The following is a 144,179-nucleotide window of genomic DNA, read 5'->3' as shown; positions in this document are numbered from 1 at the left end:
GATTGTCTTTACAACAACGACTGGCTTGTAATATTGGATCTGAAGGATGCTTATCTTACAATTCCCATTTATGGCAATTTACATGCCTTCCTTTTGTTCTCTCTTCTGCTCCTTGGGTTTTTACAAAAATTTTAAAACCTGTGATAGCCTGGCTTCAGAAAAGAGGAATTCGTCTGATTATTTACTTAGACAATATTCTTCTTATTCATCAATCTCTTTCAGTTCTTCAAGATCATCTTTCTCTTACAATTTCCTTACTTCAAAGTTTGGGCTTTATTATCAATTTCAAGAAATCAGCCTTAATTCCTTCCCAAAATCTAATTTTCTTAGGTTTCAACATAGATACTATTTCTGCCTCTCTAAGTCTTCCTTTAGACAAGATAAAAAGGATAAAGAAGGAAATTTCTTATGCTCTAATCAAGAAAAATGTTTTCCTCTTTGTCTTCTAGCCAGAATTATCGGCCTCCTTTCTTCTTCCATCCAAGCAAACTTTCCGGCACCTCTACATTACAGAGCTTTGCAGAGATTAAAGATTTTTTATCTCAGTAAAGGTTTTTCTTATCAACATCTGATTTGCTTATCAGAAGAAGCTATCGAAGAATTGAATTGGTGGCTTATCAACATGTAAGCATGGAATGGCAAAGCCATTTTTGGGAGCTCACCGGACATAATTATAGAATCAGATGCAAGCAACTCTGGCTGGGGAGCAAGGCGTGGTTCTCAAATTTCAGGAGGAAAATGGTCTGTTTTGGAGAAGAATCTTCATATAAATTGTCGGGAACTTTTAGCAGGAGCATTTGCCATCAAAAGCTTTATCAAACAATCTCATCCCATTACGATTCTTCTTCGAATGGACAATATATCAGCTGTTCGATATATAAATCGTTTAGGTGGAACAACTTCAAAAATGTTATCTGTTTTAACCAAAGACTTTATTCATTATTGTCTTTCCCAAAACATATCTATTCAAGCAGAATACCTTCCTGGTCTCAATAATCAAATGGCAGACTGGGGTTCGAGATACCTTACGGATTTCAGCGATTGGATGTTGAACCCTTCTTTTTTTCAACAAATTCATCAGTTGAGAGGTCCTTTTGTAATAGATCTATTTGCCTCTTGGTTGAATCATCAAATTTATCCCTTTTACAGTTGGAAGCCGGATTCGGAAGCTCTAGCAATAGATGCTTTTCTCCAACAATGGCCTCCTCAGGGAGCGTATGCATTTCCTCCGTTTTCAATGATCCTTCGGACTCTTTTATTTGTCAAGAGACATCAGATTTCCCTTCTGATCATGACTGCACTTTGGCCGAATCAAGTTTGGTACCCATATCTTCTCCAAATGTCCTTCCTTCCTCCAATTCTTCTTCCCAATATTCCAGACCTTCTTACAGATCCAGGCGGAGAATTCCACACTTTAGTGCTTCAAGGCAATCTCCAGCTTGTAGCTTGAATGATTTCAGGGGATCTTGGTCTTGCAATGGACTTTCGGAGCAAGCTAAACTCCTCCTTCAAGACTCTTGGGCCCCTGGAACCAAAAGGTGTTATATTTCCGCTTGGATTAAGTGGTCTGGCTGGTGCAGTGACAAACACTTGGATCCCGTTTCAGCACCTTTAAATGAAATAATCAATTATTTATCTTCTCTTTTTATTGAAGGTCTAGCTTATAGATCCATCAATGTAGCTAGATCAGCTATTTCAGCTAGTCATGAATTTCTTGATAATCTTCCCATTGGTCAAAATCCTATTATTTGTAGATTATTAAAATTTGTCTCAAGAGACCTCCTACTCCTAAATATTCTTCCTTTTGGGATGTAGATTTAGTAATCTCTCTTTTCCAAAAATGGCCGGAGAATGATAAATTATCATTAAAACAACTTTCTGTCAAACTTGCAACTCTTTTATGTTTATTATCCTGTAAAAGAGTTTCAGATGTTTGTGCTATTGATTATAACTCAAAAATGTTTTCTCCTCAAGGAGTGTTATGAGATTCTTTTTCAGGATATGATGTTATCATATATCACTTTTCAGCAAGGAAATGACTGACACATTACACAGGTTTTTTGCAATCTTATGATAACAATGATGGTTTTATTCTGCAACATAATCATGGAAACAAAATACCACAAACCACTGTTCATGCTTATAACACTCTATGCAATTGCAATACTTATATAATCATCTATGCAGCTTTTAGTTACATTTAGTTGCCTGCGCAACGACTAATAACAATCTTATGTTGTATTACCACTAAAACAATTCTAGCTAGTTTCAAACAAACAAATAATACATCACCGTGATCTCTGGTTGCATCATCCTATCCTGCCGCTTCTGGGGCGCAATGGGAGGGGACATCTGGGCAATCTTGGATCAGGAGAAAAAAAGGCGATCAGCGGGAAAACAACACTGAAGATGCGTCCATCCACAGGTCTCAAAAATACACCGAAACATACACTCAAAGATACACTCAAAAATACACACAAACATACACTCAAAGATACACTCAAAAATACACACAAACATACACTCAAAGATACACTCAAAAATACACACAAACATACACTCAAAGATACACTCAAAAATACACACACACATACACTCAAAAAATGGACTCAAAAATAGACTGACCAGATTGCCCACAGGTACCCTTCTTTATACTGTTCACTTACGTAACAGTTTTGGCGCAATTCCACAGATCCTGAGACCGCTCCCTTTGAGGTTGGCTGTGACCCAAGACATCTGGCCAGTCTGCCTTAGCCTCAACCAAGCTTATCAGGGCATGCCCAGGCACTATCTCTGACGTATTCCTAAACTCTGATGCCGTCATCCTTCATGTTTTTCTGCCTAACATTATAATGTGCTCTTATGCAGTTACTTCTGTCAAATACATCAATAATAGTTTTAACAATCTTTCCATAGATATAATTAATAGCTAAACATCATAATGGCTTTATTACTTAGCCTATTGCAATTAATAATAATTAATCTTTTAACAATATTACCTAGGCATTAGCCCCTATTACCAATGTGTTATCAAGATGTTCCTTAATGTCAGTAAGTGACCCCTGCCAAGGTTACACCCTTGTTCTGTCTGGGTTTTGACTTCTTATCATCAGCATCCATCGGTTGTTTACCACTTGTAGCATGACTTAGTGAAATTCTGTGTCATCTACTTGACATTAATTAATGTCTTTTACTCTGTTAAAGGCACACTCTCTTAAAGGCAAAGTCACACAAGTTTAAGCAAGTGTCATATGAGCAATTACTGCAATCACTTTCCTTACATTCCACCCCTTGGTCATGTGACACCTTGCTTGTTTCTAAACACATACCTTAATAATTAAAACTTATCCACTCAAGTAATATTGTCTTTTGGTTTAAAACACATCCTACCTAATGTATTACAGAAACATCCAAACATTTTTACTATAATGAATATCCCACACAAGCAAGCCAGACTTATTAATAGCCATTTAACTATAGTTTTGCCTAAGCTTCCAAGCCATCCCCCCAGTCCAAAAGTCCAGTCAAAGTCTTTAAGCCATTTGCTAAATGAATCGTCATGTACCTCACGTATGTGCTTTTGCACTTCTTCTAGTCTGTGTAGGTCATGTTTTATTCTACCTGCATTGTCTTCTATGTACACACAGCATTGCTGGTGGATTCTCTGGCAAACTCCTCCTTCTGCAGCTAGGAGGTAGTCTAGAGCCATTCTATTCTGTAATGCCACCATCCTAATTTGTTCCTGTTCTAATGCTAAAAGCTTTATTGCATCTCCAGTTACATTAAAAGCTTCATCTACTAAATCAGCTAGCGTGTTTAATCTAGTGAGGGCTGTAGCAGCCCCATAATGAGGGACAAATGTTGCAAGCAGGCGCATACCTTCACTAATTTTAACTCCATTGTGTATTTTGTCCAGATCAAGGTATCTTCGTGTTCTATGCAACATAGATGGTGGAAGCATGGTGGTTATGTTAAAAGCAGGGAATATATATCCTAAAAAGCATGGGCCATAATGGGTGCAAGGTTTTACCTTTACTGCCCACCTCCCACACAACCAATAATATCCCACTGGCAGTTTAACAAAAGGAGGACATATCCTATTCAATCGCTTCCTCCCATCCTTAGTCCGTGTGTTACCTGCTAGTGTTTCCCTATTAAGCTGGTACCAGTCTTTAATAAGGTCTCTGGGCTCAACAAACTTAGTCTTCCATTTCTCATGGGCATATGTCAAATATGAGAAGTCATAGAATTTCAGTTTAATGTTGAATACCCCTGTCCAATTTTTAACTAGTCTTCCTATGTTATACATTAACATTATCATGTTGGGTAGCTGGGTTAGGTTATTAGTACTATATATATCTCCATCTAGATTTTGAAACATAATAGCACCTGTAGTCACATTATTAGCTAGATGCAACTTATCCAGCAAGTCATCCCTTCCTGGTGTGTTAAGACCTGTAAAATTCCACGCAGTCTTATTCCCAATCATATCGGCAAGCATACTCATGGTTAAAGGTACACCTAAATAAGGGTAACCCCTAGTCTGCCCGTGAGGCACAAACCCACAGACCCAACATGGTCCCTGAACATTTGTCACATTAAACACATCTTTGGCAGTTTTTACAAAGGTATTATCAAGTTCCCATGAGGAGGCATGCAGGGAGCCTAAATGGCGCCGTGCATGGTCCCTTTTTCCCTTGTGTCAGTTGTTTAATAATTTCCCAACCATTACAGGTCTCCTGATATACATTAAAAGAGGTTCAGATGACTCTTTTCCTGTATATTTACATACATATGTCAGTCACTCTGGTTCCCCATCAGTGTATGATATGTTTAACATTACAGCACAAACCTGTGTATCAGTGGATGTTTTACAACCTAAAATGCGTTCCTGAATCCCCACTGTTAGTTTTGGGGAAGTGGAAGGCGTACTGGGATTTTCACAAATTAACCCAACCCCTTCTTGCAGTTCAAATATTAAGTTCTCATCCTGTAAAACAATTGTCCAGCTCTCATCCTCCTTAGACTCCTTACAGTCTTCCCTGGTCACTGCAGCAGAACAAAAATCTTTAGTTACACAATGTACAGTGGAGGAAGGGATGTCACAGGTAATTGTCTCTTCTTCTGATAGTTCAAATACCACCCTTTCCCGCTTGGTAAGGAACATCCAACTTCCATATTCATTTTTGGTCAAACAGGTTACGTCGTCATCAAAGGTAAATGGGATGGAGCAGGATGCCCATGTTGTGCAATACGGAACGGTCATGCTTCCCTCATAGAAGGTGTTATAGCTGGCACCGGACACCTCACGTTTCATCCTCTGGCTCATACGACCAAAAGGAGTCCCCACAGAGCACCAGTTACAATAACAGCCCTGTCAACAAGAATCTAGGAAGGAAACATACTTCAAATTAATTCCGTAAATAGCACTTGCCCGCAGGCACATGCAGCCAATCATTGCTCTATATCCTTGACTACAATCACTACATTGTAACTTCCCTTTTAATACATCTATGCTAATTAAATACTCTGGGATGGGTACAATTAAAACAAAACATCACTGCTTAGGGAGACTTCCTACTTTTAATGCCACCCCTGCTTGTTTTACCTCTATAGTCTCCCCCCCCCTAATAAATCTAAGTTGCCTCCACTTCAGTATCAATCAAAGCCAGCTTAAAATAGACCATACTGATACTGGGAGCTTGGCCTGTTTCGTATGGGCCCTAGAAATATTACACCAGGTCCTCCAACGAAAGCAAGTCCAACCCTGGCCCTGGGGCTTCAGGGGCACTGGCCCTTTTTGTCCCATCCAGGTATTGGTATCCTTTTCCAGTGGACTTTGTTTGGGAATCAACTAGGGAAATTTTCCCCTCAGGGCTAGTTTCCCAACACGTTACCACAGCATGTTGAGCATGATGCTCAATGTACTCCTGTGTGCCTATCATTCTGGACAGTGAGATTTCACTGTCAGTGATAGATCTGCCATTCAGTACATTTACTGCTTTTCCCAAATGGACCTTCCATTTCTGCAAAGTTTCATCCCACCCCCCAGGGTCCCATCTGGCCCTGCTCTGTAATACTGATTGTAACTTACTTTTGCTCAACCTACCACCCTTCCGCTTTACTTTGGCCCTGGCTACCTTAACCACAGCCTGTTGAGCTACATCTTCATAACACTGGCTCTTTTTTAATAGCAATTTATTCTGACTCTGCAGGCACACCGTCTGCTCTACAGCTTCCTCTAACTGCTCGTGTGTCTTTCTGTATGCGTGTAATAACACCCATAATTTCTTATGTAACCTTTCTGTGTCTGAATTTGTCTTAACTTTTACATTCTGTAATTTATTCAACACTTCACAAGGTTCTATTTTGTCAAAAAATTCAGCGTTATCTGGGAGGTCCGTCCCAGACAAGACTTCCCCTGCTAATTCCTGATATGGGGTCCCATCCCAAGCCGCAATATTTTGAGGCCATGAAGGGGAAACCGTTTGTGCTTTCTTCCTAAACATTTTCATAATATCTTCAATTATTGCTGACATCAATCAATAAATTCACAGTAACAATAACAATATACGTTAATATGTATATACCTGTGCAATATCAATTCATTTCATTCCAAGGTGACAATTGTGACTATGTCCATGAAATATCTGTTTATTTACACAGCTTTCATGGCTCATTTGAGGAATTAACAATTCAATTCTAACTAATCCAGAAACATATATATTTATACTCCTGACCGTGCAAGATACAACTATATATTTTTCTGGCTTATTATTTTATCTACAAAGGGGTTTCACTTTCGCTCGGAGCTGCGTATATCAGCTCTGCACATTCAGTAAGAAAACTGTCAGTTTCTTTGCTCAAGTGATAAACAATTATGTATCCTGCCGACCGACTACGCCAATAATGTTATGAGATTCTTTTTCAGGATATGATGTTATCATATATCACTTTTCAGCAAGGAAATGACTGACACATTACACAGGTTTTTTGCAATCTTATGATAACAATGATGGTTTTATTCTGCAACATAATCATGGAAACAAAATACCACAAACCACTGTTCATGCATATAACACTCTATGCAATTGCAATACTTATATAATCATCTATGCAGCTTTTAGTTGTATTTAGTTGCCTGCGCAACGACTGATAACAATCTTATGTTGTATTACCACTAAAACAATTCTGGCTAGTTTCAAACAAACAAATAATACATCACCGTGATCTCTGGTTGCATCATCCTATCCTGCCGCTTCTGGGGCGCAATGGGAGGGGACATCTGGGCAATCTTGGATCAGGAGAAAAAAAGGCGATCAGCGGAAAAAACAACACTGAAGATGCGTCCATCCACAGGTCTCAAAAATACACCGAAACATACACTCAAAGATACACTCAAAAATTCACACAAACATACACTCAAAGATACACTAAAAAATACACACACACATACACTCAAAAAATGGACTCAAAAATAGACTGACCAGATTGCCCACAGGTACCCTTCTTTATACTGTTCACTTACGTAACAGTTTTGGCGCAACTCCACAGATCCTGAGACCGCTCCCTTTGAGGTTGGCTGTGACCCAAGACATCTGGCCAGTCTGCCTTAGCCTCAACCAAGCTTATCAGGGCATGCCCAGGCACTATCTCTGACGTATTCCTAAACTCCGATGCCGTCATCCTTCATGTTTTTCTGCCTAACATTATAATGTGCTCTTATGCAGTTACTTCTGTCAAATACATCAATAATAGTTTTAACAATCTTTCCATAGATATAATTAATAGCTAAACATCATAATGGCTTTATTACTTAGCCTATTGCAATTAATATTACTTAGCCTATTGCAATTAATAATAATTAATCTTTTAACAATATTACCTAGGCATTAGCCCCTATTACCAATGTGTTATCAAGATGTTCCTTAATGTCAGTAAGTGACCCCTGCCAAGGTTACACCCTTGTTCTGTCTGGGTTTTGACTTCTTATCATCAGCATCCATCGGTTGTTTACCACTTGTAGCATGACTTAGTGAAATTCTGTGTCATCTACTTGACATTAATTAATGTCTTTTACTCTGTTAAAGGCACACTCTCTTAAAGGCAAAGTCACACAAGTTGGTGCAAGTGTCTTATGCTCACACTCTCTTAAAGGCAAAGTCACACAAGTTTAAGCAAGTGTCATATGAGCAATTACTGCAATCACTTTCCTTACAAGGAGTAATTTTTACTTCATCTCGTAGAACTAAAACTCTCTTTTCCTCTATTTTTTCACCCCTACTTTTTTGAACAACCAAAACTCTGTATAGTTCTTTGTATTAAAGAGTACGAATCCAGAACAGCTCATCTTAGATCTTTTTCTTCTAAACAACTCTTAATTTCTTTTGTTTCCCCTCACTTACCAGTTTCTTCACCCACTATTAGTAGATGGGTCAAATATGTTATGTTAGAAGCTGGTGTAGATGATGTTTTTTCTTCACACTCTATTCAAGAAGCTTCTGCTTTTAAAGCTTTTTCTAAATCTGTTTATTTACAGGATATTTTAAATGCTGCAGATTGGTCTGATGACAAAACTTTCAGACAATTTTATTTTAAACCTATTAACTCTATTCCTCATCAGCTTATATTATAATTTAATTGTTATTTATTCTTTATTTTGCTTTAAACTTGCAAAATATGAGTCTCTGTTCTTGTAATAAAATTCCGATTATCCTATTTTCATGACAAAATAATCTAGATTTTATTAAAGACACAGAGACGAGTATTTTCCCTCCACTGTTTAATGTGTTCCCTTCCCTAGGTATATATAAAGAAAGTATTTTATGTTATTCTAATGACTCTTTATTTGTCTTTCAGTGCCAAATCCTTCCTCTACAGGATTCTAAGAGTTCCTCTAGAATTTTAGATTCTTCCAACTGTTTTCTTCAATCAAGTTCTACAGCTTCGTCTGGCAAGTTTTCTTCATTTGTAACCTGTAAGAGTATGCTGATTTTCTTCAATCAACTTTTTGATCCATCAAAGTTTCTAATATTCATTTGGATTGTTATTTCTGGACTGTTCCTGTTTTTATTCTTTGGAAATGATTTGTGTTTCCTTCGCTGAAGTGAGAAAAGAGGAGGTTTTGCTACTTTCTGGTCTCTATATGGCTACTATGACTCATCTGATTGGTCCTTGCTATCTCTGACCACTAATGGACTGTTCTCATTGGTCTCAACCATGTATTCATTGTTATCATATTTTTTCTGTTAATATTCAAATGTTTTTTTCTTTTAAATGCTGTCTGAGTAGTAAAGTGAAAGGTAATGCAAAATACTCGTCTCTGTGTCTTTAATAAAATCTAGATTATTCCGTCATGAAAATAGGATAATCGGAATTTCAGTGCAACAAAAGACCACAGAAAACGGCAGAGGAAAAGCTTACTGTAAGCAATGAGATGCCACAGCGCCCTCTGTGGTGGGAGTACTGCGCTGCACACAATATTCAGAAACTATATACAGATTGAATTGAACAAGGAACCATCTTAAAAGGCTGGGACAAGAAGCCAAAAACAGGACTCTCCTGGGAAAAACAGTGGGCAATTATATATATATATATATATATATATACTGTATATTTTTAATGTCCCTGAATCTCCATTGCTAAAATTATTCACATGGTATGCTGCAAAAAAAAATGTTTTTTAATTTATTTTATGTAAAATTAAATTTATTACATTGTCAATTGCATGCTCGTTTATGATTTCCTATTTTCAAAACATATTTTTCAGGTCTCAGGATAATAGGTAAACAAGGTTATGATTAATAAAATTATACTCTTCTTTAACTGAACTAACTTTGCAAACGTCTGTGCCTACATAGCAAAAAAAAAATCCTCTGGGATCCGGTTCTTGCGTGCAGACTTATAATTATTTGACCAAAATTGCAATTAATTTTTATTGTAGGTTACATTTTCATATTTACAGTGCCCTGGTATAGCCCCAAAGGGATTGTGGGTATTTTAAAGTCATGGTAGTATATAAATATGTCTTATCTACAACCACTGCATTACATTGCTGAAAGAAGCAGCAAATATATTATCAATAATAGTATATTTATCTGGTATTATTGAACTGAGGCTTTCTATATAAAATGGTTTACTTTCCACTAATATTATTCTATGCAGATATGAAAAACATTTTCAGAAATACTATATTTATCTTGATGTTCTGTGATGGAGTTTGTCAAACTAGTGCACTTGGCTGCAGACCTGGGACCCCTTACTCTCAAAGACCCTTTGCTATGCCTGGGGATGTGATTATTGGAGGACTATTTGACATACACATTTACTATAAAACTGAGGCATTTTACTTTTCAAGCCCTCCACATCTACAGCCACGTAAGATAAGGTTTGTTATTGTCCAGTTATCAAAATGCATCTCTGCATGATCCATTTAAAAAATGGAAGCAAAACGGATTAAAAAATCTAATTAAATAATAAAAAATGCAAGTATATGAATGTAGATTAAAACAGCATGACAAATAATAATGCAATAGATTCTAAATGCGTTGAAAGCTTTTACATTTTTACAATATATATATATATATATATATATATATATATATATATATATATTTATATATAGTGTGTATAAATATATATATATATATATATATATATATATATATATAATTATATATACACACACCAGTCCTTAAAGGGACACTCAAGTCAAACTAACTTTCATCTTTCAGGTAGAGCATACAATTTTAAACAACTTTCCAATTTACTTCCATTAACAAAATGTGCACAGTCTTTTTATATTTACACTTTTTGAGTCACCAGCTCCTACTGAGCATGTGCAAGAATTCACAGAATATACGTATATGCATTTGTTATTGGCTAATATCTGTCACATGGTACGTGCATGCATTTGTGATTGGCTGATATCGGTCACATGATACAGGGGTAGTGGAACTAGACATAACTTTGAAATGTGAAGTTCAGACTAAGTGCTGTTGCATTGACTTTTTATCATGCAATTGTTGATTATGCAGATCTATTGTATTGACTGGTCCTAACAGGTAACATTTTGTTGGGGTGTTCAGTAGCTCAGCCATTTTCTTGATCGAGTAGTAAAATCATTTACATATGGCTTGTTAAGCAAACTTCAGGACTGGAAAAGAAAACCACTGATCTAGAGAATTAAAGGGACATAAACCCCCAAATTTTTCTTTCATGATTCAGATGAATCGTTTTCTTGTAATGCTTTGTTGAAAAGCAGGAAGGTAAGCTCAGGATACCTATCTAGATATCTCTTCAATAAAGAATAACACGAGAACAACCCAGATTTGATAATAGAAGTAAATGGAAACTTGTTTTAAATTGTATTCTCTATCTGAATCATGAAAGAAAAAAAGATTGGGTATCATGCCCCTTTAAGTTAAGGGACTTGCTTTCTTTCTTTCTAGCCTTGCAGACACAATAAAATGTATCTCAAAATTACACACACACACTACACACGTACACATTACACACATACTACACATGTATACACGTATACATAAACACATTACACATACACACGCACACATACTACACATGTATACACACTACACATGCACACACGTACACATGAACACATACATACATATATACACACATGTACACGTACACATTACACACATACATACACACGCATACTACACATGTATACACACGTACACATTACACACATACATACGCGCACTACACATGTATACACACATACACATTACACACATACATACACACGCATACTACACATGTATACACACGTACACATTACACACATACATACACACACATACTACACATGTATACACACATACACATTACACACATACATACACACTCATACTACACATGTATACACACGTACACATTACACACATACATACACACACATACTACACATGTATACACACACATACTACACATGTATACATACATACACATTACACACATACATACACACGCATACTACACATGTATACACACGTACACATTACACACATACATACACACACATACTACACATGTATACACACGTACACATTACACACATACATACACACACATACTACACATGTATACACACGTACACATTACACACATACATACGCGCACTACACATGTATACGCACGTACGCATTACACATCTACATACGCACACTACACATGTATACACACGTACACATTAAACACATAAACACACACACACTACGCACACTTGCCTTCTAAAGTTTCTTATTAGTCTGGGGATTAATCCTGGTTTATTTATGTTTACAGTGTGAAGTTTGATGCACTAATTTCTTTCTATGCACAAATTATTTTCTCCAAACCTTACAATTACACAGAAGCAAATACTTACTAAACAATATGCACCAGTTAAATTAAACACGCCCCCCCCCCCACCCCCCTACAGCATTTCTTTGAGCTGAGATTTGTAATGTTTATATTTCTATAAAACAGTCCACATTTTCCAAACTGTTTGGAAGATTGGTAGAGTGGTTTTGTTTCAATGCTGGTATCACAGAGTGCTATGTTGTTTGGAAAGTTGTTTAAAATTGCATGTTCTATCTGAATCATAAAAGAAAATGTTGGGGTTTACTATCCCTCGGGGAAATTCTATGAAACATATACGAAACTTCAGAAACACAAAGGCCTCTTCCTGAAGCATGAGAAGTGAGAAACAAAACTAAATATCTGTATCTCTATACTGCAATTGGCATTAAAGGCATCTAAATCAGCTGCCTAACATATTTTTAAATTTGAGTAGCAACCAAGTTCAAGCACTTTATTTAGACTTAAAAAAAAAGAAAAAATAGTCAATACAGAAAATGCAGCTAAATGCACAATCCTGAAAGGTGTTTAAAATATCAGTAGCTTAAAGGGACACTGAACCCAAATTTTTGTATTTAGTGATTCAGATAGAGCATGCGATTTTAAGCAACTTTCTAATTTACTCCTATTATCAATTTTTCTTCATTCTCTTGCTATCTTTATTTGAAAAGCAAGGCATCTAAGCTTTTTTTTGGTTTAGAACTCTGGACAGCACTTTTTTATTGGTGGATGAATTTATCCACCAATCAGCAAGAACAACCCAGGTTGTTCACCAAAAATGGGCCGGCATCTAAACTTACATTCTTGCATTTCAAATAAAGATACCAAGAGAATGAAGAAAATTTGATAATAGAAGTAAATTAGAAAGTTGCTAAAAATGTCATGCTCTATCTGAATCAGAAAAGAAATAAAAAATGGGTTCTGTGTCCCTTTAAAATGATTGCACTACCTATTATTTTAAAACTTGTAATATGCAAAATTACAAATGCAATTAAACATGTTTCAATAGTTTTTTCAGCAAATACAGTAATATATATATACAGTATATATATATATATATATATATATATATATATATAAAATAGTTTAAAAAACATTCCCATTTATTATTACTTTCAAAGTAACTTGTATGCAATGTATACAGCCTCAATGTCCTAATAAATAAGTGAACTGCATAATGTATTTATCTAATAAAATGACAATATACTACATTTCCTCCAAATCATCTTAGATCTTTGATTTCAAATCAAATAATTATAGAACAGTTTGATGTGCTGTGTGATAACATGAGTAGAATTAAGACCTAAATAAAATGTTGGGTCCAATATTTACATATGTGTGAAAATGTATTCAAACAAAAAAAACTTTATCCATAACAAATGAATGTAATACAAAATAGAGGCCTACTAGGATGTATTAGACATTTGTGTTAATTGCTCATCTTATTCAGTTATATTTTGAAATTATACAGCATAGAATCTGAGAAACAATGGGTTCCATTCACTCTTGCAAGCTGCCCTGAAACACTAGTTAAAGGGACATGAAACCCCCAAAAAATTATTTCATGATTAAACAACGTACTAATTTACTTCTATTATCAAATTTTCTTCATTTTCTTGGCATCTTTTGTTGAAAAGCAATGGCATAAGCTCAGGAGCGTGCACGTATCTGGAGCACTATATGGCAGCAGTTTTGCAAGAATGTTATCCATTTGCAAGAGCACTTGATGGCAGCACTATTTCCTGCCATGCAGTGATTCAGACACCTACCCAGGTATTTCTTCAATAAAGAAAAACTAAAGAATAAAGCAAATTTGATAATAGAAGTAAATTGGACTTTTTATTAAATGTTATGCTCTGTCTGAATCACAAAAGAAAATGTTTGGGTTTCATATCCCTTTAAGTAACTGCAGTCTCACGACCGCTGCTACTTAACTTCCCCACTGCTTAAGGCTGGTGGAGTTAAAGTGAAGGTCCATTTTGATGAATTAGTGCCCGGTTTTTAATAAACCAATTAAAAACAAGGGCACTTAGATTCATCAAAATTGACATTTCACTGTTTACTTCAAAAACTTACCTTTTAATCCTTGCAGCAGATCCAGCGATTCCCCCAGCCGTCGGAAGCCTCTGCAGACGTCAGAAATGATAAATCAGGCTTCCTTCAATCACAGCTTCCCCCCCCGGGGGAATCTTGGCCTGATGCAACACTGTGATTGGAGGAAGCCGGATTCGTCATTTTGGACCAGAGAAGACTGCTTGTGACAGGCGGAGGAAGCGCTGGAGCGGCTGCCAGGATTAAAAGGTACGTTTTTGAAGAAAACAGTGAAATGTCAATTTTGATGAATTAAAGTGCCCTTGTTTTTAATAGGTTTATTAAAAAACGGGCACTAATTCCTCAAAATGGACCTTCACTTTAAATCATTCTGGTCAGGATCGACCAGGACGATTGACCAGCCCAGCTCTCATGCAATTGGTTGCGCAGGAACAAAAGGCACAAAGTGCACAAGCATTTTCTTTTGCAATGATAACTGCAGGCAGCGGATGCTGTGCACTTGTAGCAATGTCTGTCTTGAGTTTGATAAATCGGGGCCAATATGTGAATTCTAAAACTGATTTTTTTCTACCTTGTCTAATTATGACTTGGATATAGTTGTGAATTTTTCATTGTTTTTATGTCTATGTGAAGATTTGTCATTCCTGTTTCGTCTCTTCTTTTGTAATTGAACTGAATTATAATAATATAAAAGAAATATCCTCCTTCTTTATGTTTTTCACAGTTATAGTCATTTTTCATTTCTCCCATACTTTGGTATTGCATGTTATATATATCCCCCTTCTTTTTTCCAGCATGCTCACTGAAGACTTTTATAACTTCCTGAGTTTAGTGTTTGCCATTGATGAGATCAACCGTAACCCCAACATCCTGCCCAATGTGACTTTGGGTTACAATGTTTATGATTCCTATGTGGACCTTTTCAGAACCGTCCAGGGTGCAGTTCGGATCTATTCAGGAAACACAAAACAGTTTCCCAATTATAACTGTGACAAAAGCGGGGTTCTAGCTGCTGTAATTGAAGGGATGTCATCCTATTTCTCCATACAGTATGCCAATATATTTGGGATCTACAAGCACCCACAGGTATATCAGTTATGTTTTGAAGTTTTTTTTGAAAAACAGTGACTGCTCCTAAAAGTAAAAAAAATAAATAACAGTGCAATAAAAACAATAGTGTAACACCCTGTGAATAAAATACACAATTGAGACACAATACCTCAATATAACCACAAACAAATATAAAAAAAAAGTGTTAAAATATTACCCACAGTGCACAAAATATACATACATCATAACAAACCAATTGGATGAGTAAAAAAAAGTCATTTTAATAAAATGGTCTTTAAATTGATATGAAACCCAATTTTTTTCTTTCATGATTTAGAAAGAGCATTTCATTTTAAACAACTTTCTAATGTACTTCTTTTATCTAATTTGCTTTATTCGCTTTATATCCTTTGCTGAAAAGCATACCTCAATATAACCAAGAACAAATATAAAAAAAGTGTTAAAATATTACCCACGGTGCACAAAATATACATACATCATAACAAACCAATTGGATGAGTAAAAAAAAAGTCATTTTAATAAAATGGTCCTTAAAGGGATATGAAACCCAATTTTTTCTTTCATGATTTAGAAAGAGCATTTCATTTTAAACAACTTTCTAATTTACTTCTTTTTTCTAATTTGCTTTATTCTCTTGATATCCTTTGCTGAAAAGCATATCTAGATAGGCTCGAGTAGTCGCTGATTAGTGGCTGCACATAGATGCCTCCTGTGATTGGCTCACCCATGTGCATTGCTATTACTTCAACAAAGGATATCTAAAGAATGAAGCAAAATTGATAATAGAAGTAAATTGAAATGCTGTTTAAAATTGTATTTTCTATCTGAATTATGAAAGAAACATTTTTGGTTTAGTGCCCCTTTAACAATGTTCAATCTACTTAATAAGAAGACCAGAATACCAGTGTGTATTATGTTACAGTCAGTGTTGTGCTATGATCCTGTATTCTCCTTTTTTCTTTTGAAAATTAAACATTGTAAAGGACCAGTTTAATAAAAGGACTTTCTTTTCACTCATTAATTGGTTTGTTATGATGTAAGTATATTTTGTGCACATTGGGTAATATATTAAGATAAAAGTGCAAAAAGAAAATGATCTTTTATGTTAGAGCATTTTATTATTGCACTGTTGCTTGTACTTGACTATGTGTTTAACCTCTGCAAAGGGGTTTAAGCCCCCTTAAGCCCAAAGTTAAAGGAAGCAGCAATGCACTACTGGAAGCTAACTAAACACATCTGGTAGGCAATGACAAGTGGCATATTTAGGTATACTATAGCCATCAATCAGCAACTGGCCTCCAGTATACTTTGCTGCTCCTGAGCCTACCTAGGCATGCTTTTTTTAAAAAAAAAAAGGATACCTAGAGAACAAAGTAAATTTTATAATAGAAGTTTAAAACACTATCTCAATTTCACACAATAAAAACTTGAAACAAATATCCCTTTTTAATTGAAATAAATAAAAAAACAAATTCTTTTTTTTGTGTCTTTTTTCTAAGTTAACTCACATACAAATTGAAGAGCTTCCAAATGTTGCATTTGTGGGATTATTACAATATTGGACCCATATACTATTTTTTTCTACTCTGGCTGGGGCCAGGCCGATATCCCTGGGCAGCCCAGCAACACCACTGGACCAAACAGCCATAACAGCCATAGCCCATACTATACGAGGGCCGTTCTGGTACTGATGTAAATGTAAAATAACTGCTCAGAATCATCATTCATTGGGACCATTAAAAGGAACATTTTATTCATTTTTTATTATCACTTAAACTTGTTGTTTATTTATTTATTATTGTATGAAGGAAGTAAAGTAAAAGCTGTATACAGTTAAACTAACAGGAAGTGCATGTCTGTGGATCGATAAGGGTAGCCATAGAAACAGCTGGTTTATTCAGCACATGAACAATCAATTAAAAAATCACTTTAATCCTTTTTTTTATACTCCCCCTTAGATGGAAAATAACAGCTTTGCATATAATGATCCATCAAGATGGAAGAAAGTTGTATTTAGGAGCAGATGAGGGGCCTGTTTATGTTCAAGCTGTTTAATTATTAAAGGGACATAAAACCCAAATTGTTTCTTTTATGAATCAGATAGAGCATGGCAACTTTTCAATCTACTTTTTTTTTTTAATTAAAATTTTCTTTGTTCTCTTGGTATCTTTTGTTGAAAAACAGGAAGGTAAGCTAAGTAGCATACACGTCTGCACCAGTATATGGCAGCAGTTTTGCAAGAATGTTATACATTTGCAAGAACACTAGATGGCAGCACTATTTCCTTATCATGTGCACGATACCTAGCTAGGTATCTCTTCAACAAAGAATACAATGAGAACAAAGTAAATTTGATGATAGAATTGAATTGGAAACTTTTTTTTTAAATTGTATTCTCTGTCTGAATCATGAAATATTTGTTTGTGGTTTTACGTCAGTTAAAAGAAATAAGTATAAAGTTTTAGCCTCCATAAAGTAATAGTAGATAACATTTTGTAACCTAGGCTCGCCTATGTTTAAAGGGACACTGAAGCCAATTTCTTTCATGTAATTGGCAAGAGTCCATGAGCTAGTGACGTATGGGATATGCATTCCTACCAGGAGGGGCAAAGTTTCCCAAACCTCAAAATGCCTATAAATACACCCCCACCACACCCACAATTCAGTTTTACAAACTTTGCCTCCCATGGAGGTGGTGAAGTAAGTTTGTGCTAGAGTCTACGTTGATATGCGCTTCGCAGCAGGCTGAAGCCCGGTTTTCCTCTCAGAGTGCAGTGAATGTCAGAGGGATGTGAAGAGAGTATTGCCTATTGAATGCTATGGTCATCCTATCGGGGATCTATTTCATAGGTTCTCTGTTATCGGTCGTAGAGATTCTTCTCCTACCTCCCTTTTCAGATCGTCATCATACTCTAATATACCATTACCTCTGCTGATTCTCTTTTCAGTACTGGTTTGGCTATCTGCTATATGTAGATGAGTGTCTTTGGGTAAGTAAGTCTTATTTTATTTATGACACTCTCAGCTATGGTTTGGCACTTTATATGTAAAGTTCTAAATATATGTTTTATACTTATATTTGCCATGATTCAGGTTAATCAGTATATTTCCTTCTTACAGACTGTCAGTTTCATTTTTGGGAAATGCATATAAATAATTTTTTTTCTTACCTGAAAATTTTTCATTTGACTTTTTTTCTAAATTGCGGGCTGTTAGGCTCGCGGGTGCAAAAAATGCTAGAATTTATTGCGTCATTTTTGGCGCGAGACTTTTTTGGCGTGAGAATTACGTTTGTTTGACGTCAATGACGTCATTTCCGGCGTCGTAGTTGACGCCGAGAGTTTTCACGTAGTTGTGTCATCTATGACGCTCGTGTTTGTTGCAGACGTTTTTGGCGCCAAAAAAATTGTCAATTGTGGGCGTTATACTTGTCGCCAGTTTTTTTTACATTATTTAAGTCTTTGTTTCTTTTTGCTTCTGGTTACCAGAGGCTTATTCTGTTTGCATTTTTTCCCATTCCTGAAACTGTCATTTAAGGAATTTGATAATTTTGCTTTATACGTTGTTTTTTCTATTACATATTGCAAGATGTCACAATCTGACCCTGCATCAGAATCTACTTCTGGAATGCTGCTGCCTGATGTCGGTTCTACCAAAGCTAAGTGCATTTGTTGTAAACTTGTGGTAACTGTTCCTCCGGCTGTAGTTTGTGTTAGTTGTCATGATAAACTTTCAAAAGCAGACAATATTTCCATTAGTAGTAGTCCATTACCTGTTGTTGTTCCTTCAACATCTAATGTTCAGGATAATCCTGTTAATGTAAGAGAATTTGTTTCATATTCTATTCAGAAGGCCCTGTCTGTTATACCACCTTCTAATAAACGTAAAAGGTCTTTTAAAACTTCTCATAAATCAGATGAATTTTTAAATGACCGCCAACATTCTGATTTATCTATCTCTGATGAGGATCTATCTGGTTCAGAAGATTCTGCCTCAGATATTGACACTGACAAATCTTCATATTTATTTAAGATGGAGTTTATTCGTTCTTTACTTAAAGAGGTGTTGATTGCATTAGATATGGAGGAGTCTATTCCTCTTGATATTAAAACCAGTAAACGTTTAAATTCAGTTTTTAAACCTCATGTAGTTATTCCAGAGGTTTTTCCAGTTCCTGATGCTGTTTCAAATGTAATTTCTAGGGAATGGAATAGTTTGGGTACTTCATTTACTCCTTCTTTAAGGTTTAAGAAACTGTACCCTTTTCCGGCTGATAGATTGGAGTTTTGGGAAAAAATCCCCAAAGTTGATGGGGCTATCTCTACTCTTGCTAAACGTTCTACTATTCCTACGGCAGATAGTACTTCTTTTAAAGATCCTTTAGATAGGAAGCTTAAATCTTTTCTAAAGAAGGCTTATTTATGTTCAGGTAATCTTCTTAGGCCTGCTATTCCTTTGGCTGATGTTGCTGCAGCGTCTACTTTTTGGTTGGAGGCTTTAGCGCAACAAGTGCCAGATCATAATGTGTATAGCATTTTTTAACTTCTTCAACATGCTAATAATTTCATTTGTGATGCCATTTTTGATATCATTAGAATTGATGTTAGGTATATGTCTTTAGCTATTTTAGCTATAAGAACTTTATGGCTTAAATCTTGGAATGAAGATATGACTTCTAAGTCAACGTTGCTATCTCTTTCTTTCCAAGGTAATAAATTATTTGGTTCTCAGTTTGATTCTATAATTTCAGCTGTCACTGGGGGGAAGGGAGCTTTTTTTCCTCAGGATAAAAAATTTAAGGTTAAATATAGGGCTGCTTACCGTTTTCGTTCCTTTCGCCAGAATAAGGAACAGAAGCCTGACCCTTCCCCTAAAGGAACGGTTTCCAATTGGAAGCCTTCTCCAGTCTGGTATAAATCCAAGCCTTTTAGAAAATCAAAACCAGCTCCCAAGTCTGCATGAAGGTGCGGCCCTCATTCCAGCAAAGCTGGTAGGGAGCAGATTACGATTTTTCAAAGATGTTTGGATCAGTTCAATTCAAAATCATTGGATTCAGAACATTATTTCTCAAGGGTACAGAATAGATTTCAAAGTAAGACCGCCTGTGAGAAGGTTCTTTCTCTCACACATTCCAGTAAACTCAGTAAAGGCTCAGGCTTTCCTGAAATGTGTTTCAGACCTGGAGTCATCTGAGGTAATTGTGCCAGTTCCATATCTGGAACGGGGTCTGGGGTTTTATTCAAATCTGTTCATTGTACCAAAGAAAGAGAATTCTTTCAAACTAGTTCTCGATCTAAAAATTTTGAATCGTTATGTAAGAATACCAACATTCATAATGGTGACTATAAGGACTATTCTGCCTTTTGTTCAGGAAGGGCATTATATGTCCACAATACACTTACAGGATGCATATCTTCATATTCCAATTCATCCAGATCACTATTAGTTCCTGAGATTCTCTTTTCTAGACAAGCATTACCAATTTGTTGCTCTTCCTTTTGGCCTAGCAACAGCTCCAAGGATCTTCTCAAAGGTTCTCGGTGCTCTTCTATCTGTAATCAGAGAGCGGGGTATTGCAGTGTTTTCTTATTTGGACAATATCTTGGTACTTGCAGAATCTCTTTACATTCTGCAGAATCTCACACGAATCAACTTGTGTTGTTTCTTCAAAAACATGGTTGTAGGATCAATTTACCAAAAAGCTCCTTGATTCCTCAGACAAGGGTAACCTTTTTGGGATTCCAAATAGATTCAGTATCCATGTCTCTAACAGACAAAAGACGTCTGAAATTGGTTTCAGCTTGTCGAAACCTTCAGTCTCAGTCATTCCCTTCAGTAGCTATGTGCATGGAAGTTTTAGGTCTTATGACTGCAGCATCGGACGCAATCCCCTTTGCTCGTTTTCACATGAGACCTCTTCAGCTTTGTATGCTGAACCTTTGGTGCAGGGATTATACAAAGATATCACAATTGATATCCTTAAATCCCAATACTCGACTTTCTCTGACTTGGTGGTTAAATCACCACCGTTTAGTTCAAGGGGCCTCTTTTCTTCGTCCAACCTGGATTGTGATTTCAACAGATACGAGTCTTTCAGGTTGGGGAGCTGTCTGGGGATCTCTGACAGCGCAGGGGGTTTGGAAATCTCAAGAGGCGAGATTACCAATCAATATTTTGGAACTCCGTGCGATTTTCAGAGCTCTTCAGTTCTGGCCTCTTCTGAAGAGAGAATCTAGATTGAAGGTAAGAAGGCGCCAGACATAGGGTAATATTGTTACAAACTGCAAACACGCTCAGGAGTCCATAAAACCCTGAAATCTTCTGAAGAGAGAATCATTTATTTGTTTTCAGACAGACAATGTCACAACTGTGGCATATGTCAATCATCAAGGTGGGACTCACAGTCCTCAGGCTATGAAAGAAGTATCTCGGATACTTGCATGGGCGGAATCCAGCTCCTGTCTAATCTCTGCAGTTCATATCCCAGGTATAGACAATTGGGAAGCGGATTATCTCAGTCACCAGACTTTACATCCGGGAGAATGGTCTCTTCACCCAGATGTGTTTCTTCAGATTGTTCTGATATGATGGCTTCCAGAAATAGATCTGATGCCTTCTCATCTAAACAGGAAACTTCCCAGGTATCTGTCCAGATCCAGGGATCCTCAGGCCGAAGCAGTGGATGCGTTGTCACTTCCTTGGAATTATCAAGCTGCTTATATCTTTCCGCCTCTAGTTCTTCTTCCAAGAGTGATTTCCAAAATCATGATGGAACGTTCGTTTGCACTGCTGGTGGCTCCAGCATGGCCACACAGGTTTTTGCATGCGGATCTTGTTCGGATGTCCAGTTGCCAACCTTGGCCACTTCCGTTAAGGTCAGACCTTCTATCTCAAGGTCCGTTTTTCCATCAGGATCTCAAATCATTAAATTTGAAGGTATGGAGATTGAACGCTTAGTGCTTAGTCATAGAGGTTTCTCTGACTCAGTGATCAATACTATGTTGCAGGCTCGTAAATCTGTGTCTAGAAAGATTTATTACTGAGTTTGGAAGACTTACATTTCATGGTGTTCCTCTCATAAGTTCTCTTGGCATTCTTTTAGAATTCCTAAAATTTTACAGTTTCTTCAGGATGGTTTGGACAAGGGTTTGACCGCAAGTTCCTTGAAAGGACATATCTCTGCTCTTTCTGTTCTGTTTCACAGAAAAATTGCTAATCTTCCTGACATTCGTTGTTTTGTTCAGGCTTTGGTTCATATCAAGCCTGTCATTAAGTCAATCTCTCCTCCTTGGAGTCTTAATTTGGTTTTGAGAGCTTTACAGGCTCCTCAATTTGAGCCTATGCATTCTCTGGACATTAAATTACTTTCTTGGAAAGTATTGTTTCTTTTGGCTATCTCTTCTGCTAGAAGAGTTTCTGAATTATCTGCTCTTTCTTGTGAGTCTCCTTTTCTGATTTTTCATCAGGATAAGGCAGTTTTGCGGACTTCATTTAAATTTTTACCTAAGGTTGTGAATTCCAACAATATTAGTAGAGAAATTGTTGTCCCTTCGTTGTGTCCTAATCCTAAGAATTCTTTGGAAAGATCTTTGCATTCTTTGGATGTGGTAAGAGCTTTGAAATATTATGTTGAAGCTACTAAAGATTTCAGAAAGACTTCTAGTCTATTTGTTATCTTTTCTGGTCCTAAGAAAGGTCAGAAAACTTCTGCTATTTCTTTGGCTTCTTGGTTAAAACTTTTGATTCATCATGCTTATGTGGAGTCTGGTAAATCCCCGCCTCAGAGGATTACGGCTCATTCTACTAGGTCAGTTTCTACTTCCTGGGCTTTTAAGAATGAAGCTTCTGTTGATCAGATTTGCAAAGCAGCAACTTGGTCTTCTTTGCATACTTTTACTAAATTCTACCATTTTGATGTTTTCTCTTCTTCTGAAGCAGTTTTTGGTAGAAAAGTTCTTCAGGCAGCTGTTTCAGTTTGATTCTTCTGCTTATAATTTCATTTTTTTCATTATAAGATTAAAACTTTTTGATTTAAGTTGTGGATTCTTTTTTCAGTGGAATTGGCTTTCTTTATTTTTTATCCCTCCCTCTCTAGTGACTCTTGCGTGGAGTTCCACATCTTGGGTATTTGCTATCCCATACGTCACTAGCTCATGGACTCTTGCCAATTACATGAAAGAAAACATAATTTATGTAAGAACTTACCTGATAAATTAATTTCTTTCATTTTGGCAAGAGTCCATGAGGCCCACCCTTTTTTTGTGGTGGTTATGATTTTTTTGTATAAAGCACAATTATTCCAATTCCTTGTTGATGCTTTCGCTCCTTTCTTATCACCCCACTTCTTGGCTATTCGTTAAACTGAATTGTGGGTGTGGTGGGGGGTGTATTTATAGGCATTTTGAGGTTTGGGAAACTTTGCCCCTCCTGGTAGGAATGTATATTCCATCCGTCACTAGCTCATGGACTCTTGCCAATATGAAATTAATTTATCAGGTAAGTTCTTACATAAATTATGTTTTTTTTCTTTTGTAATTCAGATAGAGCATGCAATTGTAAGCAACTTTCTAATTTACTCCTATTATCACATTTTCTTCATTCTGTGGTATCTTTATTTGAAATGCAAGAATGTAAGTTTAGATGCCAGCCCATTTTTGGTGAACAACCTGGGTTGTTCTTGCTGATTGGTGGATAAATTAAACCACCATAAAACAAGTGCTGTCCATGGGCTGAACCAAAAAAATAGCTTAGATGCCTTCTTTTTCAAATAAAAAAAAAGGAATGCTCTATCTGAATCCCGAGAGAAAAAAAATTGGGTTTAGTGTCCCTTTAAACCTGTATAGACCAGAAAAGGACAGTCATAAATGAGCTACTAGAGTAAAAATATAACAGTGTTTAAAGTCCCTTTAACAATATTGTAATGTTGGGAATATCACACAACTTTTAACATGACGGTGATATATAATGTACATTTTCATTGCCTATAATGTCTAAAAAGACTTTTTAAATCTATTAAAGGAGAAGTTAAAGGGTCACAAGTCAAAATTAAACTTTCATGATTCAGATAGAGCATGCAAATTTAAACAACTTTCCAATTTACTTCTATTAACAAAATGTGCACAGGCTTTGTGTATATTTACAGTTTTTGAGTCACCATCTCGTATATGCATTTGTGATTGGCTGATGTCTGTCACATGATACATGGGGAAGGGAAATATAAATAACTTTGACATTTTGAAGAAAAAAAATCTACTACTCATTTGAAGTTCAGACTAAGGGCTTGATATTCAAAACCTCGCTGGCATGGAGAGAAATCGCACAAAATCTTTGGGATTTTTTTAGACCTTGTAATGTTGGAGTCTCTGTTTAACATAAAGAACACTAAATAGCAATATAAACATTTCTCAAGATAACATTTGTGTTTTTAAAATTTTTTAAGGGCCTCTCTGTACCGGCGAGGTTTTGAATATCTGGCCCTAAGGGCTATTACATTGTCCTTTTATAATGCATTTGTTGATTATGCAAATATATTGTATTTACTTGTCCTTTAAATACCTGAAAACAATTTTTTTTCAGATTAGCTTTATATCTCAAGAACCACTGCAAAGTGATAAGCAACAGTTTCCCTATTTCTTTCGTACAGTGCCAAGTGAAAATACTCTGTATGCTGCAGTAATAGCTTTATTACAGCACTTCGGTTGGACTTGGGTTGGTATTATTATTCCAGATGATGACAGCAGCATAAATGCTATTAAAATTATCCAAAAGATGATTGTGGTAAATGGAGGATGCATTGAATTCATTAAAACTGTACCAGCAATTAATGACTACACCCCAGAGACGGTCTTGGATATTCAACATACAATCGGCAATTCAACTGCAAAAGTGATACTTGTCTATGGCAACAAAAACCATGTATATTATCTGGAGCAAAATGTACATATCAGTATTATCCCAGGGAAGGTTTGGGTCTATACAGCAGAATCCAGCTTTCGTATGTTTGATGTTGTAAATGGTTTCTTTGTTAATGGTTCGTTGAGGTTTGTCATGCACAAAAAGGAAATCCCAGACTTTATTAAATTTGTTAGAGAAGTGAATCCAGCGAGATTCCCTTCAGGAAGAACCTTTACAACTTGGTGGGATGAACTATGTGAAAATCGATGTCCGTTTAACCCAAGGAGACGCAACTGTACAGGTGTGGAGAGTGGAAGGCCAATACTATATTCACACTGTAACCTCATATTCACAGCTATGAGCTACAGTGTATATAATGCCGTTTACATAGTGGCTCACGCTTTACATAAGATGTATCAGGAAACATTATTGGAAAGGTCACTTGATAAAAAGAAAATTACATTTCAAGATTTAAAGCCTTGGAAGGTGAGATACAAGTAGTAATACTTTTGTTTCAGAACTAAATATTGTGTAATGAATAAGGGTATAGTAGCAATAACTTGTAGGTAGAATATATCAATAAACAAAGATACATCAAATATAATTACTCACTTCAACTTGACTTTATCTGAAATGATACATATAAAAAGAAATTCATCTGTAATCATCTCTAAGTTTTTTTTTTATTAAAGGGACATTAAACTATTATATTGTTGTATCTTTATATCGTAAAGAGGGCTTTTAATGTTTTTAAAAAAATGTTCCAAACATTAATAACACTATATATTTTGTTCACTATTTTTATGTTTGTGGGGGGTGTCACTGTCCACCAATAGAATTATAGGAGTTGGGCCGGCATTTAAACTTCCATTCTTGCAATTCAAATAAAGATGCCAAGAGAATGAGAGAAATTTGATAATAGGAGTAAACTAGAAAGTTGCTTAAAATTGCATGCTCTATCTGAATCACAAAATACATTTTTTAGGTTCAGTGTCCCTTTAAAGGGTCACTGAACCAAAAAAAAAATAGTTTGTGATTCAGATAGAGCATGCAATTTTAAGCAACTTAATAATGTTCTCTTATTATAATTTTTTCTTTGTTCTCTTGCTATCTTTATTTGAAAAAGAAGGCATCTAAGCTTTTTTTTGGATCAGCACTCCGGACAGCATTTTTTTTATTGGTGGATGAATTTATCCACCAATCAGCAAGAACAACCCAGGTTGTTCACCAAAAATGGTCCGGCATCTAAACTTACATTTCTGCATTTCAAGTAAAGATACCAAGAGAATGAAGAAAATTTGATAATAGGAGTAAATTAGAAAGTTTCTTAAAATGTCATGCTCTATCTGAAATATAAATTTTTTTTGGGGTTCAGTGTCCCTTTAACTTGATATTTTTATGCAACAAAATACCATTAACATGCATAATCATTGCTTTTTCATATTTCTCTATAAAAATACTTAGAGCCATTATAGGGGGAAAATGACATACTCTCATTAGAGCATATAATTTTATTACCATTGGCATATAACACATAGTTATAGGGCCATTATACACCAAATTTATCTTTGAGTAAATGTTTTGTAGATGGTCCATTTACAGAATATAGCCCATCTGGGAGTATTTTTGTAATAATGTTTAGTTTTGCTTATTTTTTAATAACATTGTGCAGATTTTCAGACTCCTAACCAAGCCCCTCAGTGTCAGAAGTAGACACGCTTTTTCAGTCTACTGCTGGCTTCTGTTTGTATAATCTGTCTTTTCATATGCAGAAAGGGTGGGGGGGTGTCTGCAATTTAGCCACTTTCCCTGGGTGTTCCAGCTAACCCCATCAACAGCGCTAAACTCAGAGATCCTAAGTAAGTTTATAAAAGTTTATAAATATAATGAATTTTTAGATCATTATCTGTGCATATTCTTCTTTATGGTAGTGTCTATTACATGCAGATGTATGGAAATTGGTGTATACTGTCCCTTTAAAGTACTGTTTTAGGAACCACAGATAACTGCTATTATCAAACAGAAACAGCTGCTAACCAACCACCAGTGATAGTCGCATGACCCAGCTTTGGAACTAGTGTTTGCTGATTGGCTTAGCTGCATTTTTTTATTTACTATGATGACCCTTTCATTAGTGATCCATTAAATTATACTCACAAAAACAAACGGTCATTCTAAGACACACTGCACCTTTTTTGCATGGAAACACTCAAACTTAAAGGGACAGTCTACACCACAATTGTTATTGTTTAAAAAGATAGCTAATCCCTTTATTAACTAGACTTGTGCGCAGCAGAAAAATTTGTTTCGGTTCGTTTCGGATCGATTCAAATGTTCTCTAATTTCGTTTTCGGATCGATTCGAAGTTGGATACATTCGAAAGGATTTGTTTCGGATTCATTCGGATTTGAATACATTTGGATGTATTCGGTTCGGATTCGATTCATAAATTCAGAAGTTCGGTATGTGTTAGGTGGGATGTGCTGTGTATTAGACTAGTATTATGTACTGTAATATTAGGTGTAACCTATAGCAGAGCGATATAACCTAATATACTGTACAATACTAGTGTAATTGTGATTAGTCCATGGCCATCCGAATGTAACGAATAAATCCGAACTAATTCGGATTTATTCGTTAGTTTCGGTGCTCCGGTAATTCGAATCGATCCAAAGCTCCGGATTTGACATTTTTTCATACGAATTTTGATTTGGAACGAAACGAAATGCACATGTCTATTATTAACCATTCCCCAGTTTTGCATAACCAACACTGTTATATTAATATACTTTTAACCTCTGTGATTACCTTGTATCTAAGCCTCTGTAGACTGTCTCCTTATCTCAGTGCTTTTGACAGGCATGCAATTTAGCCAATCAGTGCAGACTCCTAAATAATGCCACGGGAGTAAGCACAATGTTATCTATATGACACACATGAACTAGTATTGTCTAACTGTGAAAAACTTTAAAAATGCTCTGAGCTAAGAGGCGGTTTTCAACGGTTTAGAAATCAGTTTGAGCCTAGCTAGGTTTAGTTTTTCAAAAATACCACCAAGGGAACAAAGCAAATTTAATGCTAAAAGTAAATTGGAAAGTTGTTTAAAATTTCATGCCCTATCTGAATCATGAAGTTTAATTTTAACTAGACTGTCCCTTTCATTTTTACTAGCATGAATTTGAGAACAGCTGATACTGCTGCAGTACTTTTTTCATTGATTGGTAACGATAATTCCCAATATACCTTAAAGGGCCATAATACCCAAATGTTTAAACACTTGAAAGTGATGCAGCATAGCTGTAAAAAGCCGATTAGAAAATATCACCTGAACATCTCTATGTAAAAAAGAAAGATATTTTACCTCAAAAGTTCCTCAGTAGCCACCTCCCATTGTAAAGGACTTCTAAGCAGCATTTTAGTGTGTTTGTCCTGGGACATCTGAAGGGACTAGCATCGTGCACTCTCATATTATTTCACCAATCAGGTAAAGGAAGCTTACTATGAAATCTCATGAGAGTTAAGTCAAATCTCATGAGATCACAGTAAGAGTTCATGACCTCAGCACTGCTGATGCTGATTGGCTGCTGTTCATTTCTTCTAATTTTTTTACCTGCAGCTGGGAGCAGCTGAGTATAACTTTTTACACAGAACTTACTCTGCTGAGCTGAGGAAATTGTGAGGTAAAATATCTTCTTTTTTTTCCCCTTTTTTACATAGAGATGCTCAGGTGATATTTTCCTGTCAGCTTTTTACAGTTATACTGCATCAGTTTCAAGTGATTTAGCATATGAGTATTATGTCCCTTTAAAGGGAATTTGTTTCTTTTTTCAGAAACAAGGCACTGTAATACATTTTGAAGGTGTCAGGTAGAACAAAGTTATATTTTGAATGTGATATGGCTTTAACCTAATTTTATTTTTTTTAATTTTTTTTTAAACATTTATTTTTTATTAAGGTTGAAAAAAAATAAGAACAGTACAGAAATGCCGTTGATACAGCCATTGTAAAACATACAGTATCAATAAACCATTTCAGAGCTATCCATAACTTTGCAGGATGTATGATTAGAGGGTATGAAATAAAATACAGTATTGGCATTTAGTCCTACTGAGGTACTGTATATGTAATGGGAAAATACACATGTTCTACCTCAGTTTTTCTGTGTATGATGCAACTAGAACAAATTAAACAAGATTGTCATAAAACAATATTTAACACAAAGTACAAATATGAACTTACAGGTCTAAATAAGCAAATACATGGCAAATTCCGATCTCAATGAAAAGACTACATCCCCTTATAATGGAAAACTGATCAGAGTGTAATTCCCCCATAATGGAAAATGTCGGCCACTCTTGGACCGCCTGTCTCAGAGAAGGATTGGATAGGGGTGTGTGAGGGGGAGGGAATAGTGGGGTCATTTTTGAACCTATTATATGTTGCTAGGATATATAACTATAAGGGAACCATCATTGCCTGTAGTGTGAGCTAAGCAGGATAATTAAGCTATAAGTACTAATACCTCAATGGGTATCAAGGAGAGATAAGAAGGGGGGGGGGCTAAGATTACTTTATTTCAGCCATATCTCTAGAGCCTATACACAATTATTAATACAATTATACAAAAATATCCAGCATCTCTAATCTGCAGGTATATAGATATACAGTGATTTCAGGTATCAGCTTTGACTGCTTTGTACTCCCTCACATTATAGAAATAAAGCAAATACTATGTCATATGGTGCAGTAGGCTACTAAGTCAGATTAGGGAATAAAAGTTAAAGAATACTGTATACCATATCATTATTTTAAGGGATAATTCATAAAGGCATGAATCAAAGCCTCAAAGGCTTATGATTAGAAGAAATTGCAGCATATAGTCACTGCCAAGTAGATGCTAACATCAGGGTACCTAAATATGAATGATCCTGCTTATAGTACATATAGGTACAAACTAGTTTGTAGGGGCTTAGAGAGCAGATATTACTGTGAATATATGTTAACAATCTTAAACACATACATTATGACTAAAGATTCTAAATTGAACAGGGAGCCTTAGGAGTGCCTAGGTAAAGACAGATCACTGATTTCAGCATATATACCAATACAGAGTACAATAATAGCAACAACAAAAAAACAGAAAAAAAACAAAAAACATAGAAATTATCCGCGTTCCCCAGACAGTTCATGTACAGGAACCAGCGTGTGAATGACAAAATGTACTTAAGTCTGCCGGGGCTAGAAGGTATAGATACTGCATGGGGACAAAATGTCCAGGTGTGTATCTGGAGTTATCCACGTCTGCTATCAAAGTCTCAGACAAAGATTCAACATGTACATATTAGTGTGGCCTCTCATACCAAATTCTATGCTAACTAATAACAGGAGCGCAAGCTACCTTTACTCAATCTGAGCCTGTCCGGTTATAAACTTAAAAGGCCAAAAGTCGCTTCTCTACCATTGCACTCTTTGTCAGTCTCAAAAGTATGGGATCTAATCCCCCAGTGTAAGTTGGAAACAAGTGGTTCTCATCATACCTAGAGGAGCCGTCCCTATCAATAAAGGACAGCTGGTGCTATCCTACTCCGAGTCTGGGATGCAGACCGGCATCAACTGGACAATGCTGCTCTTTGTAATTGAATGCGTAATGCAAAAGCTCCAAGCATTGGCCTAGACCTCCAGGGTCGTTCACATATCGGGCGACTTTCAAGGGCTTCTCTATCCCCGGAGGAGATCGCAGTTTCCACGCGGCTAGAGTCTTAGTAATGCTAGGTGGCCTGAGCAAGCGACCTGCCAGAGATGCTGTTAATAGTTGAAGAGGGACCAACTCCGCGTCTTCAGTATGGTCCCCTGTACAGATCTTGAGTGTGGTCTCTGGGGTATAGGTGTTATCAGAGGCGGTAGTATTTTTCTTTGTTACCAAGTCAGGAATAGCCTCCTCCGCTATTTTGTTTGGCTCTTGACCCGCATGAGTCTTCCGAGTATCCCCCAGGGCCTCTGTAGTCACTGTGTTTTTCCGTCCGCGATCTCTCCTCAGCGGTATAAGACCATCTCCATATTCATTCACTGGCCAGCATGCCGCTCCGGGTAAGGCCTTTTTCCTGAGTCCTGCAGGCATGAGGAGGTTGTAGAGCTCTAACTTTAAGCCCCGACAGTGGAGTTCCATAAGTTGCAACATGTTGCGCTCCCATGTGTTTATGGCATCCATATTTAGCAATAGCTCTCGGCTTGGAGACTAGTAGTTCTTTGTTGTGGAAATGAATGGTTCCCTTCCCAACTCAAGAAAGGTGTTGTTCTTTTAGTAGAACAAGAAGTGTGGTCAATCTTCAGCACAACCGGCTGGTATATATCTGATATTTATCAGAGCTATGGAGGGGTGGGTGAGGTTCCAAGCCGTCCTTAGGCCTCTGCTGCGCACCTCACAGATTCTGGTCTGCTGGGCTGAAATTAACAGCAAATAATGTTTCAAACTTTTCCAGATAGATTATATGTCTTCACATAACTGAAGTATGACTTAGTAAGAGGAATTTAGGAGTGGTAAACAGCAGTTTTAACATCTCCTCTGTAGAGCCCAAATTAAAAAGCAGCCATCTCAGTCGATAGTCGGACACGCCCCCCTAATTTTATTTTTTAATTTGAGCATTAAAGGGACATATTACTCAAAATATTTCTATCATTTAAAGGGACAGTCTACACCAAAATTTTTCTTATTTAAAAAGATAGATAATCCCTTTATTACCCATTCCCCGTTTTTGCATAACCAACACAGTTATATTAATATACTTTTTACCTCTGTGATTATCTTGTATCTAAGCCTCTGCAGACAGCCTCCTTATCTAAGTGCTTTTGACAGACATGAAGTGTAGTCAATCAGTGAAGACTCCTAAATAACTTCACAGGAGTGAGCACAATGTTTTCTATATGACACACATGAACTAACACTGTCTAACTGTGAAAAACTTTCAAAATACTCTGAGCTAAGAGGCGGTTTTCAACGGTTTAGAAATCAGTTTGAGCCTAGCTAGGTTTAGCTTTTCAAAAATACCACCAAGGGAACAAAGCAAATTTGATGATAAAAGTAAATTGGAAAGATGTTTAAAATTGCATGCCCTATATGAATCATGAAAGTTTAATTTTGACTAGACTGTCCCTTTAAATGAAAGAGCAGAAATTTAAAATATTAAAAATAGTACTTCCAATTGGGAGGGGCTCTCAAGCGCACAGATGAGGCTAATCTTACATGATGTTATAGGAATTGACAACCCCTGTAAGCTTTCACGACCCCACTAGGGGCTAGATTATAATTGAGGGCAATAGATTTTGCACTAGCGCAATTGTGATTTCGCAATTCATTTTCTTCCGCTGATATTACAAGTCGGCTAGCGCAATAGCCTTTTCCTGCTTCAATCCATACCGCAATCTAAGATCTCTGGTAAAATTTGCACAAAATACAACAAAAATACATTGCAAAGTACACTTACACCCATAAACTACACTATTAACTTTATTTACGTTAATTATTTATAAAATATTTTATCCTTCCTGGTAAAATATTTTATTAATAAACAAATAAATAAATAAATAATTAACGTCTAAACCGCCGCCCCCCACATCACCAACCCTAAATAAAACTATTAACCTCTAAACTGCCATCCCCCCACATTTCAAACTACCTAAATAAACTATTAACCCCCTAAACCGCCATTTCCCCACAACACAGTTATAAACTAACATCTAAACCCCCTAACCTAACACCCCCTAACATAACCCCAATTAAAATACACATGCATTAAATAAAAACTATACTAAATACCTTAAAATAAATAAAAACTTACCTGTACCATTAAATTAAAACTTAAGCTTACCCTAAAAAAAAACCTAACATTAATAAAAAAAATAACATTACCAAAAATAAAAAACATACATTACAAAAAATAAAAAACCTACATTGCATAAAACCCCTAACATTTACAAAAAAACTAGCATTACAAAAAATAACAAACAAAATTACCAAAAATAAAAAAAAATCCTATTCTAATACCCCTTAAAAAATAAAAAGCCACCCCAAAATAAAAAAAACCTATTCTAAAAATAAACTACCAATAGCCCTTAAACAGGCCTTTTGTAGAGCATTGCCCTAACCCCTAACATTACAACCCCCCAAAAAAAACCTAACAAAAAAAAACAACTAAATAACCCATTGCCCCGAAAAGGGCATTTGGATGGGCATTGCCCTTAAAAGGACATTCAGCTCTTTTAAGGGCTATTGGCAGTTTATTTTTAGAATAGTTTTTTTTATTTTTGGGTGGCTTTTATTTTTTTTAAGGGGTATTATAATTGGAATATTTTTTTATTTTAGTAATTGCTTTTGTTATTTTTTGTCAGGGTAGGTTTTGTTATTTTTTGTAATGGTAGGTTGTTTTTTTTGTAAATGTTAGTTTTTTTTTTGTAAGCTAGGTTCTTTATTTCTTAGTTAATGTTATGTTTTATTTTTAGGGTAAGCTTAGGTTTTAATTTAATTTTACTGGTACGTTTTTATTTATTTTAAGGTAGTTAGTATAGTTTTTATTTAATTTATGGGTATTATAATTGGTGTTACGTTAGGTGGTGTTAGGTTAGGGGGTTTAGTTGTTAGTTTATTACTTTGCGTTGTGGGGGATGGCAGTTTATGGGGTTCATAGTTTAGTTAGTTTGCATTGTGGGGGATGGCGGTTTAGGGGTTTATAGTTTATTTAGTGTTTGTGATGTGGGGGGATGATGGTTTAGGGGTTAACAGTTTTAGTGTTTGCGATGTGGGTTATTAGGCTAGGGGCTTATGCTAGGTTTTTCAATTTTTTTGTCATTTTTTTTTTGTCATTTTTTTTTTGTCAGTTTCACTTTTTGTTCCTCCATTGATCTCTATGGTGGAACACATGCACGCTCACACGAAAACCCCGCTAGCTTCTCGGACAACCGCTAGAGCAGAATAATGCAAAATAATTATTTTTTCAACTTGTAATATGAGCAGATCCCAAGGAGCGTAAAAAGCATTTCGCTAGTGAAAAATTTAGATTTACTGTGGCACTTGTAATCTCAGCCTAGGTAGGTTAAAGGGACATTAAACAGTAAATATAAGCTAGACATAATTATGTATTCAAAACAAATATTATCATTTGAATAATATGTAGTTGTATTTTTACCAGTATATTAGATGCTTAAATATTGATGATATAAGTGTAAAGGTTTAGTTTATAAAAAGTACTCTAGATTATATAAATTAATGAGCGCTGCCATGTTTGAACTAGTTTTTTTTATTTATTGCTGTCTTCTGATGAGAACAATTAGGGAAAGATATATGAACCAGACAATAAAATAGAATTTGTCTAAAAAAGACTGTGTGGAAATCCACACAAGCTTGTTTGTATAATCTAGTTTATTGCCTACTTTATATCTGTCCCTAACTGTTCACAGCAGGACAGAGAGACAAGGTGAAAGCTTAAATTCAAACATGGCAGAGACCATTACATAAACTCGGTGGAATTTAGAAAAACAACCATTTTTATAGAATTAAATTACAGGAAAGGGGGACAAAATAATTAATGAAAGTATATAAAAATTTTTTTTTAAAACTACACATAATTAAACACTTTATATTACAATCTCATACTGTGTAATATCCTTTTAAGCTCCAGTGGGCTGCTCCAGCCAACCCTTTGGATTACAGAGCCACAGGCTTTGTGTCCATATCCATATTTTAACTGCACAAATACATGGTGGTAAATCACCTGGTAATCAGGAACAGTAAGCAAACCTTGGTTTTCAGCTTACAAGAATTGCCACTGTATCATGGTGCATAGGTGTTGAGGAGATATTGGCAACAGGGTGGTAGACCCAATCACTAGCTAGAGTGATTGGGTATAAGAAAAGCAAGCACCAGCCTTGCTAGGAACATATATAGTAGACAACTCCAAGAGGAGCATGTGGTAGGCCTGTGAAAAGCCAGACCTCCCAATATCATGAGATCATAACTGTACCTGGTCTGCAATAAGAGACAGAACAGCTGTGTAGAGCTGCAATGAGAAGCAGCAAGCTATTGAGTTTGGTAAAAACATCAAAAACAAATACTGAGGTCATAATGTTTTGTATTATAGTTTTATGCATCTTTTTCATTATTGAACTACATTTTATACTGTTCATGCTATACTTGGTTGTAAGAACATGTATTAAAAGCATACATTTACACATATGGCCTAACTAAATGTGAGGGGATTACAACTCTAGACTCCATCTTACCCAGGTTTTAGATTTAGACATAACTGATAAATAACATAACCTGAAACTGTGGTATAAACTGATTACTCTATAAATTATCTGCTGACCCTAAAGAAGGTAACAATAGTAATCCAACATCTCCCCCCCTGCATTACCTATATTTAAAGTTGTCAAAAAGTTGTGATGCTAAATATTTCCATGGGCTCAATCTGGTAAAACAGAGTTAATCTAGAAATATTGAATGTGGCGGCGCTGTATCACCTCAGGGGATGCAAGCTGCTCTTTTCCTCTGTGAAACCTGCCTTCTTTGTGTGTAGCACGTTTCAAATAAAATGGTAGGCGCACAAACAGGTCATACTCACAGGATTTCAGCCTTTTATTAAAACCATCACAAATCTGAAGCTGCATCGGAAGATACCCTTGTGATGGTTTTAATAAAAGGCTGATTTAAAACTGAAATCCTGTGATTATGACCTGTTTGTGCGCCTACCATTTTATTTGAAACGTGCTACACCATTGTGAACTTTTTATTTTGGAGGTGAAAGAAGGCAGGTTTCACAGAGAAAAAGAGCAGTTTGCATCCCCTGAGGTGACAGAGCGCCGCCACATTCAATATTTCTTGTCTCTGGATACGGTCTGGGAGAACCGGGGCTGGCAGTGAGCATCTGAAGGGAAGTGCTAACATAGCTTCATACTTTACTGCTATTTACAAGAGTTAATCTAGAACCTGTGATGTTTTTGCCCTGATTCTGAACTTTTTCGGGGTTGGTCCTCTATGGTGCTGATGTACCTGTGCAATAACATTTAAGTAGAAAAGGCTATTTATTCTGGCACTATACACTTGTTTGACAGTAGATAATTAACTGGAGTGAGAACTCTCTCTTTAGTTTATAAAAGCTATTTTTGCTGATTTAACCTATTACCAGCAATATATAATACTAAATGACCAATTATCATCACCAATTTATATGCATGGAACATGTCAAGGGTGCCCTCTACTGTCCTTGTTGTTTAATTTAGTGTTAGAACCCTTAGCAAAGTTATTAAAACAAACAATTTCTGGTATAGAGATTTGTAAGGTTATGGTGAAACTAATATTATATGCAGTTTACTTGCTATAATTTATCACAAACCGTAAAAATACATATAGATAGAGTCATTTTATAATTCAACAGTTTGGGAAAACCTCTGGCTATGAAATCAGCAAATCAAAATCACACATATATATTACTAGATGATGACACAAGAAGATATTTCTAATAGGTGGTCAATGATCATCTGACATATAAAGATATAAAAAAAATATGTTAATCACAATCAAATTTGTACATTTAACTTTATACTTGTTATACAATCAATCAAAAGAGATCTAAACAATTGGGGACATTTATTTTCACCTGTGGGAAGGATACAATTCAAGATGATTATTTTGCCAAGAATGCTATACCCAATACAGATGATTGCTTTTATTGTTATCTAATAAAGATGTGAATCAAGCTCTGCAGTCAGAAATGTTATTTGTAACAATTAAAAAGCTAGTATTAACTTAGTTGATCTATGAGCCCCCTTTTGCCAATAAGTCCATGAGTGTACTAAATGTTATATTTTATTATTGGGAAGCACAAATGAGTTCAACTTTAAACAGATCATAGGCAATGAAAATCCAAATTTTTCTCAGGGTGATTTATATAAATTTGTCTTACTATGGGTTATGAAATAAATTATTGATACAGAGGCCCTTATGAATCTGGAACCTTATAAACTTTACCCTGTATTTGAAAATACATTTAGTTTGTACAATGGCAAGTTCATTCTTAAATGCAAATTAGGTACTACATTTAGCAAATAGAAAACGCCTGTCAATGGATATAGGAAGAATGACATATAGTTGAAATATGTAAGCTTTACACGAAAGGAAATTATAAACTGACTTTAATATATAAAATAGAACGGTGGAAACAAAATTAAACTATAGAACAAACATTTGGAATGCAAAATGACAGGGAATATTTTATGTCACAGTTTATAATTGCTTGAAGGGACCACTTTAGCATCTAAATTTACAGAATGTGAATTTAGACTAACAAATAGAAATGATTTAAAACCAAGGATTGCCAAGTGGAAAAAATGGTTGTCTTTTTTGTTCATTTCAGAAATAACCAATTTTTAAATTGTCAACGGGCTGAACAATAATGGTGCCAAACCAAAATACTAAAAGTGAAAGTTAAATTGACTATGCCGAATATTTTACTGTTCAATGTCTTGAATTTGCCAATGATTTAAAGGGACGTGAAACCCCAAATTGGTCTTTAATGATTCAGATATAGCTTACAATTTTAAACAGCTTTCACATTTTCTTGGTTCTCTTGGTATCTTTTGAAAAGCAAGTTCATAAACTCAGGAGTGTGCACGTGTCTGGAGCACTATTTGGCAGCAGCTTTGCAAGAATGTTATCCCTATGCAAGAGCACTAGATGACACCACTATTTCTTGCATTTAGTGTTCTAGACCAGTGTTTCTCAACTGCGGTCCTCAAGTACCCCCAACAGGCCAGGTTTTCATTATAGCTGAACCACTCCACACTTGACATAATCAGCTGATCAGTAACACCATGGTTACTAACCTGCTCTCACCTATCAGCTGATTATTTAACCTGTGCACTAGCTCAGCTATAATGAAAACCTGGCCTGTTGGGGGTACTTGAGGACCGCAGTTGAGAAACACTGGTCTAGAACACTAAATGGCAAGAATTAGTGCTGCCATCTACAGCTCTTGCATAGGGATAACATTCTTGCAAAACTGCTGCCATATAGTGCTCCAGACACGTGCAAGCTCCTGAGTTTACGAACTTGCTTTTCAACAAAAGATACCAAGAGAACCAAGAAAATGTGAAAGCTGTTTAAAATTGTAAGCTATATCTGAATCATTAAAGACCAATTTGGGGTTTCACGTCCCTTTAAATCATTGGCAAATTCAAGACATTGAACAGTAAAATATTCAGCATAGTCAATTTAACTTTCACTTTCGGTATTTCGGTTTGGCACCATTATTGTTCAACCCGTTGACATTTTAAAAATTGGTTATATCTGAAGTACCCCCAACAGGCTAGGTTTTCATTATAGCTGAACCACTCCACACTTGACATAATCAGCTGATCAGTAAAACCGTGGTTACTAACCTGCTCTCACCCATCAGCTGATTATTTAACCTGTGCACTAGTTCAGCTATAATGAAAACCTGGCCTGTTGGGGGTACTTGAGGACCACGGTTGAGAAACAATGCTCTAGACAACTACCTAGGTATCTCTTTAACAAAGAATACCATGGGAATTAAGCAAATTTTATAATGGAAGCAAATTGGAAACTTTTTAAAAATTGTATGCTCTGTCTGAATCCCAAAATACATTTTTTGGGTTTCATATCCCTTTAATAATTGTACATTCATGGCCATTCTACTATCTAGAAATCATATATTTTGAGAAATAGATCGTGTCAAACTAATCTAATTAGATTCTACGAGGAAGTAAGTAAAGATATAGATAAAGGGGAATCAGTTGATGTGATATAGTTAGATTTTGCGTTTGATACAGTGCCACATGAGAGATTAGCTGAAAATGTTAGTTCATGGATAAATAACTGGATAAAAGACAGGAAGCAACGAGTAGTAGTAAATGGATCATACTCAGACTGGTCAAAGGTAATCAGTGGACTCCCCCAGGCAGGGGCGAAACTACAGGGGGTGCAGAGGTCGCAGGTGCGACTGGGCCCCTGAGGGTGGGGGCCCAGCTAAAAAAAAATAAAAAAAATTTTGTAATAAAAAACGGTAACCTACCACATGCCTGCACTGATATCATGTGAGTGTGACATGACTACAGGGGTTAGTATTTCTGTTTTACCCATTGGTGTTTATGTGTGTGTGTGTGTGTGTGTATGTATGTGAATGTGTGTGTATTTATGCATGTATGTGTGTGTATGTGTGTCTGTGTATGTTTGTGGAACCAGCAAATTACAGACCTTGTTACTACAGCATGGGGGGGGCAGGGGGTAAACAGTGTCACTATACAGTACCACTATATACAGTATGGGGGGGTGGACCATGTCACTGACTACTGTGGTCACTTTATAAAGTACTGGACAGGTAGGGTCAGGCCAGCCATCTCACCGGCAGATTACAGACTGTGTCACTAACCTACTATATACAGTACTGGGGGGTTAAATAGTGTCACTATATATATACAGTAATAGGGGGTCAGACCATCTCACAGACTGTGGGCACAGGGTACCTCCTTTTGCAGACATGTAATCTGATTCACATTTTTTTCTGTGTTAAATGTAAAAAAAAAAAAAAAAAGTATTAAATTCACCTTTTTTTTGGAGGGGGAGGGGTGGTGGGGGGGGGGCCCTTCTTAGATTCTTGCACCTGGGCCCTGTGGTTTCTAGTGACGCCTCTGCCCCCAGGGATCAGTACTGGGCCCTGTTCTTTTTAATATTTTTATTAATGACTTGGAGAAAGGATTAAATAGCGACATCTCTATTTTTGCAGATGATACAAAGTTGTGTAAGGTCATTAGGTCAGAGCAGGATGAACTTGCGTTACAAGGAGATCTGCAAAAACTAGAAGAATGGGCAGGTAAATGGGAAATGAGATTTAATACGGGAAAATGCAAGGTTCTACATTTTGGAAGCAAAAATAAGTAGGCAATGTATGATTTAAATGGGACAAGACTTAGCCAAACAGAGGAGGAAAGGGATTTGGGAGAAGTAATAGATAACAAGCTAAAGATGGGTGTACAATGCAGGGCAGCGGCTTCAAAGGCTAATAAGATACTAGCATGTATTAACCCCTTAATGACCAAGGACGTACGCCACATGTCCTCAAAAAAAATACAGTTAATGACCGAGGACGTGTGGCGTACATCCTTGGTCTGGAAAGCAGCTGGAAGCGATCCTGCACGCTTCCAGCTGCTTTCCGGTTATTGCAGTGATGCCTCGATATCAAGGCATCCTGCAATAACCCCCCTTGGCCATCCGATGCAGAGAGAGCCACTCTGTGGCCCTCTCTGCACCGGACATCGGTGGCCGGTAACGTTGGTGGGTGGGAGCAAGTCTGGGAGGCGGGTGGGCGGCCATCGATGTGCCGAATGGAGTGGAGGGGGGCGGGATCGGGAGCGGGGGGGGGGGCGGGAGCGCGCATGGGAGCGCGCGCGTGCACGGGGGGCGGCGGGCGGGCGCGTGCACGGGGCGGGAGCGGGAGGGAACCGCTGCACTACAGAAAAATAAACTGGGAAAAGTTAAAAAAAAAAATGTTTTAAAAGCTGTAAATAAACAGCTAAGGGACCTGGAAGGGGTGGGGGGTTGATCTTGGGGGGGAAGCTACACTACAGAAAAGGGCATTTTTTAAAATAAAAAGGCACATATTTTTACTTAACTGGGTACTGGCAGACAGCTGCCAGTACCCAAAATGGCGCCCATTAAGACAGAGGGGGAGGGTTAGAGAGCTGTTTGGTGGGGGATCAGTGAGGCTGGGAGCTAAGGGGGATCCTACACAGCAGCATATGTAAATATGCTAAAAAAAACCACACAAAAAAAGCCCAAATATAGCTTTTATTTTAGTACTGGCAGAGTTTCTGCCAGTACTTAAGATGGCGGGGACAATTGTGGGGTGGGGGAGGGAAGAGAGCTGTTTGGGAGGGATCAGGGGGTCTCATGTTTCAGGTGGGAGGCTGAGCTCTACACTAAAGCTAAAATTAACCCTGCAAGCTCCCTACAAGCTACATAATTAACCCCTTCACTGCTAGCCATAATACACGTGTGAAATGCAGCAGCATTTGGCGGCCTTCTAATTACCAAAAAGCAACGCCAAAGCCATATATGTCTGCTATTTCTGAACAAAGGGGATCCCAGAGAAGCATTTACAACCATTTGTGCCATAATTGCATAAGCTGTTTGTAAATAATTTCAGTGAGAAACCTAAAATTGTGAAAAATTTTACGTTTTTTTTAATTTGATCGCATTTGGCGGTGAAATGGTGGCATGAAATATACCAAAATGTGCCTAGATCAATACTTGGGGTTGTCTACTACACTACACTAAAGCTAAAATTATCCCTAAAAGCTCCCTACATGCTCCATAATTAACCCCTTCACTGCTGGGCATAATACACGTGTAGTGCGCAGTGGCATTTAGCAGCCTTCTAATTACTAAAAAGCAACGCCAAAGCCATATATGTCTGCTATTTCTGAACAAAGGGGATCCCAGAGAAGCATTTACAACCATTTAAGCCATAATTACACAAGCTGTTTGTAAATAATTTCAGTGAGAAACCAAAAGTTTGTGAAAAAATTAGTAAAAAAGTGAACGATTTTTTGTATTTAATCGCATTTGGCGGTGAAATGGTGGAATGAAATATACCAAAATGGGCCTAGATCAATACTTTGGGATGTCTACTAAAAAAAAATATATACATGTCAATGGATATTCAGAGATTCCTGAAAGATATTAGTGTCCCAATGTAACTAGCGCTAATTTTGAAAAATAATGGTTTGGAAATAGCAAAGTGCTACTTGTACTTATTGCCCTATAACTTACAAAAAAAGAAAAAAAAAGAATATGTAAACATTGGGTATTTCTAAACTCAGGACAAAATTTAGAAACTATTTAGCATGGGTGTTTTTTGGTGGTTGTAGATATGTAACAGATTTTGGGGGTCATAGTTAGAAAAAGTGTGTTTTTTTCAATTTTTTCCTCATATTTTATATTTTTTTTATAGTAAATTATAAGATATGATGAAAATAATGGTATCTTTAGAAAGTCCATTTAATGGCGAGAAAAACGGTATATAATATGTGTGGGTACAGTAAATGAGTAAGAAGAAAATTACAGCTAAACACAAACACCGCAGAAATGTAAAAATAGCCTTGGTCCCAAACGGACAGAAAATGGAAAAGTGCTGTGGTCATTAAGGGGTTAAAATAGGCATTGATGCAAGAAAGGAAAGCATAATTCTGTCACTATATAAATCCCGAGTAAGTTCAGAGAAGCGCCACAAAACTAATAAGGGGATTGGAGAATTTAAGCTATGAGGAGAGGTTAGCCAAACTAGGTCTGTTTTCTTTAGAAAAAATGTGCTTGAGAGGGGACACGATTACTTTATATAAATATATTCAAGGCCCATATACAGAGATGGCAGAAGCTCTGTTTATTCCAAGAAAATTGTTTGTGACAAGAGGTTACAATTTAAGGCTGGGGCACAGTTATTGGCTAAGAGGTGGAAACGTCACCTCATTGACAAAATGAGCAGTGCCGTGGGACATCAGAGCAGCTTAGCTAAGCAGCGAAGTCTCAGCAAAATAAGGGCATTTTTTCATCTGTTTTTTTTTAAAACTGATAAATGAAGGTGACCTTTACTTCTAGTGATGATAAAGGATTTAGAATCACTTTAAATACAGCAGTGGTTTATAAATGTTAAAGTATGGTTTTCAATACTATCAATGTGCAGTAAATTAATTGGAAATGGGAAACTAAACCCACATTTTTTTCTTTCATGATTCAGATAGACCATGCAATTTTAAGCAACTTTCTAATTTACTGCTATTATCAATTTTTCTTTGTTCTCTTGCTATCTTTATTTAAAAAACAGGAATGTGATGCATAGGAACCGGCCCATTTTTGGTTGAGAACCTGGGTTATGCTTGCTTATTGGTGGGTAAATGTAAGCTTCCAATAAGCAAGCGCTATCCATGGTGCTGAACCTAAAATGGGCTGGCTGCTAAGATTTACATTCCTGCTTTTAAAATAAAGATAGCAAGAGAACGAAGAAAAATTGATAATAGTAGTAAATTAGAAAGTTGCTTAAAATTGCATGCTCTATCTGAATCATGAAAGAAAAAAAATTGGGTTCAGTGTCCTTTAATAGACAATTCTTTAGGTCAAAATTGAAATGTGCATGGGTGCATTTTAATCTTAAATAGAAGTATTTTTACAAAATACATCCATTATCTAAAATGCTGCTAATAAAAGTTATTATTGTTTTTCTAGTGGCATACGCACATATGCTGTGCAGGCCCATGTACCAGTATTTAAGCTCAGATAGCTGGCAGTGGTGTGTATTGTGTCTGTAAAGGCTTCATATTCATCATACATTTCATCATCATATTTTTGGATCTGTTTATAAGAGCTTGGCCTCTGCATTACATAGCACCTTATTTGTAGTGTTTTATTGATGTATAAGGATAAAAAGCAGGGGTGGAAATGTCCACTTAATGTTAAAGATAGGAAAAAATACAAAATTCTTACTTGTCCTCTGCAATTTCTTACTCGTGCAGGGCTAGTAAACTAGTGAAAATTTCCAGCCCTGATAATAAGTATATATGTTTATGTATTAATAATTTGTGCAATCAACAGGGAAGGATAAGTAACAATTTTTCACGTTGTGTGAGTTTTTGGTGACTGGTGATTTTGTTTTCATATGTACCGTCCCGAATAGGGATATCTCGCACAGAAAAAGATGGTTTTATTCAACATAGGCGCATCTTTGGAACATAGAAACATTGTGTGTATTATGTCCCTTTAACCCTTTAAGGACACAGCTTTCAGTTTGCTCAATTGTTTTATGACGGAAAAATTCCGTCATATGTCCTAAAGAGGTTAAGTAAGTTTTTAAAATTATTTGAGAGCAAATGTACAATTCTTACCTAAGAAGAACAGCTTGAATACATAATTTACACTTTCTATGACTGTCAACGTTTTTTTTATAATTTAGAACAGAAACATTGTGCTTTCTGTTTAGATTTGCCTTTTTTAGATACCCCAGTATAAAGCTGTACATTTAAAAAAAAAAAAAGCAATTTAAATTAAAAAAAAAAACATTCTAGTTTTATATAATGGCTTTATAATTTCACTATTGACAATATAATCAAAATGAACAAACATCATATACCAAAATATTTTAAATCATACCACTAAATAATTATTAACCCACTACATATCTTGTATTCTACATATATCAAAAATAAATATATATTCTTATTTGTTTTTATAGTTACATCCTTTTCTCAAAAAAGTGAATTTTACAAATACAATGGGACAGGATATCTACTTCTTAAATGATGAAATATCAAGTGCGTATGATATATATAATGTCATCTACTTTCCTAATGGGACAATTGTTTCGGAAAAAGTTGGAAATTTTAACTACAATGAACCACCTGGGAAACAATTAACTATAAATGAAGATGAGATACTCTGGGATAGTCAGTTCAGTGAGGTAAGTTTTATCTAATCAATGTAAAATAAGTATGAGAATATGTTTATGTGTGTGTGTATATATATATATATATATATATACACACACACACAAACACACTCAAGTATATAAATAATGTACATATATACAATCCTATTTTTTATCAGAACTAGCTTATTACACGAGACAAGTATTTTGCTCAGTTCAATGTAAAGACATTGTTTTGATACGTTTGGTAGAAAAATTGATGATGAACAGTGTGCGTGATTGTTTTGGTACTTTATGCAAAACTGTATTCTTCTTTTTGCTTTTGTTTTTACTCACACATAATAAAACATTTTATATTACAATCTTATACGGTTTATTATCCCTTTAATTGAACAAAATTTGAAGATTTTTGAGTGGACCACCATACCAATAATTATGTAATTTCTCTTGCTGTACTCTCCTATCCATAGTATGATTTAAAGCTCCCCAGAGTAGCATTGCGCTAACATAAGGGAGTCCATGTTTAAAATAGATGTTGAAAACAAAAAAGAAATACATTCTGAAGCTCATCTGCATGTTGTTACCCAGAATCCCTGCTCCATTAGAAACTGTTAGTTGAGGTTTTCTCAAACAAATATGCAGATATACACTATATGGCCAAAGGTATGTGGACCCCTGACCATTACACCTATATGAGCTTGTTGGACATCTCATTCCAAAACCATGGCATTAATATGGAGTTGTCTCCTCCCCTTTGCTGCTATAACAGCTGCCGCTCTTCTGGGGAGTCTTTCCACAAGATATTGGAGTGTGTCAGAGGAAATTTGTGCCCATATGTGAATTGTCAGGTTGTTGTTTTTTTAATGGAGGCCTTGCTCTCTCTCTTTCGGCACCAAAAGAAAATACAATAAAAAAATGTATGTAATAACATGAAATTATTTAACCCTTTCCTGCAGTTAGGGCGTTCTATGCCATTCTATGGACTTTAGCACAGTTAGGACGGCATGGAACTTCCTAACCATTCAGCTGTCCTGAAACCTTAGCCGCTTTCTATATGGGATCACAGGCTGGGGGGCTTGCCTAGTGTCAACAATGAAATCACATGATCGCATCTTTTATTTTTTGAAAGCCTCCAAAATATATGGAAATATTTAAACAGTTTGTGATTTTTTTTTTCTTTTCTGTAGACACCACGTTCTGTGTGTAGTGAGAGCTGCCAGCCGGGTTATAGGAAGTCTATTCGGGAAGGTCAACCAGCTTGTTGCTTTGATTGTGTACCCTGTCCAGAAGGAGAGTTTTCCAACCAAAAAGGTTAGTCTTTTATAAATAAAAATATGCACTTTCTCATTCAAAAAGAGCACATTGAAGCTACTAATTATATATTTTTATTTTGCAAATGTTATTTAAAAAAGTGAATACATGAGATACCAGGATGTTTATATAATAACATAAATAAAATGGTGATTTCAAATTTATAAAATGTGAACAAAAAGGATGAATAAAAAATACTGCACATCACATATATATTTACATATAATACATAAAGTAGGTAATATAATGCATATATCTTTTATTTCCCACCAGACATGGATGTTTGTATCAAATGCCCAAAAGACAAATGGCCAAATGAGCAGAAAACAACTTGTGTCCCAAAGGTTATATCATTTTTGTCTTTCCAAGACCCAATTGGAATTGTCCTCACATTTCTAGCAGTTTGTTTTTCCATTATGTCCGCTGGGATTTTGGGAATATTCATCAGATTCCGAGACACCCCAATTGTGAAAGCCAACAACAGGGATCTGAGCTACCTTCTTCTGACGTCACTCATATACTCATTTCTCTGCTGTCTTCTCTTCATTGGACATCCAGAAGAGGTGACCTGCTTCTTAGAGCAAGCTATTTTTGGGATAACTTTTTCAATTTCATTATCTTCTTTATTGGCTAAAACATTAATTGTTGTGGTAGCTTTTAATGCCACGAAACCTGGCAACATTTTTCGAAAGCTGGTTGGAGCTAAAGTACCCAAATATATTGTTCTTGTGTGTTCACTGATACAAGTATTTATTTGCGTCTTATCCCTAAGTATAGCACGTCCACACCTTTTCTACAACATGAATGCAGAAACTGGTAGAATTCTTGTTGAGTGCAATGAAGGTCCAGACGTGACGTTTTATTTCATACTTGGTTACTTATGTATATTGGCATCTGTAAGTTTCATTGTTGCTTTTCTAGCCAGAAAATTACCAGATACTTTCAATGATGCAAAATTTATCACTTTTAGTATGTTGGTTTTTTGCAGTGTTTGGATTTTCTTTATTCCAACTTATCTTAGCACTAAAGGCACATACATGGTAGCGGTTAAGGTTTTTGCTATTTGGGCCTCTAATTCTGGGTTACTGTGTTGTATATTTGCCCCTAAATGCTACATAATTATATTAAAGCCAGAGAAAAACATGAAAAAGATTTTGTTAAGGAATCAGCTATAACTGGATCTTAAATGTTCTAAAATCAAAGGAACTATATAACTTTAAATTGCGAGTTGAAGATTTTTCAGTAGACCACCATACCAATTATATTATAGACATAAAGATCCTTACAAATTCTCAAATATCAACTGTTTATATTTTTCTGATATTTTTGTACCTTATTCTACAACAAAAAAATGTTGTTTTTTTAAATTTATCTTTGATATTACAGTTTGTATATGATAAATTAAGGTAATAAATCAGTGAGCTAAGATTAACATTGTAAAACATATTTTCAATTTCTAAAAGCAATGTTTCATAATACAAAATAAGCAAATAAGTTGTTTAACAAAATGCAAGCAACATACAAAAAAATTGAAAACAATTTGGAGTTGTGTTTTTTTGTGTATTACACATTTTTGATGCCATAGAATCCTCTTTGTGGCGCAGCAAGAAAAAAATATAATTTATGCTTACCTGATAAATTCATTTCTCCTGTAGTGTAGTCAGTCCACGGGTCATCCATTACTTATGGGATTATAACTCCTCCCTAACAGGAAGTGCAAGAGGATCACCCAAGCAGAGCTGCTATATAGCTCCTCCCCTCTACGTCATATCCAGTCATTCGACCGAAACCATACGAGAAAGGAGAAACTATAGGGTGCAGTGGTGACTGGAGTTTAATTAAAATTTAGACCTGCCGTAAAAACAGGGCGGGCCGTGGACTGACTACACTACAGGAGAAATGAATTTATCAGGTAAGCATAAATTATATTTTCTCCTGTTAAGTGTAGTCAGTCCACGGGTCATCCATTACTTATGGGATACCAATACCAAAGCTAAAAGTACACGGATGACGGGAGGGACAGGCAGGATCTTTACACGGAAGGAACCACTGCCTGTAGAACCTTTCTCCCAAAAACAGCCTCCGAAGAAGCAAAAGTGTCAAATTTGTAAAATTTTGAAAAAGTGTGAAGTGAAGACCAAGTTGCAGCCTTGCAAATCTGTTCAACAGAGGCCTCATTCTTAAAGGCCCAAGTGGAAGCCACAGCTCTAGTAGAATGAGCTGTAATCCTTTCAGGAGGCTGCTGTCCAGCAGTCTCATAGGCTAAACGTATTATGCTACGAAGCCAAAAAGAGAGAGAGGTAGCCAAAGCTTTTTGACCTCTCCTCTGTCCAGAATAAACGACAAACAGGGAAGAAGTTTGACGAAAATCTTTAGTTGCCTGCAAATAAAATTTCAGGGCACGGACGACGTCCAGATTGTGCAAAAGTCGTTCCTTCTTTGAAGAAGGGTTAGGGCACAATGATGGAACAACAATCTCTTGATTGATATTCTTGATAGTGACTACCTTAGGTAAGAACCCAGGTTTAGTACGCAGAACTACCTTGTCTGAATGAAAAATCAGATAAGGAGAATCACAATGTAAGGCCGATAACTCAGAGACTCTTCGAGCCGAGGAAATAGCCATTAAAAACAGAACTTTCCAAGATAACAGCTTGATATCGATGGAATGAAGGGGTTCAAACGGAACACCTTGCAGAACGTTAAGAACTAAGTTTAAGCTCCACGGCGGAGCAACAGTCTTAAACACAGGCTTAATCCTAGCCAAAGCCTGACAAAAAGCCTGAACGTCTGGAACTTCTGCCAGACGTTTGTGTAAAAGGATAGACAGAGCTGAAATCTGTCCCTTTAACGAACTAGCAGATAAACCCTTTTCTAAACCCTCTTGTAGAAAAGACAATATCCTAGGAATCCTAACCTTACTCCATGAGTAACTCTTGGATTCGCACCAATATAAGTATTTACGCCATACTTTATGGTAAATTTTCCTGGTAACAGGTTTCCTAGCCTGTATTAAGGTATCAATCACTGACTCCGAGAATCCACGCTTTGATAGAATCAAGCGTTCAATCTCCATGCAGTCAGCCTCAGAGAAATTAGATTTGGATGTTTGAAAGGACCCTGAATCAGAAGGTCCTGTCTCAGAGGCAGAGACCATGGTGGACAGGACGACATGTCCACTAAATCTGCATACCAGGTCCTGCGTGGCCACGCAGGCGCTATTAGAATCACCGATGCTCTCTCCTGCTTGATCCTGGCAATCAATCGAGGAAGCATCGGGAAAGGTGGAAACACATAAGCCATGTTGAAGACCCAAGGTGCTGTCAGAGCATCTATCAGCACCGCTCCCTGGTCCCTGGATCCGTAACAAGGAAGCTTGGCGTTCTGGCGAGACGCCATGAGATCCAGATCTGGTTTGCCCCAATGATGAAGCAGTTGGGCAAACACCTCCGGATGAAGTTCCCACTCCCCCGGATGAAAGGTCTGGCGACTTAGAAAATCCGCCTCCCAGTTCTCCACGCCTGGGATGTGGATCGCTGACAGGTGGCAAGAGTGAGACTCTGCCCAGCGAATTATCTTTGAGACTTCCATCATCGCTAGGGAACTCCTTGTTCCTCCTTGATGGTTGATGTAAGCCACAGTCGTGATGTTGTCCGACTGAAACCTGATGAACCTCTGAGTTGCTAACTGAGGCCAAGCCAGAAGAGCATTGAAAATTGCTCTTAATTCCAGAATGTTTATTGGAAGGAGTTTCTCCTCCTGAGACCATGATCCCTGAGCCTTCAGGGAATTCCAGACTGCGCCCCAACCTAGAAGGCTGGCGTCTGTTGTTACAATCGTCCAATCTGGCCTGCGGAAGGGCATCCCCTTGGACAGATGTGGCCGAGAAAGCCACCATAGAAGAGAATCTCTGGTCTCTTGATCCAGATTTAGCAGAGGGGACAAATCTGAGTAATCCCCATTCCACTGACTTAGCATGCACAATTGCAGCGGTCTGAGATGCAGGCGCGCAAATGGTACTATGTCCATTGCCGCTACCATTAAGCCGATTACCTCCATGCACTGAGCCACTGACGGGTGTTGAATGGAATCAAGGACACGGCAAGCATTTAGAAGTTTTGATAACCTGTCCTCCGTCAGGTAAATTTTCATTTCTACAGAATCTATAAGAGTCCCTAGAAAGGGAACTCTTGTGAGTGGCAATAGAGAACTCTTTTCTACGTTCACCTTCCACCCATGCGACCTTAGAAATGCCAGAACTAACTCTGTATGAGACTTGGCAGTTTGGAAACTTGACGCTTGTATCAGAATGTCGTCTAGGTACGGAGCTACCGCTATGCCTTGCGGTCTTAGTACCGCCAGAAGAGAGCCCAGAACCTTTGTAAAGATTCTTGGAGCCGTAGCTAACCCGAAGGGAAGAGCTACAAACTGGTAATGCCTGTTTAGGAAGGCAAATCTTAGATACCGGTAATGATCCTTGTGAATCGGTATGTGAAGGTAGGCATCCTTTAAATCCACTGTGGTCATGTACTGACCCTCTTGGATCATGGGTAAGATGGTTCGAATAGTTTCCATTTTGAACGATGGAACTCTTAGGAATTTGTTTAGGATCTTTAAGTCCAAGATTGGTCTGAAGGTTCCCTCTTTTTTGGGAACCACAAACAGATTTGAATAGAATCCTTGCCCGTGTTCCGACCGCGGAACTGGGTGGATCACTCCCATTAGTAAGAGGTCTTGTACACAGCGTAGAAACGCCTCTTTCTTTATCTGGTTTGCTGATAACCTTGAAAGATGAAATCTCCCTTGTGGAGGAGAAGCTTTGAAGTCCAGAAGATATCCCTGAGATATGATTTCCAACGCCCAGGGATCCTGGACATCTCTTGCCCAAGCCTGGGCAAAGAGAGAAAGTCTGCCCCCCACTATATCCGTTTCCGGATCGGGGGCCCTCACTTCATGCTGTCTTAGGGGCAGCAGCAGGTTTTCTGGCCTGCTTGCCCTTGTTCCAGGACTGGTTAGGTTTCCAGCCCTGTCTGTAGCGAGCAACAGTTCCTTCCTGTCTTGGAGCGGAGGAAGTTGATGCTGCTCCTGCCTTGAAATTACGAAAGGCGCGAAAATTAGACTGTTTAGCCTTTGGTTTGGCCCTGTCTTGAGGCAGGGCATGGCCCTTACCTCCAGTAATGTCAGCGATAATTTCTTTCAAGCCGGGCCCGAATAATGTCTGCCCTTTGAAAGGAATATTAAGCAATTTAGATTTAGAAGTCACATCAGCTGACCAGGATTTAACCCACAGCGCTCTGCGCGCTTGAATGGCGAATCCGGAGTTCTTAGCCGTAAGTTTGGTTAAGTGTACTACGGCATCAGAAATAAATGAATTAGCTAGCTTAAGGGCTTTAAGCTTGTTCATAATCTCATCCAATGGAGCTGTGCTAAGGGTCTCTTCCAGAGACTCAAACCAGAATGCCGCCGCAGCAGTGACAGGCGCGATGCATGCAAGGGGTTGTAATATAAAACCTTGCTGAACAAACATTTTCTTAAGGTAACCCTCTAACTTTTTATCCATTGGATCTGAAAAAGCACAGCTATCCTCCACCGGGAAAGTGGTGCGCTTAGCCAGAGTAGAAACTGCTCCCTCCACCTTAGGGACCGTCTGCCATAGGTCCCGTGTGGTGGCGTGTCTGCTGTGACTGATTACCTCCCTCAAAACTAGTTTTGGAGACCCCTGGGCTCTGTAGAGACGTCCTGGATCATGGAGGAAGAAATAGGAAGACTGTGACTAAATTTTTACTGCGCAATAAAGCGCTAAAAACATAATTTATGCTTACCTGATAAATTCCTTTCTTCTGTAGTGTGATCAGTCCACGGGTCATCATTACTTCTGGGATATTACTCCTCCCCAACAGGAAGTGCAAGAGGATTCACCCAGCAGAGCTGCATATAGCTCCTCCCCTCTACGTCACTCCCAGTCATTCGACCAAGGACCAACGAGAAAGGAAAAGCCAAGGGTGAAGTGGTGACTGGAGTATAAATTAAAAAATATTTACCTGCCTTAAAAACAGGGCGGGCCGTGGACTGATCACACTACAGAAGAAAGGAATTTATCAGGTAAGCATAAATTATGTTTTCTTCTGTTAAGTGTGATCAGTCCACGGGTCATCATTACTTCTGGGATACCAATACCAAAGCAAAAGTACACGGATGACGGGAGGGATAGGCAGGCTCTTTATACAGAAGGAACCACTGCCTGAAGAACCTTTCTCCCAAAAATAGCCTCCGATGAAGCAAAAGTGTCAAATTTGGAAAAAGTATGAAGCGAAGACCAAGTTGCAGCCTTGCAAATCTGTTCAACAGAGGCCTCATTCTTGAAGGCCCAAGTGGAAGCCACAGCTCTAGTAGAATGAGCTGTAATTCTTTCAGGAGGCTGCTGTCCAGCAGTCTCATAAGCTAAACGAATTATGCTACAAAGCCAAAAAGAAAGAGAGGTAGCGGAAGCTTTTTGACCTCTCCTCTGCCCAGAGTAAATGACAAACAGAGAAGACGTTTGTCGAAATTCCTTAGTTGCCTGTAAGTAAAATTTTAGAGCACGGACTACATCCAGGTTGTGCAGTAGACGTTCCTTCTTTGAAGAAGGATTTGGGCATAAAGAAGGAACAACAATCTCTTGATTGATATTCCTGTTAGTAACTACCTTAGGTAAGAACCCAGGTTTAGTACGCAGGACTACCTTATCCGAATGAAAAATCAAATAAGGAGAATCACAATGTAAGGCTGATAATTCAGAGACTCTTCGAGCCGAGGAAATAGCCATTAAAAATAGAACTTTCCAAGATAACAACTTTATATCAATGGAATGAAGGGGTTCAAACGGAACGCCCTGAAAAACATTAAGAACAAGGTTTAAACTCCATGGTGGAGCAACAGTTTTAAACACAGGCTTAATCCTGGTCAAAGCCTGACAAAAAGCCTGGACGTCAGGAACTTCTGACAGACGTTTGTGTAACAGAATGGACAGAGCTGAGATCTGTCCCTTTAATGAACTAGCAGATAAACCCTTTTCTAAACCTTCTTGTAGAAAAGACAATATCCTAGGAATCCTAACCTTACTCCAAGAGTAACCTTTGGATTCACACCAATATAGGTATTTACGCCATATCTTATGGTAAATCTTTCTGGTAACAGGTTTCCTAGCCTGTATTAAGGTATCAATAACTGACTCAGAAAACCCACGTCTTGATAAAATCAAGCGTTCAATTTCCAAGCAGTCAGCTTCAGAGAAGTTAGATTTTGATGTTTGAAGGGACCCTGTATCAGAAGGTCCTGTTTCAGAGGTAGAGACCAAGGTGGACAGGATGACATGTCCACCAGGTCTGCATACCAAGTCCTGCGTGGCCACGCAGGTGCTATTAGAATCACTGATGCTCTCTCTTGTTTGATTCTGGCAATCAATCGCGGAAGCAACGGGAAGGGTGGAAACACGTAAGCCATCCTGAAGTCCCAAGGTGCTGTCAGAGCATCTATCAGGACTGCTCCTGGATCCCTGGATCTGGACCCGTAACGAGGAAGCTTGGCGTTCTGTCGAGACGCCATGAGATCTATCTCTGGTTTGCCCCAACGTCGAAGTATTTGGGCAAAGACCTCCGGATGAAGCTCCCACTCCCCCGGATGAAAAGTCTGACGACTTAAGAAATCCGCCTCCCAGTTCTCCACTCCCGGGATGTGGATTGCTGACAGGTGGCAAGAGTGAGACTCTTTGATACTTCCATCATAGCTAGGGAGCTTCTTGTCCCTCCCTGATGGTTGATGTAAGCTACAGTCGTGATGTTGTCCGACTGAAACCTGATGAACCCCGAGTTGTCAACTGGGGCCAAGCCAGGAGGGCATTGAGAACTGCTCTCAATTCCAGAATGTTTATTGGCAGGAGACTCTCCTCCTGACTCCATTGTCCCTGAGCCTTCAGAGAATTCCAGACGGCATCCCCCTGGACAGATGTGGCCGAGAAAGCCACCATAGAAGAGAATTTCTGGTCTCTTGATCCAGATTCAGAGAAGGGGATAAGTCTGAGTAATCCCCATTCCACTGACTTAGCATGCACAGTTGCAGTGGTCTGAGGTGTAAGCGTGCAAAGGGTACTATGTCCATTGCCGCTACCATTAAGCCGATTCCCTCCATGCATTGAGCCACTGACGGGTGTTGAATGGAATGAAGGGTGCGGCAAGCACTTTGAAGTCTTGTTAGCCTGTCCTCTGTCAGGTAAATCTTCATTTCTACAGAATCTATAAGAGTCCCCAGGAAGGGAACTCTTGTGAGTGGAACGAGTGAACTTTTCTTTTCGTTCACCTTCCATCCATGTGAACTTAGAAATGCCAGCACTAACTCTGTATGAGACTTGGCAGTTTGAAAGCTTGAAGCTTGTATCATTATGTCGTCTAGGTATGGAGCTACCGAGATTCCCCGCGGTCTTAGTACCGCCAGAAGAGCACCCAGAACCTTTGTGAAGATTCTTAGAGCTGTAGCCAATCCGAATGGAAGAGCCACAAACTGGTAATGCCTGTCTAGGAAGGCAAACCTTAGGTACCGATAATGATCTTTGTGAATCGGTATGTGAAGGTAAGTATCTTTTAAATCTACAGTGGTCATGTACTGACCCTCTTGGATCATAGGTAAAATTGTCCGAATAGTCTCCATCTTGAACGATGGAACTCTTAGGAATTTGTTTAGGATCTTTAAGTCCAGGATTGGTCTGAAAGTTCCCTCTTTTTTGGGAACCACAAACAGATTTGAGTAAAACCCCTGTCCCTGTTCCGATCGTGGAACTGGATGGATTACTCCCATTAACAAGAGCTCTTGTACGCAGCGTAGAAACGCCTCTTTCTTTGTCTGGATTGTTGACAATCTTGACAGATGAAATCTCTCTCTTGGAGGAGAGTATTTGAAGTCCAGAAGGTATCCCTGAGATATTATCTCTAGCGCCCAGGGATCCTGAACATCTCTTGCCCAAGCCTGGGCGAAGAGAGAAAGTCTGCCCCCCACTAGATCCGATCCCGGATCGGGGGCCCTCAATTCATGCTGTCTTAGGGGCAGCAGCAGGTTTCCTAGTCTGCTTGCCCTTGTTCCAGGACTGGTTAGGTTTCCAGCCTTGTCTGTAGCGAGCAACAGCTCCTTCCTGTTTTGGTGCAGAGGAAGTTGATGCTGCCCCAGCTTTGAAATTACGAAAGGAACGAAAATTAGACTGTCTAGTCTTGGCTTTGGCTTTGTCCTGAGGCAGGGCATGGCCTTTACCTCCTGTAATGTCAGCGATAATCTCTTTCAACCCGGGCCCGAATAAGGTCTGCCCTTTGAAAGGTATATTAAGCAATTTAGACTTAGAAGTAACATCAGCTGACCAGGATTTTAGCCACAGCGCCCTGCGTGCCTGAATGGCGAATCCTGAATTCTTCGCCGTAAGTTTAGTAAGATGTACTACGGCCTCCGAAATGAATGAATTAGCTAGTTTAAGGACTCTAAGCCTGTCCGTAATGTCGTCCAGAGTAGCTGAACCAATGTTCTCTTCCAGAGACTCAATCCAGAATGCCGCTGCAGCCGTGATCGGCGCAATGCATGCAAGGGGTTGCAATATAAAACCTTGTTGAACAAACATTTTCTTAAGGTAACCCTCTAACTTTTTATCCATTGGATCTGAAAAAGCACAGCTATCCTCCACCGGGATAGTGGTACGCTTAGCTAAGGTAGAAACTGCTCCCTCCACCTTAGGGACCGTTTGCCATAAATCCCTTGTGGTGGCGTCTATTGGAAACATTTTTCTAAATATCGGAGGGGGTGAGAACGGCACACCGGGTCTATCCCACTCCTTAGTAACAATTTCAGTAAGTCTCTTAGGTATAGGAAAAACCTCAGTACTCGTCGGTACCGCAAAATATTTATCCAACCTACACATTTTCTCTGGTATTGCAACTGTGTTACAATCATTCAGAGCCGCTAACACCTCCCCTAGTAATACACGGAGGTTTTCCAGTTTAAATTTAAAATTTGAAATATCTGAATCCAGTCTGTTTGGATCAGAACCGTCACCCACAGAATGAAGTTCTCCGTCCTCATGTTCTGCCACCTGTGACGCAGTGTCTGACATGGCCCTAATATTATCAGCGCACTCTGTTCTCACCCCAGAGTGATCACGCTTACCTCTTAGTTCTGGTAATTTAGCCAAAACCTCAGTCATAACAGTAGCCATATCCTGTAATGTGATTTGTAATGGCCGCCCAGATGTACTCGGCGCTACAATATCACGCACCTCCCTCTGAGCGGGAGATGTAGGCACTGACACGTGAGGCGAGTTAGTCGGCATAACTCTCCCCTCGTTGTTTGGTGAAATTTGTTCAATTTGTACAGATTGACTTTTATTTAAAGTAGCATCAATACAGTTAGTACATAAATTTCTATTGGGCTCCACTTTGGCATTGCAACAAATGACACAGGTATCATCCTCTGAATCAGACATGTTTAACACACTAGCAAATAAACTTGCAACTTGGAAATACAATTCAATTAGAATAATATTAAAACGTACTGTGCCTTTAAGAAGCACAGAAGATCTATGACAGTTGAAAATTAATAAATTGAAACAGTTATAGCCTCAATCCTTGTAAACAACACAACTTTAGCAAAGGTTTAATCCCATTAGCAAAGATAACAAATTCTGAAAGCAGGAAACAAATTACAGAATAAACGTTTTTTATCTCAGTCAAACTATAATTCTCACAGCTCTGCTGAGAGAAATTACCTCCCTCAAAATAAGTTTTGAAGACCCCTGAGCTCTGTAGAGATGAACCGGATCATGCAGGGAATACAATGAGTTGCTGACTGAAATATTTGATGCAGTAAAAGCGCCAAAAAAACGGCCCCTCCCCCTCACACACAGCAGTGAGGGAGAACAGAAACTGTCAGAAAAACAGATTAAGCAACTGCCAAGTGGAAAAATAGTGCCCAAACATTTATTCACTCAGTACCTCAGTAAATGAAAACGATTTTACAATCCAGCAAAAACGTTAAACATAATCTCTAGTTATTAAACAGCTTTATGTATTTCTTACAGTGTAATTCTAGTGAAGTACCATTCCTCAGAATACTGAAGTGTAAAGTATACATACATGACATTATATCGGTATGGCAGGATTTTCTCATCAATTCCATTGTCAGAAAATAAAAACTGCTACATACCTCTATGCAGATTCATCTGCCCGCTGTCCCCTGATCTGAAGTTTACCTCTCCTCAGATGGCCGAGAAACAGCAATATGATCTTAACTACTCCGGCTAAAATCATAACAAAAACTCTGGTAGATTCTTCTTCAAACTCTGCCAGAGAGATAATAACACACTCCGGTGCTATTTTAAAATAACAAACTTTTGATTGAAGATATAAAACTAAGTATAATCACCATAGTCCTCTCACACATCCTATCTAGTCGTTGGGTGCAAGAGAATGACTGGGAGTGACGTAGAGGGGAGGAGCTATATGCAGCTCCGCTGGGTGAATCCTCTTGCACTTCCTGTTGGGGAGGAGTAATATCCCAGAAGTAATGATGACCCGTGGACTGATCACACTTAACAGAAGAAATAGGCCCCTCCCACTCATATTACAACAGTGGGGAAGCTCAGTAAACTGTTTTTATGCAGAAAAAAACGACAGCCATGTGGTAAAAATCATGCCCATAAAGTTTTATCACCAAGTACCTCAGAAAAAACGATTAACATGCCAGTAAACGTTTTAAAATTGAAAATTATGAAGTGTTATTAATAAGCCTGCTGCTAGTCGCTTTCACTGCAGTGCAGGCTCAAATAATACTTTAATATTGACAGTATTTTCTTAGTGAAATTCCATTCCCCAGAAATACCTCAGAGTATACATACATACAAGCCTGATACCAGTCGCTACTACTGCATTTAAGGCTGCACTTACATTACATCGGTATTAGCAGTATTTTCTCAGTCAATTCCATTCCTTAGAAAATAATTTACTGCACATACCTCCTTGCAGGTGGGCCCTGCATGCTATCCCCTGTTCTGAAGTTACCTCACTCCTCAGAATGGCCGAGAACAGCAAGTGAATCTTAGTTACGACCGCTAAGATCATAGAAAACTCAGGCAGATTCTTCTTCTAATGCTGCCTGAGAACAAACAACACACTCCGGTGCCGTTTAAAATAACAAACTTTTGATTGAAGAAATAAAAACTAAGTTTAACACACCACAGTCCTCTCACACGTCCTATCTTTAGTTAGGTGCAAGAGAATGACTGGGTATGACGTAGAGGGGAGGAGCTATATAGCAGCTCTGCTTGGGTGATCCTCTTGCACTTCCTGTTAGGGAGGAGTTATAATCCCATAAGTAATGGATGACCCGTGGACTGACTACACTTAACAGGAGAAAATGCTCTCTTATTTTACCTTTTATTGGTTGGTGACATAATATGAAATTTACACATAGAAGCTGACCGCAAAGATTCAAAACTTACTATAGTCTCCATATTTTTTAAATGTTTAAAATATGCTACTTCTGAGCAGTTGCATCCATGTATCGGCCACACTTTTAAGTAAAACTTAAATTTGTTCAGATTATGGTTTCTCCTTTTAACTAAAAGCTGAATCAGAACAATAATGTAACAAGTAAAAATATAAGTTAATATTGGGACATTTATAGTTAATCAGGTTAGCAAATAAATTAGCTGCTACTATTTGAATTTTTATGACCACACTAGGGCTAGGTTATAAGCGGAGTGCAATCAATATCACAGGGTGCATAATCTTTTGCTCAACCTCACACATAACGCACAATCTGGTATAACAAGTGGCTGGTTAAATATTTTAACCAGAGGAAGTTAATACGGGTAAAACTTTATAAGTGCATCCTACACTTTAAATGGATAGCTCAGGGAGCACTATAAGTGTTACGTTGTGTTGTGCTCAAGCACAATCCGAAATACAGCTGTAAAATGTAGCACTTAAAGGGATAGTCTAGGCCAAAATAAACTTTCATGATTCTGATAGAGCATGTATTTTTAAACAATTTTCCAATTTACTTTTATCACCAATTTTACTTTGTTCTCTTGGTATTCTTAGTTGAAAGCTTAACGTAGGAGGTCCATATGCTAATTTCTTAGACCTTGAAGCGCACCTCTTTCAGATTGCATTTTAACAGTTTTTCACCACTAGAGGGTGTTAGTTCACGTATTTCATATAGATAACACTGTGCTTGTGCACGAGAAGTTATCTGTGAGCAGGCACTGATTGGCTAGACTGCAAGTCTGTCAAAAGAACTGAAAAAAAGGGCAGTTTGCAGAGGCTTAGATACAAGATAATCACAGAGGTTAAAAGTATATTATTATAACTGTGTTGGTTATGCAAAACTGGGAAATGGGTAATAAAGGGATTATCTATCTTTTAAAACAATAAATTCTGGTGTAGACTGTCCCTTTAAAGACATGAAGTCGCACACAACTACGTGAAGAACTTCACTGCTTGCACACATTTAGATTAGCTAAATTACCTTGGTTTAGTGTTCGAGCGATATCAGACATAACATTTACTGCCCCCACAGCAGTCTATTATGTGAGGGATTTAGCACCCCGCGCTATCAGACCTGCAGATGTTAGTGCCCCCTAGATTATCTCTCGAGCAATAAAAAATAGCTTTTGACTAATATGAGAGCTCAAATATAATCGCTATTGATTGCGTCTACAAAGTTAATGCACGATAGAGCTAAAATCTTGGCACTCCACTTGCAATATAGGCCTAAGTCAGCACAAATTCAAAACATATTTTTTTAAATAACCAAAATATTTTTCATGTCATTAATTTTTTTTATACTTTCTACTCCCCTAGTCTGAGTGATAGAGCTCTAGAATGGTTGAATCCGGTCTCTCTAAATGCTCTTCAAGTGTCTAATTTCGGTCACTTCTTCACCACCTCTGCCACTTTCCTCCCCCATACAACGTCTTATTATAGATAGCTTTTAAAACATAAAATCTATTTACTTGAATGTCCTAATGTCTGCAGTAATGGCAGATCTGAAGAAATCCTGTAATCCGAGGAATCATTTGTAGAAGATATGAACCAATCCTGCTGATGTCTCAATACTTTCTCAGATGGCCATTATTGAAAACTGTGTTCACATCTTGGATATTCTATTGTTTGAGAGTGATTTCAGATGTTGGTGCTTCCTCCAAAAACCACATGAACTCCATGTCACAATCAGCCATTTTCTCCTTAAAAACTTTATCAAAGTGTGAATTCTGCTCTTGTGTAAAATGCTGCATCCAGTCTCCCACCACACCTGTAATATAAAAAAAAGTTTATAGAATTCAACAAACAGGAGTATGCTGGGAAATAGTTTATAGACCTATTTACATAGACCAATTTAAAAATAGGTATTTTTTTTCAATATTTTAGTAAAAAAAAACCCTGCTGAAATGAATAAATAAACAAACATCTAATGATGTATATGTCCTTTAAATATTAAATTAATCTATTTTATGAATCAATAACAGGTCATTAAGGTTTACAAAGCCATTAAACAACCCTTCGTAAGAATGTTAGTCCATGTTTGTCAACATTCATTTGTAACAATACAAGATGACAACTGAAGATCGTGGCCTTGACAATTAGAAGTGAAGCAGCCCGAGTGGACTCTTTACATTATTGGTTCTGATCATTTGTATTTCAGAGCTTGAGATATATATATATATATGTCGTGGCGAGGGTAGTAGCACTCCTGCTTCTTATGGCTTTAAACAGCCTTTCTTGCCCTGGGTGCATTTCAAATAAATGTATGTGTATGTGGAAAATGTCAGTGGAAAAAGGAAGTTTTTAACATTTCGGGAATGTCCCTGTTTTCAAAATATAAGCATTACATTGAAGTACAAAACTCGCCCCCTTATACCCTGCACGGCAAACATTTTTCGGCGCTCACTCCGCCTCCCGGAAGTTACCAGACGTCACATGACGCTTACGTCACGCGGGTCATCATGGTAACCGGACGCTCAGATGCGAGCGCAGATTGCACAAAATCAAAACATGCTGACAGGAGCTGTAGTGTAAGCTAGGTTGTTTACATTCCAAAGATGGTCAATCATAGGGCCGCGTGTTTCAGCAACGTACAGAGTGTAACAGTCACAAATGTCTAATCGGGCATAATGGGGAAGACATAGTACAGACTATGACATACAGTTCTTAGCCCAATATCTCTAATAAAATTAAATTAGATAACATGACGGCTACATTCAATCATGGTATATGAGGAAGCAGAAGCTCCCTGGGAGTCTATATATAGCAGAGCTGTATATAAAGCTACAAATAAACAAAACATAGGTGTATTGGTACAAAAATGAAAAATCATGCTAACACAGTGTACAGCAAAACGTAAGAGTGTTATAGAGGGAATGTTATTGAAACAATGTTGCAAGGGGGGGCTACAAGAGTAACTATTGTGTATTGGTTGGTAAATTACACCTATAGTTCTATAGAATATAGTGCTAGTATACCGAGACGTATAATACCCTAAGTCTAGACCAGGTGCAAATAAATTTACTCATATACCGTAAGCCCCAATGGGATAGGTCATATGGTAACGTGAGGGAAGTTAAAGATAGCTATTAGTAATAACAACAGCCCAAAATATAGCGCATCACTAGTGGGAAGAGTTTTGGGCAATAATTCTATAAGTCCCACAGAGTATGCAAAACAGAAGACAAAACTAATGCTATAATGTACATCTAGGGATTGCTGTAGGTATAGGATTAAGAATGTTAATAACCAAAACCACATATTCTATGGGCATATGCTCCGTGATAAGAATAATCCATAGTCCACAGAAGCTATATTTAAGGCAACAATGCCAGTCAAGGTGGACGTTGAGTTCCCTAGGGGTCATAGTCCCTAGGTTGAATATCCATCATGCCTCTCTTTGCAGATGTTTGGGGTGCACTACCTGTGGAGGTCTGACCACAGGTAATGTATTTAGTCACCCTTATTCCACCAAAAAAATTCAAAATAAAGCACAGAGTGACTTGCACCATGAAATACATTGTATATCTTCTACACTGTGTATGCAGGATGTTTTATGTGGGCAAGACGGTGGATGACCTGAGAACTAGGATGGCGAACCAACGGTCCGACATACAAGCAGCAACTGATAAGGGAACATCTGACCAGCCTGTAGCCCGGCACTTTGCTGAAGCCGGACAAAAAAAACCAAAATTTATGCTTACCTGATAAATTTCTTTCTCTTGTGGTGTATCCAGTCCACGGGTTCATCCATTACTTGTGGGATATTCTCCTTCCCAACAGGAGGTTGCTAGAGGACACCCACAGCAGAGCTGTCTATATAGCTCCTCCCCTAACTGCCACCCCCAGTCATTCGACCAAAGACAAGCAAGAAAAAGGAGAAACTATAGGGTGCAGTGGTGGCTGTAGTTTAAAAATAAAAAACACCTGCCTTAAAGTGACAGGGCGGGCCGTGGACTGGATACACCACAAGAGAAAGAAATTTATCAGGTAAGCAAAAATTTTGTTTTCTCTTGTAAGGTGTATCCAGTCCACGGGTTCATCCATTACTTGTGGGATACCAATACCAAAGCTTTAGGACACGGATGAAGGGAGGGACAAGGCAGGAACTTAAACAGAAGGCACCACTGCCTGCAAGACCTTTCTCCCAAAAATAGCCTCCGAGGAAGCAAAAGTATCAAATTTGTAGAATTTAGAAAAAGTATGAAGCGAAGACCAAGTCGCCGCCTTACAAATCTGTTCAACAGAGGCCTCATTTTTAAAAGCCCATGTGGAAGCTACCGCTCTAGTGGAATGAGCTGTAATTCTTTCAGGAGGCTGCTGGCCAGCAGTCTCATAAGCTAAACGGATTATGCTTCTCAGCCAAAAAGAAAGAGAAGATGCCGAAGCCTTTTGGCCTCTCCTCTGTCCAGAGTAGACAACAAACAATGCAGATGTTTGACGGAAATCCTTAGTAGCTTGTAAATAAAACTTTAAAGCACGAACCACGTCAAGATTGTGTAATAGACGTTCCTTCTTTGAAGAAGGATTAGGACACAGTGACGGAACTACAATCTCCTGATTGATATTCTTATTAGATACCACCTTAGGAAGAACCCAGGTTTGGTACGCAAAACTACCTTATCTGCATGGAAGATCAGATAAGGGGAATCACACTGTAAGGCAGATAACTCTGAAACTCTTCGAGCCGAAGAGATAGCTACCAAAAACAGAACTTTCCAAGATAAAAGCTTGATATCTATGGAATGCAGAGGTTCAAACGGAACCCCTTGAAGAACTTTAAGAACTAAATTTAAACTCCATGGCGGAGCAACAGGTTTAAACACAGGCTTGATTCTAACTAAAGCCTGAACGTCTGGAACATCCGCCAGACGCTTGTGCAAAAGAATAGACAGAGCAGAAATCTGTCCCTTTAAGGAACTAGCTGACAATCCCTTCTCCAATTCTTCTTGGAGAAAAGATAATATCCTAGGAATCCTGACTTTACTCCATGAGTAACCCTTGGATTCACACCAATGAAGATATTTACACCATATCTTATGATAGATTTTCCTGGTGACAGGCTTTCGAGCCTGAATTAAGGTATCAATGACCGACTCGGAGAAACCACGTTTTGATAAAATCAAGCGTTCAATCTCCAAGCAGTCAGCCGCAGAGAAATTAGATTTGGATGTTTGAATGGACCTTGGAGTAGAAGGTCCTGTCTCAGCGGCAGAGTCCATGGTGGAAGGGATGACATGTCCACCAGATCTGCATACCAAGTCCTGCGTGGCCACGCAGGTGCTATCAAAATCACCGAAACTCTCTCCTGCTTGATCTTGGCAATCAGACGAGGGAGGAGAGGAAATGGTGGAAACACATAAGCAAGGCAGAAGGACCAGGGCACTGCTAGAGCATCTATCAGCGTTGCCTGGGGTTCCCTTGACCTGGACCCGTAACAAGGAAGCTTGGAGTTCTGACGAGACGCCATCATATCCAGTTCTGGTTTGCCCCATAGTTGAATCAGCTGGGCAAATACCTCCGGATGGAGCTCCCACTCCCCCGGATGAAAAGTCTGCCGACTTAGAAAATCCGCCTCCCAGTTCTCTACTCCTGGGATATGGATATCTGAGAGATGGCAAGAGTGAACCTCTGCCCATAGAATTATCTTTGAAACCTCCAACATTGCCAGGGGGCTTCTTGTTCCCCCCTGATGGTTGATATAGGCTACAGTCGTGATATTGTCCGACTGAAATCTGATGAACCTGACCGCAGCTAGCTGAGGCCAAGCCTGAAGAGCATTGAATATCGCTCTCAGTTCCAGAATGTTCATCGGAAGGAGGGCTTCCTCCTGAGTCCACGAACCTTGAGCCTTCAGAGAGTTCCAGACTGCGCCCCAGCCCAGAAGGCTGGTATCTGTCGTCACTATAGTTCACTCTGGCCTGCGGAAACTCATTCCCCTGGACAGATGGACCCGAGATAACCACCAGAGAAGAGAATCCCTGGTCTCTTGATCCAGATTTAGCAGAGGGGACAAATCTGTGTAGTCCCCATTCCACTGATTGAGCATGCAAAGTTGCAGTGGTCTGAGATGTATGCGGGCAAACGGAACTATGTCCATTGCCGCTACCATTAGGCCGATTACTTCCATACACTGAGCCACTGACGGCCGAGAAGTGGAATGAAGAGCACGGCAGGAAGTTAGAAGCTTTGATAACCTGACCTCTGTCAGAAAATTTTTCATTTCTACTGAATCTATCAGTGTTCCTAGGAAGGAAACTGTTGTGAGAGGGGAGAGAGAACTCTTTTCTTCATTCACCTTTCACCCGTGAGACCTCAGAAAGGCCAGAACAATGTCCGTATGGGACTTGGCGATTTGAAAAGTCGACGCCTGTATCAGAATGTCGTCTAGGTAAGGAGCCACTGCTATGCCCCGTGGCCTTAGAACCGCCAGTAGGGACCCTAGAACCTTTGTAAAGATTCTTGGTGCCGTGGCTAACCCGAAGGGAAAAGCCACAAACTGGTAATGCCTGTCTAATAAGGCGAACCTGAGGAACTGATGATGATCTGTGTGAATTAGAATGTGGAGATAAGCATCCTTTAAGTCCACGGTAGTCATATATTGACCCTCCTGGATCATAGGAAGGATGGTTCGGATAGTCTCCATCTTGAAGGATGGGACCCTGAGAAATTTGTTTAGGATCTTGAGATCCAAGATTGGTCTGAAAGTTCCCTCTTTTTTGGGAACTATAAACAGATTTGAATAGAAGCCCTGCCCCTGTTCCTCCCTTGGAACTGGGTGGATCACTCCCATAACCAGTAGGTCTTGAACACAACGTAAGAATGCCTCTCTCTTTATCTGGTTTACAGATAATTGTGAGAGATGAAATCTCCCCTTTGGAGATGAAGCTTTGAAGTCCAGAAGATATCCCTGGGAAACAATCTCTAATGCCCAGGAATCCTGGACATCTCTTGCCCAAGCCTGGGCGAAGAGAGAAAGTCTGCCCCCTACTAGACCAGGTCCCGGATCGGGGGCTACTCCTTCATGCTGTCTTAGAGGCAGCCGCAGGTTTCTTGGCCTGCTTCCCCTTGTTCCAAGCCTGGTTAGGTCTCCAGACTGGTTTGGACTGGGCGAGATTTCCCTCTTGTTTTGCATTAGAGGAAACTGAAGCTGCGCCACTCTTGAAGTTTCAAACTTATTGGGCCTATCCTGAGGAAGGGCGTGACCTTTTCCTCCAGTAATATCAGAAATGATCTCCTTCAGACAAGGCCCGAATAGGGTCTGTCCCTTGAAGGGGATGTTAAGAAGCTTAGACTTTGAAGTAACGTCTGCTGACCAGGACTTAAGCCATAGCGCCCTACGCGCCAAAATGGCAAAAACCTGAATTTTTAGCCGTTAGCTTGGCTAAATGAAAAATGCCGTCAGAAATAAAGGAGTTAGCTAATTTAAGAGCTTTAATCCTGTCTAGAATATCGTCTAGCAGGGTCTCCACCTGTAGAGCCTCCTCAAGAGACTCAAACCAAAAAGCCGCTGCAGCAGTAACTGGGGCAATGCATGCAAGAGGCTGGAGAATAAAACCTTGATGTATAAAAATTTTCTTAAGGAGACCCTCCAATTTTTTATCCATAGGATCTAGGAAAGCACAACTGTTCTCGACGGGGATAGTTGTATGCTTAGCTAGGGTAGAGACTGCTCCCTCCACCTCAGGGACCGTCTGCCACGAGTCCTGTATGGCGGCATCTATGGGAAACATCTTTTTGAAAGCAGGAGGAGCAGCATATATAAAATAAAATATGAGCAGCTGGAGAGCACTCGCACTACTAGGTCAACCTGCCAGGGTACATGCAAAAACATGAATAGAAATAGACAAATGGCTTGCACTCACTGGACTTTTAAAAAACATGCACGTTTGCAGGTTATTGCAGTAGTCAAGTCGGGAAATAACAAGGGAGTGGATTATTTGCTTTGTGGTGATAGAACTCAGAAAAGGGCGGATCTTGGAAATATTGTGTAGGTGGTTGCAGCAGCATGAGGAAAGCGATTGGATGCGGGGGACAAAGGATAGATTTGAGTCAAGTGTAACTCCGTGGCAGCGAACTTGGGGCGATGGGGAGATGGTGATGCAGTCGACAGGGATAGAAAAGTCAGAAGTCGGCGTAGAGCTAGAAGGGGGAATTAGAAGGAGCTCAGTCTTGGACATGTTAATCTTTAAGTGGTGAGAGGCCATCCAGGAAGAAATACCAGATAAGCAGTCACTGACATGACAAAGGACAGAGGGAGAGAGAGCAGGGGTGGAGAGGTAGATCTGGGTGTCATCAGCATAGAGGTGATACTTGAAGCCATAGCTGTTAAGTTTACCCAGTGAAGAAGTATAAATGGAGAAGAGTAGAGGACCCAGAACTGATCCTTGAGGTACTCCAACAGACAGAGGCATTGGAGAGGAGGAGTCGCCAGCAAATGACACAGAAAAAGGACTTGTGAGAAAGATAAGAGTGAATCCAAGAAAGAGCAGTGTCACATAGGCCAAAAGAGCTAAGAGTCTGTAGTAGGAGGGGGTGGTGAACAGTGTCAAAGGCAGCTAAGAGGTCAAGTAAGCTAAGTATAGAGTAGTGGCCACTGCTTTTAGCAGAAAGAAGATTGTTAGTAACCTTGGTAAGGGTAGCCTCAGTCAAGTGTTTGGGGCGGAATTCAGATTGCAGGGGGTCAAGCTAGGAGTTGGAGGACAGGAAGTGGGTTAGGTGGTTGTAAACTAGTTTTTTGAGGAGTTTTGATGTTAGTGGAAGCAGTGATATGGGGCGGTAGCTTTCAGGAGAATTAAGGTCAAGGGAGGTTTTTTTTGAGTATGGGAGTGACCTCTGCATATTTGAAAGAAGATGGGAATGAACCCGGTAGAGAGAGATAGGTTGTAGATGTGAGTAAGAGCAGGAGTGAGGGTGGAAGACAGGGAGGGTATTAGATGGGAAGGGATAGGGTCATGAGATGCGAGGAAGATAGTAGTGAAGAAACTTATTCCCAGTGGCTGGATGGAAGGAGGGGGTGGAGTAGGTGGGTAGAGGAGAGAGTTAAATGTGGAGAAGTCTTTTAGGGTTTGTGGAAAGAGTAGGTATGAGAGAGGAGAAGTAAGTTTGCTTGGCTAAGTGAAGGACAGAAGTGTGGTGGTTCAAAATAAACTTATAGTGGATGAAATCAGGTTCTGAGTGAGTTTTCCTCCAGACATGTTCAGCAGTACGGGAATATTTTTGCAAATAGCGTGTTTGCTGAGAGTGCCATGGCTGTAACTGACGGTGTGATGTTTGGGGGAGGAGCAAGTGTGTCTAGTGCAGAGGAGAAAGTTTTGTTATAGTGGGCTGTAGTGAGATCAGGGCAGGTTATAGTCGAAATGTGAGAGAGGAGATCTTGAATGATTTTTGAAAATTGGAGCGGATCCACAGCGTGTAGATTTCTGGAGGTGCGGGATGGAGAAGTGGGTTTAGCTGTTGCATTAATATTATAGGTGACCAGGTGATGGGTCTGAAATGGGAAAAGGGCGACAAGTTAGGTCAGAAATAGAGCAGAGGTAGGAAAATACCAGATTGATGGAGTGTCCATCACGGTGAGTAGGGAATAGGGGGGATTGTGAGAGACCGAAGGAGGATGTGAGTGAAAGAAGTTTAGAGGCAGCAGAGGCAGACGGGTTGTCAATGGGAACATTGAAGTCCCCAAGAATTAGCGTCTGTATATTTGTAGAGACAAAGTGTGGAAGCCAGGAGGCAAAGTTGTCAAGGAATTGGGAGGTCGGTCCAGGAGGGCGATAGATGACTGCCACTCGGAGGGAGAGGAGGGAGAAAAGGCGGATACAGTGGACTTCAAAGGAGGAGAAGGAGAGAGATGGTATTGGGGGTAGGTAATGATAAGTGCAGGAGGGGGAGAGCAGGACCCCAACACCGCCACCATGTTTCTGACCTGGCCTCTGGGTATGGCTAAAGTGGAGACTACCGTGTCTGAGAGCAGCAATCAAAGCGGTGTCAGAAGAAGATAGCCAGGTTTCGGTAATTGCTAAAAAGGTGAAAGCATTTGAAATAAACAGGTCATGAATGGCTGTAAGTTTGTAGGAATGAGGTTATGTGTGTTGCTTTTGTTGACATTTCTATAAAGAGTGCATGATTGGGTAATGGTGGGAATGAGGCAGGGTCCAGGATTTGGAGAGATGTCGCCTGATGCTAATAGCAGCAAGATGGAAAGTAAGAGTTAGGTATGAGCATGTGAGCATGCCTGTGGATTAGACAGACATGAGACTGTTAAAGTGAAAAGCAGTCCTGAAAGCATAGCAGAATATTAAGTGTAAAAAATAAAACTGAATGAAATATATTTTAGCTTGCCTTAGATCTTGTTCAATTCTTGTCTAATTCTTAGTGCTATCACTTAAAGATGGTCACTTAGACCGACGGGAGCTTAAAGAGATTGAGTGCTCTGCAAATGCTCTAACCCCAGTATAACATTTTCTGTTATTTATAAATGTTACTTACCCTATCCAAAGAACACATTAGTTACATAATTTAACATCAATTTAATGATATTTTCTGCAAAACCATTGAGAAAAAAAAACAACTAATTTTATCTTAATTTTGGCCTACACTTTAGTCAAATGGTTTTTACTTTTTGGGGAATGAAAAAAGGTTAAACCTGATTGGAGAGGAGGAAATTTTGAGACCAAACTATTGAAAATAGAAGCAGAATTCATTTATAATATGCAGACCCTCTTCCCATCAGGTTTAAACTCTGAATTGGATATATCTACATTTCTAAATATTTAATTATAAAAAGTAAATTTATGCTTACCTGATAAATTAATTTCTTCTACGATATGACGAGTCCACGGATTTCATCCTTACTTGTGGGATTTATCCTCCTGCTAACAGGAAGTGGCAAAGAGCACCACAGCAGAGCTGTATATATATAGCTCCTCCCTTCCCTCCACCTCCAGTCATTCGACCGAAGTTAGGAAGAGAAAGGAAAAGCCAAAGGTGCAGAGGTGACTGAAGTTTATAAAAAATAAATATAATCTAAACCTGTCTTAAAAATGACAGGGTGGGCCTTGGACTCGTCATATCGTAGAAGAAATTAATTTATCAGGTAAGCATAAAACAGAATTTATGCTTACCTGATAAATTTCTCTCTCTTACGGTGTATCCGGTCCACGGCTTCATCCTTACTTGTGGGATATTCTCAATCCCTACAGGAAGTGGCAAAGAGAGCACACAGCAGAGCTGTCCATATAGCTCCCCTCAGGCTCCGCCCCCCAGTCATTCGACCGACGGTTAGGAGAAAAAGGAGAACCATAGGGTGCAGTGGTGACTGTAGTTTACAAAAATAAATTTTAAACCTGACTAAAATGCCAGGGTGGGCCGTGGACCGGATACACCGTAAGAGAAAGAAATTTATCAGGTAAGCATAAATTCTGTTTTCTCTTACATTGGTGTATCCGGTCCACGGCTTCATCCTTACTTGTGGGAACCAATACCAAAGCAATAGGACACGGATGAAGGGAGGGAACAAGTCAGGTAACCTAAACGGAAGGCACCACTGCTTGTAAAACCTTTCTCCCAAAAATAGCCTCCGAAGAAGCAAAAGTATCGAATTTGTAAAATTTGGCAAATGTATGAAGTGAAGACCAAGTTCTTGAAAGGCCATGTGGAAGCCACAGCTCTAGTGGAATGAGCTGTAATACGTTCGGGAGGCTGCCTTCCAGCAGTCTCATAAGCCAATCGGATGATGCTTTTCAGCCAGAAAGATAGAGAGGTAGCAGTTGCTTTTTGACCTCTCCTCTTGCCAGAATAGACGACAAACAAGGAAGATATTTGTCTGAAGTCTTTAGTTGCTTTTAGATAAAACTTTAAAGCACAAACTACATCAAGGTTGTGTAACAGACGTTCCTTGTTAGAAACTGGATTAGGACATAGAGAAGGAACAACTATTTCCTGGTTAATATTCTTATTGGAAACCACTTTTGGAAGAAAACCAGGTTTGGTACGTAAAACAACCTTATCTGTATGGAACACCAGATAGGGTGAATTACACTGCAAAGCAGACAATTCAGAAACTCTTCTAGCAGAAGAAATAGCTACCAAAAACAAAACTTTCCAAGATAGCAACTTAATATCTATGGAATGTAGAGGTTCAAACGGAACCCCTTGAAGAACGGAAAGAACTAAATTTAGACTCCATGGAGGAGAGCCACAGGTCTGTAGACAGGCTTGATTCTGACTAAAGCCTGTACAAACGCCTGAACATCTGGCATGGCTGCCAGACGCTTGTGTAACAAAACAGACAGAGCAGATATCTGTCCTTTTAAGGAACTAGCTGACAGACCTTTCTCCAATCCTTCTTGGAGAAAAGATAGTAATCTTGGAATCCTAATCTTACTCCATGAGTAACCCTTGGATTCACACCAACAAAGATATTTCCGCCATATTTTATGGTAAATTTTCCTGGTAACAGGCTTTCTAGCCTGGATCAGGGTATCTATAACTGATTCAGAGAACCCACGCTTAGCTAGAATTAAGCGTTCAATCTCCAAGCAGTCAGTTGCAGAGAAACTAGATTTGGATGCTTGAATGGACCTTGGATTAGAACGTCCTGCCTCAAAGGTAGCTTCCATGGTGGAGCCGATGACATATTCACCAGGTCTGCATACCAAGTCCTGCGTGGCCACGCAGGAGCTATCAGAATTACCGAAGCCTTCTCCTGCTTGATCCTGGCTACTAGCCGCGGGAGAAGAGGAAACGGTGGAAAGACATAAGCTAGATTGAACGACCAAGGCGCCACTAAGGCATCTACCAATGTCGCCTTGGGATCCCTGGACCTGGACCCGTAACGTGGAACTTTGGAGTTCTGTCGTGACGCCATCAGATCCAGATCTGGAAGGCCCCATAGTTGGGTTAACTGGGCAAAAACATCCGGGTGAAGTTCCCACTCCCCCGGATGGTAAGTCTGACGACTCAGATAATCCGTCTCCCAGTTGTCTACTCCTGGGATGTGAATTGCTGATAGATGGCAGGAGTGATCCTCTGCCCATTTGATGATCTTGGATACCTCCCTCATCGCCAAGGAACTCTTTGTTCCTCCTTGATGATTGATGTACGCTACAGTCGTAATGTTGTCCGACTGAAATCTGATGAATTTGGCCTCTGCTAGCTGAGGCCAGGCCTGGAGCGCATTGAATATCGCTCTCAATTCCAAAATGTTTAATCGGGAGAAGAGATTCTTCCCGAGACCATAGACCCTGAGCTTTCAGGGAGTCCCAGACCGCGCCCCAATCTAAGAGACTGGCGTCGGTCGTGACAATGATCCACTCTGGTCTGCGGAAACTCATTCCCTGAGACAGGTGATCCTGAGACAACCACCAGAGGAGTGAGTCTCTGGTTTTTTGGTCCATTTGTATTTGGGGAGACAAATCCGCATAATCCCCATTCCACTGTTTGAGCATGCATAGTTGCAGTGGTCTTAGATGAATTCGAGCAAAAGGAACCACGTCCATTGCCGCAACCATTAGTCCTATTACCTCCATGCATTGAGCCACGGAGGGATGAGGAATGGCACGAAGAATTCGACAAGTGTTTGAAAGTTTTAACTTCCTGACCTTTGTCAGAAAGATTTTCATCTCTACCGAGTCTATTATTGTTCCCAGGAAGGGAACCCTTGTGAACGGGGACAGAGAACTCTTTTCTACGTTCATCTTCCACCCGTGAGATCTTAGAAAGGCCAGAACAATGTCCGTATGAGCCTTTGCCTTGTGAAAGGACGACACTTGAATTAATATGTCGTCTAAGTAAGGTGTTACTGCAATGCCCCTTGGTCTTAGCACCGCTAGAAGGGATCCTAGCACCTTTGTGAAAATTCTGGGAGCAGTGGCCAATCCGAAGGGAAGAGCCACAAACTGGTAATGCTTGTCCAGAAAGGCGAACCTCAGGAACTGATGGTGATCTTTGTGGATAGGAATATGCAGGTACGCATCCTTTAAATCCACGGTAGTCATATATTGACCCTCCTGGATCATTGGTAAAATTGTCCGAATGGTTTCCATTTTGAACGATGGAACTCTGAGGAATTTGTTTAGGATTTTTAAGTCCAGGATTGGCCTGAAAGTTCCTTCCTTTTTTGGAACTACAAACAGGTTTGAGTAAAAACCCAGTCCTTGTTCTGCTGTTGTTACTGGGTGTATCACTCCCATTTTTAGAAGGTCTTCTACGCAACGTAAGAATGCCTGTCTCTTTATCTGGTCTAAAGACAAGCGAGAAATGTGGAACCTTCCCCTTGGAGGGAGGTCCTTGAATTCCAGAAGGTACCCCTGAGTGACAATTTCTAACGCCCAGGGATCCGGCACATCTCTTGCCCAAGCCTGAGCAAAGAGAGAAAGTCTGCCCCCTACTAGATCCGGTCCCGGATCGGGGGCTACCCTTTCATGCTGTCTTGGTAGCAGCAGCAGGCTTCTTGGCCTGTTTACCCTTGTTCCAGCCTTGCAGGGGTTTCCATGCTGGTTTGGGCTGGGAAGCGTTACCCTCTTGCTTAGTGGCTGAAGAGGTAGAAGCAGGTCCGTTCCTGAAATTGCGAAAGGAACGAAAATTAGACTTGTTTTTAGCTTTGAAAGGTCTATCTTGTGGAAGGGCATGGCCCTTTCCCCCAGTGATATCTGAAATAATCTCTTTCAACTCTGGCCCGAATAGGGTCTTACCCTTGAAAGGAATATTAAGCAGTTTTGTTTTGGACGACACATCCGCCGACCAAGATTTTAGCCAAAGCGCTCTGCGCGCCACAATTGCAAAACCAGAATTTTTTGCCGCTAATTTAGCTAACTGAAAAGCGGCATCTGTGATGAAAGAATTAGCCAACTTCAGGGCGTGAATTCTGTCCATAACCTCGTCATAAGAAGTCTCCTTCTGGAGTGAGTTTTCTAGTTCTTCAAACCAAAAAGCCGCTGCAGTGGTTACAGGAATAATGCAAGAAATTGGATGAAGAAGGAAACCTTGTTGAACAAATATTTTCTTAAGTAAACCTTCTAGTTTTTTATCCATAGGATCTTTGAAAGCGCAACTATCTTCTATTGGTATAGTCGTGCGCTTAGCTAGAGTTGAAACTGCCCCCTCTACCTTAGGGACCGTCTGCCACGCGTCCCTTCTGGGGTCAACAATGGGGAACATTTTCTTAAATATAGGGGGGGGAACAAAGGGTACACCTGGTCTCTCCCACTCCGTAGTCACGATATCCGCCACCCTCTTAGGTATCGAAGACGCATCAGTGTGTACCGGGACCTCTAAGAATTTGTCCATTTTACACAATTTTTCTGGGACCACCAAGGGGTCACAATCATCAAGTGTAGCCAGGACCTCCTTAAGCAGGGCACGGAGGTGTTCTAGCTTAAACTTAAATGCTATGGTAACTGGCTCTGCCTGCTGAGAAACTTTTCCTGCGTCAGAAATTTCTCCCTCAGACAGGCCCTCCCTCACCGCCAAGTCAGATTGTTGTGAGGGCACTACAGATAAATTATCCACTGCGTCCGATTGCTCATTTTCTGTATTTAAAACTGAGCTATCGCGCTTCCTTGGAAATGCTGGGAGTTTGGATAAAAATGCTGCGAGAGAATTATCCATTACTGCTGCTAACTGTTGCAAAGTAATAGGGATCGATGCGCTAGAGGTACTGGGCATCGCTTGCGCGGGCATAACTGGTGTCGACACAGAAGGAGAGGATAGAGTACTATCCTCACTACCTTCAGCTAAAGCAACATCTTGGGCCACATTTTTAAGTGTCACTGTATGGTCCTTAAACTGCTTGGACCCTATAGCACACTTCAAAATTAAATTCAATGGGGGTACCGCCATGGCTTTTAAACATATAGAACAAGGGCTATCTGAAGGCTCAGACATGTTTGACAGACTTAGACAGCACTAAAATGCAAGAAAAAACACTTTTTGAAAAAACGTTACTGTGTCTTTAAATAATAAAAGTGCACACTTTATTACCAAAACATCAAATAACCATCAAATAAACATCCGATCTTAATGAAATTTTCAACACATTATCCTAATGCTTTGAAAAGATTGCACACAAATTTTCAGATCAATTAACCCCTTAATGCCCGAACCGGAGCTAAAAACGGCAATTAACCGGTTATAAATACTACAGCACGATGCCACAGCCTCTACTGTGGCTTTTACCTTCCTTAGGGATTATTTGAAGAAGAAATAAGCCTCTCTGAAGTCCCCTCTGAGGTATCTGGACTCCACACGTGAAGCTGCATGAACTGTCTTAGCAAAACAACTGCGCAACTGAGGCGCGAAAATGAGGCCCCCTCCCTCTCCATTCCAGAGTGATGGGGCCTTTGAGGTAGATTAGGTGTCTAATCAAGTGCCAGGCGAAATAAAAAACCCCATAAGCGTTTTATAAGTGTAAAAAAACAGCAAATCCTTCTTAAATCATGCTAATAAGCAATCGATTAAGCCCAAAATAGTGTCAACCAGAATTAAGCCCTTAATTAAGCCATCATTTTATACTTTTATATTATCAGGGATATTTGTGATACTGATGTAATACCACAAATCCCCTATAGGAGGCGCTAATAACTAGGGGCAGAGTATAGTACTGGAATGGTAATACAATCAATATGCCCCTGGTAATACCATATATGTGAATAGAATTATAAATCTAAAAATTATAAAGAGCAATAATAATTAAAAAATAATAATAATAAAAAATATATATTAAAAAATGGTTAAAATATATATACAGACGTATCAAATGGTCAAATGGAAAAGTTCAAATGAAGTCCAGAAATAGATAGATAAGGCAGCTCTCGGTCTTCACCCAAACGATGGTGTATCTTCAAAAAATGGTTAACTGCAAGGAAAACAGAAACAGAGGCGCCACATGTGTAGATCAATCAAAACTGACAAAATCCAAGCAAGATGAGATACAGGATACTCACAAACGTGAAGGCACTCTCTTGTGCCTGTAGGGGCAGGCTGGTATTTTAACAGCAAACCAGCTGGCTGTACCAAGGGATCCCCGTCAGGATATCCTATAGTTGTGGTGGATCTCACAACAGCAACCCTTAACTAGGTTACATATTTTCCTTTTTGCTGGAAGTAACCTAGTTAAGGGTTGCTGTTGTGAGATCCACCACAACTATAGGATATCCTGACGGGGATCCCTTGGTACAGCCAGCTGGTTTGCTGTTAAAATACCAGCCTGCCCCTACAGGCACAAGAGAGTGCCTTCACGTTTGTGAGTATCCTGTATCTCATCTTGCTTGGATTTTGTCAGTTTTGATTGATCTACACATGTGGCGCCTCTGTTTCTGTTTTCCTTGCAGTTAACCATCATTTTATACTTAGAGTCTGAGAAAAAATGGCTTACCTACCCCTGTGGGGATTTCTGACAGTCTTCTAGCATTACTGGGTCTTGTTAGAAAAATGACTGATCATACCTGAAGCAGTTAAGCCTGCAAACTGTTCCCCCCAACTGAAGTTCTCCGGTATTCAACAGTCCTGCGTGGGAACAGCAATGGATTTTAGTTACTGGTGCTAAAATCATATTCCTCTCAGCAGAAATCTTCATCTCTTTCTGCTTCAGAGTAAATAGTACAAGCCGGCACTATTTTAAAATAACAAACTTTTGATAGAAGAAATAAAAACTACAAATTTAACACCACAAACTCTTTACCCTCCCATGGAGATGCTACTTGTTAGAGCGGCAAAGAGAATGACTGGGGGGGCGGAGCCTGAGGGGAGCTATATGGACAGCTCTGCTGTGTGCTCTCTTTGCCACTTCCTGTAGGGATTGAGAATATCCCACAAGTAAGGATGAAGCCGTGGACCGGATACACCAATGTAAGAGAAATTTACTTTTCTTCTACAAGATATGACGAGTCCACGGATTTCATCCTTACTTGTGGGATACAATGCCAAAGCTACAGGACACGGATGAAAGGGAGGGACAAGACAGGAACCTAAATGGAAGGCACCACTGCTTGAAGAACCTTTCTCCCAAAACCAGCCTCAGAAGAAGCAAAAGTATTAAATTTGGAAAATTTGGAAAATTTGGAAAAAGTGTGAAGCGACGACCAAGTTGCAGCCTTGCAAATCTGTTCAACAGAAGCATTGTTTTTAAATGCCCATGAGGAAGCCACAGCCCTAGTAGAATGAGCCGTAATTCTTTCAGCAGGCTGCTGTCCAGCAGTCTCATACGCCAGACGGATGATACTCTTCAGCCACAAAGAAAGAGAGGTAGCCGTAGCTTTCTGACCCCTACGCTTTCCAGAAAAAACAATGAATAATGTAGATGATTGACGGAAATCCTTAGTCGCCTGCAAGTAAAACTTCAAGGCACGGACCACATCCAGGTTATGCAACATACGCTCCTTCTTAGAAGAAGGGTTAGGACATAATGAAGGAACAACGATTTCCTGATTAATATTCTTATTAGAAACAACCTTAGGAAGGAAACCAGGTCTGGTACATAAAACCACCTTATCAGAATGGAAGATGAGATAAGGCGAATCACATTTTAAAGCTGAAAGCTCAGAAACTCTACGAGCAGAAGAAATAGCAAACAAAAACAAAACTTTCCAAGATAACTTAATATCTATGGAATGCATGGGTTCAAACGGAACCCCTTGAAGAACACTAAAAACTAAATTCAAACTCCAGGGTGGAGCAATTGGTCTAAACACAGGCTTAATTCTGGTTAGAGCCTGACAAAAAGACTGAACATCTGGAACATCTGCCAAACGTTTATGTAACAAAATTGACAAAGCAGAAATTTGTCCCTTTAAGGAACTTGCTGATAATCCTTTCTCCAATCCTTCTCTTGGAGAAAAGACAGAATCCTGGGAATCCTAACTTTACTCCATTAGTAGCCCTAGGATTCACAAAAAAAAAAAGATATTTACGCCATATCTTATGATAGATCTTTCTAGTGTCAGGCTTACGTGCCTTAATCAAAGTATCAATGACCGCATCAGAGAATCCCCGATTAGATAAAATCAAGCGTTCAATCTCCAAGCAGTCAGCTGAAGAGAAATTAGATTTGGATGTTGGAAAGGACCTTGAATGAGATGGTCCTGTCTCACTGGAAGTTTACACGGAGGCAGAGAGGACATATCCACTAGATCTGCATACCAAGTCCTGCGTGGCCACACAGGCGCGATTAGAATTACTGAAGCTCTCTCCTGTTTGATCCGAGCAATCACCCGGGGAAGGAGAGGAAACGGTGGAAACACATAAGCTAGGTTGAACTGCCAAGACATAAGTTCGGCCTGAGGATCCCTCGACCTGGATCCGTATCTTGGAAGCTTGGCATTCTGTCGAGACGCCATCAGATCCAATTCTGGTCTGCCCCATCGGAGAATCAGTGAGGCAAATACCTCCGGATGGAGTTCCCACTCCCCCGGATGAAAAGCCTGTTGGCTTAAAAAGTCAGCTTCCCAGTTGTCCACTCCTGGGATGTAGATTGCTGACAGATAACAGGAGTGAGCCTCCGCCCATCAAATTATCTTGGATACTTCTGTCATCGCTAAGGAACTCCTCGTTCCTCCCTGATGATTGATGTAAGCCACAGTCGTGATGTTGTCCGACTGGAATCTGATGAATTTGGCAGAAGCCAACTGAGGCCATGCATGAAGCGCATTGAATATTGCTCTCAATTCTAGAATATTGATTGGAAGTAGAGACTCCAACTAAGTCCATACACCCTGAGCCTTCAGGGAATTCCAGACTGCACCTCAGCCTAGTAGACTGGCGTCCATTGTCACTATTATCCACGAGGGTCTGCGGAAACACATCCCTTGGGACAGATGATCCGACGACAACCACCAAAGAAGAAAGTTTCTGGTCTCTTGATCCAGATTTATCGGAGGAGAAAAATTTGCATAATCCCCATTCCACTGTCCGAGCATGCACAGTTGCAGTGGTCTGAGATGAAACCGAGCAAACGGAATGATGTCCATTGCCGCCACCATCAATGCAATTACCTCCATACACTGAGCCACTGACGGCCGCGGATTGGACTGAAGGGCTTGGCATGTATTTAGAAGTTTTGATTTTCTGACCTCTGTCAGAAAAATCTTCATTGCTATAGAATCTATCAGAGTTCTCAAGAAGGGAACCTTTGTCTGTGGATTTAGTGAACTCTTTTCTAGATTCACCTTCCACCCATGAGTTCTCAGGAAGGACAACACTGTGTCTGTATGAGACTTTGTCAGATGATAAGTTGACGCCTAAATTGCCCTGCGGCCTGAGAACCGCCAGAAGGGACCCTAGAACCTTCGTGAAGATCCTGGGTGCTGTGGCCAACCCGAAGGGAAGAGCCACGAACTGAAAATGTTTGTCCAGGAAGGCAAACCTTAGGAACTGATGATGATCCTTGTGGAAAGGAATATGAAGGTATGCATCCTTCAAGTCCACAGTAGTTATATATTGACCCTCCTGGATCATTGGTAAAATTGTTCGGATGGTCTCCATCTTGAAAGATGGGACTGAGAAACTTGTTTAGACTCTTGAGATCCAAAATAGGTCTGAACGGGGGGGGGGGGGGGGGGGGCAGAGCTAGCCATTGAACCGACCAGACGCACACCTCATGAGCTCTTGCCAAATAAACAGATTTAGGGGGTTAATTCTTGAATAAGCATGACATTTGTGACCTATAACTCAGACCCTAGAAAGAAGCTTCCCTTTCTAACTGTTTTGATGTAGTTTGGAACTTTTGATACGATAACCGCAGGAACCAAAGTCATTCTGATTGACCTCGAGGCATATGATTGATAACGCAGATGTCATTTCTACCAGCACAGCTTGGGCATATTATGGAAATACCAGCAATATATACTGAAGACAGAATGGATGCAGTCCGTAGATGGGAGGAGAGTATCATACAACTTGTAAGCAGCCATTATAGGCAGCTTGAGAAGGACCTACTTATGGCACTGAAATCTACATGCAGCAGTGTATTGATTGACGGCGCTCAGCAATTTTCTCAGAAACGGAGCCTCCTACGAGACACATTCAATGAAGCAAAGAGCTCTGATAATAGGAGGTCCCGGGCAGTAACCAGATTGCCATGTGGAGAGCCCACTGCTGGTAGTGCATGTGACCCGGTTGGGGTCTCGAGATCTACATTTGAAACATACCCATTACAGCCACGTGGAACTCCAAAGGCATTGACCCAGTGTGTCGACATGGTTCTATACAGGAGGCCTCAATTTGGCGAAGATGGGGAACTGTCCAGATCACGAGTCCAGTGTTGTACAATCCCGACCTTAACCAACCCGATAGATGCTGCGGATCGGGCACTGAGAAGGCGCCCTTGGGGTAATAGCAAGCTGCATCTGGAGTGTAGTGGGATGATCAGAACTGGCAATGCTGGTCCACTGGCGACTAATGCTGAGTTGGTGTCGCTGTACAGTGCTCTAACTAGCTGGTATGTGCGGCTTGTGAACAAGGGGACTAAGACTGTTTTTGAGGCCATGGAGCACTACTTAGTCTGGCGGTCTGGAGTAGGATAAGGATGACTATTAGACGTTGATCCATGTGGTTATCTGGATCACTGTTACAGCTAAAAAATATATTTGTAGCTAATTCTGTACAATGTTTTTATGGTTTGGTTAATATTGTATGATTGGTATTGTTTTATATAAGCCTGTTTCTGAAGCTACAGTTCAGCTGAAAATTACTCCCTAGTGATTCTGGGCCTTCCCCATACCTATCATATGGCAGTGCACACTGGACAATGTTTTTTTCTAGCTGGCTGGGTGCTACTAAGTACTCAGTTATCTAATGTATTATATTGACCAAAATGGGTGTTAATTTCTGAGTCCCGGGTTCACTGGGAGTGTTATTACTGTTTTTAGAAAACTGTTATGGAGGGCCTCATGCAATCTGTCATTTAATGTGTATGTTTCCATTAAGCTTCATAGTACTACTAGGTTTCTGTTTTGTCTTGTTGTATCACTACTATTTGCATAATGGTTGTCGGTTAGGCACCCAATATTTCCATATAAAGTATTAATAAGTTCCTTGTCATTTAAAGACATATCTAACCTCTAGGGTCATACTGTATGCAAAGCCTTTTATACTTTCTGTAAATGGGCCAATTTGAACAATGTTGTCCCATGTCTATAGATATTTGTATATTTCTCTCTCTCTCTTTTGCTATGACCTTTGTTAGTGTTAAGCGGCCACTAAGGCTAACCTTTTTTCATCATCCATTTTGAAGTTAATGGTAAAGCACAGTATATTCCATACCCACAGTGAGTGTTCTTTTGTACTATTTCACAATGTACATAAGCCAATGTTTACATTTTATGTGTTATGGTTTTCTAATATCAAGCGCCCAAAATCAGGTATATCACATTTCCAATTTTATAGTCTAGGTCCTTCCACTATCCTAATGTTTGTAGTTCCAATGAGACTGATATAGAGACGTTTAAAGACAATCTTGAAAATAATGCTGTGGGTTCTTAATGCTACCTTAGGTTGCTACTTGCTTTTATTATGTGGTTGGCTGATGGCTTTGATACTATTGGCTGCGGACATCTTATCTTTACACCTCGCCTGTGGGTTAGTGGGGAGCCCCGGGAGAGACACTTGCATAAGTGTATGTGTAACAAATGCCACAGCAGTTACATAACAACCGTGTTGTGAGTGGGTCACTGATACCATGCCTTCAATGATACTGATAAACCCTGTATATGTGTCTGTCCAGTCAGGGGGTTTGAGGGGGCCCTCGATAGGGACAAGTATATATTGCCATTGTATTTTTCTGTATCATTATCCTTTCACTATTGCTCGTGACAATCCTTACATAATATGTGTTTCTCCTTCTGGACCAGTGGCCAGGGCCTGGAGGGAGTCCACATAAAGGAAGTTTAACCCACGATCACGCCAACCTATGATCAATTAATATAAACTCTTATCTACAGCAAGGAGAAGGGCTATGTAGGGAAGTGGACTTCACTAACAAGGGAATTCTACTTTGTAGTCGAAGGACGTAATACTTAAGAGATAACTTATTCCCACAAGATAGATGTAAGCTTAAACTATATAGTCTAATGATGTTATACGGCAAGGCCCCATAACATGGTAGGTGGGTCCTTGGCTCTGCAAGATGCCCAGTGCTATGTTATCTATAATACTGTAGGGCACGTTATATCTTAAGGTAAGCTAAGGAAACAATTTTATGTCTAGAACAAGTAATACTTCTTTTTAATTCTTATACTGAGTTATACCTAATTACCTTTATGTTTATTCACGTTAGATATTCCGTACTAGTACACCTCCCCCCCCATTTATAGAGCCCTTACCAGGGTTCGAATTAGGCAAACTATTTTCGCCACAAACCCTCACATTTCACAGGAATATAATTTTCCCATTGACTAGAATTAACTTGTTTATCTGTTGAGTAGGGATTTATGATTCTATATATGGCTATACCTGTATGTGCTTAATATACGTTCATTAATCTTGGACATGTGTGCTTGAATTTCACGTTTGTGTCTATCAGAACAGGGGTCCTGCGTGTCCCCAATTGTTACTTTTAACCTCTAAACTGAATAAAAATTTATTTACAAAAAAAAAAAAAAGGTCTGAACGTTCCCTCTTTTTTGGGAAGCACGAAAAGATTTGAGTAAAACCCCTGTCCCTGTTCTAGTCTTGGAACGGGACCTAATTACTCCAATAGTAGAGAGGTCTTTTACACAACGTAAGAACGCCTCTCTTTTTATCTGGTTTACAATCGTGAAAGAAGAAATCTCCCTCTTGGTAGAAAATTTTTGAATTCCAGTTGATACCCGTGGGTCATGATTTCCAGTTGATACCCGTGGGTCATGATTTCCAGTGCCCAGGGGTCCTGGACATCTCTTGCCCAAGCCTGGGCAAAGAAAGAAAGTCTGCCCACTACTAGATCCGGTCCCGGATCGTGGGCCGCCCCTTCATGCTGTCTTTGTAGCAGCAGCAGGCTTCTTGGGTTGTTTACCCTTGTTCCAAGCCTGGTTGGGTCTCCAGGCGGACTTGGCCTGAGCAAAATTCCCTTCCTGCTTTGTGGAAGAGGGTACTCCTTTAAAGTTTCGAAAGGAACGAAAATTATTTTGTTTACCCCTCATCTTAACAGACTTATCCTGAGGTAAAGCGTGACCTTTACCTCCAGTAATGTCAGAAATGATTTCCTTCAATTTAGGCCCGAATAGGGTCTTACCCTTGAAAGGAATAGCCAAGAGCTTTGACTTAGATGACACATCAGCATACCAAGATTTTAACCATAATGCTCTACGCGCTAAAATGGCAAATCCTGCATTTTTAGCTGCCAACTTAGCAATTTGAAAGGCGGCATCTGTAATAAAAGAATTAGCGAGCTTGAGAGCCTTAATTCTATCTAAAATATCCTCTAAAGGGGTCTCAATTTTAAGAGACTCTTCTAAGGCATCAAACCAGAAAGCTGCTGCAGTAGTAACTGGAACAATGCAGGTAGTCGGTTGCAAAAGGAAACCCTGATGAATAAATAACTTCTTTAGAAGACCCTCTAATTTCTTATCCATAGGGTCTTTGAAAGCACAGCTGTCCTCAATAGGAATAGTTGTACGCTTAGCCAGGGTGGATATAGCTCCCTCCACCTTAGGGACAGTCTGCCAAGAGTCCCGAATGGTGTCTGATATGGGATACATTTTCTTAAAGTTAGGAGGAGGAGAGAACGGTTATCCGAGATCCTCTTGGGAACCGGAAAAACATCAGTGTAAGTGGGAACTTCCAGATATTTGTCCATTTTACACAATTTCTCTGGTGGTACCATAATAGGGTCACAGTCATCCAGAGTCGCTAAGACCTCCCACAGTAACAAGCGGAGGTGTTCCAGCTTAAATTTAAAGGACATAACGTCCGAATCTGTCTGAGGTAACCCACTTCCCGGTTCCGAAAGTTCTCCCTCAGACAAAAGTTCCCTGACCCCCAACTCAGATCCCTGTGAGGGCACATCGGAAATAGCCAACAAAGCATCAGAGGACTCAGTATTCACATTGATCCCTGTCCTACTGCGTTTACCCTGTAACACTGGCAACTTAGATAATACCTTTGTAAGGGTAGTTGGCATAACTGCAGCCATATCCTGCAGAGTAAATGAATTAGACGCGGTTGAGGAACCCGGCGTCGCTTGGGTGGGCGTTAAAGGTTGTGACACTTTCAGTACAAGAGGTACACAAAGTAAGAGGGGGTTCCACAATGGCTTCTAAACACATAGAACAATGAGTTTCCTCAAGTTCAGACATGTTAAACAGACTAGCAATAGCCACAATTGTCGTTTTTAATCCTTATTACTGAATTAAACAATTTTCAGAAAGAAATGTACTGCGCCTTTAACTAATAAAAGCGCAACAATTTTACTGTACTGCACCAAAATCGATTTTTTTTGTACGAAACAATTAAACTAAGCAGTTCAAATTTTCCATAAAATTATTGCACCAATTGAGCAAGATTAAATCACCCTGTAAAAAGCCTTTTTTTATCTGGTAACAAACTTTAAACAATGATAGCAGCCCCTGCACCTACCTGCCCCAGGGTACTGAAGATTGAATCATACGCATACACAGTCTCCTCAACCGCATGGGAAGCGGTCTTCATAAGCCATGTGGTCCCCAAAAGTTTTAACACACATATTTGTTATGCCCTTATTAAACATAGTAAAGGCACAGCTGCCTCTCCCAGTGTCAAGCCCTTATTAAACTACATAACCATAAAAATCATTATGTATGCACCAGTAAGATCAGTAATTCATAATCCTATATGTCTACTGCTTACCCCTTCCCTACAGGGAATAATGTCAGCCATTTCTGATATAAACAAGTCTCCTCAAAAAATAAAAGCCTGAACATACCTCAATGCTGCTTGTAGCATGACACCGGTCTCCACACTGAAGATTTTTCTTGCACTACCTTCAGAACTCTGTGGGAACCAGAATGGATCTTAGTAACGTCTGCTAAGATCATCAACCTCAGGGAGAAAAAAGGATCTCTTCTATCCTCCTGGGAATCCAGACTGACTATTTCTCCCTGAGGAAAAATAGTACACACCGGTACCATTTTAAAACAAAAAATATCTTGATTGAAGAAACTAAAACTAACACCTCACTTTACCTCTTCCTATTACTAACACAGGCAAAGAGAATGACTGGAGGTGGCGGGAAGGGAGGAGCTATATATATACAGCTCTGCTGTGGTGCTCTTTGCCACTTCCTGTTAGCAGGAGGATAAATCCCACAAGTAAGGATGAAATCCGTGGACTTGTCATATCTTGTAGAAGAAAAAGACAATATTGGTACTAAAACCCCACACTAAATTGATTTGTATACATGAAACAATTTATATACTGTTAATATAATAGTGTCCAAGAGTTGATATTTGATATATAACTTTAGATGTATTTATAGTTACAGATTTTTAAATATAAATTTGGCATTTATATTATATGAAGTATATTCCATTAAGTATTTAAAAAAACTTTATTTAACCATTTTAGAAATTCATTGTTTATATAAATATCTTTTAAAATTTAAATTTATTTAATTTTGCATCTACTGATTGTACTTCACTATTAAATTAAAAGTGTTTCTTTTTATTCTTTTATTCATTTACAAAAAATCCACCTTAACAGAACAGATGAATGAACTCTGGAACAAATTCCACCTTTAAAAGAGTGACAGAACCAACCCATTACACTGACCAATAGAATTAAAAGGAGGGCTATTTAAATGTCCATTAGACCAAACAGTGTTACACGTCTTGATAAAGCCCACACAAGGGCGAAACGCGTTGACTTTAAAAGCAGAGACCACTAGGAGTCTAACTACAGTATCGAAGAAGGAACTTCAAGGAAATGCATCTCTCCCTGTAGGATCCTGTAATCTACAAGACACAGGGAGTACAAACGGCCGTTTGTTGGAAACCATCCCGCTTTCATCACGCAGGAGCGTATGTCAGCACAGCTGATTTGGAGTCAGACTGCAGAGAAACACAACGTACTAGCACTGCTGTGATGCACAGCACATGAACAGAACACAGTACCGAAGGATATTCACAGTAAGTCTGCGCTTGACTATATAAGAGCCTGAAGACCCAGGTATGCCAAGTTTCTTTTCACAGCAATAAAATACGAGACATTTTACAAAACTATTGGTCAGAATTATTGATTGTTCTGCTAACAGGAATTGGAGATATTGACACTAACAGATGTGGGTTAACTCAATCCCACAAAAACAAGATTGATCATTTCTGTTATTTGACTTTCCAAACCGCTTTTTATCGAATGAATTTTCAGCCAATAAGTTAATTATTGACAAGTTTGGCAAGAGTTACTATTGTTAAGGTGGAACCTAATATAAATTGGTGCGCAAACTCCTATTGTTTTTAACTTTGTTATGTTAATATTGATGAAATTGTAAGAATTTTTTTTTTATGGGAGACGTCCCTTGTTTTTTTTAGAAAAAGTTTATGAAATTATGTATGTATTTATTACGATCACATTAATATATTTATATTTTTATTCTTAATAAGTTTTACAAATTCATTTTCCTGAACCCTTGAGCTCATTAGCGCTCCCTAACTTTTACATTGTGTGTTTAACTCTTTAATTCTATCAATCTTAGGGAAAGATTGATTAGTAGGGGAGCTAAGGGTTAACAGCTGAGTGCCTTACTTAGTTTTTCAGTACCCATTTATGAAGCAACACTGGAAAAACCATGGCTGGATCACATACAATTGTTGAAAATACAATAAAATTTGGACTTTTTTTACTTTTGTATAAGGAAAATGTGGGTCTGCGCTAGGGGTGTAATGCCACTCTTCTAGTAAACTCCTCACTAGATTGCTAACAGTCAATATAATGCAGTAGGATAAAATAGTGAAGAGGGCGCTATTAAAGCTTACACTGTATAAGAATTAAATTATTGTTTAAATTTATAGTTTCAACCTATATATGAAAAAAAGATACCTTCATGTGTATTCAGTATCAGAAATACATTTTAGTATTACATACCAAAATACTTAATAGCAATGTTGAATAAAAGTACTTTGTTGCAACACAGTAAAAATATATAAAAACATATGACAAAGCAAAGGGACGTCTCCCTATATTTTGGGTAACACCCAAGAGAATCACTTCAGTGAGTGTAAAACATGAAAGTCCCGATAAAGCCCTGAGACACAGATGAAACACGTTGATGAACTGTCTGGTGCCTATATCATATTATAATACACGGATTGAATAGAACTGTCAATACTCCAAACATCTATTCAATTACAAAGCGCAGCAGCCAATCAGAACTGCAATACAAGGACACGTAAGAACTCCGAACAAGGAATCGTGTGAAGAACGTGGGAGCATTGCTTGCCGTAAGTCGGAGAAATATGCTAAACTATCCCAAGGACTAAATAAGGCAAATACAGGGTGCGGAATAAAGGTACTGTGAGCCGTTCTAATACTTTGCCATATATGCTGGATCTCTCTTTGGAAGTGAGCTGTGCTTCAGATAAGTGTACACTGTACACGGACTAATAGTCACACAAAGTGTTATCCTCTTTTGCGCTGGACTTTCACGTTTTACACTCACTGAAGTGATTCTCTTGGATGTTATCCAAAATATAGGGAGATGTTCCTTTGCTTTGTCATATATTTTTTATATATTTTTACTGTGTTGCAACAAAGTACTTTTATCCAACATTGCTATTAAGTATTTTGGTATTAAATATTAAATTGTATTTCTGATACAGAATACACATGAAGGTATATTTTTTCATATATAGGTTGAAACTATTTTTATTATTTTCATGACCTGGAGTCCATAAGGCATACTTTAGTATTCTGCAGTTTTCCTAAACTTATTGCATATTACACAGTGACTACTTGGATCACAACACAAGCTCATTAAAATCTGGCATCTGGCTGGTCACAGCAAAAGATATGGGATACATATAATCTAGAGGGTTTTCAAGTTGTCTTATTCTTGGATTGCCCTGAAGTTGGAAATCTTGCAAATTTTGTTAAACAAAATAATAGTTCTATTGAGTGCAAATATTATGACTTATGTATAATTGCATTTGACAAACCTTTCCTCATGAACTTGCTCTGATTGTGATCCATTATATTGTATGGAATAAGTGTGTAATTCACCATAGCATTCTGGCTCATGACAGAGAACTTGCAATGCTGTTCCACCTTATCAACCTCAGCAGAGTACATGGGACAGCCCAGAAATCTGCAAACCCTTTTTATGGATCGCCTCAAGTCCTGAAAAATAAAAATGGTCAAATGGTAAAAGATTAGAATCAAGCAGTGACTTACATTTAAAATGTTTTGAGTGTTCAACAATGTGGGTGTATGGTTCTGTCTCAATTTTGTGATATGTATGACCTACACTTACTACACTGTTTTTGGAGGATTTTGGTCTGTTTTATGGAAAACTGTCTGTGTCAGGATATGTACTGCCAGTTTATTCTGAGATATATATATTACCTGATAAATTTATTTATTTTTTGATGGTAAAAGTCCATGAATCATTACTGTTGGGAATTCATCTCCTAGCTACCAGGAGGAGGAATGACACCCTAAACCAGAGATTTTATATCCCACCTACTTCCCTGACCATCCCAGTATTACATATAGCCAAGAATAGAAGAAAGAAGCAAGAAAGGTAGTATGAATTTCAGCAAATCCCGACATCAACCAAAGGGCTTCTCTAGTTAGTACAGTCAAAGAAGTATTTTCTCATTAATGCCAATGACTTGAATGATCGCATCACAAATAAGGATTGTGCCAACTGCAGACAGCAGATGTGTTCCTGAATATCCTCTAAGGATGATTCTGCTGTAACCAAATCAGATAAAGAATGAACCCAAACAAATTCTGCTCCTGCAACACAAGCAATACCCACAGCGATTAAAACAGCAGACCCCCCTTGTCTGGAGGCTTTCCTTAGGAAACCTTCTAGATTAATGTCCATAGGTTCTCTAAAGAAGCGCTGTCTTCCAGGTTTGCTAGCTAAAACAGACATAGTGCCATCCACACTAGGAATGGTTTCCCATAGTTCCAGATTAGAATCTGGAATAGGAAACCACCTTTAATCTTCCTTAAGGACATAGATGCTCTAGCTTAAAGAGAAATGTAGACTCTTTTGAACCCTGATCTGAATCTGAGGATAATTCCTCAGAAGAAAGTTTGCCTTCAAGAAAGTGAAGGGTTGCTAGAGTCCATAATATGAACTGGCTCGAAAGACGAAGAGAAAAGTAGGTATATTACCTTAGGTAGAAGAACCTGAGAATACATTTACAATCATGATTACTTGATAACTGAAGAAAAGACTTAAAGGGACAGTCAAGTCCAAAAAAATACTTATGATTCGAATAGGGCATGTCATTTTAAACAACTTTCCAATTTACTTTTGTCATCAATTTTGCTTTGTTCTCTTGGTATTCTTAGTTGAAAGCTAAACCTAGGAGGTTCATATGCTAATTTCTTAGACCTTGAAGGCCGCCTCTTCATTTGACAGTTTTTCACCACTAGAGGGCGTTAGTTCATGTGCTTCATATAAATAACATTGAGCTCATGCCCATGAGTTTACCGTATTACACAGTAGATGTGGAGTACAAGGTATCATAAAGATATGAGACCCACTTATAGTCCCCTACAGTAACCAAAGGAAGGGCTGAGCTAGGTCCGAAACGTTGCAGTTATTCGTTGACCCATGATGAAATATTAGGGACACTCAATAAAAATGAAACTTTCATTATTCAGATAGAGCATGCCATTTTAACCCCTTAACGACCAAGGACGTACGCCATACGTCCTCAAAAAAAATACACTTAACGCCTGAGGACGTATGGCGTACGTCCTCGGTCTGGAAAGCAGCTGGAAACGATCCTGCTCGCTTCCAGCTGCTTTCCGGTTATTGCAGTGATGCCTCAACATCGAGGCATCCTGCAATAACCCCCCTTGGCCATCCGATGCAGAGAGAGCCACTCTGTGGACCTCTCTGTACCGGACATCGATGGCCGGTTTCGTTGGTGGGTGGGAGCCAGTCTGGGAGGCGGGTGGGCGGCCATCGATGGGCCGTATGATGTGGAGGGGGGCGGGATCGTGGGCGGGAACGCCGGGTGCACGCGGGGGTAGGGAGCGGGTGGGAACCGCTACACTACAGAAAAATGATGGGAGAAAAGTGGCAGTGAGGGCCAAATATATGTAAATATATGTCAATCTAAGAGATCTGGGAGGGGGTGGTGGGTTGGTCTTTTGGGGGGGGCAAGCTACACTACAGAAAATTATTTAAAAAAAGAATAAAAACATATTTTACTATAAACTGGGTACTGGCAGACAGCTGCCAGTACCAAAGATGGCTACTAATAAGTTAGAGGGGGATGGGTAAAGAGCTGTTTGGGGGGTATCAGGGACGTTGGGGGCTAAGGGGGGATCCTCCAGAGCAGCATATGTAAATATGCCTTTTTTTTTAAAAATTTTTTTATCAAGGATAGCTTTTTTTTTTAGTACTGGCAGACTTTCTGCCAGTACTTAACATGGCGGGGACAATTGTGGGGTGGGGGAGGGAAGAGTGCTGTTTGGGAGGGATCAGGGGGTGTAATGTGTCAGGTGGGAGGCTGATCTCTACACTAAAGCTAAAATTAACCCTGCAAGCTCCCTACATGCTACCTAATTAACCCCTTCACTGCTAGCCATAATACACGTGTGATGCGCAGCGGCATTTAGCGGCCTTCTAATTACCAAAAAGCAACGCCAAAGCCATGTATGTCTGCTATTTCTCAACAAAGGGGATCCCAGAGAAGCATTTACAACCATTTGTGCCATAATTGCACAAGCTGTTTGTAAATGATTTCAGTGAGAAACCTAAAATTGTGAAAAATTTTACTTTTTTTTTTATTTAATCGCATTTGGCGTTGAAATGGTGGCATAAAATATACCAAAATGGGCCTAGATCAATACTTAGGGTTGTCTACTACACTACAATAAAGCTAAAATTAACCCTACAAGCTCCCTACATGCTCCCTAATTAATCCCTTCATTGCTGGGCATAATACACGTGTGGTGCGCAGTGGCATTTAGCGGCCTTCTAATTACCAAAAAGCAACACCAAATCCATATATGTCTGCTATTTAAGAAAAAAGGGGATTCCAGAGAAGCATTTACAACCATTTGTGCCATAATTGCACGAGCTGTTTGTAAATAAATTCAGTGAGAAACCTAAAGTTTGTAACAAAATGTGTGAAAAAGTGAACAATTTTTTTTTATTTGATCGCATTTGGTGGTGAAATGGTGGCATGAAATATACCAAAATGGGCCTAGATCAATACTTTGGGATGTCTTCTAAAAAAAATATATATATACATGTCAAGGGATATTCAGGGATTCCTGGAAGATATCAGTGTTCCAATGTAACTAGCGCTAAGTTTGAAAAAAAGTGGTTTGGAAATAGCAAAGTGCTTCTTGTATTTATTGCCCTATAACTTGCAAAAAAAAGCAAAGAACATGTAAATATTGGGTATTTCTAAACTCAGGACAAAATTTGGAAACTATTTAGCATGAGTGTTTTTTGGTGGTTGCAGATGTGTAACAGATTTTGGGGGTCAAAGTTAGAAAAAGTGTGTTTTTTTCCATTTTTTCCTCATATTTTACATATATTTTTTTTATAGTAAATTATAAGATATGATGAAAATAACGGTATCTTTAGAAAGTCCATTTAATGGCGAGAAAAACGGTATATAATATGTGTGGGTACAGTAAATGAGTAAGAGTAAAATTACAGCTAAACACAAACACTGCAGAAATGTAAAAATAGCCTTGGTCCCAAACGGTCAGAAAATGGAAAAGTGCTGTGGTCATTAAGGGGTTAAACAACTTTCAAATTTACTTCAATTAACAAAATGTGCACAGTCTTTTTATATTTAAACTTTTTGAGTCACCAGCTCCTACTGAGCATGTGCAAGAATAAGTGTGTATGCATTTGTGAATGGCTGATGGCTGTCACATGGTACAAAGGGAGTGGGAAAAAAACATAACTTTTAAAATTGTCAGAAAAAAATCTACTACTCATTTGAAGTTTGGCCTAAGTGGTATTGCATTGTCTCGTTATCTTGCATTTGTTGATTATGCAAATCTACTGTATTGACTGGGTTCTTTTTATTAGAAGTGCTGGAGGACTTTTTACTTTACATATGATTTAAGACTTGGTAAGTCTCCTCAGGGCACTCTGTTTAACAAGTGCTGTTCCCATTTTTTGATTGTTTGCACCTCCTACAGTAACTAGTCATGTACAGTAGCACTAGGCAAACAAATATGTAAACAAACTTTCTGAAAAATATGCAGTAAATTAACCAAAAATTATGGTAAAATTACTAGTAAATAACATAAAAAAAATTAACAGTGCCACCCTCCTGTTCGTTGTATAGGGTTAAAACTTCAGTACCTGGAATTTAATGTCAAGGAGACTTCTGTTGCACACTATGGTCACAAATAACAGTGAAAACAGCGCCACACTGCAGCACATTGGGGAAATGCCTAAATGAAAGGGCAGGAAGAAGTTAACACTCACCGTTCTGGAATATAATAGCCCCCCCACCCGTCCTGTGCTTGTTGTTCCTTCCTCTGTGTTGAGAGCATTAAATCTACACCCAGCTGTAAAACTTACCCCTCTCAGGACCTCTAGATAATGATGGGCGTTAACCAGAATAATCACAAGGGGAAAATGTAGAACTGGCCCTGAATAAAATAAAAGTGGAAGCCTCTTAAAATGGCCATACTATTAAGTTCATACAGCAATCTCAGTATTCAGATAGAATCGGCCCTGAATACATTTGTAAAGTGGCAACCATTAAACCCATATAGCAACCTAGTATGCAAAATAAGAAAAATCACATAATACCCCACATACATTAATCTATGATAATGTACAGTAAAGAGGGACTTAAAATAATAACTAAGGACTTAGAAATAATAAACTCCAATGAGGTGTAAAACTGGCTATGATATACACTGATATGTGTACCTACTGATAGCCTGCGGGCTATGTGGGAGATGCAGGTACCCAGTGAATGCTCACTCCACTGATCTTACCCAGATATTAATCCTGAGAATGCAGTAGAGAGCACATCCTGTACTGTAACTAACAGTAGAGAATAACAGTAGTGGATATACTAAGGTAGTACATCTTCATGGCCAAACAGGAGGAGGCTAAAGAAACTGTCCCAGCGACACCTGTGGCAGGCTTGTGACTACTTGTGACTGTAAGGAGATTTACATTGCACAGCCAGTACACTCCTACGTCTATTTCTTCAAAGTTTTACCTTATGAGGGAATGATGGGATTAAGATCACTGTTATTCTAGAATAAAATCCTTAACACCTCTATCTCTGCCTGCTCCTAAGATAGGCAAAGAAAATACTGGGATGGCTAGGGAAGAAGGAGGTATATAAAAGCTCTGGTGTAAGGTGTCTTTGTCTCCTCTTGGTGGCCAGGAGATGAATTCCCAAAATTAAGGAATCGGGGACTCTCACCACCTTAGGAAATACATAAATAATCAAAAGTCCTTATAGATCAGCACTCTCACCAAAATCAAATATTCTGTTTTTGAGAAAATTAACAGAGTTTTATATCTTTAAAACTCAAAATATGATTAGGTTACTATTTATTGTAGGCACTATGTAGACTTTTAAACAATCCATTAAATGTTTTGTTTTTTTATATTGAGCTCTATAGCTTCCAGATATTGATTTTGTTTATAATGCATACACTTTACATACTTTACACAAACTTGTGTGGGCCATGCAATCTATATTTCTGTATAGATGCATTCTCCATATTGTTCAGAATATGATTTCTGGTAAATGGGTTCACTCTGCACTGTGTTTTTTGTATATATACAGTATATATATATATATATATATATATATATATATATATATATATATATATATATATATATATATATATATATATATATATATATATATTTACAGGGGTTTGGTTTTGAATATTACTATGCCTATGTATGGTCTTTTATTGTAAATTTTCAGTTTATGTTGCTTTAATTGTTGTCATCACTACTTGGACAGTGTGTTTGGGGTGGACTAATGGTTTAAAAAGTTTCCATACATCTTGTATACTCTGGTTGGTCTGAGAAAGAGGAGTTTGTTCCTATTACACACACCTATCACCTATTACACACATTTTAAAGTTATAAAGCCAGTAATTGCAGATTATAGATACATATATGTTGTCAGAGTCCTTACCATCAACGGGTCGTAAGAACCCGGTCTCGGCAAACACAGAGGGTGCCGCACTCCTTCTTGGCATCCCACAGAGAAAGAAATAAAAGACAACCTAAATCTAAAGAAAAACTCTGGGAAGTTCTGAAAAAGCCAGGTATAATATACCAGAAGATTACTTCAGAAAACTTCAGGACAGTCTCCCTAAAATAGTTCAAGATGTGCTTAATGCCAAGGGAGGTCACACTAAATACTGACTTTTTCCTGAAGAAGCCATTTTGTTTTCAAATTTGTGTTTTTTTTATATTCTGCGTACATATTTCCTGCATTTTTTTGTTTGTGTCTTAATAAAGAGACAGAAAAATAAAATGGGTGATCGTTAAAACGTTGCTATATATATATATATATATATATATATATATTGTTGGTTTTTTTTTAAAACATGCTCCATTTAGTAGAGACAAAGAGGAATAACCTAACATATGAAATGTGATATGAAACCTAAAATTTGTCTTTCATGATGCAGATTGAGCATGTGATTTTAAACAACTTTCCAATTTACTTCTATTATCATTTTTTTTCTTCATTCTCTTGGTATCTTTTTTTGAATATCAGGGAAGTATGCCGGCCCATTTCTGGAGCACTATATGGCAGCAGTTTTGCAAGAATGTTATCCATTTGCAAGAGCACTAGATGGCAGCACTATATCCTGCAATATAGTGCTCCAGATGCCCACCTAGGTATCTCTTCAACACAGATTATCATGCGAACAAAGCAAATTTTATAATAGAAATAAATTGGAAACTTTTTTTAAATGGTCTGCTCCGTCTAAATCAGAAAATAATTTAATGGGTTTCATATCCCTTGAAGATGAGGTAAAAACATATATATTACATCAATACATTATATACATTATATTTATATTGTTAAATATAATGGATTATATTTTTTTTTTATCTCCACCTTTTGCATTTCCTCATATGTAATGTAGAACAAGTCCAGGTTCCTGCGCTGTTTGTGCCAACCCTTCACATGCTCGAACCAAGAGCCATAATTAACTGTAAAACAAAGATACCATTAACAAGAAAGGAACCTTAAAGACACCACTTGCTTTTGTGTAAAAAAGTGCTAACTAGAGTGGCCAAAAAGGAAAATCTGTAACATTTTGGTTTAAAATGCCACCGATTAGCTAAACCAGATATTTATTTGCAGCATTTAGAAGAAAACCTTAGTTACAGAATTTGCTTTTTTGCCTCTCTAGGGAGTGTGTGGCAAACACATTTTTTACACAAAAGAAAAAAAAACATCAAATCTAGCAATACTAGAATTCCACATTTCAGCTGTAGAGATAATGAGAGAAAAATCGACTTAAAGAAGTAACAGAGGACATAAAACACCTTGTGCTATGGTGAAAAAATTGTACTTGTCCCATTTAAAGACACTTAGAAATTCAACACTGCATAAATAACTACCATTTACACTTTAGGGGAAGGAATGGCAACCAATATTCTCAGTGACAGTGATGTCGGCTTACTCCTTCTCTCTTTCAGAGACCAATTACAAATTCCTATTGAGGTGGTATCTTGCGTCTCAGAAATTAAAATACATCTGACCTTTGCTGGAGAGGATGCATTGCAACTGGCTCCCCTTTTCACATATGGTGGGACTGCCCCAAACTCACCCAATTTTGGCAGAAGTATGTACTTTCGTAAATATAATGCTTAGCTACAAGCTTCCATTTACTATAATTAATCAGTTGTTTGATTGTTTATACATCTCAGGTTAAAGGGACACTGAACCCAAATTTTTTCTTTCGTGATTCAGATAGAGCATGACATTTTAAGCAACTTTCTAATTTACTCCTATTATCAAATTTTCTTCATTCTCTTGGTATCTTTATTTGGAATGCAAGAATATAAGTTAAGATGCCGTCCCATTTCTGGGGTTTGAATAAAATGATACATCGGGCTATTTGCACAGCTAACATACTAAGCAGATTTATCGTAATATGTAAATAAGAGACGCTGTTAGGAGCCTTAATGAAAGGTTTATTATAAACCCTACCAAAGAAAAAAACTTTTATGTATATTAAATTGAGATATTTACAAATCCCCTATAATATTTACTTGGAGTTAATCAATGAGAGGATTTTGACATTGAAATTTGCATGAACTGTGCATTGTATCGTAAAGAAAGAGGGGTTTGAATAAAATGATACATTAAATTAACATAAGAATAATCGTCTTGAAATAGTAACGCATATGTATCAACATACAACCCTCAATCTATCTATACACTCACAAGCTGTTCACAGTACAGCTAGACCAAAATATTAGAATTAGTATTGTGTAAAACTGCACATCTCTTAGTTGCCTCTCAAATTTCAGAGAGGATATATAATAAACAGCAACCATTAAGTGCAGAATATCATCATATATAAGAAACTCTACTCCATCGTATTTAAGAATTTAAAACTCTCACTACACTCTGAGAGCTACTGCCTAATACAATTGCAATAGCTCTGTATAATATACAGACTATTGACAAGAGGCACACCACTACCAAAGTCTACGTGCTCCCAACTCATATTTCTAACTCGAACATAAAAGTTACAAAAAATATACAGTGGTACTAACTACTGGAGGATACTTAAGTGTGTTTTTAAATCATTTTCCTATCTTATACATCAACTTATTAAAAGTTAAGTTTTATTTATTTTCACAAGACCATAAGAAGCTGCTGTGCTAATTATAAACATTATATTTGAAATTCATAAACCTAGATTGCTAACTTGTGTATTCTTGCCAAGAGTAGGTTTCTTCATACTCTATTTAAGATTACATCATTCAACAGCCCAGCAGGCTCCTACTGGGAAGTGTCATCCTGCAAAGTACAGTAGGTCTCTACCGATCTGCTGGGAGGGTACACACTGCATTGTGGTAAGTTCCCCCCATCGCTTCAGGGTGTCTTTTTACCCTGCAGGATGTGGCATTGCACCATCAGGAAAGCTGGTTGCAGGAACTCAATATGATGCAAAGTATTTATATTCACTTGCTGTGCAAATGAAATGAAGACAACCTCTACTTTGACCCCCTCAAGCTAATTGTATTTTCACATTGGTCCCTGCAGTGTTTGCTATTTAGTAATGTGGCAGGGAACAGTAGCATGGCCCAGCAACAGATAAAGCTTTATAAACAAACAGGTGGGCACGGTATTGTGGCATCACACAGCAGTATGACTCAGCAACAAGCAAAGCTTCATAAACAAACAGGTGGGCACAGTAATATGGCAGGGCACAGTAGCATGATCCAGAGACAAGCACCTCATAAACAAACAGGTGGGCACAGTAATGTGGCAGGGCACAGTAGCATGATCCAGAGACAAGCACCTCATAAACAAACAAACGGGCACAGTAATGTGGCATCGCACAGCAGCATGACCCTATACAGCACTGCAGAATATGTTGAAGCTCTATAATAATCTGAACTGTAATGTATGTGTGTATATAAAACAAACAAAAAATGCTCATGTGGCGGCGGCGCTAGCGTTAGGGTTTGGCTTGATGAAAAGGTGGCAACCTTAGGTTAAATACACATAGGTAAAAGTAAGCTCCAGAGCAGCAATGCACTACTAGGAGCTAACTGAACACATCTGGTGAGTGAGTCAATGACAAGATGCATATGTGTTTAGCAACCGGTCAGGTTCCAGAAGTGATTTGCTGCTCCAGAGCTTACCTAGTTATGCTTTTTAATAAAGGCAGAGACTAACTACATATGCATAATATTGCTTCAGAAAGATAACAAATGTCTTCTAACTGGTATAACACATCAGAAGGTGACTCCACCGGACAGATAGTTCAGCATGCTAAGGCACTGTGGCTGAGCTCAGTAGCAACCCAAGGGTTGCAGTTTCGATCCCCGGCGAGGTCCACTCAGCCTTTCATCTTTCAGAGGTCGATAAAATGAGCAGCGCCTTGAGACCCTTACGGGTGGTTAGCTGGGCTTTACAAGTACCCAATACATACATACATACACCTAGGTTCCATAGCTGGTAATGTCATATAGCAATATAGATTTCTGACCTTTTCCCTCGAGAAACCGCTCCAAAAATTCTGGGAAGGAACCAGGATCTTGTAAGAATTTGGCCATTTTGTGGAAATAGAAGAATGAAACTGCTACATCTTTCGGATTCCTTGCTATGTAAATGACCTGTAAAAAGCAAGTGATGGTAAGCATAGTATACGTGAATACCAGCTATAAAGCAATATTGGTAGTGGCAAACACAGTAAAGGTTCTTATTAATGCCTGGGGTGTGAAGAAGGTTATTCTGTTAGATACTGCAATGGTTATAAAACAACTGAATCTATGATTTAATGTAAACAAGGAACTTCCAGGTTTCAGCAAAGATCAATGAAATAGAAAATGTTGAAGTTGCTATATAGATCCAAAAAAAAAAACAAAAAAAAAACTTATACAGAATCTTTGGTTTGGTAACACATCAATGTTATTACAAGATATAAAACAACTCACTTTTGCCTTGGAATTTAACAGTGATGGGAAAAGCACCTCACTCGGGAGGTGGGTGGTGATGATTCGAGGACCCTCTCCTTCACTTAGAGTATCTTTGAAGTATGTATGCTCTAACCAGGGGGCGCGTACCCAGTTTGGAATGGTTGTGGCCAGTTCTGGGTCCCCTTTGCTGTAAATAAGAGTCAGAATCTCTTGCATCCAGGTGGTGCCTAAGAAGAGAGACCAATCAAATTGCATTAAATCTGGGTGATTTGACTCACATTTGTACACCACCAGAATATTATAGATTACATGTGACCTTCTAGCTCAGTAGATGTTTATGCTTTTGAATATCCTTCCTTCTTGATTGAAGGGAATACAATATAGAAATTACAATAAAACTAAAACTGCAGTCAAACTTTTCCTATAGCTCGCTTAAGCACGTTAACATTTTATCCACATTAAAACCACTGAGCCAAAGGGTGGGTTTCATCTCTTACTGGTATACAGTTGAGGGGGGAAAAAAGAAAGAAAAAAAAAGAAAAACACACAAAACTGGAAGAAAATATATAATTGCAAATAAAGTATATTTTGAAATGTAATTATAAAAGTTATTTCTAATGCAGTGAATCTTTAATTTGTCATATGAAAAATTATGTTCGACTAAATAGTATTATTTATTTATTTTAAATGATGCTGCTTTTGTACACCTCCCCCCCCCCCACCCGATATATTTATTCTACTTATTTTTAAAACCTTTTTTTACCATAGCACCTGCAACATAATTTGTAATATGTTAACTAAAGTTTCCTGGCATTTAACTATGAAAATTGTTGATACTCCAGGCTTACCTGCTACATTATATACTATATGGCCAAAAGTATGTGGACATCTGACCATAACACCTAAATGAGTTTGTTGGACATCGCATTCCAAAACTGGGAGTTAATATGGAGTTGGTTTCATCCATTTGCAGCTATGATAGCCTCCATTCCACAAGTTTTTATAGTGTCTGTGTGAATTTGTGCTCATTCAGCCAATATAGCCGTTGTGAGGTCAAGCACTGAAGTTGGAAGAGAAGGTCTGGTTCACCATAGGGGTTTCAGTTTATCCCAAAAGTGTTCACTTGGGTTGAGGTCAGGGCTCTGTGCAGGCCACTTGAGTTCCTCAAACCCAAACCCATGTCTTCATGGATCTCGCTTTGTGCACAGGGGCATAGTCATGCTGCAATAAGATAGGGCATTTTCTAAACTGTAGCAACAAAGTTGGAAGCCCCAAATTGTCTAAAATGTCTATGTATCCTGTAGGATTTAAATGACCCTTCACTGGAACTAAGGGGTATAGCTATACCCTGAAAAAAGTGCCCCAAGACCATTATCCCTCCACAATCAAACGTAAGAGTAGGCACTATGCATTCCAATAAGTAGCATTCTCCTGGCATCTGCCACACCCATTTTCCCATCATACTGCCAGATAGTGAAGCGTGATTCATCACTCCAGAGAACTTGTTTGCACTGAGTCCAGTGGCGGCTTTACACCACTCCAGGTGACACTTGGCATTGTGCATGTTGATTTGAGGCTTATGTACAGCTGCTCTTCCATGGAAACCCAATGCATGAAGCTCTTGATGCACAGATCTTGTGCTGATATTGCTTTCAGAGGCAGTTTGGAACGACTCATGCAACAGATAATTGGCAATTTTTACAGAATATACTCACCAGCACTTGCCAGCTCTGCTCTGGGAGTTTACGTGGCCTATCACTTTATGGCTGTGCTGTTGTTGCTCCTAGACTTTCCACTTCACAATAATAGTATTAAAAGTTGACGGGGACAGGTCTAGTATGCAGAAAGTATGCTTGCTACTGTTTGTGTAAAGAGTATTTTCATATGCAGGGGGAGGGGGGGCGTGTCTTCTCTTTTTGGTATACAACCACTTTCAGAGGGTGTTTCAGATAACCTTTTCAACAGTGTTAAATTGGGAGCTTCTAAGTAGGTTTTTATACTGGATTTTTATATCAGTATCTGTGCATATTTTTATTTATAGTAGTGTCTACTACATGCAGTTATATGAAAAATTGTGTATACTGTCCCTTTAAGGCACATTTGGAAATCATTTCAAAATGGGTTTTACTACCATCTTATAGATCAACAGTAGTAACAGGAATGTGTGAAAGGTTGTACTTGATGGCGTTTAATCTTTTTTCAACATATTTTATTACATAACTTTTACTATATTACACACCCTTATTGCTTTTTTATTGTTGACATAATTCCAAATTGTGCTTGTAGTTCTTGTTCTGTCATATAATAGCTATTAGTCATTAAAACTGGCATGTCCAGACTAAGGCTTAGGTGCCACAAAATTTCGCCCATCTGTGCTGTCCTCATCTGAACTGAATGTTGTACACGGCTGAACCAGGCCTTAATTACTTTGATTTGTAATAGAAATTGTTCTCTTCAAGCATGAAATTTGAAGAAACTGATACAGTATTTTGCATTTTCAGCATCATATAAAGAAAGATACAGAATTAACCCTTTAACAATAACACAAAGTCGTCATCCGCGCAATACCTAGAGTGTGGACAATAACTATGTGTTGTCCTTTTGGGGGCGGGGTCACTATCGTAGCTGACTACATCCCTGCTACCGGGATTCCAGTGATTTTTGCATGTGTGAGCTTGGTAATGTGCTGGGCCGCTTCAGGCTAATGAACAGAGCTGGGTGGGGGTGAGAGTGTTAAAGCCCCTCAAATCTCAGCTCACTTAAGGCCTAAAAACCTTTAAGACCAACTTTTTGAAAGGCAGTTGCCTGCACTTTTAAATGGCATATGTCTTGGGTGGAAACAATGTTAAAGGAACGGTCTAGTCAAAATTAAACTTTCATGATTCAGATAGGGCATGCAATTTTAACTCCGATTTGCCAGCCCCCTGTATTATGTGACAGACATTAGCCAATCACAGACTAGTATACGTATACCCTGAAAGCTTGTACACATTCTCAGTAAGAGTAGGTGTCTCAAAAAGTGTGCATATGAAAAGATTTTGCAAAATTTGATAAAGTAAATTGGAAAGATTCTTAAAATTGTGTGCTCCTTCTGAATCATAAACGTTTAATTTTGATTTGAGTGCTCCTTTAAACCAATAATCCCATCCTTATTTGGCCTGTATTTGCTATCAAAGCCATTTTTGTCTGTGAAAAAATGGTGTATAATATCTATGGGTACAGTTAACAAGCGAGCAGATAATTATGGTGAAACCAATACTGAGCAAATATTCCATAATTAACTGTGTCATGAGTGTGAAAAAATGCTGTAAATTAAAGGGATAGTCTAGTCCAAAATAATCTTCCATGATTCAGATAGTGCATGTAATTTTAAACAACTTTCCAAAATTTACTTTTATCACCAATTTTGCTTTGATCTCTTGGCATTCTTAGTTGAAAGCTAAACCTAGGTAGGCTCATATGCTAATTTCTTAGACCTTGAAGGCGCCTCTTATCTGACAGTTCACACTAGAGGGTACTAGTTCACGTGTGCCATATAGATAACATTGTGCTCATGCACGTGGAGTTAGCACTGATTGGCTAAAATGCAAGTCTGTCAAAAGAACTGAAATAAGGGGGCAGTTTGCAGAGGCTTAGATACAAGGTTATCACAGAGGTAAAAAGTATTAATATAACAGGGTTGGTTATGCAAAATTAGGGAATAGGTAATAAAGGGATTAGCTGACTTTTAAAACAATAAAAATTCTGGTGTAGACTGTCCCTTTAAGAAAGCTTTCAAAAATAGAAATATTAATGGTTTATTTTTATCAATTAAAAAAATGCAAAGTGAGTGAACAAATGAAAAATCTAAATTAAATCAATATTTGGAGTGCCCTTTACCTTCAAAACAACATTAATTATTCTAGGTACACCGCACATAGTTTTTTGTTTTAAAGAAACTTGGCAGGAAAGTTGTTCCAAACACTTGGAGAACTAACCATAGTTATGCTGTGGATTTAGGCAGTTTCAGCTGCTTCTGTCTCTTTAAAAAGGGACATTACACACTAGATTTTTCTTTGCATAAATGTTTTGTAGATGATCCATTTATATAGCCCATACAGGTTGATTTTGTTTTTAAAAAATGTATAGTTTTGCTTATTTTTAAATAACATTGATCTGATTTTCAGACTCCTAACCAAGCCCCAAAGTTTTAGGAGAATACCAACGTATACCAACTCCAGCTTGCTCCTGTTTGTGTAAAAGGTCTTTTCATATGCAAAAGAAGAGGGAGGGTCTGATATTTCCCACTTGCAGTGGGTGTTCCAGCTTCCTTTTCAACAGAGCTAAATTGGGAGCTTCTAAGTAAGTTTTTAAACAGTTTTATACTGGATTTTTATATCAGTATCTGTGCATATTATTCTTTATAGTAGTGTCTATTACATGCAGTAATGTGAAAATTGGACTCGATGTTGAAATCAAAGCTCTATGGGGGCCATATCATCAATTCCAGGACTCCTTTTTCTTCTTTATGCTGGAGATAGTTCTTAATGACTTTGGCTGTATGTTTAGGGTCGTTATCATGCTGCAGAAAAAAAATGGCTGATAATAAGATGACTCCCTGTTGGAAATGCATGATGGATAAATATCTGCCTGCACTTCTCAGCAGTGAGGAGGCAGTTAATTCTGGCCAAATCCCCAACTGCATTTACAGAAATGCAGCCCCAAAATTTGCAAGGAACCTCCACCATACTTCACTGTTCCCTGCAGACACTCATTCTTGTGCCGCTCTTCAGCCCTTCAGTGAACACACTAAATATTTGGCTGTAGCAGAATTCAAACTTTTGACTTATCAGTCAGAACCCAATGCCATTTTTCTGCACGCAAGTTCCTGCGTTTTCTTGCATAGTTGAAGAATCACTTGGCCGTGAATCCACATTAGACTTATGGCTGTTTGGCTGCAAGTCTTCCATAAAGAAAACCTCTGACCAGACTTCTCCAAACAGTAGATGGGTGTACCAGGGTCCCACTGGCTTCTGTTAATTCTGAGCTGATGGCACTGCTGGACAACATCAAATTGTGAAGGTAAATATGCATGATGTGTCTCATCCTTTGCCGACCCATGCATCTACGTTCCTCAATATTGCCCATTTCTTTGTGCTTCTTCAGAAGAGCTTGGACAGCACATCTAGAAACCCTGGTCTGCCTTGAAATTTCTTTGTGGGCGAGACCTTGCTAATGCAGTTTACCTGCTCAGTCTTGCCATGATGACTTGACATTAAACTGTCTTCAGCAACCTCACCTTGTTAGCAGTTTGGCTGTAATGATTGTGTTTCAACCAACATATTAAATTGATGATCATATAATTGGTATAATTGTTTACTTATGCACGTATATGCCTACAATTACAAAATCCCTGACTTTGCACAAGTGTACCTAGAAGAATTGCTGATTGAAGGCAAAGGTTGTGTGTGGGGATTACATTTTGTTCCCGTTTAACCCCATGAGCTGAGCTATTTTGCATATAATAGATGCTGCTGATATTTCTAGTCCAAAATAAACTTTCATGATTCAGATAGAGAATGTAATTTTAAACAATTTTCCAATTTACTTATATCACCAATTTTGCTTTGTTCTCTTGGTATTCTTAATTGAAAGCTTAACCTAGGAGGTTCATATTCAAATTTCTAAGCCCTTGAAGGCAGCCTCTTCTCTCAGGGCATTTTAACAGTTTTTCACCACTAGAGGGTGTTAGTTCATGTGTGACATATAGATACCACTGTGCTCATGCACGTGGAGATCTAGTGAGCCAGCTCTGATTGGCTAAAATGGATGTCTGTCAAAAGAACTGAAATAAGGGGGCAGTTTGCAGAGGCTTAGATACAAAGTAGTCACAGAGGTAAAAAGTGTATTTATATAACTGTTTGTTATGCATAACTAGGGAATGGGTAATAAAGGGATTATCTATCTATTAAAACAATAACAATTTTGGTATAGACTGTCCCTTTAAGCACTACTACAAGTCATTTTTCAATCCGAATCACAAGACGACTACATACCGTTTTTTTTCCAGCAGACCTAGCAGATTCAAGCTATACTATTATTTTATGTATATCTCATAATGTGAGAAATCTATAACAAAAATGCCTTAAAGGTGTGTAGACATATACCAGGGTGCATGTGTCTGATATAAACAGTCCAGAGCAAAGACAGCACTCACTGGATTTAAGTAAAAAATAACATTTATTGAAAAAAAGTTAAAAGCGTAGTCCCAGAACATTTCGGTGTCCACAAACACCTTTGTCAAATGGCATCACCCAGCTTAAGGACCGTTGTATAATCCTGACATCCGGGAGGCAGAGTAACATATCTCCTTTCAAGCAGTCTTATATACCTTCAAATGATTTGTCAAACAATCCAAATTGCATGCATCCATGAGGCCACGCCCCTTCCTGTTTCCTGCTCCTTTACAATTGGATGTAGACACGCTCACACCCCTCCAGTGTTTGTTTTGCATGCACATGGCTAATTAGCATATCCGGAACTGTGCAGGTCATCATCACAGCTCCCGGGTGTGAACACATGTAAATGCGGTTTGTAGGAAAAAAGAACAGTTTTTAAAAATGCAGCTGCTGATGTGTAAACACATTCAACACTGTCATGATACAGCACATGGTAAAGGAAAAGAAAGGCAGACACAATTATATGCTTAACCACATCCTTGTTATGCAGAGTGAAAGTTATGAAAATTGGCTTTGAATTCCTAAGTCTTTGAATGTCCTTTGTTGAAAAGCACTTGTGTATATGCACAAATCCCAGCAATGTCCTTTTTGTATGCAGGGATATCTACCACAAATAGATATAGATAGATGAGTATCAACAGATCAAGAACACTGGTCAATAAATGGTCCAAAGTCCATCTTGAATGTCCTTTGTTGAAGAGCACATGTGTGTATGCCCAAATTCCAGCAATGTCCTTTTTTGTATGCAGGGATAACTACCACAAATAGATGTAGAGAGATCAGTGTCAACAGATTAGGAACACTAACCAATAAATGGTCCAAAGTCCATCTTGCTGTTAAGACCCCTTGGGTCAACTGTATCCATGGTATAGATCCACTTGTCTCCTCCTCTCTTCATGGGAGGCACATGATCAATGATTATAGTCTTCAGACTGGAGGCATTATGTTTGTGCAGAGCAAAGTGTCGGGCCACCGGCTGTTCAGAGGTGCCGCTCTTAATGGCCTCCCTGATAGCATGGGAACTTAAATATTAAGGAGTTCTTTAACCCCTTAACGACCGAGGACGTGAAAGGTACGTCCTCTAAAAAAAAGTCACTTAACGACCAAGGACGTACCCTGCACGTCCTCGGTCTGGAAAGCAGCTGGAAGCGATCCTGATCACTTCCAGCTGCTTTCCGGTTATTGCAGGATGCCTCGATATCGAGGAATCCTGCAAAAACAAATTTTACCCCTCCGGTGCAGAGAGAGCCACTCTGTGGCCCTCTCTGCACCGGACATCGATGGCCGCATTCGTTGGTGGGTGGGAGCTGAAGTGGGAGGCGGGTGGGCGGCCATCAATGCAGTCTAAGTCAGAGAGGGGGGCGGGATCGCCGGGGGCGCGCACAGGCCCGTGCACAGAAGGAGGCGGGCGCGTGCACGGGGAAGGAGCGGGTGGGAACCGCTACACTACAGAAAAATTGTTTTTTATAAGTGGGAGAAAGGGGGGGGGGGTAAAATATTAAAAAAGTAAATCTAAGGGATCTGGGAGCGGGTGGGGGATTGGTCTTGTGGGTGGAAGCTACACTACAGAAAAAAGGAATAAAAATAAAAAAAAAAACATTTTATTTGCAAACTGGGTACTGGCAGACAGCTGCCAGTACCCAAGATGGCCCCCAATAAGGCAGAGGGGGAGGGTTAGAGAGCTGTTTTTGGGGGGGGGATCAGGGAGGTTGGGGGCTAACAGCATATGTAAATATGCTAAAAAAATAAAATAATAATAATAAAAAAAAAGATACCTTTTTTTGTTAGTACTGGCAGACTTTCTGCCAGTACTTAAGATGGCGGGGACAATTGTGGGGTGGGGGAGGGAAGAGAGCTCTTTGGGAGGGATCAGGGGGTCTGATGTGTCAGGTGGGAAGCTGATCTCTACACTAAAGCTAAAATTAACCCTGCAAGCTCCCTACAAGCTACATAATTAACCCCTTCACTGCTGGGCATAATTCACGTGTTGTGCGCAGTGGCATTTAGCGGCCTTCTAACTACCAAAAAGCAACACCAAAGCCATATATGTCTGCTATTTCTGAACAAAGGGGATCCCAGAGAAGCATTTACAACCATTTGTGCCATAATTGCACAAGCTGTTTGTAAATAATTTCAGTGAGAAACTTAAAGTTTGTGAAAAAGTTGACTTTTTTTTAATTTGATCGCATTTGGCGGTGAAATGGTGGCATGAAATATACCAAAAAGGGCCTAGATCAATACTTGGGGTTGTCTACTACACTACACTAAAGCTAAAATTAACCATACAAGCTCCCTACAAGCTCCCTAGTTAACCCCTACACTGCTGAGCATAATACACGTGTGTTGCGCAGCGGCATTAAGCGGCCTTCTAATTACCAAAAAGCAACGCCAAAGCCATATATGTCTGCTATTTCTGAACAAAGGGGATCCCAGAGAAGCATTTACAACCATTTGTGCCATAATTGCACAAAATGTTTGTAAATGATTTCAGTGAGAAACCTAAAATTTGGAAAAATGTAAAGTTTTTTTCTTATTTGATTGCATTTGGCGGTGAAATGGTGGCATGAAATATACCAAAATGGGCATAGATCAATACTTTGGGTTGTCTACTACACTACACTAAAGCTAAAATTACCCCAAAAAGCTCCCTACATGCTCCCTAATTAACCCCTTCACTGCTGGGCATAATACACGTGTGGTGCGCAGTGGCATTTAGCGGCCTTCTAATTACCAAAAAGCAACGTCAAAGCCATAAATATCTGCTATTTCTGAACAAAGGGGATCCCAGAGAAAAATGTACAACCATTTATGCGATAATTGCACAAGCTGCTTGTAAATAATTTCAGTTAGAAACCTAAAGTTTGTGGAAAAAATTTGTGAAAAAGTGAACAATTTTTTTTATTTGATCGCATTTGGTGGTGAAATGGTGGCATGAAATATACCAAAATGGGCCTATATCAATACTTTGGGATGTCTTCTAAAAATATTCAGGGATTCCTGACAGATATCAGGGTTCCAATATAACTTGCGCTAATTTTGAAAAAAAGTGGTTTGGAAATAGCAAAGTGCTACTTGTATTTATTGCCCTATAACTTGGAAAAAAAAACAAAGAACATGTAAACATTGGGTATTTCTAAATTCAGGACAAAATTTAGAAACTATTTAGCATGGGTGTTTTTTGGTGGTTGTAGATGTGTAACAGATTTTGGGGGTCAAAGTTAGAAAAAGTGTGTTTTTTTCCATTTTTTCATCATATTTTGTATTTTTTTATAGCAAATTATAAGTTATGATGAAAATAATGGTATCTTTTGAAAGTCCATTTAATGGTGAGAAAAACAATATAGAATATGTGTGGGTACAGTAAATGAGTAAGAGGAAAATTACAGCTAAATACAAACACCGCAGAAATGTAAAAATAGCCCTGGTCCCAAATGGACAGAAAATGGAAAAGTGATGTGGTCATTAAGGCGTTAAAGATACTCAACCTCAGATTGATTCAAATCTTAGGCAATTTAAACCTTTATCCAAATTTGACCCTCAGACCACTAATTCCTCCATAAGGAGTTTTTCTAGACTCCTTAGACACGATTGTGAGATGCAATTGGATGAACATAGTTTTTCCAATTTACCTACGGATAAGAGACAGGCATTACATACACTGACTAATGACCACAGTATTACTATATGCCCCGCTGACAAGGGCGGAGCAATAGTAGTACAGGATTACAGTGATTACAGACCGGAGGCTATGAGGCAACTGTCTGATCCTAAAACCTATAGGAAGATACCTACAAACCCCACCTGGGTTTTTAAAAAATCTATAGATGAGACACTTATGTTTGCATTACAGTCTAACATTATTACTCAGTCTGAATTTGATTTCATGTGTGTCGAACATCCGATTACACCAATATTATATTTACTCCCAAAGATAAACAAGGGCCTGGTTAATCCTCCGGGCCAACCAATTGTGTCTGCCAGAGGATCTATCTTCTCTGGCATCGCTAAGTTTATTGATCACCATTTGCAACCGGTGGTCTGTAACTCATTTTCATACCTTTCAGTATGATTCGTAAGTTAAAACAACGTACTACTCTGCAAGCCAATGATATTTTGGTCACTATGGATGTTGACAGTCTTTATACTGTGATCCCACACTCTGAGGGGTTGGAAACTGTCAAAACCATTGTGAGTGAATCTAGTCACTATTCTGGTCCTGTGTTAGAGTTTCTTTTAGAGCTCATAGAACACTGTCTCACTAAGAATTATTTTAAATTCGAGAAGGATTTTTTCCTCCAATTATCCGGCACAACCATGGGGTCAAATATGGCCCCGGTTTATGCTAATCTTTTCATGTTGGGCTATGTGCTGCTCACTATGAAACCTCTAAACACATCCACATCTCTCTTTATACACTAGGTATATCGATGATCTGTTCCTTGTTTGGACAGGCACTGAGAGGCAACTCGAACAGTGGACCTATGATCTGAATAGTGCCAAATCACCTATCAGACTAAAGTTAGAATATGATTCCAACAGCATTCATTTTCTAGACCTGAATATTTTCAAGGTTTTTGAGAATGGGGGGTATCGCTTTGGCACGTCTCTATTCTCCAAGCCCATGGATAGAAACTCTTTGTTGCTATCCAGTAGCTGCCATCCACAACACCAAAAGATGGGAATTGTCCTCTCGCAACTTACCCGAGTGGTGCGGAATAACTCAGAGCGTGAAATTCTCCAACAACAATTTGACACTATGTGCAATAAACTATTGGCAAGAGGATACCGGTCTACTGATATAGACAAGGCGAGAGTGAAGCTAGCACAGGAAACACAAATGACCCTACTTTGCAGGGATTGACTGCCACAAACTAAAGAGGACTCACATTTGAACTTCATTACAACTTACTCTCCAATACATGAACAAGTGCATAAAGCCATTCACAATAGATGGGATATTATACGCACGGACAAACGGCTAACACAGTGGAAAAAGAGACCACCATGGGTGGTATACCACAGGGCACAAAATATTCGGGATATCCTGGTAAAGACGGACCCGAGTGGCTCATATCAGAAGGACACCTGGCTTAAACCCACAAGAATGGGATGCTTCAAGTGTAGGGATTGCATCACCTGTAATGGGATGCTGACGGGTGACAGCTTCCAATACCCCCACACCAACAGGAGATTTAAGATCCAGCACAGGTTGTCCTGCAATAGCAACTTTGTGATCTATCTACTAATTTGTCCGTGTTCCCTTTTTTACATTGGGAAAACCACTACTACTTTCAAGGAGAGGATGGCTAACCATCGCCATGCTATCAGGGAGGCCATTAAGAGCGGCACCTCTGAACAGCCGGTGGCCCGACACTTTGCTCTGCACAAACATAATGCCTCCAGTCTGAAGACTATGATCATTGATCATGTGCCTCCCATGAAGAGAGGAGGAGACAGAGGGAGAAGGCTACTGCAGATCGAAACCAAGTGGATCTATACCATGGATACAGTTGACCCAAGGGGTCTTAACAGCAAGATGGACTTTGGACCATTTATTGGTTAGTGTTCTTGATCTGTTGACACTGATCTCTCTACATCTATTTGTGGTAGTTATCCCTGCATACAAAAAAGGACATTGCTGGGATTTGTGCATAAACCCATGTGCTCTTCAACAAAGGACATTCAAGATGGACTTTGGACCATTTATTGGCCAGTGTTCTTGATCTGTTGATACTCATCTATCTATATCTATTTGTGGTAGATATCCCTGCATACAAAAAGGACATTGTTGAAAAGCACTTGTGTATATGCACAAATCCCAGCAAAGGACATTCAAAGACTTAGCAATTCAAAGCCAATTTTCATAACTTTCACTCTGCATAACAAGGATGTGGGTAAGCATATAATTGTGTCTGCCTTTCTTTTCCTATACCATGTGCTGTATCATGACAGTGTTGAATGTGTTTACACATCAGCAGCTGCATTTTTAAAAAACTGTTCTTTTTTCCTACAAGCAGCATTTACATGTGTTCACACCCGGGAGCTGTGATGATGACCTGCACAGTTCCGGATATACTAATTAGCCATGTGCATGCAAAACAAACACTGGAGGGGTGTGAGCGTGTCTACATCCAATTGTAAAGGAGCAGGAAACAGGAAGGGGCGTGGCCTCATGGATGCATGCAATTTGGATTGTTTGACAAATCATTTGAGGGTATATAAGACTGCTTGAAAGGAGATATGTTACTCTGCCTCTCGGATGTCAGGATTATACAACGGTCCTTAAGCTGGGTGATGCCATTTGACAAAAGGTGTCTGTGGACACCGAAACGTCATGCAACTATGCTTTTAACTTTTTTTCGATAAAACGTATTGTTTACTTAAATCCAGTGAGTGCTGTCTTTGCTCTGGACTAATTATATATATATATATATATATATATATATATATATATATATATATATATATATACAAAACATGGAAGGGAACTGCACTCTCATACCGGACCGGGTACACATCCCATGACCCTGCAACATGCTCAGCCCTGGGTGCCACTGGCACTCACAGGAAGCTGTGCTGTCCCCAGAGCCACAAGCAGTTAACCCCAGACAGGTCTGGGTGCAAGAACCATAGGGAAAATTACAAAACAAATTAATACAACACACAGAGAAAACCCAGCACTCACTTACAAGCTCTCAGCTAAGATTTAAAAGCAAAGCAAAGGTTTTCTCTGTGTGTTTATATATATATATATATATATATATATATATATATACAGACACACACACACATACATGAAATATTACATTACAATTGATGAGAAACTAAACTGAGCCATAACTAGAAAACTTACTTTCTACTGAAAAAAAAACAAAAAAAACAACAAAATTTTCACGTACTAGAACAACTACAGCTTCCTGGCCTGCTTTATAAAAGTCTGTTGTGCTATTAGTTCCCCATATCCTCACCCCTCACCACAATCATTTTCCTCTGCTTTTCTTTCCACCAGCCCACAGTAACACACACAAGCGTAATCAGTAGTTTTTTAATCTTATTTGATATTTACTTTTTATACACATGATTTGGTAATCTCAAAACTACTCACTTCCCATAGACCATTGCAGTGACTTGTCACCGTTATCGCATTATTCTTAGTTATTAGCATTATGTGGGAGCTCTTAATCTGCAATTGGCTTATTTATGTTTAGAAAGGAAATCAATTTTCTCAGAAGATTCAGTTTCCTATGTTTAATCACTTTATATCTCTGCTATGACCTTACTTAGTTCTTACTAAATGAAGTTCTAAGGGAAAAAAAAATATTAATCATAAAATCAATATGATGTAAACACTACCCAGCACATTTCTGCGTATTAATGCAAAGGCCAACAAGGCCGGTGCCTAGGGCAACAGATTTTGGGGGGCGGCATTTGTCCGTTTGCAGTGACTAGATATTTGTGTTTGAATTTGTAAAAAAAATAAATATATATATATATATTTTTACTCTGCGGCGGTCACGTGGCCGGCTTTTTGCAGAGATCACGTGACGTTTTAGATCTGCCGCCCGCCTTCCTGTCTGAGACTGTTGAGAAGCAGCCGCACATAGATGGAGGGAGTCACGCACGTGTGCAAGGCCAGAAGTCTCAGAAGAAGTGCCAGTGACGTGGAGCAGCTACAGTGGAGACGACAAACAGTGGGATCGGTGGAGCGGCGCCTGAGAAAACTGGAGAGGAGGTGGCTGACCTGGCCAGCTGACTTAACTTCAGGTAGGGGCTGGGCACACCAAAGCTCCATCCAAAATGTTCATCATTGGGTACTGCTGGGTAGCGCTAGCATTAATTTCAAGTCAGGCAAGCCAGGAAAATATTACTTCCTCAACGGTCCACCACACGGTCACTATAGTAATATTTTCCTGGCTAGGCTGACTTGAAATTAACGCTACACAATGATAATGAGATGATCCCCAATGTTTATTTTGCAGTGAGCTGAGCTAACACTGAGCTCCATGTGGTGGACCTTGGAAGTAATAATTACTTGCAAGGTCCACCACATGGAGATCAGTGTTAGCTCAGCTCACTGCAAAATAAGCATACCGATATTTTGCACAGACAGGTCACAACAGGTACTTTTCCTAATCAAATGCCAGTGAGGAGAAGTGCAGGAAGCAGAGGTACACTTCTGGCACTGAAAACCATGCTTACTAAATTTACTGCTGAACATTGCAGGGAAGAGAGCTGGGGGGGTTGGGCTTTCAGCATGGAGAAGCAGAGAGCCGACAATGGAGGAATGTTTATGACTGCTAGTTTTATGGTCTTTCTCCACAGATTAGATAAGGACATAGTAACAGGTACTGTGTCTCCAACGAACTTCTCTCTCTATTACAAAAGAGCAAGGAAAGGGAAGCAGATGTGGGACTTATGTAGCAGTAGCAATCTTAATAGGAACTGCACTAAGTTATTCAAAGAAAAGGGAAAAAAGAAGCCAAAATAGATAAATGTGCTCCCTTTTGATAATAGATAAAAAAAATAATATATATATGTGTTTATTATATGTGTGTGTGTATATATATATATATGTATATGTGTGTGTGTGTATGTATATGTATGTAAATGATGTATAGCAGCAACATTTTGAGTGCCTAGGGCAGCACAAAATCTAAATACGCCACTGCTGCATACTATCCTTTCCTATTAAAGGGATATAAAACCCACATTTATTTTCCTTTCATGTATCAGATAGAGCATGCAATTTTAAGCAACTTTCTAATTTAATCCTATTATAATTTTTTCTTCGTTCTCTTGGTATCTATTTGAAAAAGCAGAAATGTACGCTTAGGAGGTGTACCATTTTTGGTTCAGAACCTTGGTTGCGTTTGCTGATTGGTGGCTACATTTAGCCACCAATCAGCAAGCACTATCGAGGTGCTGAATCAATGAGAGAAAAGCTCAAGAGTAGCCATGCATTACTGGGAGCAAGTTGCTGATTGGTGGCTGCATATACCGGTAGCCCTCAGTTTACGCCGGGGTTAGGTTCCAGAAGGAATGGTTGTAAATTGAAATCGTTGTAAATTGAAACCCAGTTTATAATGTAAGTCAATGGGAAGTGAGGGAGATAGGTTCCAGGCCTCTCTCAAAATTGTCATAAGTAACACCTAATACATTATTTTTAAAGCTTTGAAATGAAGACTTTAAATGCTAAACAGCATTATAAACCTAATAAAATAATCACACAACACAGAATATATAATTAAACGAAGTTAAATGAACAAAAACATTCGCTAAACAACATTATAAACCTAATCAAATAATCACACAACACAGACTTCACTTGCTTTTTTCTGCAAACAATTATTTCTATGCATTCCAATCTGGACTGATTTATAGACAGGAAGATCTTGTTCCTTTGAAATCTGCTCAATAGCTCAGGTCTGGTTAAACTGATTAATTTCAGCTTGTTTGGCTTTGCTGCAACACAAGCGGACAGCTCCACCTACTGGATATTTTAATAAATGCACTGCTTCTCAATGCTTTTCAATAGCAGTCACATGACTGGAAAAAAAGGTTGTTATTCTGAAACGGTGTAAATTGAACCGTTGTAAAACGAGGGCCACCTGTATATGCTTTTGTGATTGGCTCATCCAATGTGTTCAGCTAGCTCCCAGTAGTGTATTGCTGTTCTTTCAAGAAAACAGCTGGTGAGCCAGTAACAAGAGGCATCTGTGCAAATAGTCAGCAATCATCAGCTATTTCCCAGTAGTGCATTGCTGCTTCTAAGTATGCCATTCAACAATTGATACCAAGAGAACAACGTCAATTTAAAAGTCTCAAAATAGCATGCTCTTACTGAACCACGAAGGATTATATTTTAAAAAATCCCATGTCCTTTTAACTCCAAAACTCTCAATCAATTCTAAAGTAAGCATTCTTGCAAAATAACTATACCACAAAAGTATAGCTAATAATCAAATATGAAATGCACATTTGTTTTATACAGTACACAAAAAATAGCTGAAAATCTCTCTGTAATGTTAGGAATTTTCATTCAGAGCTCCTAAATGTATTATTTAAATAAATTATCTTCCATAACTCTGTTCCATGCATTATTTAGCCTGTTCACAGTTTTCTGTTTTATGATGGTATATAAAAGGCAAGTCTAGATCCATCAGAAACAGGAAAAAATGTGTTCAGGAACAGACTATATATGCAAAATATCTCCAGTGGAGAATTTTGGGGTTTGAACACAAACCTGAACAATTTTAAGCAATTTTCATCATAATACTAAATATTTAATTCTCCACTTCCACATTTTAACTTTAACCCTTTAACTACCAAGGGCTAGATTACAAGTGGCATGCTAATTTTTGTATGATTGCACGCTAACTACGCTCAAGTTAAAATTTTAGCGCGGCCAGGTTTGAGCACGTATTACAAGTTGAAAGTAAAAAGTTATAGCGAGTCTGAAACTAAGCTAAGGCACAGAGCTGTAAATCACTCCCTTGGCATGGTGCAAAGCTGCTCTTAAAGGGACAGTATATACTCATTTTCATATAACTGCATGTAATAGACACTACTATAAAGAATAAGATGCACAGATACGGATATAAATATCCAGTATAAAACTGTTTAAAAACTTACTTAGAAGCTCTCAGTTTAGCTCTGTCGAAAAGGTACCTGGAAAGCCCACTGCAAGTGGGAAATAAGAAACTCCCCCCTCCCCCTTCTTTTGCATATGAAAAGACCCTTTACACAAACAGGAGCAAGCTGCAGAAGGTAGCTGACGGTATTCTCATAAAACTTTGGGGATTGGTTAGGAGTCTGAAAATCAGAGCAATGTTATTTAAAAATAAGCAAAACTATACATTTAAAAAAAAAAAAAAAAAAAAAAAAAAAAACCTTTATGGGCTTTATAAATAGATCATCTACAAAACATTTATGCACAGAAAAAATTAGTGTATAATGTCCCTTTAAATAACCTCCTGCTCTTAGACAAACAGCTATACTATGCTGAGATTAGTTATATAGTGAATACAGTTAACCCCATGGATAACAAAAAAACTGCAAGATATTTCCATTGCAGTCATCTCTGATAGCCTTGGGGTTAAATGCATTCACTATATATCTGAACACAGTAAATAGGAGGTTATGTTCCATGCTGTGCTGAGGTAGTGATTCATAGCTATTTTTATGCATTGGATTCCTAGACAGGAGCAGGGCTCACAAACTAAGGTGGTAACATAAAAAGTAAAAGTGAGTTCTAGATATGGATCAGCTGCTGCCACTTACTAGAAATTGATTGAATAGCTATTAAAAAGGGATATTACAGTCAAAATTGGAATCCACATGGATGAAGTTCAGTCTTGATAAAATAAGTTTTATATCCCTTTAAGCCAAAGATCAATCCATGTACACACATTTTTTTCTTCAAACTTATCTATCTGAATTTGTACAATGATCATTTATATGGAACTGTATATGATGCTTTACTAAATCTAAAAAGGATCACATTCAGTATAACAAGCCGATCTATGCTTTTACTAAATTTCATACAAACTGCAATTATGTTATTTTAACATGATCTGTCCTTCATAAAACAATGTTAACTTCTACTAATGAAATTATTATTCAAAATGTAGTCCTGAATATTTTCCGTTAAAGGGACAGTAGGCTCCATGTGATTTTTATTAAAAATATTTAGTGATGCGTAATGAAATAACCTTGCAGTATATTTTTAGTATTTATTTTGCCCCCTTTTTATCAAATTTGTATCTGAAAATTGAGTAACCACAATAGACTGCCCTCTGGGCAGGCTTTCCCACTAGTGGGTAACACTAGTGGGAAAGACTGCCCAGAGGGCAGTCTATTGTGGTGACGGAACCACCCTGCCATTTTCCAAAGGGCAGTCTATTGTGGTGACGGAACCACGCATCCAGGTGGATTCCGAAAATGGCAGGGTGGTGAAAGAATCCACCCTCTCGTTTGCTCTCTTTCTCTCTCCCCTCCCTTTTGCTCTCTCTCTCCCCTATCAGTCTATGTGTTGTTAAATTTAAAAAAAAAATTGAACTACAGAAAAAAATAAACAAATTATCAAAAATAAAAAAATAAAACCTAAATCGCTATGAAAATAAAAAGCCCCCCCCAAAATAAAAACACCCCCTAATCAAATGCTAAACTACTTAAAAGGTTTTTTTGTAGGGCATTGCCCTAAGTTAAACAGCTCTTTTGCAGTTACCAAAAACCGACCACCCCCCAAAATAAATAAACCTAACACTAAAAAACCTAAACTATCCATTGTCCTGAAAAGGGCATTCAGCTCTTTTGCTGCCCATCCCTAATCTAAAAAAAAAAAATTAAAAAAAAAAATTAAAAAAAAAAAACCTGTCTAACTCCTAAAAATTAAACCTAAGTTTAAATTAACCTAATTACAGAAAATAAAAAAAATCTAATATTACAGAAAATAAAAAACAAAATTAACAAAGTTTACAAAATGAAACCTAATCCCTATGAAAATAAAAAAGCCCCCCCAAAATAAAAACACCCCCTAATCTAAGAATAAACTGCCAGTATCCCTTTCAAGGGCTTTTTGCAGGGCATTGACCAAAGATAAACAGCTCTTTTACAGAAAAAAGTCTAAGTCCCCCTAACAGTAAACCCCTCTACCCACCAAACCCCCCAAAATAAAAGAACCTAACACTAAAAAAACCTAAACTACCCATTGCCCTGAAAAGGGCATTTGTTTGGGCATTGCCCTTTAAAAGGCATTTAGCTCTTTTACTGCCCATCCATAATCTAAATAAAACAAACCCCCCCCCCCAAATACCCTTAAAAAACCTAAGTCTAACCCCCAGGTTGGTACTCACCGTTCCTGAAGTCCGGCGGAGAATGTCCTGTTCCAGGCGGTGAAGTATTCTTCCAAACGGCAACCTCTTCTTTCTTCTTCCAGGAATATCCGGCGCAGAGCAGAGCTAAAGACCGATGACCGCGGAGCTGAAGATTGACGATCCTGGAACTGAAGGCCGGCGACCCTGGAACTGCCATTTTTAGAGTTCAGCTGGATGCAACTTTGCTGCATCCAGGCGAATTATTTTGGCTGCGCACGCAGGCAACATTCCATTGAGGATGTGTGCGCAACTGCCGACGGAGACGGACATTACAAATGCAATTATAATATAGATTCCTCAGTTTTGCATAACCAACACAGTTCTATTAATATACTTTTTACCTCTGTTATTACCTTGTATCTAAGCCTCTGCAGACTGCCCCCTTATTTCAGTTCTTTTGACAGACTTGCATTTTAGCCAATCAGTTATTTAAATGGCACACATAAAATAGCGCTGTCTAGATGTGAAAAACTGTCAAATGCATTTAGGTAAGAAACGGCCTTTAGGGGCTTACAAAATTTGCATATGAGCCTACCTAGGTTTAGCTTTTAATAAAGAATACCAAGAGAACAATGCAAATTTGATGATAAAAGTAAATTGGAAAGTTGTTTAAAATGTAATGCCCTAACAAAAGTTTAATTTTGACTAGACCTTTCCCTTTAACTTTAAATCCAAAGAAGAAATGCAATGATGGTCCCATTCAAAAGTGAGTGATAGTCCCATGCAATTTTTGTTAAGAATATCTAAAATTTTTTGGTCTGTTGCTGAGAAGACCAAAAGCAAAATTGTCTATACACAAATATGAATCTTTTATTTGGGTTTCTATATCCGTAGATGTGGACTCACTCCCACCAACTCATAAACAAGTTGGAGATAAAAAAAAAAAAAAAAAAGTCAAACCAGAAGAAGTTGTGTTTCAAAAACATCCTGGTTTCCCGTAAAATGAAACACTGCAGTTTAGCACTGTAGACGTTAATTAACCCCTTAATGACCAGACCATTTTTCCATTTGTTTTCCTCTTACTCATTTACTGTACCCACACATATTATGTACCGTTTTTTCTCGCCATTAAATGGACTTTCTAAGGATACCATTATTTTCATCATATCTTATAAATTACTATATATATATATATATATATATATATATATATATATATATATATATATATATATATATATATATATATATATATATATATATATATATTTTATATAAAAAATATAAAATATCATAAAAAAAACAAACACACTTTTTCTAACTTTGCCCCCGAAAATCTGTTACACATCTACAAACACCAAAAAACACCAATGCTAAATAGTTTCTAAAATGTCCTGAGTTTAGAAATACCCAATGTTTACATGTTCTTTGCAAGTTATAGGGCAATAAATACAAGTAGCACTTTGCTATTTCCAAACCATTTTTTTTTTTTTAAATTAGCGCTAGTTACATTGGAACACTGATATCTGTCAGGAATCCCTGAATAACCCATCACATGTATATATATTTTTTTTTTAGTGGACAAACCAAAGTATATTTCATGCCACCACTTCATCGCCAAATGCGATCAAATAAATAAATCGTTCATTTTTTCACAAACATTTTTGCAAACTTTAGGTTTCTCACTGAAATTATTTACAAACAACTTATGCAATTATGGCACAAATGGTTGTAAAATGCTTCTCTGGGATCATCTTTGTTCAGAAATAGCAGACTTATATGGCTTTGGCATTGCTTTTTGGTAATTAGAAGGTAGCTAAATGCCGCTGCGCACCACACGTGTATTATGCCCAGCAGTGAAGGGGTTAATTAGGGAGTTTGTAGGGTTAATTTTAGCTTTAGTGTAGTAGACAACCCAAAGTATTGATCTAGGCCAATTTTGGTATATTTCATGCCATTATTTCACCGCCAAATGCGATCAAATAAAATAAATTTAAAAAAAAAAAAAAATCGCAAACTTTTCACAATTTTAGGTTTCTCATTGAAATTATTTATAGTTAGTGCGATCATGGCACAAATGGTTGTAAATACTTCTCTGGCAGACATATATGGCTCTGGCGTTGCTTTTTGGTAATTAGAAGGCCGCTAAATGCTGCTGCGTACCACACTTGTATTATGGCCAGCAGTGAAGGGGTTAATTAGGTAGCTTGTAGGGTTAATTTTAGCTTTATTGTAGAGATCTTAATATCTAGAGATTTTAAGCAGGCAGAATTTATTACACTGAACAGCTGTGCTAAAGTTGACTGTGCAAGCAAGGACTTTATAATTACAGATAGAGTATTAGCTAGATACAGTAGCTTTAATCTCATAATCTGACATCCCACATATTAACAGGTCCTCTTGTTACAGCGTTATTTCTGAATTTATTAATAGCCGGCTACAAAAGATAATGTTTGTATCTAACTGCTTGATATTATACAAACCAAGTACAATGTTTCACATCTAGATACATGATTCTCAGAGGTATTATTCACACAACTATGCTATATATTGATATCTAGAGAGTTTAAGTGTTTTTAAAATGTGTATGATTGAATAGTTAAACCAATAAAGAAAGTATGAATGGTAAAAAATCATTCCTGTATTATTCAGTGAGAATGTTTCCTATATAAAATTGTAGGGGTAAAGCACTCTTTTTTGTTACAGACTTTGTAACTCTTTTTTCTATGAGTCTCCTTCGTGCTATTTTGCCCCCCTAACAGGTGCTTGTTGATTACAAAAATATTTGGCACCTATAGGTACTTAACATTAGTACTACTTTACCTACTATCTTGTTACTATAGAATACCCTGACAGCGGCTGGAAGCGATCACTTCAAACCCCAGAGGACGTGCCAGGCATGTCCTTGGTTGTTAAGGGTAGTTTTTTGTAGGACGTACCTGGCACGTCCTTGTTCGTTAAGGGGATAAATAGAAATAATAGCAAATAGTCTTCAGGCCCAATCCATGTGGAATAGATGAGTACAACAAGGTCACCTCAACCATGAGCCAACTGTACCCATTTCTCCACACAAAATCTTCAAATACATTCAAAACATGCATTGTATCTCTCATGAAACTAGAACCATTTTTTTCTTAGTGTTTCATATTGCTTTAAACAATAAATTTAAATGAAATATACCTTGAACATTGAGGTCTTTCATTTTCATTAGACTTGCCCCACAGCGCCATTTACTTCCCTATTCAATGTCAAAGGAGCTGCACGCCCCTTTCTCTTCTCCATCAGCTTGTGCATGATTGCAATCCACCAGTTTACTTAGCTGTGCCAGGTTCTCAGGCGTTAGGGCTCATGCGCAGCATTCCTTCACTGAGAACTGGCTGCCAGAAACTGCAGGAGTGCACTTCAGATAAACTCTATGGGCCAGATTACGAGTGGAGCAGGATTTAAGAAGTAAGCTTTTTACACCCGTCAGGTAGTGCTCGTATCACAAGTTGAAAGTAAAACGCTTTCGCTCACATGCTAACCCGATGCACGCAAAAAACTGAAGTTAGAATATCGCAACCACGTTAACATATTTCCCGTAGACGTCAATGGGGCAAAAAAAGTGAAACAAGAAACCTAACACCCTACTTGCGCGCAAATTCTCAAGTGCCCCGACATGAAAATATGAATATTTCACATTCCAATGTTCTTTACATAGAATAATATGTTATATTTATTCTTAAATACATATTTGTACATCTATCTCATGGTATTTTGGTACAATAGATATCTATACGATTACGATCATCTGGGCTTGCTGTGTTCCTTGTTCAGAAAGGAATAGCCTGGTATTTCGGCGCTGGACGGACCGTAATAGGGATGAGACTGATATACTACAGGAAAGTTCCACTCTGTGAAAAGCATTACTGGGCTAAAATGAAGCTGCACCCAGGTGGTAAATCGCCATAGAACAGGCTAACAATGTTATTGGTGTGTGTGTGTGTGTGTGTAATATATATATATATATATATATGCAGAACATTGGAATGTGAAATATTTACAGTAAATACACAGTATAACACTTGAATAATTATGAATATTGCATAAATAGAATATAACATGTTTTCATCGACTTGACTGTAAAGGGCTCCAATGCACTTATATATGTACATATGCATTTGTGTGTTTATAGGTGTTTATATGTCTGTAAATACATATATACACATATAAATACATCTGTGTACACACACATTATATATATATATATATATATATATATATATATATATATATATATATATATATATATATATATATATATATATATATATATATATATATAAATAAATAAAAACACACACACATATACACACACATATACACACACACACATACATACACATTTAGAGATGTATATATATCTGTGTTAAAGTCCTTTGCCCGCATTTGTTTCCCAACACCTGAGATCTGATATCTTTAAGCCCTTATAACTTTTTGTGAATTTTTTTTTTTAAATAAGATAAATTAAATTGTGCTCAAGCGATCGTGTTTACTTTCAATTTATAATCTGAGCACTTCATCCAATGCACACAAACAGCCACGATAAACCAGATATCGCTTGCGCGTAACTATTAGCGCGATTAATCTGGCCCTATGGCGTGACCGATATTTAAACTACTGGACGTACAGAAGGCTGAGGATTTTATGGAGAAAAAATACTTAAAGGGACACTGAACCCAATTTTTTTATTTCGTGATTTAGATAGAGCATTCCATTTTAAGCAACTTTCTAATTTACTCCTATTATTATTATTATTATTTTATTATTATTATTCTTTATTTATAAATCCCCGACAGATTCCGCAGAGCTGCCCATGGGTACAAGGATAACAGTACAGTGGAGAAACAATACGATAAGACTCAAAATTTTACAGACAAATACAGGGGGAATTGAGGGCCCTATTCCCGTGGGAACTTACAATCTAGATGGGTAGGAAGATTGGAAACAGGAGGTGGGGACTGCAGAGGTGAGAATGATATTAGTGAGGAGATAGAGGGCAACTGTTAGTTAATTGGTTAGTTTGTTAATAAGTTGGGTGATAAGCTTCCCTGAACAGAAAGGTCTTTAGGGAACGTTTAAAGGAGGAGAGGTCAGGGGCAAGTCTGACATCTCGAGGAAGTGCGTTCCAGAGGGTTGGTGCCGCACGAGAGAAGTCCTGTAGTCTAGAATGAAAGGAGGTGATGGTAGAGGACGCAAGATGCAGGTCGTTGTTGGATCTTAGGGGACGGGCAGGAGTATATTTGTTAATTACTACTTTTCTTCGTTCTCTTGCTATCTTTATTTGAAAAAGAAGGCATATAAGCTTTTTTTTTGGTTTAGAACTCTGGACAGCACTTTTTTATTGGTGGATGAATTTATCCACCAATCAGCAAGGACAACCCAGGTTGTTCACCAAAAATGGGCCGGCATCTAAACTTACATTCTTGCATTTCAAATAAAGATACCAAGAGAATGAAGAAAAAATGATAATAGGAGTATATTAAAGTTGCTTAAAATGGCATGCTCTATCTGAATCATAAAAGAAAAAATTTGGGTTCAGTGTCCCTTTAACGACGCATGTCGTACAGGGTACGTCGCACACAACCTGGTCTTAAAAGACCAGTGACGTACCCTGTACGACATTAGGGGTTTAAAGCGGCTGGAAGCGATCCTGCTCGCTTCCAGCCGCTTTCCGGTTATTGCAGTGATGCCTCGATATCGAGGCATCCTGCAATAACACCCCTTGGCCATCCGATGCAGAGAGAGCCACTCTGTGGCCCTCTCTGCACCGGACATCGATGGTCGGTATCGTTGGTGGGTGGGAGCTGCAGTGGGAAGCGGGTGGGCGGCCATCGATGTGTGCTATGACGTGGAGAGGGGCGGGATCGCGGGCGTGACCGTCGGGAGCACACACGGACGCGCGCGCACGGGAGGGCGGGTGCGTGCACGGGGTGGAAGCGGGTGGGAACGGCTACACTACAGAAATATAAAAAAAAAGTGAAATAGAGTGGGGAACAAAATAATTTCAAAAAGGGATCTAAGGGATCTGGGAGGGGGTTGCTCTTTGGCTGGGGGAAAGCTACACTACAGAAAAAAATATATATATATAAAAAAGCATTTTTTTTTAGTAAACTGAGTACTGGCAGACAGCTGCCAGTACCCAAGATGGCTACCAATAAGGTAGAGGGGGAGGGATAGAGAGCTGTTTGGGGGGGGGGGATCAGGGAGGAAGGGGGCTAAGGGGGGATCCTACACATCAGCATATGTAAACATGCTTAAAAAAATTTAATTTTTTTTTTAAAATAAGTTTTATTTTAGTACTGGCAGACTTTCTGCCAGTACTTAAGATGGCGGGGACAATTGTGGGTTGGGGGAGGGAAGGGAGCTGTTTGGGAGGGATCAGGGGGTGGGATGTGTCAGGTGGGAGGCTGATCTCTACATTAAAGCTAAAATTAACCCTGCAAGCGCCCTACAAGCTACCTAATTAACCCCTTCACTGCTAGACATAATTCACGTGTGATGCGCAGCGGTATTTAGCGGCCTTTTAATTACCAAAAAGCAACGCCAAAGCCATATATGTCTGCTATTTCTGAACAAAGGGGATCCCAGAGAAGCTTTTACAACCATTTGTGCCATAATTGCACAAGCTGTTTGTAAATAATTTCAGTGAGAAACCTAAAATTGTGAAAAATTTAAGGTTTTTTTTTTCATTTGATCGCATTTGGCGGTGAGATGGTGGCATGAAATATACCAAGATGGGCCTAGATCAATACTTGGGGTTGTCTACTACACTACACTAAAATTAACCCTAGAAGCTCCCTACATGCTCCCTAATTAACCCCATTCACTGCTGGGCATAATTCACGTGTGGTGCGCAGTGGCATTTAGCGGCCTAATTACCAAAAAGCAACGCCAAAGCCATATATGTCTGCTATTTCTGAACAAAGGGAATCCCAGAGAAGCGTTTACAACCATTTATGCCATAATTGCACAAGTTGTTTGCAAATAATTTCAGTGAGAAACCTAAAGTTTGTAAAAAAAATTGTGAAAAAGTGAACAATTTTTTTTATTTGATCTCATTTGGCGGTGAAATGGTGGCATGAAATATAGCAAAATGGGCCTAGATCAATACTTTGGGATGTCTTCTAAAAAAAAATTATATACATGTCAAGGGATATTCAGGGATTCCTGAAAGATATCAGTGTCCCAATGTAACTAGCGCTAATTTTGAAAAAAAGTGGTTTGGAAATAGAAAAGTGCTACTTGTACTTATTGCCCTATAACTTGCAAAAAAAGCAAAGAACATGTAAACATTGGGTATTTCTAAACCCAGGACAAAATTTAGAAACTATTTAGCATGGGTGTTTTTTGGTGGTTGTAGACGTGTAACAGATTTTGGGGGTCAAAGTTAGAAAAAGTGTGTTTTTTTTTCATTTTTTCCTCATATTTTATGATTTTTTTAATAGAAATTATAAGATATGATGAAAATAATGGTATCTTTAGAAAGTCCATTTAATGGCGAGAAAAACGGTATATAATATGTGTGGGTACAGTAAATGAGTAAGAGGAAAATTACAGCTAAACACAAACACCGCAGAAATTTAAAAATAGCCCTGGTCCTTAAGGGAAAGAAATTGAAAAATGGCCTTGTCCTTAACCCCTTAAAATTTATTTCATGATTCAGATAGAGCCTGACATTTTAAGCAACTTTCTAATTTACTCCTATTATCAAATTTTCTTTATTCTCTTGGTATCTTTATTTGAAATGCAAGAATGTAAGTTTAGATGCCAGCCCATATTTGGTGAACAACCTGGGTTGTCCTTGCTGATTGGTGGATAAATTCATCCACCAATAAAAAAGTGCTGTCCAGAGTTCAGAACAAAAAAAAAAAAGCTTAGATGCCTTCTTTTTCAAATAAAGATAGCAAGAGAACGAAGAAAAATTGATAATAGGAGTAAATTAGAAAGTTTCTTAAAATTGCATGCTCTATCTGAATCACGAAAGAAAATTTTTTGGGTTCAGTGTCCCTTTAAGCTATGGGGGAAGCCTAAAAAGCTTCCAAATGAACAAATGAATTAAAAGCTAAAAATCAGTAGTTATACATTTTACGCAGATGTGACATTGGCAAAAAATATATGTTAAAATTGATGCTCCATGCATAGAAATAGTTTAATTTCTAATGTGTACTGTCCCTTTTAATGTGGAAATGAATATATTATATATTATTTCTCCCATCCAAAAGAAGGTCTTGTTAAAAGTGTCTTGCAGTAGTAAAAAAATATATATAAGTAACAGGTGTTCCTGTAGTGAATAGATTTTTGTTGTGTATGCTTGGCAATGTAGCTGAAATTGCAGAGTTGTATGGAGATATTTCATAAGCATTACACTTTTTCATTAAAAATAAACACATGTAATTGCATCCATTCATATTCTAGACACAAATGATTGTGATCACTTTTTGCCACTTGCAATAATCATTCTTTTAAATAAATATTAGCATCTAATTGATAATACTATACACCACAGCAGGTTCCAACTTTTCCTGGTAAAGGACAATAAGATAAATTGTGGTTTCAAATGCAGGGAGGGTCCTTTGAACCACATTTAAAAAAAAAAATAAACAAACAAAAAACAATTATTTGATAAGAGAAGTGCAAAAAAACTAGGTAAAACAAAGAAACCATAAATGTCTCTCAGATTATGTACTGCAGAATGTTGTGTAATGAGTAAACCAGCATTAAATTGGACAGGACTGCTTTAAATCCTTAAGAAAATAAAACATGGTAACATCACAAATTGAACAATAGCATCTGTTCTAGAACCAGTATGAGTGATGCCACAGACTGTGTCCTATCTGAAAGAAAAGGCTGGAGTATCACTGTACCTGATTTGGGGTATGTGACAATCACAATATCCCCTTCTGTGAACTTGAAGTCCTGAGCATACTGCAGGGATTGTGCTGTGTGCAAGTGTCCTGGCAGCTGGATCCCTGCAATGGTCTCTACAACATCCATCCTGTCCATGCTTATTGTCACCTACTACTGAGAACAGAGGAAACTGCAAAACAAAAACAAAAAAAACATCACAATCTGCCTCCACCACTTCCTCTGCCGATGCTCATGTCAGGGAGTTTTGTCCAAGTGATAATGAGCTGATTTTATATTTATAATCTATTAAGCATTGGAAAATCTACTGGGCTATACATGGTAAGGCTGTGTTGCAGCAGTTTAAATTGCCAGATGATGCAAGTTCTAAATAGTTATGGAATTGCTTAATTTTCATATAAATAAAAGAGACTACTTACTATTTTGTTACTACAATTATTCTATGATAGACACAGACATTTCTAGGATCTTGCCTCTTTAAACTCCTGCACCATTTTGGTTGTAATATCTTAGAAAACTATAACCCCTCCTCTCTAGTTTAAATAAATGTAAAATACACCCCCTTCAATCTGTCATTCCTTGGATATATTCCAATAAAATGTTAATTATTTCAAAAGCAGATGTAGGTCGAATCAGTAAGCAGGCATGAGACACTAAACGCAAATATATGCACTCCCTGCAGCTGCAGTAAGAACCAGTGATTGCTAAAACAGCCATTCATGATCTGCACAGGCAAAAAAAAAAAAAAACTTTCCGTGAAAAATCTGAGAGCACTTTAGAAAATATAAAATTAAATATAAAAGTTCTTTCGTTTCACAGAGGGGGAATAAAACAGCTGTCACCTGCAAACATCACAAAGGTCCACATCTGCAACAAATGCATTCCTGCTTGTGTAAAACTGTTAGAATGTGAGACCGAGAGGCAGTTCCTGTGACACTTCCTGTGAATAAATCAATGGACCTTCCTCCTGCAAGCATGAGAGTCTTAAAGGGACAGTATACACCAATTTTCATATAACTGCATGTAATAGACACTGCTATAAAGAATAAGATACACAGATACTAATGTAAAAATCCAGTGTAAAACCTTTTAAAAACTTACTTAGAAGCTCCCAATTTAACATTGTTAATGAGATAAGCCTGGGACACCCACTGAAAGGGGTTGACTGCAGAACATCCCCCTCCCCTGCATATTAAAAGACCCATTATACAAACAGAAGCATTCTGACATCTAAAACTTTGGGGCTTGGTTAGGAGTCTGAAAATCAGCACAATGTTATTTTAAAATAAGTAAACCTATACATTGTTACAAAAACACACTCAGATGGGCTGTATAAATGGATCATCTACAAAACATTTATGCAAAGAAAAATCTAGCGTATATGTCAATTTTGATGCTAAAGTGCCCGGTTTATAAAAATTGGTTTAAAAACAGGGGCACTTTAATTCATCAAAATTTACATTTCACTCCTGTTGAGAAAAAAACTTACCTTTTAATCTTCACAGCAGCTCCAGCTTCCTCCACCCGTCGCAAAGCCTCTTCCTGGGTCTAAAATGAGGAATCCGGCTTCCTCCAATCACGGCCTTGAATCTTATAAATCTATTAACCCCTAATCCGCCAAACCCACACAATGCAATAATCCTAATAAAACTATTAACCCCTAAACTGCGAAACCCCCACAACGCAAATAATTAAAGGGACACTGAACCCAATTGTTTTATTTTGTGATTCAGATAGAGCATGCAATTTTAAGCAACTTTCTAATTTACTCCTATTATCAATTTTTCTTCGTTCTCTTGCTATCTTTATTTAAAGTGAATGTCAATCATATGCTTTCTAATGAACATTATTAATTCCTAATATACTTGCAATGTAAACCGCAATATTTATTTTGGAAAATAAGCATCTAGTGATATTATAATTTAATTTATAACTTATCTACGTCTTGAACGCCAACTCCTCCCATCCTTGACTTCCGGTATTGCTTATAGAGCAGTCCCTCCTGCTCTCTTACGTAGGCTTGAAGCGCGCTCCCGAGGAGACAACAATTTGCGCATGCGTTTTGAAACAGCTGTTAATATGCGCCGCAATCCCTAATAAAGTTATTAACCCCAAAACCGCCGCTCCCGGGCCCCGCCGCAATCTACCTTAGCTACCCCGGCGCCATCTACCCCATCTACCCCGCCGCCATCTACCCCATCTACCCCGCCGACATCTACCCCATCTACCCCGGCGCCATCTACCCCGCCGACATCTACCTTAGCTACCCCGCCGCCATCTACCCCATCTACCCTGCCGACATCTACCCCATCTACCCCGCCGACATCTACCCCATCTACCCCGCCAACATCTACCTTAGCTACCCCGCCCCCATCTACCCCATCTACCCCGCCGCTATCTACCTTACCTACCCCGCCGCCATCTACCCCATCTACCCCGCCGACATCTACCCCATCTACCCCGCCGACATCTACCCCATCTACCCCGCCGACATCTACCTTAGCTACCCCGCCGCCATCTACCTTAGCTACCCCGCCGCCATCTACCTTACCTACCCCGCCGCCATCTACCTTACCTACCCCACTGCTATCTACCTTACCTACCCCGCTGACATCTACCCCATCTACCCCGCCGACATCTACCCCATCTACCCCGCCGACATCTACCCCATCTACCCCGCCGCCATCTACCTTAGCTACCCCGCCGCCATCTACACCATCTACCCCGCCGCCATCTACCCCATCTACCCCGCCGACATCTACCCCATCTACCCCGCCGACATCTACCCCATCTACCCCGCCGACATCTACCTTAGCTACCCCGCCGCCATCTACCTTAGCTACCCCGCCGCCATCTACCTTAGCTACCCCGCTGCCATCTACCTTACCTACCCCGCCGCTATCTACCTTACCTACCCCGCCGCCATCTTCCTTACCTACCCCGCCGCTATCTACCTTAGCTACCCCGCCGCCATCTACCTTACCTACCCTGCCGCTATCTACCTTAGCTACCCCGCCGCCATATACCTTAGCTACCCCACCGCCATCTACCTTAGCTACCCCACCGCCATCTACCCCATCTACCCCGCCGCTATCTACTTACCTACCCCGCCGCTATCTACCTTACCTACCCCGCCGCTATCTACCTTAGCTACCCCGCCGCCATCTACCCCATCTACCCCGCTGCTATCTACCTTACCTACCCCGCCGCTATCTACCTTAGCTACCCCGCCGCCATCTACCCCATCTACCCCGCCGCCATCTACCCCATCTACCCTGCCGCTATCTACCTTACCTACCCCGCCGCTAAATACCTTAGCTACCCCGCCACCATCTACCCCATCTACCCCGCCGCTATCTACCTTACCTACCCCGCCGCTATCTACCTTAGCTACCCCGCCGCCATCTACCCCATCTACCCTGCCGCTATCTACCTTACCTACCCCGCCCCTATCTATCTTACCTATCCCGCCGCCATCTACCCCGCCGCCATCTACCCTAGCTACCCCGCCGCTATCTACCTTAGCTACCCCACCGCCATCTACCCCATCTACCCCGCCGCTATCTACCTTACCTACCCCGCCGCTATCTTCCTTACCTACCCCGCCGCCATCTACCCTAGCTACCCCGCCGCTATCTACCTTAGCTACCCCACCACCATCTACCCCGCCGCTATCTACCTTACCTACCGCGCCGCCATCTACCCCATCTACCCCGCCGACATCTACCCCAGCTACCCCGCCGCCATCTACCCTAGGTCCCTAGCTACCCCGCCGCCATCTACCTTACCTACCCCCTAAAGTGAGCTCCTACCCCGCCGCCATCTATTTTAAAAATATTAACCCCTAATGTAATCCCCCTACACCGCCGCCTGCTATATTAACCCTAATTATATTAGGGTTAATATACTTAATATCGTTAAATATTATATATAGTATAATAACCCTATCTAACTCTAACATCCCTAACTAAATTCTTATTAAAATAAATCTTATTAATATTATTAATTACAATATTCCTATTTAAATCTAAATACTTACCTATAAAATAAACCCTAAGATAGCTACAATATAATTAATAATTACATTGTAGCGATTTTAGGGTTTATATTTATTTTACAGGCAACTTTGTATTTATTTTAACTAGGTACATTAGCTATTAAATAGTTATTTACTATTTAATAGCTACCTAGTTAAAATAATTACGATTTTACCTGTAAAATAAATCCTAACCTAAGTTACAAATACACCTACACTGTCAATAAATTAAATAAACTACAAATTTCTAAACTAAAATACAATAAAATAAACTAAACTAAATTACCAAAAAAAACAAACACTAAATTACAAAAAATAAAAAAAATATTACAAGATTTTTAAGCTAATTACACCTATTCTAAGCCCCCTAATAAAATAATAAAGCCCCCCAAAATAAAAAAAATTCCCTGCCCTATTCTAAATTAAAAAAGTTCAAAGCTCTTTTACCTTACCAGCCCTTAAAAGGGCCTTTTGCGGGGCATGCCCCAAAAAAACTGCTCTTTTGCCTGTAAAGAAAAACACAATACCACCCCCAACATTACAACCCACCACCCACATACCCCTATTCTAAACCCACCCAAACCCCCCTTAAATAAACCTAACACTACCCCCCTGAAGATCTCCCTAACTTGTATTCACCCAGCCGGGCAGAACTCTTTATCCGATCCGGGCGATGTCCAATCAAGCGGCAGAGAAGTCTTCTTCCATTCGGCGATGTCTTCAATGAAGCGGAATAGAAGTCTTCTTTCATCCAGGCGAACTCTTCTTCCATCCGGCGATGTCTTCAAGCAAAGCGGCATCTTCAATCTTCTTTCTTCGCTCCTCCACCGCGGAGCATCCATCCGGCACGAAGACTATACGAGGAATGAGGTACCTTTAAATGACGTCATCCAAGATGGCGTCCGTCGAATTCCGATTGGCTGATAGGATTCTATCAGCCAATCGGAATTAAGGTAGAAAAATCTGATTGGCTGATTGAATCAGCCAATCAGATTAACTTGAATCTGATTGGCTGATTCAATCAACCAATCAAATTTTTCTACCTTAATTCCGATTGGCTGATAGAATCCTATCAGCCAATCGGAATTCGACGGACGCCATCTTAGTCTTCGTGCCGGATGGATGCTCCGCGGCGGAGGAGCGAAGAAAGAAGATTGAAGATGCCGCTTTGCTTGAAGACATCACCGGATGGAAGAAGAGTTCGCCTGGATGGAAGAAGACTTCTCTGCCGCTTGATTGGACATCGCCCGGATCGGATGAAGAGTTCTGCCCGGCTGGGTGAATACAAGGTAGGGAGATCTTCAGGAGGGTAGTGTTAGGTTTATTTAAGGGGGGTTTGGGTGGGTTTAGAATAGGGGTATGTGGGTGGTGGGTTGTAATGTTGGGGGGTGGTATTGTGTTTATCTTTACAGGCAAAAGAGCAGTTTTCTTTGGGGCATGCCCCGCTAAAGGCCCTTTTAAGGGCTGGTAAGATAAAAGAGCTTTGAACTTTTTTAATTTACAATAGGACAGGGAAATTTTTTTATTTTGGGGGGCTTTATTATTTTATTAGGGGGCTTAGAATAGGTGTAATTAGCTTTAAAATCTTGTAATATTTTTTTTATTTTTTGTAATTTAGTGTTTTTTTTTTTGTTAATTTAGTTTAGTTTAATTTATTGTATTTTAGTTTAGATATTTGTAGTTTATTTAATTTATAGATAGTGTAGGTGTATTTGTAACTTAGGTTAGGATTTATTTTACAGGTAAATTGGTAATTATTTTAACTAGGTAGCTATTAAATAGTTATTAACTATTTAATAGCTATTGTACCTAGTTAAAATAAATACAAAGTTGCCTGTAAAATAAATATAAACCCTAAAATCGCTACAATGTAATTATTAATTATATTGTAGCTATCTTAGGGTTTATTTTATAGGTAAGTATTTAGATTTAAATAGGAATATTGTAATTAATAATATTAATAAGATTTATTTTAATAAGAATTTAGTTAGGGATGTTAGAGTTAGATAGGATTATTATACTATATATAATATAATAACGATATTAACTATATTAACCCTAATATAATTAGGGTTAATATAGTTAATATAGCAGACGGCGGTGTAGGGGGATTACATTAGGGGTTAATATTTTTAAAATAGATGGCGGCGGGGTAGGAGCTCACTTTAGGGGGTAGGTAAGGTAGATGGCGGCGGGGTAGCTAGGGTAGATGGCGGCGGGGTAGCCAGGGTAGATGGCGGCGGGGTAGATGGGGTAGATGGCGGCGGGGTAGGTAAGGTAGATAGCGGCGGGGTAGGTAAGGTAGATAGCGGCGGGGTAGATGGGGTAGATGGCGGTGGGGTAGCTAAGGTAGATAGCGGCGGGGTAGGTAAGGTAGATAGTGGCGGGGTAGATGGGGTAGATGGCGGCGGGGTAGGTAAGGTAGATAGCGGTGGGATAGCTAAGGTAGATAGCGGCAGGGTAGATGGCGGTGGGGTAGCTAAGGTAGATGACAGCGGGGTAGGTAAGGTAGATAGCAGCGGGGTAGATGGGGTAGATGGCGGCGGGGTAGGTAAGGTAGATAGCGGCGGGGTAGATGGGGTAGATGGCGGCGGGGTAGGTAAGGTAGATGGCGGCGGGGTAGGTAAGGTAGATAGCGGCGGGGTAGGTAAGGTAGATGGCGGAGGGGTAGCTGGGGTAGATAGCGGCGGGGTAGATGGGGTAGATGGCGGCGGGGTAGGTAAGGTAGATGGCGGCGGGGTAGGTAAGGTAGATAGCGGCGGGGTAGGTAAGGTATCTAGCGGCGGGGTAGATGGGGTAGATGGCGGTGGGGTAGCTAAGGTAGATGGCGGCGGGGTAGGTAAGGTAGATAGAGGTGGGGTAGGTAAGGTAGATAGCGGCGGGGTAGATGGCGGTGGGGTAGCTAAGGTAGATGGCGGTGGGGTAGCTAAGGTAGATGGCGGCGCGGTAGGTAAGGTAGATAGCGGCGGGGTAGATGGCGGTGGGGTAGCTAAGGTAGATGGCGGTGGGGTAGCTAAGGTAGATGGCGGCGGGGTAGATGGGGTAGATGGCGGCGGGGTAGATGGGGTAGATGGCGGCGGGGTAGCTAAGGTAGATGGCGGCGGGGTAGCTAAGGTAGATGGCGGTGGGGTAGATGGGGTAGATGGCGGCGGGGTAGGTAAGGTAGATAGCGGCGGGGTAGATGGCGGCGGGGTAGATGGGGTAGCTAAGGTAGATGGCGGCGGGATAGATGGGGTAGATGGCGGCGGGGTAGCTAAGGTAGATGGCGGCGGTTTAGGGGTTAATAACTTTATTAGGTAGCGGAGGGGTCCGGGAGTGGCGGTTTAGGGGTTAAACACTTTATTAGGGATTGCGGTGGGGGATCGCGGACCGCGGTTGACAGGTAGATAGACATTGCACATGCGTTAGGTGTTCGGAATTGTTTGCGCATGCGCTACATGTGAACGAGCATGGATTGTCAATGATGATTTGTTGGGGAACGCATGCGCAGTTTGATCGCGTTACGTGTGCAAAAAGGGGCTGGACGCCACTGGGTATCAGCTATAATTCGTTAAGGGCAATGTCAATCAAATTAGATATGAGGGACAAGATGGCGGACGGAATAAGAAAGTAAGCGAAGTAGGGTTATAAATCCTTCGATTATGGTTTTAGTCTTAAATTATAAAAAAAATGATGAATTAAACTAACGTTTATTTTAGGTAATTAACAAGATGAGGAAGAGTGGTGAACGTGACTTGACATTCACTTTAAGAAAGAAGGCAGAACTCTGGACAGCACTGATTTATCCACCAATCAGCAAGGACAACCCAGGTTGTCCACCAAAAATGGTCCGGCATCTAAACTTACATTCTTGCATTTCAAATAAAGATACCAAGAGAATGAAGAAAATTTGATAAAAGGAGTAAATTAGAAAGATGCTTAAAATTTCATACTCTATCTGAATCACGAAAGAAAAAAATTGGGTTCAGTGTCCCTTTAAATGACTAAGCCCCCTAACCTAACACCCCCTAAATTAACCCCAGTTACCTAAATTAAAAAATACTAAGTTAACTAAGTTACAAACAATTAAAATAAAAAAGCTAACATTACTTAAAAATAAAAAAAACCCTAAGATTAAATTAAGATTACAAAAAATAAAAAAGTCTAACATTGCATAAAATAATAAACTAATATATCAAAAATAAAAAAATTAAACCTAATCCCTATGAAAATAAAAAAGCCCCCCCCAAAATAAAATCACCCCCTAATCTAAACTAAACTACCAATAGCCCTTAAAACGGCATTCAACTCTTTTAAGAGTGAACAATAAATCCCTAATCTAACCCCCCCCCCAAAAAAAAAAAGACTAAATCTAATCCCCAAATAGGTAATCACTGTTCCTGAAGTCCGGCGGAGAAGGTCCTGTTCCAGGCGGTGAAGTCTTCTTCCAAGCGGCCGACATCTTCTTCCAAGCGGGACCTCTTCCTTCTTCATCCAGGACCAAGCCGGCGGGGAGCGGAGATGAGCGCGGAGCAGGACCGGCGACCACGGAGCCATGGAGCGTGGAGGATCCTCTGCGTACGATCATTGCCGTACTCTGAATAGTGAATTCAAGGTACGTGTTTAAATATGGCGTCCCTTGCATTCCTATTGGCTGATTTGATTCTTCAAATTCAAATCAGCCAATAGGATAAGAGCTACTGAAATCCTATTGGCTGATTTGAACAACCAATAGGATTTCAGTAGCTCTCATTCTATTGGCTGATTTGAATTTGAAGAATCAAATCAGCCAATAGGAATGCAAGGGACGCCATATTTTAACACGTACCTAAAATTCACTATTCAGTGTTTGGCTACGATCGTACGAAGAGGATCCTCCACACTCCATGGTCGCCGGTCCTGCTCCGCGTTCATCTCCGCTCCACGCCGACTTGGTCCTGGATGAAGAAGGAAGAGGTCCCACTTGGAAGAAGATGTCGGCCGCTTGGAAGAAGACTTCACCACCTGGAACAGGACCTTCTCCGCCGGACTTCAGTAACGGTGAGTAGCTATTTGGGGGGTTAGACTTAGGCTTTTTTTTTTTTTTTTTTTTTTTTAGATTAGGGATTTATTGGGCACTCTTAAAAAAGCTGAATGCCCATTTAAGAGCAGTAATAGAGCTGAATGCCCTTTTAAGGGCAATGCCCATACAAATGCCCCTTTAGGGGCAATGAGTAGTTTATGATTTTTTTGGGAGGGGGTTTTACTGTTAGACGGGGGACTTTGTATTTTTTATGGAAAATAGCTGTTTAACTTAGGGCAATGCCCTACAAAAGCCCCTTTTAAGGGCTATTGGTAGTTTAGCATTAGATTAGGGGGCATTAGATTAGGGGGTGTTTTTATTTTGGGGGGGGCTTTTTTATTTTCATAGAGATTAGGTTTAATTTTTTTTATTTTTGATAATTTGGTTTATTATTTTATGTAAAGTTAGACTTTTGTATTTTTGTAATTTTAGAGTAATTTAAAAAAAAAATTGTTAGCTTTTTTATTTTAATCGTTTGTAATTTAGTTAACGTAGTATTTAGGTAATTGGGGTTAATTTAGGGGGTGTTTGGTTAGGGGGCTTAGAAATGTAATTAGTTATTTGTGTTGTGTGGGTTTGGCGGTTTAGGAGTTAATAGTTTTAATAGGTACTTTGCGATATGGGTGGATGGCGGATTAGGGGTTAATAGTTTATTAAAGTACATGTAAAGTCAAGCTACTTGCTTATCCTCATAGTGTGTAATGTAAAAAAAAAAAGCTAGTTTAATTCATCAAAATTTAAAATTCGCTGCTGAAAAAGAAATATATAATTATTTACCTTCTATTATTATCGGCGATTCCTCCGCCCGCCATTTTGGTCCCACATTTATTCTCTGATTGACACTTCTGTATTGAAATATTGTTTTCACCCCCGGGGCGTCAGGCCACTTGTTTGACACGTCACGCGACGTTACTGCGCATGCGTGAACTACACAATGACGTTGCATACTCAATGCTCGTCCACGAATCGCGCATGTGCAACAAAATTTTGTCAACAAACGGAGAGATTTGCAAGTAAGTATCGCTGCTCCTATTGCGATTTCAATGACACTGAAAATATGATATTTAAAGTAACACGAACAGCTATAATACAATAATAACTATAAAATAAATTAAGATAGTGATTTTGATAATTAAAAATGTGTACTTAAATATCGATCCTTACTATATTATTAAATGAAATGAGAATCGTTATCAACAAATACAGAGGTAATCCACTTTGTTTTTATTGTAATTTTTATATTTACATTTCGATTATCTCAAACTATATTATTTCAAATTAAATTATCGTTATTTAAATCTAATGAACATTATTAAAATGTTTACAAAGATAGAAATTAAAAAGATAGGCATCCTATTTATGTATATACTGTACAGGGAGTGCAGAATTATTAGGCAAATTAGTATTTTGACCACATCATCCTCTTTATGCATGTTGTCTTACTCCAAGCTGTATAGGCTCGAAAGCCTACTACCAATTAAGCATATTAGGTGATGTGCATCTCTGTAATGAGAAGGGGTGTGGTCTAATGACATCAACACCCTATATCAGGTGTGCATAATTATTAGGCAACTTCCTTTCCTTTGGCAAAATGGGTCAAAAGAAGGACTTGACAGGCTCAGAAAAGTCAAAAATAGTGAGATATCTTGCAGAGGGATGCAGCACTCTTAAAATTGCAAAGCTTCTGAAGCGTGATCATCGAACAATCAAGCGTTTCATTCAAAATAGTCAACAGGGTCGCAAGAAGCGTGTGGAAAAACCAAGGCGCAAAATAACTGCCCATGAACTGAGAAAAGTCAAGCGTGCAGCTGCCAAGATGCCACTTGCCACCAGTTTGGCCATATTTCAGAGCTGCAACATCACTGGAGTGCCCAAAAGCACAAGGTGTGCAATACTCAGAGACATGGCCAAGGTAAGAAAGGCTGAAAGACGACCACCACTGAACAAGACACACGAGCTGAAACGTCAAGACTGGGCCAAGAAATATCTCAAGACTGATTTTTCTAAGGTTTTATGGACTGATGAAATGAGAGTGAGTCTTGATGGGCCAGATGGATGGGCCCGTGTCTGGATTGGTAAAGGGCAGAGAGCTCCAGTCCGACTCAGACGCCAGCAAGGTGGAGGTGGAGTACTGGTTTGGGCTGGTATCATCAAAGATGAGCTTGTGGGGCCTTTTCGGGTTGAGGATGGAGTCAAGCTCAACTCCCAGTCCTACTGCCAGTTTCTGGAAGACACCTTCTTCAAGCAGTGGTACAGGAAGAAGTCTGCATCCTTCAAGAAAAACATGATTTTCATGCAGGACAATGCTCCATCACACGCGTCCAAGTACTCCACAGCGTGGCTGGCAAGAAAGGGTATAAAAGAAGAAAATCTAATGACATGGCCTCCTTGTTCACCTGATCTGAACCCCATTGAGAACCTGTGGTCCATCATCAAATGTGAGATTTACAAGGAGGGAAAACAGTACACCTCTCTGAACAGTGTCTGGGAGGCTGTGGTTGCTGCTGCACGCGATGTTGATGGTGAACAGATCAAAACACTGACAGAATCCATGGATGGCAGGCTTTTGAGTGTCCTTGCAAAGAAAGGTGGCTATATTGGTCACTGATTTGTTTTTGTTTTGTTTTTGAATGTCAGAAATGAATATTTGTGAATGTTGAGATGTTATATTGGTTTCACTGGTAAAAATAAATAATTGAAATGGGTATATATTTGTTTTTTGTTAAGTTGCCTAATAATTATGCACAGTAATAGTCACCTGCACACACAGATATCCCCCTAAAATACGGTAGCTATAACTAAAAACAAACTAAAAACTACTTCCAAAACTATTCAGCTTTGATATTAATGAGTTTTTTGGGTTCATTGAGAACATGGTTGTTGTTCAATAATAAAATGAATCCTCAAAAATACAACTTGCTTAATAATTCTGCACTCCCTGTATATGTAAAAGTAAATATACACATACTGATATATTTAAATTATTGACTGCTTATAATTATAAATTCTTATAGTACATTGCTAATAGCAATCTTTTACAAAAAATATATATTTCATAACAAATTCAGCATATCATTACTGGGAGCTAGCTGAACACATAGTTATCTTATTTGAATAATATTACATATAATAATATTACATATTGTGTTTTCATAGAATTTTTTTTAATAATAAAATGTTTCCAAATATATCTTTTTATTATTTTCAAACAAAATTATGAAAAAGAAACAGAAACAGAAATATATCTTATACAGTGTACATATGCACCTACAGGTAGGTGTTAACAGCAAATACATTTAAATCAGGAATAACACTTAAAATCACAGTACTTGCTAACATTGCAGATTGTTACCAGTTATATCAGTCTTCCAAACTGGATCAACAACAAACGTAGCTTAAAATTTGTTTCTACCAGAGTTAATGATAGGGACGACTTTTTGGTTTCAGTGAAAATACGATCCCATTGTTCGTCTGTCAATGTTATATCTAACTCCCTCTCCCACTTGGTGATATATGCAGGTCTCTTAATGGGAAAGGATCCTCTTAGTAGCTTATAAATTATAGAGATATGTGCTTTAGCCGTGGAGGGGGTTACGCATAATGTTTCAAATGGGGTTAGTGCTCTTATCAAGTTTGGTCTGTGTGGACTAGAAAAAATGGCATGTCTAGCCTGCAGGTATGGAAACCATGATTGGAACGGGGAACCTATTAATTGGGCTACCTCAGCTTGCGGGCGCATCAAGCCGTTATGTATCAGCATGTGTGTTGGTACATTGGAGGGGGCTCCTTCAATACGCGGTGTCTGAATGGTATGGTTTTGTAGCAGCAGGGGGTTGTTGAGCAATGGGGTAAGAGGAGAGACCGGTGTTGATATCAGTCTATCTTCTACCAGGGATTTGTCCCATGTACGCAACGTGGCAATTGTATAGAAATTACTCCCTATATCGGGGGACCTCATTTTATGTGGGATCCAGCACTGTTCTCCCAAATCCATCCCCCCCGCTAAAAAGGATTCTATCTGCACCCAGGGTTTGCTCGTCAGTGAGTGTTTCCAGGCAACTATGCTTGCCAGGTGGGTCGCCTTATAGTAGTTAACCAGATTGGGGGACCCGAGACCCCCATCTACTCTATTAAGAAACAAAGTGTTTCTGTTTACTCTGGGCCTTTTATGTGACCAAATAAATCGGTCAAACTTCCTCTGTTGTTTCAGCAGGTAGTGTATGGGAAGATCTAGGGGAAGGACTTGAAATAGATAAAGGAATTTGGGAAGGATGTTCATTTTTAATGCATTAATGCGTCCCAGCCATGAAAGATGGCCTTGTTTGATTTTTCTACCTTAATTCTGATTGGCTGATAGAATCCTATCAGCCAATCGGAATTCAACGGACGCCATCTTGGATGACGTCATTTAAAGGAACCTCATTCGTCGGGAAGTCGTCGTGCCGGATGGATGCTCCGCGGCGGAGGAGCGAAGAAAGAAGATTGAAGATGCCGATTTCCTTGAAGACATCGCCGATGGAAGAAGACTCTCTGCCGCTTGCTTCAAGACATCGCCCGGATGGAAGAAGACTTCACTGCCGCTTGCTGGAAGACATCGCCCGGATCGGATGAGGAGTTCTGCCCGGCGGGGTGAATACAAGGTAGGGAGATCTTCAGGGGGGGTAGTGTTAGGTTTATTTAAGGGGGGTTTGGGTTAGATTAGGGGTATGTGGGTGGTGGGTTGTAATGTTGGGGGGTGGTATTGTGTTTTTCTTTTTCAGGCAAAAGAGCAGTTTTCTTTGGGGCATGCCCCCACAAAAGGCCCTTTTAAGGGCTGGTAAGGTAAAAGAGCTTTGAACTATTTTTAATTTAGAATAGGGTAGGGAATTTTTTTATTTTGGGGGTTTATTATTTTATTAGGGGGCTTAGAATAGGTGTAATTAGCTTAAAAATCTTGTAATCTTTTTTTTATTTTTTGTAATTTAGTGTTTGTTTTTTTTGTAATTTAGTTTAGTTTATTTAATTGTATTTTTAGATAGATATTTGTAGTTTATTTAATTTATTGATAGTGTTGGTGTATTTGTAACTTAGGTTAGGATTTATTTTACAGGTAATTGGGTAATTATTTTAACTAGGTAGCTATTAAATAGGTAATAACTATTTAATAGCTATTATACCTAGTTAAAATAATTAACAATTTACCTGTAAAATAAATATAAACCCTAACATAGCTATAATGTAATTATTAATTACATTGTAGCTATCTTAGGGTTCATTTTATAGGTAAGTATTTAGATTTAAATAGGAATATTTTAGTTTATAATATGAATTAGATTTATTTAATAAGAATTTAGTTAGGGGTGTTAGGGTTAGATAGAGTTAATATAGTTTATATAAATACTATAGTAACTATATTAACTATAGTAACCCTAATATAATTAGGGTTAATATAGTTAATATATATAATGTAATAACTATATTAACTATAATATACTTAGGATTAATATAGATAATATAGCTGGCGGCAGGGTAGGTAGATTAAATTAGGGGTTAATAATTTTAATATAGATGGCGGCGGTGTAAGGGGTTCACATTAGGGTATAGATCAGTTAGATGGTGGCGGTTTTAGGGGCTCACAGTAGGGGGTTAGTTTATGTAGATGGCGACGGTTTAGGGGTTAAATACTTTATTAGGGATTGCGGCGGGGGATCGCGGTTGACAGGGAGATAGACATTGCGCATGCGTTAGGTTTTAGGTTTATTTTAGCAGATCGCGGTTGACAGGGAGATAGACATTGCGCATGCGTTAGTTGTTAGGTTTATTTTAGCAGCCAGTTTAGGGAGTTACGGGGCTCCAATAGTCAGCGTAAGGCTTCTTACGGCTGCTTTTTGTGGCGAGGTGAAAATGGAGTAAGATTTCTCCATTTTCGCCACGTAAGTCCTTACGCTGTATATTGGATACCAAACTGCGCGGGTTTGGTATACCTGCCTATGGCCCAAAAAACTATGGGTGACGGCAGAAATATACGCGCGTAACTTCTAGGTTACGCCGTATATAGGATACCAAACCCGCGCAAATATTGGCGTCGCCAGCTTTTGCGGGCGACGATTTTTATCGGATCGACCCCTAGCTGTTTCCAGTGAATCTACACGATTTCCCAGTTCCAAAATCTCAGTTTTGATGTCTGTTAGACTATTAGTGACCATGGTCTGGAAGCTGTCCATTTTTCCCCACAACTTTTCAAAATTGGAGGATATGTCTTGTTTAGACACAAGAGTTTGCAAATCTGCTTTAGTTGCAGGGGTTAGATCCACAGAATTTTCCTCATTTTCAGAGTATATTTCCTCTTCAGTTTCAGCTAAGATCTGTTCTTGCGATTTGGGCATTTTCGTGGCTTTAAAAAATGTGTCCACCGACAAGGGTTTTCCCCCCTTGTCTCCCTTAGACCCTTTTCTGGCTGCCATAATGTGTGCTATAATAGATGGTTAGCTTTTTCAATGTTCTTAGTTGGCAGCTATTAACTTAGCAAAGCAATTCCAATTTCTTCAATTTATCTCTTTAAAGGACCCAAGTCCCCCAAGACCCCTGTTCAGTAGCTAGAAGAGGCTCCCCCCTGCCACCAACACACTATCTTCTAATGTTCATCTGTATTCCTCACTCCTCTTTAATTATCTGCCCATTTGAAGAACTTGCCAGGCTTCTGTATTAGCATATTCGTTGGTCATATTAAACAGATAAAGCCATTCATGTATGTGTTATCAGTTAAATATCTTATGGGTACTTTTTCAGAGCAATCATGTCAGGCTGCACAGGTAAACCTCCTCAATTTATCACTTCATGCCTTGTATCAGCTGCTTCCCTTTATCTGAGCTTATACAGCTAGCCACTAGACATCTATCATATAGCAAGTAGATAGTGAAAAAATAATGAGCTCTCCTCTCCCCAGGGTATGCGTCCACACTGGACAGAGACGGTTAGGGAGCTTGGGATATGACCTGCTGACACACCGTTCAGCAGGAAATGGGGGGGAGGGAAAGCAAGCTAGTAATAATCAAATGTCCCAGTAGTTAAACTCTCTTCTCACAGTGTTATCTAGAGCTCAGCTTCTTGTGTCTGTCTTTCTTTTGGTCGCTAATCAGACCGCACCTTCCCACAGACAGTGTCCCTCTTTAAGCCACAAAGCAGTATGTTTAAAAAAATGGCCGCGCTGTGTTGCGCACTTACTCTACCCACATGGCTTCAAGCAGCCTAGATGTCAGGGACCGCTCCCCAGCTGCTCCGGTAAGGCTACACCACCTCTTGCTGTCTCTTATCGCCTCTCAGGTTAGGCAACCACGGCCCGGGTTCACTTTCTTACTCCCATTAGGGTTAAATCTGCTGCGTGGTGCGTCTATTACTTAAGGCCTCAGCCTCCGCTATCAACATCAGGCGGCAAGTGCAACACTCCCCTCCGCAACTGCCCCACTCACTTGTCACCCGGTCCGAAGTAAGGCTGCTTGTATTGTAATTCCGGAACGGGTCTCCGACCCTTCGGATCGATGCTGTGAGGCGTCTGCTGTAGTCCGGTGTCAGCTTGCTTTTCACCTCCTGTTTAATTTATGCGCTCACAAGCGCTGAACTCCAAAAACTTTTAGCCGTCTTCAGAGTATATTTAGGTGGTTTCTGCCATATAATTAGCACTTTTCCTCAGTTTAGAAAGCTTTAGAAGATATCAATATTAGATTTTATAGATAGTATTTCTATTGAGCTCAGCAAAACACGACTGCTCCTGATGGCTGCTGGCTCCGCCCCTCATCATTATACTATTTAAACTGCACAATGACTGACAGAAGCACCCATATACCTATAAGCAATTCCTCTTCAGGTCGACATGCGTTCACAGGCAGCAGTCTGTGTAGTTTTTAAGAAAATAAACATACAGTAACTGCAAATACCATACTCTGTTTCAAGAGAAGAAGCATTAGCAATGTACAACATAACGTTCTCAGATACAGGGGCCGATTTATCATCGGTCTGTCCGACATGATCCTCTCAGCGGATCATGTCCGACAGACATTTATGAATGCTGACAGCATACGCTATCTGCATTTATCATTGCACAAGCAGTTCTTGGGAACTCCTTGTGCAATGCCGTCCCCTGCAGATTCACGGCCAATCGTCCGCTAGCAGGGGGTGTCAATCAGCCTGATCGTATAGGATCGGGTGGATTGCAGACCGCAGCCTCAGAGGCGGCGGACCAGTTATGGACCAGCGGTCTTAATTCAGCCCCATTGTCTGTTAGGGGCCTATTTATAAAAGCGTCAACTGAAAATACGCTTGAATTCCGCATCGTATTTGTTGCGAGATTGATCCACTGTAGTTATTAAAGCGTCAAGATGGGCAAATGTTAAAATTTGTGACATAAAATATGATCCCACGATCTTAATCCGACGCAGATCGATGTGAGTTGAAAACAGTGGTATTCGAGTGGAATTGTGTTCATTCACCCTCCTAATCGACACTATTTGAACCTCTCACTAAGTTATCAAAAATTCTACATTTACGCTTGCGTGTTTTTCAACTCAGCGTACCTAGTTTTCAATCTGCCACCCTTGAGGTCGCAGATGCCATAGAACTCAATGGGAGTCTGAAAATATAGAAAGCTTATGTTCGATGCTGTAAGAGAATGAAGCATATGACATAATAAAAGTA

At 39.1% G+C, this 144,179-nt stretch overlaps 2 protein-coding genes across 2 annotated transcripts; one reads left to right on the top strand and one right to left on the bottom strand.

The window, feature by feature from the left end:
* The first annotated feature begins 31,637 nt into the window (after positions 1 to 31,637).
* On the top strand, positions 31,638 to 47,407 carry LOC128661100 (vomeronasal type-2 receptor 26). Its single transcript, XM_053715275.1, has 4 exons — positions 31,638 to 31,667; positions 44,670 to 44,894; positions 46,049 to 46,172; positions 46,446 to 47,407. Exons 1-4 carry the CDS (start codon positions 31,638 to 31,640, stop codon positions 47,345 to 47,347), a joined length of 1,281 nt encoding a protein of 426 aa, XP_053571250.1. The 3' UTR covers positions 47,348 to 47,407.
* An 11,188-nt stretch (positions 47,408 to 58,595) lies between these two features.
* Positions 58,596 to 127,362, bottom strand: LOC128645989 (sulfotransferase 2B1). Its single transcript, XM_053699365.1, has 7 exons — positions 127,275 to 127,362; positions 126,432 to 126,604; positions 98,511 to 98,719; positions 98,063 to 98,189; positions 94,945 to 95,039; positions 87,820 to 88,000; positions 58,596 to 60,494 (listed from the first exon to the last, which is right to left on the bottom strand). Exons 2-7 carry the CDS (start codon positions 126,568 to 126,570, stop codon positions 60,346 to 60,348), a joined length of 900 nt encoding a protein of 299 aa, XP_053555340.1. The 5' UTR covers positions 126,571 to 126,604; positions 127,275 to 127,362; the 3' UTR covers positions 58,596 to 60,345.
* Positions 127,363 to 144,179: the final 16,817 nt, after the last annotated feature.

Source organism: Bombina bombina, chromosome 1 (assembly GCF_027579735.1).
Source record: "Bombina bombina isolate aBomBom1 chromosome 1, aBomBom1.pri, whole genome shotgun sequence".
NCBI lineage: Eukaryota > Metazoa > Chordata > Amphibia > Anura > Bombinatoridae > Bombina > Bombina bombina.
The sequence above is the reverse complement of the archived record's forward strand: the minus strand, read 5'-3'. Positions and strand labels throughout refer to the sequence as shown.

Bases quoted from the DNA above. Each gene is read 5' to 3' on its own strand.
- LOC128661100 (XM_053715275.1), top strand. From the start codon at position 31,638: ATGAATGGTTCCCTTCCCAACTCAAGAAAG. The intron at 31,668-44,669 runs GTGTTGTTCTTT...TTGTTTTTATAG, and splicing joins CCCTTCCCAACTCAAGAAAG to TTACATCCTTTTCTCAAAAA. The intron at 44,895-46,048 runs GTAAGTTTTATC...TCTTTTCTGTAG, and splicing joins GGGATAGTCAGTTCAGTGAG to ACACCACGTTCTGTGTGTAG.
- LOC128645989 (XM_053699365.1), bottom strand. From the start codon at position 126,570: ATGGACAGGATGGATGTTGTAGAGACCATTGCAGGGATCCAGCTGCCA. The intron at 98,720-126,431 runs GTACAGTGATAC...CTCTCTTCTTAG, and splicing joins TGTCACATACCCCAAATCAG to GCACCACCTGGATGCAAGAG. The intron at 60,495-87,819 runs GTTTGTCAAATG...TTTATATTACAG, and splicing joins GAGCAAGTTCATGAGGAAAG to GTGTGGTGGGAGACTGGATG.